Raw genomic sequence first — 144179 nt, 5'->3', positions numbered from 1 at the left:
AAGCTCTTAACAGTTTGGCGCCATCTTACCTCCCTGAACTTCTAATAACAGGCTGCTTTTAGACAAAATCCCGACTTTATTTCACTATTTTACTGATTTACTTCTATTTTTTATTGATTCTGTGTTTTATACCTTTTATGTTGCTCTGGCTTTAAATCTGTAAAGCACTTTGGGTCAACCTTGATTGTTGTTTTTTTAAATGTGCTCTAGAAATCAAGTTGATTTGACTTGACTAAAATGTATGACCATGCACTACTATACTGAAAATACACCTATCATGCTAGCAGCAGTTGGTTTCGATTGAATCCCCCGTCGTCACCGGCAACCATAACTCACATCATATGTGTCATACATAGTATTATACATATTTTGTGTCTGTAGGCACAAAATCTCATCGATAGAAATCGCTCCCTAATCCTAACCATGTGTTGCAATTCGCCTAACTTGGTTAGTTATATATACATAACTATGTATATATATATATATATATATATATATGTAAACAGTGTAAGTGGATACAGAAAATAATCTGCGGACATTTGACTGTATTTCCAAATACTTTTGTAACAATATTCATTACCTAACTCATACAAAATAATTGGTGCTGACCTATATAACAAGTTGTAGATTAGTCATATATATTTATATACATATATATATATATATGCACGATTTCTAGGAGACGGCGTTGACAATATTGTTTTCACAGTTTCACTCACAACTCAGGAGCTCGACTCCGGCAGTTCATAGCGCCGCACCTACCTTCCTTCCCCTGAGAATGTGCTTTGAAGTGTTCAACAGTAATGTACAGCATACAGAGTGTGTGGTTAATGGGCTAAAGTTTGCAGAACTATTTGTGTAATACTTAAAATTGTGAAAGTTTTCCAACTAAGAGACATAGTTCACGCCGCCGCAGCACCACATGCAGTCTTCTCCATTCAAAGGTCATATCACAGCTTCTTTCTTGCCATCCCTGTTGTTGAATAGAAACATTCTTTCAAACCAAACTTTTCACTCTTCTCCATCCAGCCTTTCATTCTCTCGTCCATGCTCCTGCAAACCCTTTCCGCCATGACCGTGATGTCTTCCTTAAACTCTGTGTCTCTGTCTGGCTGCACAGTTGCCAAAATGAATAGGCGTATTTATTCAACTAGTGTCTCTCTTTTGGTCTCCTGCCCTAGATAGCCGTGCCGGGCACCCAGCCTAGTCTGGTTTCCACTGCGGAGCCAATCGAGACTCATGATTCACATTGTTTGCTTCCTCTGCATTCACCAGCATTATTTCTCTGAGTCATCTTCTCATCGTCATGCCAGCCAAGATGCTTTGCCAGATGGGCAGATTTTACAATTACCAAGTAGCAGTTATGATCGTGTGTTGTTGATATTATGGGGTTGACCTTGGCTCAGGCAAAGTGTACAGATCCAAAATGAGGGAAGTTTTCTACTATGGCATAAGGCTATTTTGTCTCTGATGTATTATAAACACTGTTGGGAGAGGTTAGTCTGACATACCCTACATCAGCCATTGATATAGAAACCTTGCTATAATGACATAATGGAAATGTATATTTAGTTCCAGCTTCTGTGTCGACACAGATACTGTCCTGTTCTGTGTTGTCTTTATTTGAATTGTGAAAATACCTTTTTGCAGTGAGTCCTCAAACAGAAATGTTCAAAAATATACAATGTGATATATAATATTTCATTATGATGATTCAGTGATGGTTCTCTTTGACCTCAAGTTTAGTTGAAGTTAAAGCTGCAGTGTGTACCTTCCATCCCCAAAACACTGCTAGCATTGCTTGCTTTACTTGTGCAGCTGCTATGCTTCCAGTTTCCATCTGTAGTCATGACATAAAACATCACTCTGTGTGAGTCTACCCACTGTATTTCTTTAGGTGCATTCACACCAGCCCTTCTTAATCGAACCTTAGTTCCTTTGCTTGGAAAGGTTCGTTTGGGAAGGTGTGAATCTGAACTCTGGTGCGTATAGAACGATAGTTGCGTTGCAGTGTATATATATGTGTCGTATGTTCGCATAAAACAAAATAAAAAAACCCCAATAGGATTTGATGCAGTGCCATGTTTTGCTCTAAAGTGGTTGTCCTGCATTAACCAACAAATGAGCGAGTTTTCTTGTTCATTGTTTGTCTTGGGGGGGATACGTTTGTTTCACTAAAGTGCAGTGTGAAAGCAAACTCGGACCGGCTCAATGTTGCAACCTCCAAATGAACCGAGTATAGTAGACTATTAGGTGTGAAAATGACCTTAGATATTTCACTGCTCCCACACGCCTGATTCAAATGAATCGGTCGTTACCAGGGTTTTGCAGAGCTTGTTGATGAGATGACCATTTGAATCAGGTGTGTTAGGAGCAGGAAAACATCTGAACGTGCAGGGCAGTGAGTAATCTGCACTGTGTGAACACATTTGTGTGAATGAATGTAACAGATATTCGTCTCTATTTAGAACACTGGAATATCCTCCCAAGAGGCCGCCATCTTCTACTGCTGTATCCTCCATATGAGGGCCAACACAGAGACAAACAACCATTCACTCTCCAGTGTCCAATTGCATGTTTTTGGACTGAGACATCCCTGCACGTATTTTTGCTCCGGAATAAATATAATTCCATTTCAGAGTTTATCAGTGCTGCAAACCCTGAGTTAATGGTGTGCCTTGTTACGTTCGGTCGGTATCAAGCTGTTAAGGCACAGCACCAGGAGATAAACATTCAAACACTGTCAGTGCTCTCACTACAGTGCTCTCAATCCAAGTCTTCACCGGCCTGTGCCTCATGGTTGTGATTGGACGATTGCTTCATATCAAGTTGGTGGAAGGCGGTGTTTGCATCTGTAAAATGCTTTATCTCTCTGCACCATGCACCTCTCCGTGGCTCTTTGGTCAGCCGCGCTCCTGTAGAGCGAGGTCATGTTCTGACCAGTCAGTGTCTGCTGAAGATATCTCCAGCGTCTAACTGGCACCACTGAGACACAATAGCACTGTCAACACAAACTAGACTCTCTCTGTCTCCCCCGGTCGTTCTTTAATGCCCCGTCTTTTATGCCACTTGCTCTGCCCCTTTGTCTCACGCCTTCCTCACAATCCTCATCGCCTTCTCTCTGGATGACAACACTTGTGTTGTCTGTTCCTTCTGTCTTGCTCTTTCTTTTCACTGGCTTGCGTCTCTCTGTGCTCACTGTGTCGCTGGTAGATACTCTGGTGGCTGTTGTAGTCCTTTGTTTGCTGTTCAGATCAATTTGAATTTATGATGATTGGTGTTTGCTTGTGACTCTGGGCCTGATGACAGAGAACAGTTTATGGCTGTCATTGCTGTTTAGGGTCATGTTGTGTTGCAGGGGGAACAAGTGGTGGCAGTAAAATGCTGCCATCATGTTTCTTTTTTCTTTTTGTCCCCCGCTCACTTCTGTCCAATTGGATTTTTGGCTCAGTTGTTGTAATTATAACCAAGTTTTTCCATTATTCATTACTAGTTGTATGTATGCAGACTCATCAGCGACTTTATTAGGTACAGAGGACACATAATGAAGTGATAGCCGGTGTGGTCCATCTGCTTCAAGGTTCTACATGTTGTGCATACAGAAATGTTGTTATGCACTGGTTATAACAGTGGTTATTGAGCTATTGTTGCTTTTCTATCGTTTTAACCAGTCTGGCCTTCCTCCTCTGGGAATAATAAGACATTTTCACCTGGCAAACTGCTCCTCACTGGATGTTTATTATTTTTTTGTACCATTTGATTGCGTGTGAAGTAACCAATGGGAGTGAGTTGACGGGGCTGCCCACAGTGCAACGAAGACGAATGTGAAGGTAGAGAAAGAGGACAAACTTGTATGATTGTTGGTTTAATGTGTCACAACTGAACAATGACAGTCTGCCTCATGTCTGTTGACATTCTGAAGTCACGTTAAATCATGACTTTGAGGTGAGCTCATTTGATTACATGCGGAGGTCCTGCGTCATGACTGGATCGTCTAGTCTGTGATTAAAACGTTGACAAAGTGTGTTGCGTCTGTGGTCTCCCACGTTTTTAAAATCAGGTCAGACTTGAAACTCGTCTAGTGTTGGGCAGACTTTACCCACAGGAACATCAGCGTGTAGACGAGTGGAGACTAGCAGAGATGAAGTGAAAACGTTCCCGTTGAAAGACGACCACTGAGCCATGATAACCCCGTGTATGTATTTATGTAGGGATGTACTGCATGTATCCTGTGTCAGACTTTGTTCTGCTGCTTTGTGGTCTGTTAATTGCTGTTTTCATTCTTGTCAGATGAGTGTGGCCCATGGCGGTTCCCTCTGCCTTTGTTTTTGCTGTGGTCACATAACCACATCGCTGTCGATATTTGTCCCCGCTGCTGTAGGAAGTGAGACATGCCATCGCCCTGACCTGTGATGTCCTGGTCAAGGTGTCGCTGGGCATGTGTGGACAGGACGTCTGCAGCAGTGGAGTGTTGCTTGTCGTCTTGACACAGATGGTGCAGCAAACTCCGTCGCACGCTCACAGCCCAGGGAGCTCATCCTTCTCTTCTCTTCTATTCCTAATTCACACTCTTTTTTTTTTTTTCTGTCTCATGTCTCTCAACGTCTGTCCCTCTCTCTGTTTCCCCCTGTCTTCCTCACCTGCTGGTATTGTCTCTGTTTGTCCATCTTGCTGTTTGTGTCTGTCTTTCGGAACATATGTGCAAAACGTAATTAGAATTAGGAAAAGCAGCTGCAATGCTGCCTCTTTTATTCAAAAAAGAGGCAACTTATTCATTTTAACTCTCTCTTGTGTATGTTGTGTTTAAATGTTGGATTTTATAATATTTTATCCGCTGACATCTGTTGTGTTTTAATAATCGTCTACCTTCTTTTTCCACTTGAGCGTTGTTTCATTTCTGAAGGGAAGCAAACGTAACAAATCAAATTTCCCCTCTTTAATTAATAAAGTGTTCCGGCTCTTATTCAAGGGTCTGAGGACAGGATGTGTTACAATGCTTTAAACTGTTAACTGTGAATTCATGATATCAATCTATGAAAGTGCATTTAGACATGTCTAACATAACAAAAATGTAATATGCTGCTTGATGCAACAATGACGGCCTCAGCCGTTGAGACTCATTCACCTTTCATTGGCCATAATAAAGTGAAGTACACAAACGTTAAGTTCAAAAAACAAAACTGTGATAAAGTGAAATGGTCTATCCCACGTTTCAGAGGAAAATAATTGAACTGAGACGCATGAATGAACAAAGTTTCAGTCAAGTGTACAGAATATGTAGTTACCAGTTTTACACTTTGCAAAACAAGCACTGCCTTTATTGGTTTTCTTGCTCTTATTCTTCCTTTGGTTTGTTTGGCGACAGAAATAAGAAATTGGAACTGTGGGCTCCTTAGAATTTGTTTTCCTTTATATGCTTTATCAATTTTTAAGGGGTTCCCATGTATATGTCATTTCAAGTAATGTAATTCAAACACTGTGGAATGGAATGTTATGTGTAACTGAATAAATGTCTCTCCTATCCGGAATGAACTGACATTTTTCTAAAGCCAATGATCCAAGTCAGTCGGAATGACTTTCAATCTTCCATTAGATTTTCTCAGATACATCCAGAAAGTGGTGATTTTTATTTTGATCGATGGCACTTTAAAGCAATCAGACGAGTGCTGCTATATCCACGCTATGATGGAGGAGTGAAATGGAGGGATGCGGTAAGAGGGTAGGACGATATAAGGAGAGGAGGAGGAGGAGGATGAAAAGCCAGAAAGTAGGACAGAGAGATCACGGACTGTTGCAGCCTTGCGGGTAGTTTGGACCTGACAGGGAAATTCTGCTCCTCAGATCACTGAACAAAGTGTGCTACAAAACCAATTCGGCCGATTCAGCACAGGTGACCTGGAGTTGTGGATGTAGGGAAATACATTTTCTCTCAAGAGATGACTTCTCTCTCTCTCTCCCAGCTCAACTTGCCAAGTTCTGCTGGAAGATGCTGTCAACATGAGTCTTTCATGTTTGTGTTTACTCTTCACTGACAAGACCATGTGGATAGATGCGGAATTTGTCAGCTGAGAAAATACCAAATCATACTTCCTCGTCTTTCTCTCAAGTTTGTTTTTGCACTGGTTTAGACTGTTGGTGATACAATATATATAAAGAGGTTAGATATTAGTGGCTGCTCTAGCATTTTGCCCCCACAAAACATAAACAAATATACAAGAACAACAACAACTTTCAGAAACGCAATCAAATGGTCCAAAATCTTATTAATCCCAGTGGAGGAAGGCCAGACTGGTTACAGCGATAGAAAGGCAACAATAACTCACTGAGTAGTAACTCACATAACCACAAAAATCATCCTTCCGGGTGGTTTGATCTCCTCACGTCCTGCATGAGTAGCATCATTTAAATGATTAGTATTCAAAGGACTCTAAGATTTGTTTGACTGGGCTATTTTGATGTCATTTACACAAACTCAGAATAAATACAAAGCACCAAATTATCACCTTTTTTGGTTTTGTCCGATCACCCACTTCTTTGAAAGCTTTCTCCTTCATTTTCTCCTTAATTAACTGAACAATATTTAAATATATACTAAATATTTACATGCGAGAGAGTCGGAGTAAAAAGATTTCCTTGATTGATGTCTTTAACAAAACATAATGATGTATATTCGATGTAATTAATGTACACATTTTTCATATGTTTTTTTTGTTTCTTTTGTTTGTTTAAAACTTTCATGTCGACACACTGAGTGGATAATGTCATTGCATATGCATAACATAGGCTCAGTGGTAAAGTGAGTCGTCTTTCAATGTGTGGGTTTGATTCCTGGGTCGTCGCCATGCCAACGTGTTCTTGGGCAGGATACTTAACCCCTCATGGCTGCGTGTCGGCGGCGTGTGAATGGGTTCGAAAGATGAGGGATAGGAAATGCGCTGCACGTAGATGCGCTGTGTGTGAAGTGTGAGTGAATGGATGAATGGCAAAACTGTAGTGTCAAGCAGCTTTGAGTGGTCATCAAGACTAGAAAAGCACTATATAAGTACAATACTATTTACCATAACAATACACTGAATGTTCTTTGATAGCAGTCGGCATGGCTCGTTGGCACAGAAACCTGTTGGTGTGTGAGGGATAAAGGTGGTACACAGGACATAGTATCAGAAGATGAAGACGACAGGAAGTAGTAGTAGTAGTAGTAGTAGTAGTAGTAGTACTGCCACTCTTGTAGACAAGGTCACTCTTGTGATGCATTCAGTCTTCAGTTGGTTTGACAAATCATGTAGTCTGTGATCCCTCGTCATTAAAAGATCTGCGGAAACCAAGATGTTTTTTTCATAATCGGTAGTGGAGAGTGTCCCCAGCTTTAAAGTTCGTGAAAGCCCATTTTAAGGACACTCAGGTCCATGACATCAAAGTAGAATTTTCATGCATGACGAAAAGAACAGCTGCCTTGTGCGTCATTTGACAACACTATATTTCTCGGCTGCTCTAAGGTTGTGCCGAGACTCATGAAGGCAACATACTGTAGCAATGAGATGACAGACAATCAGAGGTCAGGACTGTTAGTAACAACAAGGGAATTATTCACTTGCTCACCTCTCACTGCAGACCACCAGGACGCTGCAGTAATTTCCACTGTCTTGCAGCAGTGTTGTTAAAGAAGCACTAATGAGGACGGAGGTAGAGTGGATCTGGGGACAAAACATTTCTATTTCTTTCGCTATTAATTGAGTTTTGTTAAATGTATGCTTGCATTTGTTGGTGTACAGGTTTACCGAGATGAAAAACCTCTAATTATCAGGTTAGACTAAAGGTTGGTGCGTTCTTTGGTGTATTAGACATTTACAGTAACTCTTCCTTAAGACGATGCACTGTCGAAGTTGGATTAAAAATATTGAAATATATAATGTAACCTGTCAACAAGTTTAACTCATACAACATGTGTGTGTGCAACGTTCAAGCATGTCTTGAAATAAACCTGGCTTAATAGAAGTATTTCCCGCTATGAAATCGTACGACACAAACAGGTTTTTACTGTAACAGTGACATTAATTACGGTTCCACTCCAGCTTTAGGAGACTCAGGGTCACGCTGTTGTTCAAGTGTAAGAGTAGGTCACACTAAATACTTCACACTTTAACCTGCAAAAGCGTTTTCTTTTCTGAAATAATGTGTTATCCTGAAACTGTATACATGTTTCTCGTATTTTCTGGAGGTAAAAGTAAGATATATGTATATATATATATGTATATATATATATATATATATATATATATATACATATATATATACATACATATATATATATATGTATATATATATATATATACATACATATATGTATATACATATATGTATATATAAATATAAAGTATTCAATCTTTTATTTTATAGTAGCTTGTTGAGTGGCTGTGCAACAGACGCACGACAATATATCTAGACGTGGCAGGTCGTTGTTTAGTCAAGTGATGTATTCAGAATGTCCAGTGTTTTTCAAGTGTCTCTGCAGTAAAAGTGCATCTTATCAGTAAAGGATTCAATCATGTCTCTAATTGAGTAGAAGTGCTCTTCAAATCAAAGAGGCGCAGCATGATGACAGTGTATTTGTGGACTTTTTGGATTGATGGGTAAATTTAGGTGCATCATCTCCACTCTCAGTTGCGGCCGTAGCTTCTATGCATAGTTTCTACTATTCTATCTTTTTAGAATTGCATCCTTCTCTTCGATGAGCTTCTTTAGTGCAGTCACCTCTTCCACCACGTAGCTTCGCTTGTTGCGTGGCTAGTTTGCTGATCTTCCCCCGACATTAAGTTGAGGGATTTTCTAATTTTCCTCCAATTCCTCTTCCAGAGCGTTGCTTAGTTTCTGAGGTGGCGTTCTTGGTTTTGCTTTATTGCTTCTTACTCAATAATCATTTTTCCATTTGTTTTCACATATTGAGTATTTAGTTATGATATGTTAAGTTAAGGCATGTGTGTGGGGGTTCCTCTGTGCTAATGGGTTCTTTCGTGGCATTCTGACTTCCTCCTACATTCCAGAGACCTGCATATTTTGGTTAGGAGAACTTTAAATTGGTGTGAATGTGTGATGAATGTTTGTTTCTCTCAGTATTGGCTCTGGTTTTCTGTCTCTACTGGCCCCTGTGATGGACTGGCAGCTAATTCTCAATCCCTAACAGTATAAGCAAATAAATTGATCAAAGAACAATCTATGCAAAATAACTCAAGGACAGATGTTGTCATATTCACTGATTTGTTTTTCTATTCCAACATTTCCTGAATGTGTCTCATTAGAACATGAATAAAAGCTACAATTGTTCATACTTGGCTGAAAATGTGACTTCCAAAAACAAATTTATAGTGATATAAGAACAAGGGCATACTTTATGTGAGAACTGGCTCTCAGTCCATTCTCACAGACAGACTCGCATTGGGAAAAGCCCTTCATATCTACAGTCAATACTCAATATTCATAACACAACTTCATTAATCTCCTCATCCCCAAGGCCTGTGCCTCCTTTGGTCGCTCTTCTTTTCAGTTTTTATTTACTGCAAGTGACTGGAATCATCTGCAACAGACCCTAAAGCTCAGCTCATTCATTCCACTCTCCGCTTGTAAAAATCCATTACAAACAATAGTCCGAGAACGTTGACTTTTTAATATATAGTATGTCTCTGTATTTATTGTACACGCGATTTTCTTGGGGTGTGATATGGTTTAAAATTGTTTTTCTTTGATGTCGTTCTTGTTCCTGTATCCGCCTCTCACGCTGCCTCTTGGCTCAGGTCATCGCAAATGAGAGTTATTTCTCGACTGACTCATGGTTAAATAAGTGAAAATAAAAATTGCAGTAGACCTTCACCCCGTCTTCAGACACACGTGTGTGTACAGTAATTGCAGACCTCCACCCCTAACTTTATGGGAGCTGGATGGAAGTTTTAGCTTGTGGTGTCACTGGTGTCCTTACACCTTTTTAAGACATCTTCAGAGTGATGTGTGTATTCTGCTGTATATTTATAGACTTAGAGACTTAGACTGCCTTTTATTGTCACCGCACAGAAAACACAGCAGTGAAAACTGGCAACGAAATTTCGTTGCTTGGCAGCAGATAAGAAACCAACACATAGCATTGAATTTTTGTCACTTATGAGTTTTGATGAGAAATGTCTTTTATCTTACTATAAATGTCTATACATGTATCCAACTCTTCATCCTAACTATGCTTAATAAAATTAAATAAGTAAGTGTTTTATGTAATAAATATATATAAAAGTAGTGCAAAGAAAAACAGGATGAAAACTATAGCAGCAATATGAAAATAAAAAAGAGAAAGAACAGTTAAATATTGCACAGGTAGTGTCGGGTGTGTTCTTGAGTCTGTTCTTGAGTCTGTTCTGCATCCGCTGCAGTACAGTCCATGGTGGGGGTGGGTGTGGTCAGAGAGGATCTGGTGAGCCCTGGTTAGGCAGCGCCTGTGTGCAATGTCCTTGATGGGTGGGAGTGGAGTCCGCTGTTCTCACCACCCTCTGCAGAGACTTCCAGTCGGAGGCCTTGCAGCTCCCAGACCAGACAGAGATGCCACTGGTCAGCAGGCTCTCGATTTATCTTTGTGTGTGTGTGTGTGTGTGTGTGTGTGTGTGTAAAACCAACCACCAGCATCTTTCATTCAGCCCTAAAATGAGGATGATTCAAAACTTCAAACTTGAAGAGAACAAGAGGAGAATAACATGTTACACTTGGGACCTTCCTAATCCCTTGGCCTGTTCTCTCTCATCACCCCCCTCCAGTCCACACACAAAAACACACACGGACACCACACCACATGGGCAGCCTCTCCTGAGCATCACATCCACAGCAGCAGCTAATCCTGTCTCCCAAATCCCAGTGCCTTGGACTCCACTGAGAAAATCTTATTGGTGCTGCACAGTTCTTTCTATTCTTTAGCACATAGAAATCCACTGTCCTCCAGACTGCTTTTGTCTCCTCCCAGCCTGCTTCATCTTGTAATCCCTGCACCCAATCCACACACAAAAAAATGTCTCCTGTTCGTAAACTTCATGTATTAGACACAAGAACGCAGACAAAGGAACAAAACACCGCCATCTTTCCTCGTCCACCCTCTCACCTCCCAGTCTGTTGTTGTGCACTAACTAACCCAGTGGTTTATTTATTGCTCCGTTTGTTTATTGATGGCCTTTAAGTTAAAAATTCATGAGGCTGTATTCTTTGCTCAGACACTTGAGTGTTCGTTACTAAGAGAAACGAGAGGATATAAACTGCCACCGTTCAATCTGTACGCTTTACTTCATAATTAATTGTGCTCATGACACGAGTGTCTGTTGTGACCATACGTGGATGGACGACAGCCTTTCCTCAGCAGCCAGACGATGTCTTCAACTCTGTGTGTAAGAGGCCAGCTGCTCCCAGACGCTGCCAACACCACGGATTAAGCTGAGAGTGTGTAAGCGCGAGTGTGTGATGGATGCTCGCCGTGCTTATCTGAATACCTGTAAGTGCTTTAGTAGCACTGAGGGATTTCAGGCAGGTCGCTTGTTTTGTAAGTGCAGTGCCAGATGCACACGCGCGCATGTACATGTGCACGCAGGTTTACCTCGCTGCGTCACATAGTTTGTATTGTTTGTGGTTTACGTGCATGTGTTGGCTTGTGTTTTTTCTTTTACTTCTTAAGGACCTTTTCTGGCATAAGCACTAACCTTTTCAAGACCAGTAGTCCTCATGGAGACCAAAATCTGGTCCTTATGAGGCACAATCTAATTGACTGAGTTTAGGGCTGAGATATGAATTGTATTTTAGGTTATGGTTTGGTTTAGGGATCAAGTGGTTGCTTCGCTTAGGCCAGGGGTGTCAAAAAAACTCAAAATACCTCAACAGGGAGGCGGGTCAATGGTTGAATGTTGTATCATAATATCGCAATAAAGATATTCATGATGATATTTCACAGAATTTCAAAGTAAAAGTGTTTTGACGTATACTTGGAAACACGGAGGTAAAGTCAATCTATTAAGATCAAAAACAGACAGATTTTAAATTTAAAATGAACTGAAATTAAAACACTAAATATATACTGTATATGATGTAATGTAATACATTTAATAATGTGATAACTTCAGCCATATGTCTGTATACTATCACCTCTCTGGTAGCTGTGCCTCAGACTCCATACCATGTTTAAATATAGGTATGATTTTATTTAATGTAATGTAATTGATTTGAGGGCCGATGTGGTCCGCGGGCCGCAAGTTTGACACCTGTGGTTTCGGTTGTTGCTCAAACTTCTGTGTGTGTGTGTGTGTGTGTGTGTGTCTGTTCACCTTATCATGTGCACAGCTGCTTTGTCCAGTAACAGATGAATGCTCTGAACCATGAGTGCTCAGTCGTCATTATATTATTAAGTCATCATTTCATAATTACATGAGTAATTATCAATGCACTATTATATGAGCACACCGTAATCATTTCAATATTATGTGCTCTGTCGTTAATATTACTTTATTTCTAAGTTCTTTGCTGTCATTATAGTGTGTGAAAACTTGTGCCATGACCACAGTAATAAATGTCATTTGAAGTCAATCGATTTGTATTTATAGGAGCACTTTTAAACATGGATCAATGAAAATTGAACTACATAAGAACACAAACGAAAGTGATATGAAAGCAAACAGCCAAGATGACAACAGTTATGGAATAAACAATTAGAAAGTAACAGTAAAAGTCTAGTTTTATGAGTTAAAGAGAAGAAGCAGATGTTCATGTTAAAGTGGTCCTGGTGTGGAGGGGCAGGCTGTTCCATTATTAAGGGGCAACAACTGTAAACGTCTCCTCTTCACATGAGCAGTCATGGACAACCAGATTTACAACAAGTCACATAGGAATAAACAATAAATACAAATATTATAGACTATAAACTATAAAATAAAGCACAGGGCCATGCAGTTTATCAGTTAATTACAGCAACTGCAGCGCAGAGATATGACTTTATTTATGCTATGTTTATAAAATCCATTTAAAAGGAGACGGGGAGGGAGTGAGTTCAAGTTTGGGTCAAGAGTGATCAAGGGTCAAGATGACACCCATTTTAACGGTTTCCTTCAGACAGACAGACAGTTGTTAGCATTAGTGTTATAAACAACAGACACAGCATCACTGATAAAATAAATTGAAGATCAATGAGCAGATATGTCTTTGCATTTGGTTGTTACCGATTTATCACATATAAAAAAAGATGGTCCATTGGTGTGTGTGTGTGTGTGTGTGTGTGTTAATCAAATCAAGAAAACTCTCGCCCCATCCATCGCTCAGTGCTACTGTGCTGTTCACTTAACAGACTTGTCACAATATTTAAATGATCATGGATGACGTCAGAGGTGATCAAAGCTGCTTTGCACTGGTTGTAAATGAACTTGTCTCTGTGAAGTAAACAGAACTGAGTCGCACTCTAATTTGTGAGTGAGTGAACGTGTGTATGAAAAGTGTTTTTCTAATGGAGCCATTTGTTCTCTCAGGCTTAGCAGATGTGTGTGGTGTGCAAGTAACACCGGGTTCATGATGATGAAAACACTTTGTACGTACACATGCATGATTACCGTCCATTCACCCTTGTGCGAATGACTGGAATTGTGTGATTGAAGACTGATGCACAGCATGTGCAGGAGCTGTGTGTGTGTGAGACGTGTAGATAAACTTTTGCTAACCCTCTCTGATCACTGTGTTCACACACACACACACACACACTATATCCAGCAGCATGTGTTTTATCATTAATTATTGAAAACATTTACAAATGTATTCTCTTTTATTCACAGCATCGTTTCTACACTGGCAGCTACACTGTCTGCGGTCCAAACAAGATCATGTGGACATTTGACAACTCGAAACTTCAAATGTCCCTATTTCTCACTTTGATATCTTCTCCACTCTGTTGGTCCAAGATTCTGTGATTTGTGTTCACAATAAACAAAAAAAAAACAGTAAATCATAGCCAGAAGTGCTGGTTTTGTTTTGGTATCACAGACTGTCTATCTTGATAAAGACAAAAGTAAACAATATTTTGTATTTTTTTCTTGTTTTGACAGCAGAGACCACATGGTTTCTGTGTTCAACATAAAGATCCACTGCGGGGTTGATTCCAGCTCACAGACTTTGCTTCACATTTCTATTTGCCCAGCTTTACCTATCACTCTCCTCCATCCTGTGATATCAAAGTAGAGACGTCTCAAACTGCTCTGTCCAATGAAATCTATCCAGTTCATCTGCTGCATGCAAATAATCACATTTCTCTTTTATGTGTAGACTCTGGTGCTGGAGAGGGGAAGGAAAATGTCAACATGTTTGGGGTCAAATAGGAATCACAGCCCTATGTTTAATTCATTGTTGTTGTGCTGTGTGTTTTTACTTAAATTGCTGTTGTTTTCCGAGAACAGTGGAGAAACTAGTCACTGCCAATCAGACCCCGCTCTTTCACCATCTGCCGGTTTGGTGATTGGAGTATAGTCGGATGGTCCCCTGGGAGCAGGGGCCCTCTCAGAGCTGCAGGCCCGCCTGTGAGGCACCCTAAGCAGACAGAAGCATCAGACAGCCTCCTCAGGCTACTGCATGACCTGTTAACACACACCATAGACCACTCAGGCCTCATCACTGATAATAATCAGTGTTTCTTAAAGTGGTGTTCACGTTGAGTTTTTTTCCAGTTACGGCTTGAGCTTAAATTTTGTATGAAGTATAATTGAGTATGTATAGGTTTTGTTTCAGAAGTCAAAACTTTAATGCCTAATGTCCACAGAGATAACAAAAAACACTTTTTATTATTACTACTTACATCACATCTTTTTAAGAAGACCAGTCGCAACAAGGGCCTTTGTTTTCTCCGGGTTCTTCAGTTTCCTCCCACAGCCCAAAAACATGCAGATTTGGGGATTAAGGAAATAGGACACTCTAAATTGAGAGTGAGAGTGAATGGTTGTTTGTCTCTGTGTCCCTGTGATGGACTGGAGACATGTCCAGGGTGTAACCCCACCTTTCGCCCTATGTCAGCTGGGATTGGCACCAGCAACCAGCAAGTGGTTGAAGATGAATGGATGCATGGATTCTTATTTTGGAAACATTTTGAATCCAATATCCCAAACTTCTGGCATTAGAAAGATTAACTCGTGAGAAATTAAGACGTGGACATATTTGTGATGAGATGTGGTAGCAACTATTTTTCCCATCTTGAGGGAGTTTGTTTAAGGGTGATTAGTGAAATAACTGTGATAAAGATATTTCTTATGGGCCTTTATGATTTGCGTTGCTCTCTGAACTCCGTTAAAGGGGACAAAGAAGGGGACAAAAATAAGTTTAAAAAAAACACAAAAATTGTCAGTTACACTGAAAATTATCCCATCTTTGAGGCAAATTTGTTCTCAGCTTTTTATTTGCATTTGTCTGTGAGTAGCAAAACTCAAAAAGTAAAGGACACATTTGACAGAAGTACTATCCAGGGACAGTTTTTGTCCGATAATAAATAATTCATTTTGGCGGTGATTCAGGTTCAGGATAAAAAAAATCCTTTGTTCGCCCTGTGAAATACTAGAGTGCATTGACACTGGGAGGAACAGAACAGCCTTGGTGGGGGTTTGCACTCTCTGAGTGTCTTCTCTAGTTGTGCTGTGTAAACCTCTTTATTGTGACCATATTCATTTCTTCTATTGATGTATTATAAAATAGATGATTGTTGGATTTGCCCTTTTACTACAAAGAAAACTGTGAGAGTCCTTCATTGTCATGGTTACAAAATGGACATGCAGTGTGTACCCATAGACCTTCATCTGCAAGGTGATAATTATAGACACACACACAGCTACACATGTGTAAGGGTGCTTTCAAACAGGAAACAAAAGGCAGCTTCACTTGTGTTTGATCCGTTTCATCCACATCAGTGTCACTCAATACCTGACTTCCATCATAATTAGAAAAGCTGCTAAAATCACCCACCAGTAACTCATAACTATGGGTTATAATAAGTTGCAGGAACTGGAATTCAAAATGTGTTTTTAAAAATAGAAAACAGTTGTAATAAGTGGGCCACACGATCTGCTGAGGGAGCAGACGTCAACATAAGACCTCTGTGTAGTAATTATGAGATGCAAACATTATTATGATGAGTGACATCTTATGTTATGAGGGATATTTTGGCAACCCATAACTTCAAAGTGCATGATTCATTTTTAGCCAGCTGCAGTGAAGCAGGAGCCACAGAGGAGAAGTGTTCAGTGAAGGAGAAAATACTTAGTTAGTGTGAATGTTATTTATGCAATCTGACATAAAACTCTATTTCATCTACTCACTTTGATTGTTTTGCAAGACATTAAGGCAACAATACTCAGAGAGAATCGACTAAAAAAAATGGACCTGGCTCTACAGAAGTGCAAGATATCACATTAGACCTTCGCTCTCGTCTCCTATAAATTGATCAATTTTAATTAACTTCAGCTCGATTTAGTTTGACTTTTTGAACTAGGTGAGTCTGTTCCTCTTCTCATAACCATTTTAATCCTTAACCCAGGTTCCTTATTACATTAACAAGTGCATTTTTGATAAGGATTTTTAAAGGGGACTAAGTGTGAAAGACCTTCTTCCTCATATAGGACACTTGGAGCAGTTTTATGACGTGTGTATTTTATTTCTTTTTTTAAAATTCAAGTAATAAAACATGTTTCATTTCAGTTAACCCAATAATAAATCCAGTAAAGATGAATTTAATGCCACACATAAAGTCACATTGTGCCATGATTACCCACAAAGAGTGCATGAGTGTCATATTTGATAAATTGGGACACTTTATGTAAATTCATTAAGTGAGGTGAGATATACAGCCTGTACTGTTATATTAGAGTATGTGATTACTGCTGGGTGACCAGTGAGGTCTAGGATAATGTGTTGTGTCTGTGTAAATGTGTGTGTGTCGTTTCCATTATGGCGCCCTCATGGTCTCATAGTAAATCAGCTTTTCTCCTACATATCTATCTTGTTTCTTGTTCTTAATATCTCCATCAGCCACTAAGAGACAAAACACCTGGAGAGAGACCCAGGGGTGCTGTGATAAAAGCCTCTGAGGGGAGTGACCTGGAGATGGAGGCAGAGCATTTTTTTTATTTGTCTTCTTTTATTTTATTCTATGTTTCTAGTCTTTTTTGTTTTCATTGGAAATACTTGTGTGCTTGAGCTGGAAAAGTGCTACATTCACTATATATAAAATACCTATTTTTATCATAAGGTTTAAACCTTGTATGTGTGTGCAGGAGCAAGCCACTTACAAAGTGAAAGGCATTGTGTGTGTTCATATGTGTGTGGGGGAGGTATAGAGACACAGAGATATAGAGATACACAGGAGGAGGGTAAATGAAAGGGAGGTGAAAAAGGAAAAAAAAAAAAAAGATACGCATCTTGCTATGAGTGGTTTGCTGCAAGTGAACTGGTAACCCCCATCGTCATCAGCACATTAAATGGACGAGGGCCAGCAGCCATGGAAATGGGTGGGCAAGATGAAAGGCACTGGATAGGAGGGTGAAATGATAGAAGGAGAAGGAGAGAGGAGAAGGAGAGGAGAACAGGAGACAGCCAAGAACAGCTGGAGAAAATAGGAGGGATGAAGAGAGAGGAGGTGACCCCTGGGGAGCCTCATCTCCCACATCAATTATGGAAGAAGTGTGTGTGTGCGCGCGTGCGTGTGCGTGCCTGTGGGAGGGACAGGGCAAGAAAACACACTTAATACTGGAGAACAGCTCCGTTGGCATGAATAGAGGTAGTTTGCATCTACTTCTATTCATGCCAACGGACACTGATCTACCTCAGATCTACCTCATTAATTCAGATTATTTACATGAAGTTCCAGTGTGAGAGAATAAGTGGTGAAAGGATTTTGCGTCAACAAGCGCATTTGGTTGTGCATCATGTGTGATGAGGTTTCCATGGTTTTAACCAGGTTAGTCAGTGGAGAACCAATTCTCATTTACACTGACGACCTGGGCAAGAGGCAGCGCAACAAGGGCGCACATAAACAACAAGAAGAGAAATGTCAACAACAAACGGTATTAAACAATTCACAACAGTCACGTGTTGAATAAAAATGGTTAAAAGCAGGTGCAACAGTGCTCTCACTAAATTTATAAAAGAAGAAAGCGGAATGAACAAACAGATTTTTAGTGTCCATTGCAGTCCAGTCATATGCAGCAGAAAAAATGTAAAAGTTTAAAGTTTTAAAGTATATTGTTTATAAAATGTAGTCATGAATGATAGCAACTTTTATTATGTGTGTGGTGCAGTTTTTCCTTTGATTGCCTCGGAAGATTGTGCTTCTAAATTTAAAATACATGTTCTCAACACAACTCAAACATTAACTCTTTATATTGTTGTGATTATACACTTACTGTACACACTCACTTATGCATAGTATATATAGCTGAAACTAAAAAGTACTGAAATTTGGTTTATTTAATCTAATTAACCAAAGACACAAATATGTGTAGAATATATAATGAGCAAATTACGTCAATCTTGTATTCTAATCTAATCTTGTCTCATTTCTATTCAATGGCATATATGTTGTATGAAAAGAACAATATTTGGCACCTACTCACATTCTTTCATGCAAATATTTTAATGTCCAAACCTATTGTTTCACAAAATATTACACACACGTATGGATTAACATCATATTCAATTTTTTTCTTCTAACAACATTTGTACGGGGTTGAGGCACATTTAAGTCTAAGCAGGGTAAAGTGTTGCACTGAATCACTCTGGAATAAATATTATTTACCAAGAAATGCTTACCATGTCTTCAAGAAAAGAGAGTCTTGTCATAAAAGAGTCAAGAGTGAATGCACATTTCCGGAGTGCAGGCCAATTTCACAGACTGAAATCAATTACGTGGCATGTTGCCAAGTGATGGTTTTCATTTGCGTGCCGGCTTTTAGCATAAATATCAAGCAGTGATGTCATCACTCATGTGGCTCCAATTAATTCGCCCTGACCTGTCAGTGGGAACAGAGCTGCACAGCAGTGAACAAGCCTTAATGGTGGTTGCCATTCATGTCTTAAGCCTGCAATCAGTGCCTGAACTAAAAAGCTTTAAAGTGTGTGTGTGTTTTAAACATGACTCTTTATTTGTGTGTCTGTGTGTTTCCATTGGTTACACCTTGGCTGATGGAGTGTCAGCAGCTCCCTCATCCTCACAGCCGCGGCAGCGCGCACTCTCTGCAGAGGTCAATATGAAATGCCAAGTGTGACGGATGCTCCCTTCACACAATGTGTGACCCTTGACCACAAATGTAACAAGGCCAAGTCAAGATGGAAACCAAATAACATTAAAAGTCCATCCAGTGAGGCTGTAAATGCTTCTCATTACAGAACAATTGGTTTCTTGGTCCAATAATCACAAATGGAGATCAGAACATGGGTTCGGTCAATTCATCAAGTCCTCTGCTCTCATGCATACGAAGGCAGGAGCTGATGGAGGCTACAGCGCCATTCATATTCATGTGTGCTAAGATTGAGGAGTACTGAACGGCTGGTCATTTGAATTTCAATTACACGTCAGACATTTTAAATTTGAGAATTAGAATTCTAGATGAAATCTCCCTTTAACCTCGTTTGACAGTTCATTCAGGTCCAGGAGAAACCATTTCCACCCCCGTCCACTGAGACCATCAGTGACCTGTCACATACGCGGCGAGATCCCTCACCTTTTAACCGCCAACTTTGGAATCATCCATCAGTTTGAGGATGATTTAGTGTGTGTGTGTGTGTGTGTGTGTGTGAGACAGATAGAGAGGGGAAGGGATAGAGACGGTGCAATCTGGTGTACAGTATGAATTCCCATCTGGAGTGACAGGAAATCAATATGGAAGTGCAGCAGTTTGTGCTCCAAACCTGGATGCAGCTGAAGTATAATCACCTCACCACTGACCTTCGGCGCTTTGAAGAATTCACACAAACACACACACACACACACATAGTACAACATGTACAGGCTCACAAACTGGTACCACAGCTGGTACATGTGCTGGAGCAGCACATATGTTGGCCTGACACAAAGGTGAAGGTAAACAGACTAACTCCCTGTCTTCGCTCCACACACACGTTCATACATTACACTCCGCCGGGCCACTGCATTGACGTGATAGTGGAGGAAGTGGCTTGAACTAGTGGTTCATACTATATGTGTGCATATACTTTTATTAATATGTAAATTGTCCTTGTCTCGTATTCTTTCTCGTATGCCTATTATTTATTCATCACTTTCTGTCTCTCGTCATCATGACCCACGTACACTCTTCTCACTTTCACCAATATCTCACAATGTCACACATTTATGTGATATTTGTTGCGCAAAATGTTTTAATTCACATTCAAAGTGTGTCTCTACTCTAAATTGCCCATAGTTGTGAGTGTGCGTGGGCTTTTGTGTCTCTATATGTGGCCCTGTGATGGACTGGCCAGGTGTACCCCACCTTTCCCCCTGCCATGTCAGCTGAGATTGGCGCAGTGCCCCCCGCGACCCTCTTGTGGAGGAAAAAGCGGTAGAAGATGAATGGATGGATGGATGGATGAAGTGTGTCTCTTACCCTTATTGTTATGAATACAATGGAGAGCCAGGCTGGTGAGAACAGTGGCTCATTTACCAGGAATATTGGACTTGTGGTCCAAGGTGGCCAGAAAAAGTGTTCACTAACAATTTAACTTGATTAAAAATGTATTTTTGAGTCAAGTGAATGAAAAATAATGATTGTGTAATGATAATATAGAGCAGCAGCTCAGTAAATCTCCAGTCCTGAGTCCAGATTAACAGTGGTTGTGATGGTAGTTGATAATTTGGAGGATTGAAAGGGGTTGGATCTGTTTATTCACACAGCAACTGAGAGTGTGTGTGTGTGCGTGCATGAAAGAGGAGAAAAAAGACGTGCGGATGGAACATCTGTATTTCAGCCTGACTGAAATTATGCATACAGCTCTTATTCGAAGGTCTAATGATACTTAGGAATTAATCGATGATGAAAATATCTACTCCAGGCTCTTCCAGTAGTTTTGCTCAGCTTTAATCCATGTTTTTATCATAAAACAAACACAAAACTATGAATTTCTCAGTCACGTCAGTGAAGTAAAATGTTCTTACATGTAGCAGCGAAAGCAGAGCATGATAAATGCACTTTTAACTGCCGCAGACACTTCTCTGAGGCAGACAGGCGAAATATTATATCTGATGAGGGACAAATTATTGTCATAGATTGTTTTTGAAGTCATTAGTTTTGTTAAAGACTCGGCTTGGCGTTGTCCCTGCTGCTGTTTTAGTTCACACTGAATGCAGCTGCGGTGAAAACAAATGAGGAAAACCAGTTTTGTCCATGATTAGACACGCTGCCCCCAATCAGCTGGTATAAATTTAAAATCCATCCTCGAATGCTCAGGAACACACGATAGAAAAAACAGCCTCTCAATCCCCTGGAGGACTGACTGATCTCTGCAGCCCTCAGAGAGAAGATGGCCAGAACAGCAGCTGAGACCCCACTGATTATAGTCGAGAGGCAAGCAGGGGACAAATGTGTGTGTCTGTGTGTGTGTCTGTGTGTGTGCGCTTGCACTTGCACTTATGTATATGTATGCATAGGTTCCTGATATCTTCAAGCTGTGTCCCACAGTTGTGGTTTAAGTGACAGGCCAGTGGCTGAGCGGATACGCAGGAGGAGAGCGATGGGTGGACTTAAAAAGCAGGGTGGAAGAAGGGCGTGGAGAGAAGGAAGGGATGTGGGATGATGCAACACTGGTGGGGGGAAGGTGAGGTAGAAACAATGAATACAGATACAGTGAGAGGGTGAAGGGCAGAAAAAAAGAACAGACGCAGGTTGTGAATGTGTGTTCTTGCTCCGTGAATGTTCATGGTGCTGCATATATATGTGTAATAACTATTTGTGTGAACATATGTATATGTATGTATATAAATAAATATATGTTTATATATTTATACATATATGTATATATATATATATACACACATATATGTATATGTATGTAGATATATATATATATATATATATATACATATATATATATATATATACATACATACATATGTACATATATATATGTATACATGCAAGTGTTTGGTGTTTGTCTGTGTGTGAGAGTGTGTGTAACTGGTATTCCTTATGTTGTGGGGACCTGCATCTGTTTACACAGTCACATTATGAGGACAAAAATCAACTCCACATAATGTAAATTACTACATTTTATGGTGAAGACATGTTTTAAAGTTAGGCTGAGGTCAGGGTTAGGTTATGGTTAGGGTTTGGGTCAGGGTTCGGATAAGGCCAGTAGGAATTATAGTTAAGGTTAGATTAACCCTCTAACACCAAAGCCTCAAAATGTCTGTCTAAAAAGTTTTATTTAAAAAAAAACTAAAAAAAGCCAGATTGTTACATTTGTGTTCAATTTTAAATTTGAACACTATAAAACAACACAATTTGAGTCTTTGTCTCAATGTCCAAAAACAGGCCAAAAAATGGAAACTATGTTTTTACAATTCTTTCCTCTCTGGTGGAAAAAACGCTGACGAAAGTACCGTGATATCCACATATTAGTTTCCATATAGTTTTTAGTCGTGCAACTTGTCAGCTTTCAGAAACCGTTGGAATTTTTCCGATAGCACAAACCGTTGTGGAATTGCATTCATGCAAAATGTTGCGATCCGCTCGGTGTTAAAGGGTTAAATACAGAATGTGTGCGCTGAATCAGCCCCACCCAGTCAGACCATATGGCCTTTACCTTCCCCTCATCACACGTCAAGTGAACATGGCTGTCAGTAATCCGTGCATTTGTTATCAACAGTTGTGTGGTTCAAATTAAATATAGAAGCATAGCGTCACGGCAGCAACAGCAGGGTGTGTGCGTGTGTGTGTGTGTGTGTGTTTGTGTGTGTGAGTGTGTGTGTGTGGAACTTCCACACAGGCCGTGACAAAGGTGAACCATGTGGTGGAAAACAGTGCTTTGTTATATTTTTGGAGTATGCATTATTATGCGTTAAACTCTCACAACGGAGCACTTTAGAGATTCTAGCAAAACAACAGGTGTTCACAGAGGAAAATAAGTGACAAAGGTGAACACGACGTCTTTGCAAGAAACCTGTGAAAGTATTATCAAACCAAATGTCATAAAGTTTAAGTAGTGAATCAGTCATGTGGGCTGATTTGGTGGCTGTTTCATCTATTTCTTTTTTCTTTTATCCCCTTGTATAGATAATATATATAAAACAACAGTACACATCTTTAAATTGGCTACACTTGAAAATATGATGCTGGAGTCTCTGATACTCTCGCTCCAAACTACCCTGGAACATTTTGGCGTTTATTTTCGATAATTGTTTGTGGACCTTTGGTGTCCCACTAGAAGAAAGTCTCTCTCCAGATGGCTGGTCCTCCTCTGGTTTTGGCTTTTACCTTTGCTCTGTCTGCTCTGCAGCAGACTGTGATTGATCTGACAGAGGCTGCAGCAATCAGCCAACCTCTTCACAAAGCCTCAGCTGCAAAGAAGTAAATTAATTGGACAGATATAATGACAAGGAATCAATTTGTTCAGCTCAGGGGCATCTTCAAACTGTTTCATGCCACTAAGGGAATAAAAATGGGTCTATATCGCAAACTTTTTATACCAGATGCCACCTGAGGAAGCTTGCCACAGTTTGAGAACCATGGGTCCATGCAACTGAGACTGCTTGATCTTCAGTTGTGCATCCTCAACATTTACTTGTCTTTATATTTGGTGAGATAATGAATAAAATCTATCGAAATTATCTTTGGCATTTCTTTATGAAATGGTTTATAAATGGCTTTATAACACAGGTTTTATCAATGCCATAAATTAGGGTTTCAGAGAGTTGCGGTCGTGCTATGTAGGCCACACTAAATACTTGACATTTTAATAGATTGAGAAATAATTATATATGGATATTATCGCATGTTAAAACAACAAACACACTCATTCTTGTTAATGTAAAATCTTCAGTATTCAGTGTTTACACCTGAAACAGTGTCAGTGGAAGTATAAGTCAGCGTAAAATGCTAATATTAATACGAAACCGATCAAAAAGTGTGCCGCGTGCTTGTTTCATAGTCGCCCGTGTGCGCCTACTTTTCCACAGCTATTTTTACACTGTGTTCAAAAAAACGCGGAGGAGAATGACAGCACGTTTGGGGGAAGAAGTGGCACATTAACTACATTTAAACCCCATGATCACATAATATTATGGAGCATATCTCAGCATGCCAGCAGGACAGCTCAGCGGTGTGTCCCCTTCAAGTCCAATTTGAATAATTTAATTTCTTAATTGAATGAAGGGAAGTAGCTGCGAGATGTGTGGTTATCTTTGCCACATCAGAAATCCCTGATAAGCAGTTATAACACATATATTGTATATGCAGCGTGTGTGTGTGTGTGTGTGTGAGAGGGAGGGAGAGAGAGAGAGAGAGAGAGAGAGAGAGAGAGAGAGAGAGAGAGAGAGAGAGAGAGAGAGACACGACCTTGACCAGCCAACAGGCAGTAAGTCACAGCTGTGAGCTGATGGATTGAACAGCTATTCCACCCAGCTGATATGAGAACAGACAACGAGGAGACAGCAGCTCAGACACTGGCAAACACACACACACACACACACACACACACGCACATAATAAATATGACACAGTACAACATATGAAATGTTCTACACACACATTGTACTGTGAACAATTAACATTTCTCTTAATCCACTCAAAGACACAGAGTCCATTTCACAGTGGGAAAGCAATCTTCAGACTCCTCTTACGTAAAAGTACAATTTATAGATGTGTATAGATAAAGTATGAAAACGCCTAAAATCTACATTAACAAACATTAAAAAAACCCAGATGGCCTTAAAGCTTTAAATTAACTTTTTTTGAATACAGGGAAATACTCCTGGTGTTTATTAGCTCTTTAAGGGTAATTCTAAATTGTTAAAGGTATAAATTCATATACATTATTTGGCTCAAATAGGTAACTTTGGTTATTTGAGTCATGAGTTCATTCTTTGATGTGAAGCAGGCAGAAATGTAAATATTTAGTTGCCGTTTCATTTCTAAGTATGAGGGAGTAGTAAATCAGTAATTAATTAATAATCAGCCACACGTACATACATACATATATATATATTTATATATATATATATACATATATGATATGATATGATATGATATGTTACGGGAGTGAAATGCTCTTTGTCTCTATTTTCTTCTCTTTCCGCTCTTTTAAATGCGATGTTTTGTCTGGAGAACTTTTTTCTGTACATGTGACATCTACTGCACGTCTGAGTTTTTCCTCACTCGAGGTGAGGGTCTAAGGACAGAGAGGGTCACTTCTTGCTGAACACACTGTTGAGTCCTTCGAGGCAAATTGTGTCTGTGGTGCTAAACATAAATAAATAAAATTGAATTGAATTGAAAGTATATCATATATGGTCCTTTGTGTATCAACTGTCTTTGTCATCATATTCATGCAGGTTCACTCAATTTTTGCTTCTGCTAACCTCGAGTTTCTTGGAGCAAAATAAAAGTCAAACACCTTCTCCTTACAATAAAGTGAGTGTGATCTTGTGGGCATGTTTCAGAAAAGCCTTGGTCTGAGACTGACTCTATCCGACTGTGTCAGAACCAATAAAAGTTGCAAAAGCATCTTTTCTTCCCAAGTTCTGTAAGGTTTATTTTCACTCATACCGCTGTTTTAACCAGCTGGTAAACTGCTTGTCTATTTTCTATTAATCCTGTCTCACACGAGAGGATAATCGGCCAGATTTTGGTCCCGATCTGATCCTTCTGACAATTGTGGATGTCTTCCGATTTTAGGCTGATTATCTGGCCAAATTATCCTGTACTGTGAGGGATTAACAGACAGCTATTTTAAAATCATCGTAGGCATCGGAGTCTCAAATCATAAGTATTGAACATGGTGGATGTTTACGACTGACAAAATGAGAGCGAGTTGACCAGGAAAAGGATGGTGTCTACTTTTGTTGAGAACCGTGACTTGTACAAGTCAAGTTGATTCCGTCTGCTCAGTTTTTTTGGCGTTTCTCAGCACAAAACATCGCACACGCGACAGCAATTAACGCCGTCTGTCCGCCTCCGTGTCCGCTTACATTCTGAATTAGTGTTAAATCACGTGACTTTATGTGAGATCCCAAATGCCCAAAACGTGTGTGATTAAATGCGCGGCCCTGCGTCTTGACTGGATTTCCCAACCCTGAGACTCCATGATGATATTTCACAGAATTTCAAAGTAAAATGTTTGTTTTAAATATGAAATGATGTATACTTCACACTAACCATATATTTATGACGCTAAATGAACATCTAAAATTAAGTCAATCATAATGTGGACAACTGTAATTAAAACACTTAACATGCTTATAAATATTGCATTTAATAATGCAGTAAAAATGTATTTAGTATTATATTCTATGACCTCACTGGCAGCTGTGCCTCACACACGCTGTGTTTAAAAGAAAGGGAGGTTGCGGGCTTTCTCGGGATTAAAACTTTCAAAATTGGTTCCAAAGTGCGTTAGTGTCTGTGTCATGTGGGCGTGTCTCCTCCATCCTGCCACCTGGTGGATCTCCACACCTGCACTCAATCACTTCATGACTGAACTGCATAAGATCTTGGTCTCTCCTGCCACCGGTTGCCAGATTGTTCTGTTTCAGTGTGTTGTAACAAGCTCAGATGGCCACTAATCTCTTTCTATTAGATTCTGTTGTGTGTTTTCCTGGTGAAAGTTTTCCCTCTGCATTATCTCCACCAGCCACGCCATCTGCCTGCTGTCAAAACCTTCTTCATAACGACATCTCAATAATCTTTGACCACAAACCATCTTCTGCCTTCAGTGTTCTGCAGTGAATCTGGCACCAAACAAAGCTGTTGTTGGTTGTTATGAAATCTATCTATGACTGAGGACACGTTTGTAGTTTTTACACAAAACCAATGATCATTGAAAGATAGTGTTAATAAAAGATGCTTGGCCTTGTTTTTCATTAGGCTTGGCAAACAAACAATAACATGCTCCCGATCCATATCTGTGTCAAGGCCGTCATTTTCAAGCTGCGACTCGAACAGACAAGTGAAAGCCTTGTTGAGATTATTGAGACTTTTACATTTGATCCCAACTAATGTGGATGTCTGAATGTGGCAAAGCAGACTCTTTCTTTCTCTCTTTAAGCTTGTAAACATCTGATATGATCTGATCTAGCTGCATTCATTTATTTTGCAATCACTGGTCAAACGTGTTCATAAATCTCTCTGCAGTCTCAATCGAATGTAGTTTTCAGGCAGTGGCTGCTGAAATAGAGACACAGTCACATTTAACACATTACATTTGTGTTTGATAAGCCCAAGCAATCTCTGAGCTGCTATCAGACATCATTTATTTACAGTTAGGTTAAATATGTTGTTGTTTTTTATGATAACCACTGGAATTTATGCATTGGTTCAGCTAATAGCAGTAAAATGATCAGCATTCTCACCACAGCCTTAGTGGTGATTGTTGTGCTATGCGCTATTTAGTAAATCCTTGGATGCAAATGAAAATAAAATAGTTGTAGCTCCATGGTTTCCTTTACTGATACTCAAAATAACCCGGGACATGGAAAAGAAAACCAATTTATCAGTCCAACTTTAACTTTCAGCTCCAGTGTGGAACTTCTGAGTAATTACCACAAAACTGCGGGTCTGATTTAACCTAGTTTTCCTCCCTCATCCTTCCTCAGTCCCACACTCACACAAAATGAGAGTGTCAGAAACAGAGCTGTCTCAAATTTCAAGTTTCTACAGCACTATTACTTCAGCAAGTTATGTATTGTTTATCTGTCTTTTACTGCAGCTGCAGACACGGGCAGATTAACACATGGAGGCACGTAGACACTGAACATGCAGGTCTATTTTTAACAGCAGAATCCACCTCCTGATACTTTTTGTTTGGTGTTTTCAGCCATAGTCTAACAGTATGAAGCCACCTCACGGTGCGCCTCCTCCGTCTTGGCCCTGCTCAGTCATGACGTTAAATGTGTCACTCGGTGCCGTACGTGGGAATGTGACTACTGAGGTGAAAACAAACACTGCTATACTGAGAACCGCAGAGAGTCATGTGGCGCTGATGATCAACCTCATCTGCATTGTGTGACAGACATCTGTTTATATTAAACGTTTCAACTATAGGGATGGGAAGCCGTATCAGTCAGAATCACTGGATTGGACGTACACATTTAAAATCTGATACAATCCAAAATCACTATGCACAGACTGTAAAAATGGAAATATTTTAGCTGAGTCATGTTTGGGCTGTTTAATTTCTTCTTTTTGGGAGAAGAATGTTTGTTACACAGTTGGAGAATTATGTCTCAGCACAAATGTGTTGTGAACAGCTTCATAGTTCATAAAAGGCTGTATCGGACTAATATCGGTATCGGTAGATACTCAAGTTTCTGATATTGGACACAAAAAAGTGGTATGGTCCCATCCCCAGTTAAAAGCGACAGCTTTAAATTTTGTAACTCCTTCGTTTTTCACTCTTCCGTCTTCTGAATGACAATTTGCTAAATGCTCAAAAGAATACACTCGTGAATCTCTTTGAATCTGCATTGTTCATTGATTTTCCACGCGAATAGCATCTTTGACCCACCCAGTGAAGAAAAGAGCAGGACAGAGACTTGCCATGAAAAACAACGCAATCAAATGTGAAATGGAGTGTAACATGAAACGAGGGAGCTGAAATAAACCCAGAGGGACCGCCGAGCTTTGTTGTGGACTAATCTGTCACAGAAAACAAAACAATATGACAAAGTCTATTCCTTCATTTATCATTCATAGACAAACCCCCAGCAGCAAATTAACAAGTATGTGGAAGCTTTCACACAAGCATGTTTTCACTCCTGTCCTTGTCACACTGGCCTAAGAGGGCGAGAGGGAGGTGAGACTTTCAACAGGACTTCTTTTTTTTTTTTTCTTACCTCCTTTTCTCACACTTATGATGAGTACAGGAACACTAGGGACTGCACTGACACATAACCTGAAAACTCCAATAATAAAGAGTTCAGATGTCAGTGAACGTCCTCCATCAATGCATCACGAGGCACCCACATAACACGAGGCAATTTGAAATAAGATGATAAGAAATCATTTTAGGAAAATACAATCAAGTAAAAACTGTCTCTAGAAAAGGAATCAATTAAAATCAAAGCTGCTCATTTTAAATCGTAAATATTATTTAGTATGAGCTCAGGGAGCGATTAAATCAGCGATTAATTCTGATTAAATCTGCCACTGAGCTCAAAAGAACCACATGTGTACACAAAAGAATTAGTAGACGTTTTAATGGCCCACTTTTGAAAGTAGAACCGGGTCAAATTGATCATTTTGGACACAATTTTGACCAATAGAGGCATCTATAATATATGTGCTTAACAAGTCCTTACTTTCTTACCTGTGCACACACAGGAAGTGGATGTGAATGTGGGATTGTATGTTTGAGCAAACATGCAAAAATTGTTGAACGCAGCCGCAGGTGTGGTGAGAGCATGTTTCAGACACTGGACACCTGTCCCTCAAGCACTTCAGGGAAAAGACATTATATGTACACCTTCAGACAGGTTAAACGTATGAATTAACAGGAAATGAATCTGGCTACTCACACTGGGGATGTTGGTTCTCTTCAAATGCCGGTTGCTTCACGCATGATTGAATACAGCAACATTCATTTCCAGACGCAACTCACCACTTCCTGTTCTTCATATTATATGGACGACTTTCTGATTGGGCTAATCGTATAGGTCTGAACTTGTGGGAGAATAGCAGACATGTTTAAAGAGAACGTTACAGTACCCTGGAAGAAAAACATAATTGGGTGAAACTGTGTCGTTTTTTTATATCCATAGATCCGCCCATCAAAGACACTGAAAGCGTTAAGAAACCAAGTCACGGATGAATATGGTATAAGTTTGATTGGCATCTTCTCACAGCGTTTGAAGGAGTGTTTTTCCCTGGCTGATGAAAGTTTACATTCTCCACACAAACACAGTTTCACAGGATTATCCCCGGACTCCTGGCAATATCAGCCAGTTAGAGCTAATGGTGTGTGTGTTTGTGTGTGTACCTCTTTAGGACATGCTCTGGTGTAAACACTGACTTTGACGGGACCAGTAGTCTTCATGGACACCAAAACCTTTGTCCTAATGAGGGAGACCCGTATTCTTGAGGAGCTGGTTAAGTTTAGGGCTAAGCTTTGTGTAGGCTGTGCAAATGAAAGGAAGCCAGTGCACTGTTCTGTGAAGATAATTTTAGACTCGCTCAATGTGTGTGTTGTGTGTGAGCATATGACTGGTGGATGAAGAGCAGACTTTCATCCCAAGCCCCTGATCTCCCCTCCAACGTCACCCATGGACTTCATTTTGATCCTCTCACATGGATACATGCACAATGCCCCCTTGAGCCTTTGTGCTCCAAATGTGCACCACATTGCCCTTATTCCCACTGCCAATTTCTTCCTTGCTTGTTTGCCGGCGTATGCAGTGCAGTGCGGCGCCTGTAACAGTGCAGAGAAAGGCTTGGCTCTTCTTCCCCGCTCACTTTTCCATCAGACGTCTCAGAAGTATACTCCTCTTGGTGTTTCTTCGCAGCCCAAGGCCTTTTTCTTTTTTTTTTTGTTCTTAGAGTGAGAGACAGTAACACTTGCTCAGGTCGTGAATCCTCCCGGAGAATCTTCGGCTGGATTCCTCTGGGATTCTGAGAGGTTTGAGCTGAATGGTGCATGCTTTACTACTTCATGCTGGAAATCATGCAAGAATAGGCTGCTATCAGCGCGATACTGTTTGACGTACCACCGTTCCCTTCAGCACAATCCCACTTTCTCAGTGAGTCATCATATCATGTGATCCTTTCAAGGAACCTTAAGTGGATTCCTGGTTAAAGTTCATGGAGAAATGCACGTTTGTTGCTAATGGGAAACTAGAAATGACAAACCTTGAATACCATATGAATGTGGATATTGTTTTTTGCCTTGTGAAGGTACATTTACATAATCTGAGGCTTGTGCACTATTTTGTTTAAAGGAGGCGTAGTAATAACTACATTTTGAAAATGTCATAGTTAAAATCTTGTACTATTATAATCTCTTTTGGTTTCACATATACCTTTGCTGGCGGCCAGGCGTCATGACTCTAAGGTACATTTAGTGCAGCAGAAGTGCTGGAGATGTGCTAATGTGTTTCCTACAAGGCTAAAAAGTCTCTGGTGTGCTTTTATGTGTTCGACAAGGCGGTAATGTCTGCTCTGCTCTAATTTTGGCCTACGTCCAGATTAGTGCCTAATGCCTAATCAGCTTAATATGAAGTAGAGCAGATATTGTTCAGTGCACAAGATGGAAGGTACAGCATGAAAGATTGTTGCTGGCCAGTAAACCACCGAGATCTGCAGTGCTGTAATGCTTAATGTCAGCTGAAATTATATTCAGTATTAAGCATCAAGAACACAACAACGTTTTTATATTGTATACCATTATAATATTTAACAAAAGCGCAGATATGGGAACTCTAGTAAAACTAATCCACAGTTTTTGTTATGTTCTAATTTACTGTGAAAAGCAGACTGCTGGGACTGGTTTACAATAGAGAAGCAATAAGCCCCGCATCTCCTTTAGAAGATTGTTTTTCCTCAGAGTTCAGGATTAGAGACATTTATAGAGAAAACTGCTGCATATGCACACACACACGCACACACACACACTGAGAGGAAAAACCTCACAGGTATTCAGACAAAGAGAGAAACACACTGAAAAAAAGCCAAGACTTCAAGACATTTAGACACAGAGGTCATAAGTCCATGTTCCCCATAGGCTCTTTACCTCAGAACGTACTCCCAGGCTTCTACCCTGTGGTTACTATATTGCATCTGTTACTTTAGTATCTCTTTAAATCAAGCATTTAAATAATCCAATTAATGAAAAAAGAAAACTGCGTGCCACCCAATGTTTTATAAAGTAAGGATCACTGCAATGCTTTTGAAAATGGATGCGCCAGAATGGTAAAAAATAGGGTAGATGAAGAAGAAATGAATGTGTTCAACTGCGTCTTACTTTCCCACTTCACTTGTCTGACCAGCCAGGTGTGCCTTTGGCTTTTTCCATCACTCAGCTTGTCTGAGTTGTGGCATGTGGAACCCTTGGTGGAGGAAATTCCACCAAAATCCATCATCCAGTGCAACCAGGACCACCTCCAGCCGTCTTGACTATGTCTTATCACACGTGACATATGGGGCTGGTCGAGAGAGTGAGGTCGATGTGCAAATCTCCCTCATGGCATCTACCACCGTTACCTTCACAGTGATGCTAATTAGAGTTTAAAAACCTGTGTTTGTTGTGAAGTCATTTGATCCAGGTGTGAATGCTTATTTAACGCATTCCGACTGGTGGATTAAAACCTGGGAATAGAAATAATTATACTTCAATGGTCGCTATATCCTCTGTAGTTAGTTGTAGGCAACTGGACTTTTCTTCTCTCACCCAACATGCTTAAGTGCTGTAACGTGTAATGTCAGTTGACTTAAAAAATCAAGAACACAACCAAGGTTTGCTATTGTATTTCTCAATCCTGGTCAGTGAGGTGTGTTGAGGCAGGGCACCATCTAAAGGCCCTGGTATACTTCTACTACTATACTACTTAGGGTTAAGTCACATTGCACGTAGTACATTGCCCACCCTGGTATACTTGCGCGTCAGGGTCCTGTAGTGTTCCACTTTGCCATCGGGTGCTGTCAACGCGCACGGTTCCAAAATCTGGGCTGCATGTGCAGCCTGTGCATTGCGCGTTGATGACGCAATTGACGTCATGTATACCAGGGCCTTAAAACATGCAGGGCAGCTGTCCCCGGGGCCCAAGATTGGAAAACACTGTTGTATATAATGATAAGATTTAACAAAAGTTCTTCAGGTGAAACGTCTTCAACTTCACTCAAGCAAGTCCAGTCACCACCAACAACAGAAGATGACTATGACCTGGATGAACCTTCACAGACAATGGTCATTATAGCTTTGCTAAATCAACAAACCTAATGGTGACCAAAGACTTTTACACAATACCCTAGGAAACAACTGTTTCCAGTGCTGGGGTAGCGACCTTTCCACCACAGAGATCAGGTCTCTGTGGTTGTAAGAAAACAGTCGAATGAATCCGTCTGTGATGAGTTTAAAGATAACCATCACTGGACAGATTGTGCAAATGCTGTAAACAGAGCCTAGAAGAGGTGCAAAAGTTTAGTTATCTCGATAATAAGATAACTTGATTATTATGCTGAACAGTTAGTATGGAATTATTGGCTATAAATGACAAAAAAAAAAATCCTACGTACTAAACCTTTAACACTTGAAAGAAGAGCAGAGCTCCAGTCTGGGACTCTTAAATGATCCACAGTGTTAATAAACAAGGGTTTATCGAAATACATTCATAATGTTCACATGAATTAGTCAGTGGTGTGCTTCATGGCCTTATGTTCAGTGTTCAGTGGAGTTGTAACTCGCTAGAGTTGTAAGTTTTACCCATGTATTTTTGTTTGTTTGTTAGGGCTTTAAAAAGCTGCCACCCTCCAAACTCATTAAAGGAATGTTGGAGAGAAAGAAACCTCCTGTGCTCCAGTTACTGAGTGATGATTGGACAGTGAGGAAAAGCAGACAGCAGGAAATCCATGTTTGCACTCAGTACAGTACGTAAACACATATTTTCCATCAATGTAAGATCAAAGATTACATTATTTCAAGGCATGTCTTCAAACTCCTAAACCAACTGGCAATGACATTTGAATCGACTAAAACACTGGAATTATCTCACAAAGGATCTACTAAGTTTAAATGTTTAATGGTTGTTTGCAAAGTCTCCCCGGGTTTCTCAGACCACAGCATTCATACAAATATTACACAGGAAATAATCTCAGCGTCCTCAGTCGTTTTCGATGCAGCACAACGCACTAACTTAACAACACAGACACACAGACTCCACTATGATCACATGTAGTTGTTTAATGATAATAACGATAAACCAGCCAACATGGAGAATGGTCACTAAGGGGCCTATTGACCCCCATTAGTGACTCATAAAAAAACCCAATAATTCACAGGGGACACATTATTTTAGTGTGTGTGTGTGTGTGTGTGTGTGTGCACTTGTATTTGTTACCTCTTTAGGACCTTTTCTGGCATAAACACTAACCTTGTCAGGACCAGTAGTCCTCATGGAAACTAAAACTGGTCCTAATGAGGCAGAACCTCATTTCTGAGGAACTGGTTAAGTTTAGGGCTAAGATTTGAATGGTTGGTTAAGTTAAGGTTAGGTTAGGCATTAATTGGTCACGATTAAGATGAGATTAGGGATAACACTTTGGAAGACAATGTCGTGTCCTGAATAGATGCACACATCTGTGTTTGTGTGTGTCTGAACATTTATCGCTGTCTGTCGTGCTGTCTACACTATCTTTATTTAAATATAAGCAGGCATTGCTTTTCATTTGGCAGATATTTATCCCCTCTATTTGCCTCTTTTCTCCAGCCTTTGCGTCACTTTCCTCTTTGTGTATGTGTGTCATTTAAAAATACAGAAAAAGCCAGGATGTGTGCCATTAAGAGCAACAGTGGGGATAGTGATAGCTGGACGGGGAGGAGTGGAGGATTAACACAAGGCTAAGCTTGTTGTGACCACAGAATGCGAGGGTCTTGAAATGAGCACTGCCAGGCTGCGGCCGTGCAGGGTGGATTAGAGCTGTGGACAGGGCAGGTGGGGCTCCGAGGCTGGTTGGCAGCATGAACGTTGTGATGGTTAGATGGCTGGCTAGACGGCTTAGCTGGTTAGCTGGTCTGCTGAATGACCACTAGATGGCTGGTTTATTGTTGGGGTTGCTGACAGCCTGGCAGTCTGCCTGATGAACCTGTCGCTGGCAGGGAAAAGAGCCACTGAGCTCTTGGATCGACGACTCGTAATGTCAGCTTCTGAGACGATTTACGCTGGAAAGATTTGCAGCACTCTGTATTTCCTCCGGGACTGACTGCTAATCAAAGAGCAATTCATATTTACTTGTAGATTACGAGATGCATTAAGGTATTAGTGTGTGAAACCACAAATCCATTGCAATGCCACAGCTGACTCTCTTGATTTCTTTCCTGGAATTTGCAGTGCCTGTGGCAAGGACTGCTTACATCATTCTCACACTAAATGTCACTGAGACGCGTTATGTGCAATTAGTCTATATATTTAATTAAATGTAAATATTTAAGGTGCTGACAAATTTTATCTGCAGGATGTGTTTTGTGATGTTTTTTTTGTTGAAATACTTTAAAACTAATTTAAATTTCTAATCTACAGGCTACTACACAAAATGAAGAGGCTATATAATTGAATATATATGTATTATTCATCAGTATACACAGGGAAAAGAGGCTAATGGGGATATAATAAAAAATTATTATATCTACTCAACTCACAGTCACAAATTCTCAAATTATAAACAGAAAGTTACACAATGTATACATGTAGTGTTAAGCTCTATTCATTAACACTTAAATGTTACATTATTACCATCCCAGAGACCATTTCAACATGATATCTCTGCACTGGCTGAATAAAAGAATTCAATTACATTAGTTGTCGTTTGACATTATATTACTCTGGGATTGCCACACATTTAGTGGATTATTTGCACATGTTAAACATAGTCTAGTACTTGCCCTGTCCTTAGTATGACTGCATATTGCTGTCAGCATATTTTAAATGTGTATGAGTGTTCATACAGAGACACAGGCTTCACCTACTTTGACCCCTTACATACCAACCTTTGAGGTCATCAAGCCACACTCTGACTAACAGCGTACTAATACCATTCACACTAACAAACACTGGATATGACTGTGCTCCTGTCATGCTGGAAAAGATTTCGTGGTGAATATCTGAATCTTGATCTGTGAGCAGTACAACAACACACGGGCGCCTGAATGGAGACTGCACAATGCGCCATTGTGGAGGTAGCGACAGGCCTCATTAGCCGCACCGCATCCTGGTTATCTGATCTCCACGTTTGGTCTGACTTGTACCAACGCTTGTAACATATGACTCACCTCGAGATCAAAAGCGGGAGTGTCAAACTACCTGCCAAAGCCACATTTCTTGACAAATAATACCAAGGATGTTCTCACATGAAACCGGAGACTGGGATTTGGTTTCAGGGCTGCTCGGGTCAGAGTTAGTCAACAGTGATTCACTGCAAGTGAGAAGATTTGGTTTCATGACCTCCTGTAAAACTAAGGATACAAATTTAATAAGGTAATACTATAGGTCATGCAGAGGTTAAGAAGGAAATAAGGCAATTTATCTAATAAATATTAGTATATGTCCTTTGTATTTTGATAGTTTCCCCATGTCCTCAGTTTACATACAACCTTCAGGCCTGTTCCATGGCTTAATTCACTGTTATTGGAATTGAAGAGCACAAATAAAAACTATAACAATACATGTAATACACCTCTATAACTAAATCCTGCTAAGTGACACTGTTAGTTTTGGTTGTCCTCAGATTAACAGAGTTGAATTTGTGCCCCTGGGGCAACCGTAGACCATATATAAGAACACTTAAAGTTTCCTCCTGAAGCCAACCAGGAGACCATAGTATAATGAATAAACACTAGGGTGCATTTTTCCTGAGGAGTTAATGGTCTCATTTGCTTGTTTCAGGTCTTTGAACAATAGAACATGAAGTCATATTTTGTGAATTATATTCCCGTTTAGAGGAAAATAACATGGCACTTATGGGTGGACAACACTGTGACTGACAATAGGTGCCTGGTGGCAGGCAATGCCATTTTCAAAACTTCAAAAAATGTGAATTTTGTGGCTTCAGAACAGGTTCACAAGTCAACTATGTGAATAATATATAAATCACAATGTAAATCTCTGTCTGAATACACACTGCATTTTCAAAATGAAAAAGAGGCATTTACAGGAGTCAATAATCTACTAAATGAAGTCCATTAGTGACTTGACCTTTAGTTTGGTCTCCACTAACTCCTGAGATATGAAGTAAATAAATTGTATTATGATTGCTGTGTTGTAACCAGTTTTATAAGTTATTCAGTCAAAGTTTTTTTTTGTTAGTATTCCTGAATATAACCCTTTCTCTCTGACCTTGAAGAAGGTATTCATGCGAGTTGTTACAAAGCACTTCATTTTCTGCAGTCTTTTTCTAAACGCAGCTGCAATGCTTTTAAAATGAAATAACTGCCTTGAGAATATATTTTAAGAGTGTATTGATTTCCTATATGAGACTAAATGGATTATCCCAAACCTGCACTACACTACACATAAACTCTCAAATGCTCTCTGGACAATTATGTATCATAAAGGTTGAGTGCAGTATAGGCTCATCTGCCAAAAACGAAACCTACTATCTTCATTTCCCCTTTTGCTGATAAACTTCACTTTATTTTATTTATCACATATGAAGTTAAGGGAAATCAACTCAGATTACAGTTTCATCCACTACTTGAGGACACAGGAGTACAGTACTTAAGAACAATCCAGGCTTGGTTTTCCTCAAACAGTGGTGCACAAATGGACTAATCTGAATACAAATACAAAGTAACAAAAAAGGAAACCACCTTAGACTGACGGACGTTTAGAAAAAAGAAAAAAGAAGAAGAAGTCAAGGACATATTGCAGTCTTCATGACAAGAATTTTATTTTCCTTTTTTTTTTAAATTGCATTTTGCATTAAATTAAAGTTTTTTTTTTCTTTACAACGTACATTAAGCTGTGAATCAGATGTTAAGGAAGTGGAGAGAGTAGGGCAAAAAACTTTGTGACATCACAATATCTTACAAGCTTACAAAGGTCAAAAGGTTGACAAGTTGAGAGGAGAGTCGATTTGCATCTAACAGCAGTGTATTATAACAAGGGTGAAAGACAAAAACAAGGCACACACCAAAGAACCTCACTGTCCAACAGCAGCCTTCACAGTCAAACCTCATCCACACTTTATTCCCAGGACCTGAAATGCACCCTTAGCGGCATTTTTTTTTCACCCTTGATCTTGTTGTTCACATTTTGTGTAGAGGACTAATCTACAAGGTGAGAAGAACAACACAACTCAGTATTTTTAGACGGTAAGTATCAGCATTATTTCAGGCCAAGTTGCTAGTTCATGCACACTTTAATACACTGCAGGGTGTAAATAGGGTCTTGACGTGTCCAGTTACCAGTTTATAATGCAGTGGCAACTGTCTCAGGTCATTTGCACTCATATTATTACAGCTTTATGCTATTATGACAAGAATCATTGTTACGTTTGTGACTCTACACTGTGTCTAATCATGTTAGTTAGGTCACATATCCAATCTGTCCTTCTCATGTTAGCTGTGGATCGAGATGTAGTTGGCTTTTCTCCATTGAGAAACAGAACATTTGTTTAATATCAAGAAAACGCTTTACCTATCTACGCATACGACACTAAAAGAGTGCTCTGTTGATTAAAGTGTTGGGGATGACCAATAAAAATATTGAAGTCAATGAAGTGAAAGAAATAGAAAGACCGGATTAGTCCAGACTCTCCGCCATTTCGGGGGTCTTTTCATGGGAAGTTAGTGAAGCAAAAGGAAAACATCTAAACGGTGTTTTCTTTGAAAGACTGGGATTTTAAAAAAAGGTACAATTTCAATAGTTATTGTTTTAAAATGTCAACTTTCTTCGCAGGAGCCAGCCTGCGTATGCAACTGCCTAACAAACAAAGTGTTCCAAAGTACACAAAAGGTCCAAATCTGTGTTAGTACACTGGGTGTCTGTGTATACCTCATGCCGTATGTCCGCTTTGTCATTGCATTATTGCCGCAGTGCACCAGAAAGATGTACACATGATGTACGCCTTCTCAACTAACACGTGTTATTGTTCAGTTAATCCGTCAGTTAACCATCAGTCCAAACAAACAGAGACAGCAGGAAAGAAAAAAGAAAAACAAATACGAGGACTTCTTAAACTGTATAAAATAGAAAATCAAAAACACTCACAACGTCTTCATCAACACTGCCAGTACAACATAAAGGTTTGTTTTTTTAAGCGCATTAATGGCACAATTCAGAAATGAACCACAAAAATGAGCGTGTGTTCGTGTGTGTATTTGCATGTGCATGTGTCTGTGTGTGTCAGGGAGAAAGAGTGAAGAAGACGACGCTTCTTTCTCTGTTCCCTCTGAACTGTAAGTGTGTAATGTCTAAGGACCAGAATTACAACAATAACACCTACATTCTTTAATTGCAATTTTTATCAAACCAGGGAAATATGACGTAAGAAAAAAAAAAATACTACAAGGAGACAAGTTACCAGCTATGAAAGAAAACATTGTCACTACTTTAGGGTGTAAGGCACAAATTTACATGTGGAAAAAGAGGCAGGCAATACAGATGTTTTTTATATTTTTCCTCGTCGCCCGCTCAAACGTGTAACACCTGCAGAAAAGACGATAACGCTCAAAGATGGAGGCATCACTCCCTCCACTTGCAGCATCACTTACGACTTCTTTGTGTGTATTGTGTGAATGCAGATTCCCATATTGTTGCTGCAGCCGATTTTCTTACATTTGCAACATGCAACAGTGAGCTTTGATGGCAAAAAATCACTGAGTACAAATGTAACCGAGTCACACCAAACCACAGTGCTGATTATGTTTTTTATTTTTTTTCTCGGGGTAGGTGGAGGAGTGAAATGGTGAGAATCTGACTTTTTATTTTTATTTTTATTTTTTTTTAATGATTGATCTAAAACAATGGAAATTGAAAAATGGAGTTAAATGTCCCTGTCTGGCACAGTTAAAATAAATATCTCCTCCTCTTCACATAATGTCTCCAGCTTCAGGTCCCACTGTTACTCAGTAAGACCTAGTGGACCTTTAGTCATCAAGAAAGTTCTACTGGCTCCAGTTTAATGACTTTAAATAACTTTCTCACATGTGATTAATTATTATTAAAAGATCTCTTCTCTGTCCTCGTTCTCTCTCTCTTTCTGTCCAAGCCTAAAAAGTCAGTCTTGTTTTTTCAAAAGCACTTAATAAAAATAAATACAACAAGCTATTAGTATTAACAGTCATGTGTTATTCAGTAACCAGTACAGTAGAGGATCCTCCTGGCCCAGGCAGGACTTGATTGCTGTAACACTGAGAGGCGTTTCACAGTTTCCAACAGAACTCAGAACTATGTCCTTCCAGTCTGAGCTCAGTCTCTCTGAGTGCCCACGAACTCCAGTTCCCCCAGCATTCAAGGTACTGTACAACGATTATTCTCCAGGCCCCCGTGCTGTCTTCCGATGTGCTTTTACCAGCATGATGAAGTATTGAGTCCAGTCCTGATGGCCAAAGACACCACAAACAAGAGAACCACAGTCTCGGATGCTACAGGGTGCCATTGGATGAAATATTCAGGACTTGGGTCATCTTCTGTTCCAATAGCACATGTCCCCGTGTGTGCTCACAGAGGAAATGGGAGCCAGCTAGAGCATGAAGACGGCACCAAACGTCGAGAGCCATTTGTTTAATATTTACATATTTATATAAAAAGAAAGTCTTTCTTAAAAAAACTGTGTTGCATGTTCCACTGTACACCAAAAAAACAAACAAAAACACAAAAAGGAGATGCAAGTTGTACAGTATTCCCTGTTTTTCTCTCTCTGTCTCTGAAAAATCTACTGTCTGTTCACATTAGACTAACCGGCTAACAAGCTGACTATGTGCAGGAGTCACTGGACTTGACTTTTGTTGAGAGAGACACTACAGAGGGTTTGGGAGGGACATCAGGCTTGAGATGTTTGATGCCCGTTCGAGGCAGTGAACCGTAGGAGCTCATTCCAGGTTGCCGTGACAGAGACAAGCCCTGTGCTGTCATTTGTATGGAGTCCACCCTCTGAGGTGCAGGTGGTGGAGTCTCCATGTGGTTGAAGCTGTGATGTCTTGCCAAATGGGAGGAGTTAGATGAGTTGGTGTTGTGCTTCTTGAGGGCGGAGGATCCAGAGGCGGCGGATGCCGATCCTTTCCGGAGTCCGTACACTGAGGAGTGGACCTCTAGACGTTTGCCCATCTGTGGGACGGCAGGAGGGATGGTGAGAGAAGCCTCTCGTTGGGGCACACGAGGTGGCAGCACCCCATCTGGATCCACCATGTTAAGGTTGTGACATGGGTTCTTTACTGTCTTGTACTCGAGCGTGGCCCCCTGGTCATCCATGACGCCGTGGCCCATGCTCAGGTCGCTATGGTGAGGCTGCTCCACATATTCATGCTGGTAGCTAAGTTGGTGTGGCTGCAGATGAGGCTGGAGCTGGTGCTGATGCTGTGGCAGAGGCAGGACCACCACGCTGGGTATGTGACCTGGTGAGGCCCTCAGAGGAAGGTCTGATATAACTGGGGAGCCCATAGGTGGCATGTCCTTGGTGCATGCATTGATCAGGTTCTGGTTTCTCTCCCATTCACGGCTTCCCCGGCTGGGCTTGCGACGTGGCTGCATTGGTGTGGATTCGGGCGTTGGCAGAGCAGTGAGGTCCAGGTGGTGCTGGTCTGCTTTTATCAGCATCTTCGTGTTTGGTGTCATTCTCCCATTGTGCATCAAAGGGGTGAGGATTGCCTCAGGACGACCGTCTTTGGACTGCGTCTCAAACAAACCCGTCAGCTTAGTCACACTGTTCATCGATCCTCGGCGGGAGTGGAGGTGATGGCTTTCCTTTTCCTTGTGGCCTGTCAGGTCTATGTCTCGCCGCCGGTGGTCGCAGACACAGTAGACAATGATGCCAGAGAAGATGGCGCCCATTGCAAATGCGAGGATGACAGCGATGGCCAATAAGGTCACGGGAACCAGCTGATCGCGACCCTTCTGGTAGCTCTCTCGGATCACACCTGCAGAGAAACGGTGAGATGACATTCAGACTAGCGGACTGAAAAAAGGACGGATGGCACTGCCGCTGCTGCTGGTGTGTGCTAAAAGACACCTGACTCTTTGACAACCAGACCCTGTTAAGAAAGATGCGTACAAGCAGAGAAACAAAAAATGTAATCACAAGAATTAAAGCACTTCCAGGACAAAAAGATTAGAGATTTAAATACTTCCATGAAAATCATGCAAATGAAGATCCCAACATCACAAAATACCTATTTAGAATTGGCACACATGCAAGCTTGAGGGAGCAACATTCAGTATTACCCAGAATACAATGTAAGACTGAAAATATGTTTAGGATGAGTAATTATGATTCACATTTTAAATCCCAGATGAAATGAAAAAAGGATATGAGCGTAGATAAAGGAGCCTGAAATATCCAAACCCTTTCTCCTCATTGATGCAAATGGGAGACTTTTCATAAAGCGTGGATCCAATCTTGCTCACAGAGAATACATTAAAAAGCCTCTGATTAGGTGCTAAATTCAATGAGCTCTGTCACAGAGCCACTTCTAAAGACTGGCAAAGACATGCTACGACGGCCAAATAAAAGGTAATTCAATAAAAGCAGCTATGAGGCATTCGAGCAATGGTGGAGCGGGAGCAGTGGGTTTGGTGTAATAAAATGGGGTCAACAATAATCTGCACGCACGTCTAGATGGACACGCGCCTCCCACACACACACACACACACACACTCCAGCCTGGTGATGAATTCTAGACATCTAATCCAACACTTTGTTCCTTGGGTTAAACACTCCAGTCCACAGCAGCGTGATTTATATTGCGTTCACACATGACCTATGGCCACCGCAGATCCGTTAACACTGAGGATGAGACAGGTGGGCTCTGTCACATAAAAAGCTGGCTCAGTGCGGGGATGGTCTTAATAAGGGGGGACACACAAAAACCTGCAAACAAACTGCAAATCACAAAAGTCTTCTAATCCATTACACCAGTGTGTGTCCGTTGTAGAGAGATGTGATACGTAGAGAAGCACAGAGCGGGTGAAATGATTAAAAAACATCAAGCAATTCCAGGGCCTTGTGTTGACTTGTCTTCATTTTCACTGACATCATTTTAAAGCCTGTCGTTCTTGTTGTTTTGTAAAGTTTTCACAAAAATATGGGACAGTCAGGAAAGTTCAATTTGGCACTATATTAAATGTTAAACATAGAAGAAAAAAAATATGAGCTGCAAACAACCCTGATGCAAGTTTTCTGTTTCCACTCATCACTTCACCATTCATGTCATTTTCCAAAAGATAATGCTACAAGGTGACGTGTTCCCTGCACTTCTGTCGGGTCGGGCAATCGTGCTAAGGTTTTCAGCTTAGCTGTACAACCAATTATATACCTGGAGAATATCTTCCATCTCCTCCTTAGTGAGACATGACACAGTCAAAGGAACAGCATGGTAATCACTTCTCATTTAACCAAAATCTAGACTCTCTTCAATTAATATCCATAATCCTCAAGGGCTGCAGTCATACTTCATTTGTCCAAAAACACGACTTAACACTTAAAGTTTGAGCTTCACCAGGATTAAAAAAAAAACCAAGGCATTAGTGACTTTTGGCTCTGATCATTGCTCATCTGTAGTATAAACAAAACGCCACTTAATAGAGTGCTGAAAACATGCAACTCAGCCATATCTCATTTAAAGTTAAACAAAAGGCTTAGAAACGTCTCTGGCCAAGATCACTTCCTATCAAGGACGTGTCTGGGCTGTGCAGATGGTGCTCGGCTGAGTGTTATCTGCAGTAAAGCATTAACATCTGACAAGTGTTAAGCTGTGGACTCCGGTGACCGAGTGGCTCACCTGTCTGACCAAACATCTGCTTCACATCTCATACAGTAACAACGGAGAATGAAAAGAGACACTCTCCTTGCCATCTCACTCTGTTGATCTTTCGCCTGTCCTCACTTGGATCTTTCGTTCACACGCTTCCACTTCTCCTCTTAGCAGAGACAATGACTCACTTTACTGACGTTTCATCTAGTCTTGTTCTGCTTCCATATGCTACGTGTTGTTGACAGTGGGAACTGTTGTAATTATAACCTCCGTGCACTCTGGGAGTCATCCTCCTGTAGCGGGAATGACAACGGTGACAGGTGTTGCTTGAGACGTGCTGGGTGAAACGTTTCTGTGAACTGTGGCAGATAGATTCTGGAGACCTGAAAATCTGCAACAACAAAAAAATCATTCAGGAAATAAGAGCTGTTATGGATTTTCATTTATTGTTGTTAAAGGTTAGCCTTATTTGGCCCAGGTATTTGGGTTTCACAAAGGGCAGCACAGCAAAATGGTTTATCCATTCTGGTGAAGGAGCTGGATCTTTGTCCTCTATTCCTGGAGATGGAGTCGAGGTTAAAGCCCCATTTAACCTGCTCTGCTTGGCTCGTCCTGTCTGTGTGCTTTTTCTTTTTAATGCTTTCATTTCCTTTTCTCCCCACTTCCTCTACCCTTACATCCATCACTCATGTCTCTCGCAAACTTCCACAGGGTACTTAGCCCGAGGCCTTGGTTAAAACACAAAAAGAAAAAGAGGGGAACTTTGAAGACTTCCATCTTTCATGTGAAGATTGTTTCTCATCCTAACATCAAAGGGAATCAAAGTAGCCAGAGAGGACACCGATGCTCGCAGGACAGGGTTTTGAATCGAGGTGGCTGTACACGGCTTATTCTTTTAACACCGGTTTGTGATCCTCGCAGAACTTTTCCAAAACTTTCCCGACGTGAACTTACAGAAGTATCGAAGTGTTGCAAAAGCTCAAAGATTTTCTGCTATAGTTTCATGTTGGTGGAGTTCTGACGATACAGTGACTTATAATCTTCTGGTCTCAAGTCTTGCCTCGCCCCCAGAATGCATCACAAGGCATTCTGTATTTCGACACTTCTCTCAGTGCTTGAATTGATTTGAATTTCACACCGCCCCGGGCCTCAACATTTAGATATTAAACACATATCTCACATACTCAGATATCGCTCGCTGTCAAAACAGCCTGGCTCGGCAACACTTACTTGTAAATCAGACACATCGTAATCTGCTGTGACTGGAACTCACGAATGCGCGCTCTCGCTATCTCCCTCTCTGTCTCTGTCTCATACATAGACACTCACACACTTGTTTAATCTCTTCAGAACCACAAGATGACTTAAGCCCACAGAGCTTGTCTTTGTGTTGGTAAGACTTCAAAGGCAGTTAAACATCACAGAGAGGTTATGGAGAGGGCCCTAACCTCTGACTACAGGCCGTCACACAAAGGCGTTGTCTGCAAAAAGTAATCTTTCGCGAACTGCACTCACTCACTCACTTGGCACTTGTTGAAAGATACAGGAATCCTTGACAAGAGAAAGAAGTCATGGATAAGGAGAAAAGATGTTGGAGCAGAAACGGCGAAAGTGCTTGACGTCATCTTTTATGAAGGACGTTGTTGTTGTTGTTTGGATGATTGCAGTAATTTCGATAACTCATGTTTAATCCATAGTTAGAACATTATCCCATTTAGTCTTGTGTATGTTTGTATTCGGAGGCGTTAATGTTAGTGTCGTTCAATATTAAAGCGTCAAACAATCGTTAAGGCGCCGCATGCTGATGAGTGTTTAAGATATAATTAAACCCACGTAATTATATCATTCAGCTCGTCAGGTATTAATACCAGTGTCATACCTGAGCCACATCCCTGCATACACACTGTAGTATTTAATACTCGGAGGGAATCAACCTAAATTAAATGTCCATGGGAACATTTATCATCAGCTATCTAAAGCCTTAAATTAACACAGAAACGCATTGCGTAATGGGCGATGACACCGTCTGGTATGAACGACTCAGCTAAATCAATTTATCTAATTACTTCAGAGTGTTGCTGCTATTACATGTTGGCTTATTGGAGACACAATGTTTCCTGACACAGCAAGTTCAGCATTGGTATCATAAATCACAGGGGTTTTGTTTTTTTTTATTAAACCTGTAGTTTGAACTATAACATTGATCTGTTTATTAAAATGGAATATTGACGAGTTTTACAGCTGAAAACGTATGGTAATCGCATTCCTCTGACTTGTAGGGATGACTACTTTGGTTTACTAATAAGAGTTGTGACTGTGTAATGTTATAAATGCAGGCATTGATAATCACAAGGCAGCGTGGTTGCACATACAGGCCTTTTGTAGTGCCACCAGGGACAAAGACTTTGCTTGTATCTACGTGATGAGTGGCTCACTTTTGCATGCTGTGAGTGCTGTGAGTGTGATTGGCTAAATTCAGTTGAAAGTAGTATAATGACAGCTGCAAATGGCTGAGACGAACTTCAAAAAGGCACAAAAAGGCAAAGGCTGCTGTGATGATGTGAGTCACGAACGGCCACACGAGGAACCAGCAGTAGCAGAGACGTCGCACTGAAAGGCATGACCAAAACAAACCGAGAGCAACAAATCGAAAAAGTAAATGTGCGTGTAAAAAAAAAGAGGTCTGAGAGAACAATAAGCTAATCAGTGGAGGAAATTATGGCTTATGGCTTGACGTCAGTGAGGGAAGTGCGTAATGCCCGGGAAATCATCTAGTCCATTGTTTATATAATGATTCACAATGAGCTGCAAATAATGTATCTGCCTCACAAAGGCCAATCAAAATCAACCTTAACCAGAAAAAAAACATAAACCTTGAAGTTAATGTGATGATAAGTGAAGGTGTTGAGATGATTAAAATCATCATTTGATTACTTACTGTGCAGTCTTTCTCCATTAAAAAGCAGCTTAATCAACCTATAAAACCCAGTTTAGAACAGTTTACCTATTATGAGTCCATTGCAAGGACATATAAAAACTACTAGTAACATTAAAGATAATGCATTTTCCTATACTGACTCCACTAGCAGAGATGTTATTACCTCACGTCTTGTCAGCTCTCCTTTGGCACATTTTTGGTACATTTTTGGGACAATACACATTTCTGTAAAATGACAGAAATAGTATGTAGAAATGCTCCCTTGCTCTATTTGGTAGGAGTTGTTTGTCTTTTTAACAGCACACGCACAACTGTGTTTGCAAATTACAAAGCCACAGTTGTGTCCTTTAATCGAGGGACATGCGGCTAGATGGACCCAAGGTGATGGATGCTAAATTCAATAAAAAAAAAAAGGTTGACACTGGAACTCCCTGTAAACAAGAAAGCACACATCTTCTGCTTGTATGGGATGTATTTGACTGTATTTCCCCCCATAATTACATGTAACACTCAAGACTGACAGGACATGCCCAGTAATGATGGTGAAATATTTCCAGAGAGTCAAATGAAGTGCTCAGCCTATCAAGAATTTTGACATTTTTTTAAAAAAAGAGAGAGAAATAAAGAAATGTGTGGGTTGGGTCTTATTCTTCCTCATCTCACCTTGGCACACAGGTGTCAGCGAGCTGCCTCCTGCTGAAAATAACCTGTAGCTATCAGACAGTTTGGTATTATATTGTAGAATCCTGACATGGAGGGAAATGGTATCTATCACTATACGACAGCTGCTCTAAGGAATAGATAAGAAAATGCCTAGTTTTTCTGGGCTGAAGTCTCCATCCACAAATTCCATTTGTAATTCCAAAATCAAATTGAAAACTTTGCATCTTCTTCAGTTTGTTTTCTAATGTGACATAAACACATACAACCGTGGTCAGCAATTGGTGGCCCGTGGGCCAAAACGGGTCCGCCAGCATCAGCATCTGGCAGACGATTTAACAAACCTGATCTTAAATGATTTGCTTATCTTCAAATTGAGTTCAGAGCTTTTATTCTGAAAGAATATGAACTGAATATGTTTTGGCCCAATATTCATTCTATTGCTTACAAAACAATGTACTTCCTGCTATACAACATGTCTAGGCATTGTAATCTTCCATCATATCGGATTCATTTATTTTGTGTGTTACTAGATGGCGCACTAACGTTGCATGATACGTCCTTCATAAAATAAAATCTGATTAACTGATTGCCTGATTGAATAACCTGCTGCTGGCGACTTATTCGGTATTTTAACCATCTCTTGATGCAAATGTAATTACTACAACACAGGATTTCACCAAATGCACTTGTACATTTTTGTTATTCAGCCAGGATTAGTTTAGTTGGCAGAGTAAACATAAAATACAGTCAGCCGTTGAGTTTAAAAACTGGTGCCCAGTGTGAACAGGAGTGACTGAGGGGGATAAAGAGAAACACTGTCGTCGACTCTGTTCAGCTGCAACCTTTCTTTTTTTTCTTTTTTTTTTCAAATCCTCTCCTTATTCCCATTTCTTCCATCGCATTTGTTCAGCTCCATCTTTCAGCCAGTCTGTCTACCTCCTAGCTTTTAGCTTGCCGCCTTATAACCTTCCCGACTATATTATGGTCTTGTTCTGTTTAATAAATGTCTTTGTTTTCCTTTCTCAGTCGCCATTCTCCACCTCCTCATTTCCCATGTCTCTTCCCCTGCTGTCTCTCTTATCCCTCTTTCATTCCACCTCTCCCCTTTCCCTCTCCTCTGGATAGCTGCTGTAACGAACCCATAAATTGGAGCAAGACAGTGGTGGCTACAGGTTGGGGGGTTGGGGGAGGGACAGGGAGAGAGGGGTGTAGAAAGAGAGGAGAGAGTGAAAAGCAGGAGCAGGGTAAGGATTAAATCCTGCAGACATGGGATGAGATATGACTGTTGTTGGAGAGGAGACAGACTGCAGGGGGAGGGATGGCGGAGGGGGTGGAAGAGACAGAGAGATACAGGGGAGGGGCATGGGGGGGGGCGAGGCTCCATAAAGTGGTACAGGAATTAATTTGGACTACGTAAGGTATAGCCTTGGAACATGGCACCCCAGTCAGATGAGAGGTCCTGTGGAAGGGAGACTGATCACAATGGCAGCAGATGATGGAGAGACGTAGGGTCGGTGGTTGCAGGCGGGCAGGGTGAGCAGTGGGTGGCAGAGAGAGAGGTGTTTGGTAGAGTGACAGGAGCAGTAGAAAATATGACACAGATAGATGACGCCGAGGCAGAAAGACACACAGACGGAAAAACACCATTCTCAAATGTACTGTGAAACTGAAGCAGCCACCTGGCAACTGCGATGGCCCCACTGGAACGCCTGATAATGATGCTGCTGGGTGCTAAATATCGTCAGTGTGTGAATGCGCATCTCTTTGCAGCATTTCTAATTACTCTGGGGACATTGGACTAATACATATTGGCAGCACTACAATATTAATTAGCAAACACAATTCCACAATGTCTCAACTGCAAATTGAAAAAGTTTTTGGAGCAATTGCCATTTATTTTGAATCGAACACGCTGGCAAATAACTTTGGGTAGGAGCTAATGCAGTGTCACTCATGCATTTTTGCTCACTTTTGGCGCTTTTCCATGGTACAGTACTAGTATCACTCAGCTCTACTCGACTCTAGTCGCTGTAAAGTTAAAAAATGGCGATTTTGATTCTCGAGTCAGACATGTCAGACATTTTAGTATCGCCTCAGCTTGCTTGGAACCTTATGTAAAGCAAAAAAAAAATAAAAAATGAGCAGAGCACACAGTAGTGCTACAACTGTATAATGGAAAAGCCCCTTTCAAGAAAAAATGGTTCCATCAAATGTTTATTCCCTTTTTCGTATTTCTCCAGAATGGTGTTTGTACTTAATCTCTGACTCTTTGATCATTTCTCAGATGCTGATTCCCTTTCATGGATGGAGTTTGCAAAGTTTTCACAGTACAGTTGACACCTGAAGCCAATAATACTGTGGGCGACAGGAAGGAAGAGGAAGCAGGATGGGTGGAGCAGGAAATGAATCCTGTTGACTGCAAAGCTCAATTTGCCATGCTGAAAAAGCATAAAGCGGCATGGAGGCAAATCTGTGCGCAATAGCATCAAAGCAAACACGGCAGGAAGCGGCAAATATACTGTATATAAACAACAACAACAAAAAAATGAATAGTCAGACCAAGCCATGCAAAATATCAACAACTGCTCACAAGAAAATCTTAGGAATCTCATGACTTTCAGAGGAAAGGAAAAACAAAGAAAACGATAGACCTGAAATTGAAACAGGACAGATAAATACTGAAAGAAGCTCTAATGGTGCGAAAATAATAACAACAATAATAACAATAATAATAATAATAATAATCATAATAAACAGAAAAAAACAGCAGGAAGCATTGTTTTGAAATGTGAAGCCCTGTTGCAGTTACCTGAGCATGAGCATGCACAATTCTCTCCAGATGAAGAAAAATTGACTTTTAAAATTGCAAGGAGAAGAAGAAGGAGAGCTTTTCGCTTTTGTACTGTGCAAATATAACACATTGTAGAGAGCTTAACACATTCTATAAGGAGTATCACACTCCTCACCTGAGAAATGTCAAACCTGCTCAGGTAAAGGCAACAAGGGGAGTGACAGCATGTTGAGATGCTGGCTGTAGGCATGCTGTCTGAAGTCTCTGCCACCATTGTGTTTGGATCTACCCACCGGTGCCTTAGTGATTCCAGCTGACATGATGCACTCACTGCTGTGCCTCTCTTCATTCCATAAACACTAGCAGACACAACTAGCGTTAACTCCTTATTTTAGTGTTAGTAGAGAGTGGTTTATTTCCGATAGCTGCAGTTTGTGCCTTTTATGTATTAACAACAAAATTGGAGCAACATCCTCTCGCCCCTGGGCCTTGACCCCTGGGTTTCTCCTGCTGCTTTGATTTATTTGGTTTTGTTGTGGTGTTTGTTGAACTTCCGTCCTTTTCCATTCGGCTGTTTTCATTAACTTTAGATTTGAGTACTTTATCTTTGCTTATTTCATGTTTTCTGTTTTCCTTGAGTCTTGTTTTCATTGTTTTGTTTTGTTTTGCGGTATTTTTGTTCCTGCCTTAACCTTCCCATCCTGTCTTTGGTTTGTTTTAGTCACTTTTTTGTTATTTTTATTTTTATTAAAAACTCTGTTTGTTTATAACCAGCATTGGGTTTTGCCTGAACCTTGACATCCCCAGGTATTTGGATAGTATAAAAGCATACTAACACTAATCCCTTTTCTTGCAGCTCTCTAGTCAGTTCAGGCGGATCAGTTGGATCAAAAAGTATTCCCATTGGGCTGCAGCTTTCTTTTTTTGATTTTGCTTCACAATGTAGTAAGTGAACAAGGAAATATATTAGTATTCTCGGCTACCATCTTGGTTTAGATGAATAAAATACTGAATATGGCTTAAGAACCTAGCTCATGATGCATTACCATTATTAATAATCAATATCTCAAGGCTGCTGTAACACTGCCTTCAATAACATGAGCTTGGTAATGTGGCTGGGACATGTTGCATGTTGTTTTCATGGGATGTGCAATAGGTCTGGCTCTTTCATTAAAGGACAAAACATGGATGAGCAGCACTACAGTGACCTTTTTTCTCCTCCCCCACTTCCATGTGTGCCGTCCCTCTCGTCTCCCTCCCGTCCCTTCTTTAGTCTCTGTCTCATTTATGCGGCGAGCTGTCCTTGAGGTGGTACAGTATTAGGCAGGTTGTTAACACGAGAGGAGAGGGCGTTCAATGTCATGTCACTGTGTCGCAAACGCTTGACAGCCGCGGCGCCTGGGCCGTCTTCTCAAGGAAATAAATACATCGCCATCTTGCTTTTTCAGAGTGTAATGGTCTGAAAATTACATCTCCTGTGGGACATTATAGTCCACGGACAATGAATCCATCCTAGTGTTCGGGTGTGAGTGTTGGCGTGTGTGTGCGTGTGTGTGCGTGTGTACAGAATGTGTATGTACATGTGTTTGCATTTGTATCCTGATGATTGCATGCATGTCTGTTAGGGGCGTGGGCACATGCGACGTGTGAAACAATTTGCCCTCTAGAGGGAAAGTGATCCAGTATCTCTACACCTTGTCAGCTGGAAGCAGCCAGGCAGCCGTAAATCTCAATTAAGCAAACCCCCTCCCTTCCCCTGTCCCCCACCACTCCCTCCCTCCCTTACCACAGGTGACAATGGACCAAATTGACTGCTCACTGTTGCGTTCCAAGGCTTACCATTAGCTTCGGGCTGAGTCTGAGAGGGTACGGCCACATATGGGTCCTCCCCTTTGTCTGAGCTCATTGGGGGTTCCTTTCGCTCCACCATGCGGCCCCGCCCTAGTGGGCCCTCGGCCGCCTCGGGTAGGGCCGTGGTGGGGAGTGAGAGGGTGTGGTGATGATGGTGGTGATGGTGGCCTGCCGGACACAACACAGGTTAATATTGCTCGTGGCAGACAGGGAGAGGCTTCATGTGCAGGGGCGCACACTCACTCACACTCGTCTAATTCTCCACACACACACACACACACACACACACACAAAGACAGCTGGCTGTGTGAGCCAGAAAATTGTTTCTCCCACGGTGACCCTGAGCAACTCATTAGCAAAAGTATGTGTGTGTGTGTGTGTGTGTATGTTTCTCAGGATAGACATGCCCCCCCCCCCATCATTCTATTCCTTTGTCTCACTGTCTCTCGCTCACTCTTTCCTCCGGTTCTGACTGACAAATCAAAGCCATGCTGGGCCTGTCAGAGCAGAGCAGAGCAGAGCAGAGCACGATCAAATTTCTCTACAGTCACCATGGAGTGTCTTACTTTTAGACTGGAGACAAAGTTTCTTCCCGTTGTTTCAGTTAAGGGTGTGCCTGTAACGTTTGGTGTGTTGTGGTCTGTTCGTGCGCCGTCACGGCAACTCTCCTCCAGCTTTCTTTTAAAATCAGCATTTGAATAAATGAATCATAGCGCTCCATTCATTTTAATGTGCAGAACTGACTTTGTTTGTAAAGCTAAATCAAATGAATTATCTGAACTGCCGACTATTCTTGGGCATTTATATAACTTTATATCAGTGGGTTTTGCTTAATATAAGCGGCACATATTCACTTCTCCTCTTTCCTCTCCTACTCTTTCCCTCCTTTCTTTATTTTAACGTGATGGTCAGAGAAATATTTAGTGTTCGCTCAGCTAGCAATCTTTATTCAGGATGGCCCACGGCAGCATGGCAAAGTCAATGATCAAAAATATGCCATTAAGATTGAATGGATTTTCTATGTTCCAACTTCCCCTGTAATTAAATCCCTAACGGCTAAATGAACTACTGGCCAACAATTAAAAACTGATGCCATAACACAGCTAGGAAGTCGCACTGACGAGACTGTGAAAGAAGCACACACGTTGTAAATGAATGCGCTGTAAATGCTCTTACACCTGAAGGTCTGACACTATCTTACAAATACTGGGAAGCACACAGGTATCTGTGGATTAAATCTCTCCGTCTATCGCTGCATGTCTTTCACACAATCTCTGTAATTTCCTGCTCTCACCTACCTCAATTTTCTCATTAGGAACGCGTGCATGAGTTTTATCTGACTATTTTTAACCATGTTTACCACATTACCGCCTCAAATGCCGACAGTAAAGCCACCCAACAGAATTTTGCACAAGATAAATATTGTAGTTTATTGTGTACGTAAGCAACACGTTAAAGAAATAGTACACTTTTTTTCAATTCCCTCTATGGAGCTGGGTGTGTGTATGGGTGGGTGTGTGTTAGCAGAAATGCAAGTGCCTTTTCAATAAGTGTTCATGCTTGTGTTTGATGAAGAGACATACATTGACTAATATTGATGCTGCAGCTACTACGCACACACCCACACACAACACCACCCAGAGCCTCCTCTACCTCCTCCTTCTCCTCTTCCTCTGTGTGGCGTGGCAATCATTAAAATGATTTATTTAACTATTGGCCCAGGGCTGAGAGATTAGTGTGACAGGCCTATTTTATAATTCATTCCACCACTGCCAGGGGAAGTGCAATTCAGGCAGATGACACACATAGAGAAAGAGAGAGCTTTGAGCCTCATAGCTTCTCCACAGATCAAAAACAAAAAAACAAAAAAACAAACTAAACCCTAAACTGGAGATGGATGCACAACCCTCTCTTTCTGCAGATTAAAAGGGGGGTAAGGTTGTCTAGTCTGGAGTAGAGAAGTGGAGAATGGAGAAGGGGAATTAATTTATCTTCAAATCCATATCAACCATGGACAGATAGATGGAGAGGCTCTGGGCCAGTAGCCGAGACTTTGGGGGGTTGTAAAGTGGGTGTTATCTCTGTGTGTTTGTTGTTTTATAGTGTGTGTTCCTTGTATTTGTAGCTTTGAGAGGACCAAAAATCATATACACGGGAAAGTGAGGACATCTTTAAAGGGTTTTTTTGTGGGTTAGGACCTGGTTATAGGTTAGGATTAGGCATTATGTCTGTTATGTCCTCACTTTGAATGCTGTGCAAACCTGTGTGTGTGTGTGTGAGTGTGGAAGTACATACATATACAACACAAGGGTGCACACCAGCACAGATGCTGTTTCTGTGACCCTGGATCTCTAAAAGAGGGAGAATCACAGTGGGGGCACAGCCACAGGGGAGAGAGAAAGGGAAAGAAAGAGCTGGGCTCTCTGGAACAACTTCAAAATATCTATTCTTGTCTTTCTGTGTGGATCTGACTGTTTTGATCTGGCAGCTGCAAGGTGTGTTTGTGTTAGTGTGTGTGTGTGTGTGTGCATGTGTGTGAGAGAAAGAAGGAGAGTAATAATAAGATGGACGTCAGTGTAGGTGTGGGCGCTGTGCGTAACAGAGACTTTGCCGCAGGCCAGTCACATCTGTTTATCATTCCTAAAAAGACATGAGTGAGGAGGACAATAGTATACTATTGTAGTATTACTCAGCCATCAGTGAAGTGTGATTATATTATTACGCTGTGTGATTAAGAGGCCAGCAGTAAAAATGTGTGTGCATGTACTGTACGTCTGTGTTTGTTTATATTCCCTTTTTTTATTATTATTTAGTGTCTTTGACTGTGCAAAGACATCTCTGCCTAAAAACTGCATATACTTGGTGGAAGATACTTCACGGTAGTTGGCAGAAATGTATCTGATCTATGCGGATTCCAAGCAGGCCAGTTTAGTCTCTGTTGACTCGTCCCATTTAATGTGCTTTTCTTTAACATCAAGGCCTCAAACTACCAACCAGCCAGATCCATCCAATTAGCAAAGCAAAGGTCAGGGCTAATCGATGCAACTGCACAGGATATGATGAGGACGGGGGCGAAGAAAGGAGAGACGGCCTAATCAGCAGGTTTCTAATTCTCCTTTATTCTAAAAATCAAAGAGGCTGGATGACAAAGTACTAAAAGGAGGGAAATTTACCAACTCCACTTAAATGTTTCATTACCTTCATAACTGGAAGGAAAGTCTATCAAAGGGAAAAAAGGGAATGAAATTAATTCAGTTAAAACCCCTCAGCCATTAATAACCCCACTTTATACAGGTGGGAGGAGTTTTCATTCACTTTAGAGGAAAAGATTCATTGAATAGATGAAGAGGTGTGTCTCAGATTTAAGAGTCTGGGTAGATGAAATGCAGCTGCTGCCTTTTTTTATCCCTTAATCGTCACTACGCTCTACTGTATGTGGGATACTTACCATTTAGCGCCACAAAGGTATCTGGAAGAAGAAGCAAAGAAATGAGGAGTGATGTGTTATTGCATGTCGTAAAACGCTTTAACATAATCAGACGCCATGACTTTTGAAGTAATTCTCAATCGACCGGCCGCTCAATACTCCCCTAACTTTTAATCAGCTGTGATCTATAAAGGTCGAAACACCATAGGTTTCTTTCACTCGACTAATTCACTGCCTTCATTTACTCTGTGTAAATATTTGACATTGAGATGAAATGAACGCAAATGTCAAACTGTTTTGAAGATTATCTTACAAACAGAGCAGCACATCAGAATATCAACAGGCAATCATATTTGATAAATCCAAACAGGTATTTTAGACTATAGAAGATTTAATATACATCCACCTTATGTGCATCCACTGTGTAACAGATAAAAAGAAACCTTTCAAAGCTTTTGAGAATGAGTCGAGAGCCCTGTCTTGTTTTGTGCCTCTAAACGATCTCAGTGATGACTCACAAGTAACATCCTGTGTGATGGTGAATGTTTGGGTTTTGATAGCAATGTACAAGAAGAAACTCAGTCTATGCTTAGTGGGACACAACACTCTATTGACCAGGGGACCAGAGAAACAGCGGGAGGAGGACAGAGGAGGCTGAGCCGAAAGGCACAGATGGAGGGAAGAGGCTGAAAGGGAGGATTGTGAGGGCGGAACAGACGGGGGAGAAAGAGGTGACAACAGTGCAGAAAGACACGAAGGGCCGAGTGATGAGTGAGACTAAGTTAACAGAGAACAGAGGAATGGTAGGGGGTGGGAGTATGGAAGAGAGGAGGAAAGATAAGAGTGAAGAGGGCCTGCTTACTTTGGCAGTCTCCCAGGCCATCTGTGTTACCATGTTCCACGTCCTGCTCAAAGGCTGATCTGCGGGGAACAGAGACATCATGGTCAACAGTGGAAAACACGGCAGGCTGTGCAGGCTCACCACACCTAATACAGCACCAGCGCTTTAGAAAAGCGACTCCATAACCAGCTTCACTCACAGCATACCCTGTGCTTTCAAAATATGTCTGGTGCAGAGATGCAGCCCGAGACTGGAGAAAAATCAAAGCACACCTATCAGTCGCCTTGGAGGCTTAAAACCAGTGGTTATGAAAAACATTGAAAGGCTAGGAAAGTTCAGCACACTGCCAATAGTGTGGATGCAAATAGATGTGTCTACTATTCACTCTGCTGTGGTTTGACTTTCTTGGCATTTATTTGCTTTATTGCCGAGGTTTAGATTGAAATAAGTCCTTATACGAAGAGAGTGAAGAGGAATCTGTTCAAAAGTAACACCTACCAGCAACCTCTTAAGCAACTTGAAAACTCCAGGGCTGCATTTTAGTCTGATGACGCAGAAACTGAGGTGTTTGAAAACGGTGACCCGTATTTACTTCCTGATTGGTTGTCTCAACTATTAGCTCTGAGCGACAAGCCGCTAACGCTTACTCACACTTTGGCTTTCACCTTGCCATTGCTCTTGTTCTTAATTCTTCTCATAAGAAGTGCTTTCTGGCACTAAGCAACAATCTCCACTGCAGATTACGTCTTCACTTTCATGTGAAAATGTTGTTTTCAAAGTATAGATGCAGCCTAAGCTTTAAGTCGTGGCAACAGTGTTATGTAACTCTTGGAGAAGAAGCATATCATTTCCCAGAAGTATTCCTTTAGGGGGGAAAAAAATATACAAAAACATTCTGATTTTTTTCTTTATCAGAGCATCACTTCTTCTTTACCAGCTGACATGATCTAAGTTTAGCAGAGATATGAGGCTGTAGACAGAGCAGTGAGGGGTAACCATGCTTGAGGGCCATCATATGACACAGTGGGAGACAATTTCAGAGACACTACTCTCTCGTGCAACCTGCATCGCGACCTGTTTTCTTCCCGAAAGACCACCATGCAGACAGTAAGGAGATCTGTGAAACAGAGCGGACTAACTGTCAACCAGGATCAGAGTCACGCATGACAGCTTTTCACAGTCCTCCTCGGCTCTTCTCTCACTGCCACTCCTCCTCCTCCTGTCTGTCCACCCGCCTCTCATCTTGCTCACCCTTCACTGGTCACAATTATACCATGAAAAAAGAGTAACTTTCCAAAAACAGCATCAACCCCGCCCCCAGCCTTTATCCCCTGTTCGGAGTTGAAAGTGTGAACCTGACAGTAAGGACAAGTACAGGAGACTTTAGGAAGAAAAAAACAACCTGCCTTGAAGTCAATGGCACTGTTTCATGTTCGTTTACTGATCATCTTTGCCTTTAGAACCTTAATTGGAACAACAATTGTGTATTTTACCCTCTTGATAACCATTTCCCTTCAATAACAAACGCACAAAACTCCAGCGACATCCCCCAATCCTTTCTGTGGGTACATTCAATCTGCTTATCAGATTTGCTTATCATACACAGACACCATCACAAAGCATAATTAGACCAGTGGAAGCACAAACACTGTCACCACCTCGTCCCGCCCTGTCATGACATGTTTGGCACCAGGTTGGCAAACATTAGCACACATTGGCAACCTTGAGGTCGTGGCGTACGAACTGTGCTGTAACAAATGCAGTGTCTGGCCTTTACGTGGCCCGTGTGGAAGTGAACGTTCTCTCACTTCCTGTGCCATAGCAGCTGCATGTGTTTCAATGTAATACTACAGACAGTATTTATGCACAGGGGCAAGATACCACTGCAAGCACATGATGCATATTTAACTCGGATTCAAGCTGTACATAACTGGAGACATCCTGTGCAAAACATTTTATATAATCTTGTATCAAGTGTGATTATTATGTGGCACGCGTGGTTGCACAGAGAGTACTCGATTGCTGAGATACAGGGCAGGCCTAATACACTTAATTATTCATATCTGAAGTGAATGGGCAACCTGGGACTTAATACACTGTGCATACTGTGTAACGTAAAGTAGGTTTGCTTAACATTTCCTCAAAGTCATTTCGATTCATGCCTTTGATTTACAAAGGTATACCTGCAGTAAACTTTAATAAACAGAGGCTGACTGGGTCATAAATCTGTATACGTGTAGATTTTTTTAAGACCTGGCTGTAACATTGAATTACTAAATGCAAAATAAAAAATACTGTAAATGTGATCGGCTGTCGTCACTGAAACGCAGCCATGTACCAACAACAGAATAATCCACAATCATTTTCATGAACAGGGGGCGAATGGAGATCATATTGGAGGAGAGCAGAGTGCAAGCTGTTTATAGACAGTAGGTATAAGAGGCATAACTCCACATGGGAAAGCTGGCACGCTAACACTGGGGCCAGATGGAAGAAGAAAGGAGGGGTGGCATGGCATGAAAGAGCGAGATAATATGTTTGAGGAAAGAAAGAAAAAAAAGAAACATGGACAAAAATAGACAGAGAGGGACTATATGCAACGAAGAAGATAGACAGGGAGCTGCTTAGACAGACATATAAACAAGGACAGACAAGGAATCCTTGCCTCATTAAGTAAAAAAACCCTTTTCCAGGGCTACTTCTGGAGCACTGGAAAATTGTTTTGACTGACAGACAAGGGCTCCTTAAAGAAGACTTTGTTTTAATATACAAGAGAAAATGGGGGTATTGAAAGAGACATTTCTCCTGTGCAGGGACGTGTTTTTCCTGCATAAACCACTTTTTTTTATTTAACACCCAATTGGCTCTGAGTCTCCCCTCCCTCGTTTCATCCCTCCGTCTGTTCAGCCTGGCAAATGCCTTGAATCACTCACCACAGACCGATAGATTCAACAAGGCCTAATCCCCACCCCCACCCCTCACTTAATATAAAAAAATATTATACAGTGAAGTTATCTGCCACCTTTAATAGCTCAGTCCCAAATTGGACAGCCCACTGCTTCAGATTTGCGTAGTAATAATGGGTTGGACCGCATGTTTGTTTTTATTATGCATGTTGCATATGGGTATATCTGTTCCTTGTTATGCCAAACCAACCATTTTGCAGCAAGGGGATCAAATGTATTCATCATCAAACAGCCACTGCGGCACTCGTCCTTTTGTCATGACTTCATCGGCCAAATGTTTTTTCCCACCACAGAACTCCATATGCTGTTTGTTCAGAAAGCATAATCTGGCTCTGTGTCGTAACTACAGCCACAAATTATAGTTACCGAGACCACTGAGCTTTACCCAGCTCTGTTTCCCTAACCCCGAGCCTGGGGCTAACAACACTTTCCTTCCATTCATCCTTCCAATAGCCCTTTTCAGCTGAGGGAAATTGCACTTACTCACCATAAAATTAGAAACATCACAGACACGATAATTTGAGAAAGGACTGCCACCAGGCAAGGAAAAAAGGTGAGATACCGTTCTATAGAGCTTGCACTCTTGCAAACCACATGTGTCACAGGGTTTTGATATTGCACTATTATAATGACTATTCACATCTAACCTGCACAATGTTTCACATTGTTGTGCTGTAGCTGTAATGGAAGTGCATTCATTATTAATGCAGATCTCACATTAAATTCAACTCAATGCAAAGATACAGTTAAAAAGACTATTAACTTCATGGCTGCCATTGCATTGGTGAAACCAGTTGGAAACCAAAATGTTTGTAGAATTCATCCAAAATGAATCCATGGTCCAGAAGTGATCTTAACTGCTGAATGCTTTCTGCTTTCAATAAAGCATAACCTTTAGCTTTCCACTGCACTGAACAGCAATTTAAGCATTTTTACATCAAACTGCTCCTTCGTATTTCTTTTATCAAAAAATATTACCCTCCAAGCCCATCCAGGCACTGAAAACTCATGTTCACTTAATCTTGTCTATGCATAAAATGAGCAGAACATTTTTTTCACCTTTCATTTCAAGGTTACGACAGAATGTTTCCTCTTCGGGTTTACTTACTTTGTGCCGACCACCTGACTGCAGGCTCCTTGTGACACCCAACCACAGTATGGGTCTCTGGAGGCTATGCAGGACCTGGGAAGAGGAGCACACATCCTCAGCCATCATCATAGTACTATTCCCCCTCTCTCAGAGGGGATCAGACTTGTTTGCCAGTCTCAGTGGAAATATTTTTCTTTCTAACACAAGCATCAAACATACTTCTTGCATCTTCCGTGTCTTTCGCAGCGAGACAGAGGCACTTTAACCACACAGGAGGTGAAAGCGACCCACAGAGCGTGACTTTTGCTGTCGATCTGCATGCCAAGGATGCGTTTGTCCTCCACACCATCTATACTGCATCTAAGGGAGCAAGAGAGGAAGGCAGAGAAGAGATTTATCCATTGTTCTTTAACAGTTTTGTTGTCCACAGACTGTGTCTACTGACATGAAGGGGAAGGGGGAAAAAAAAGGCAGAGAATAACATTAAGATGTGGCAGTTAGATACTGTAGGGTCAAGGAAAACAGAGATAATACAGGACTTGAGGACATAGGGTCAGGAAGAGTGGGGGGGAAAGAAGAGATAAAGGAAGGGGTGATATCGTCACAACAGATAAACAGACATATGGGCACTGTGAGCAGTCAGCAATAACACTGCGCTTAACTGTAAAACCCCACGAACACAAACTCATCCCCCACCATTCTTCCATTCCTCCATCCCTGCTAGTTGTCTCTGTCTCCTCGCCCCATAGGAGTGCACGCTAATCCCTTTGGGCGTGTCAAGCATCTCTCTATCCCTTCTCTCCATCCAGTCATCTCTCCATTCCACCATTCTGCTCCTGGGACTTAAGCTGCCCTTTGCAGTGCTCTGGTCCCGCATTAATGCTCTCAATTAGGGCTTAGAGTCCATCTATACTGGTAAATGCACGGCACTCGGGCCTGTGCTGATCCTGCCAGCCGGCCAGAAAGGCAGGCAGAATCACTTACTGTACAGCACACAACTAAAGCCAGATGGCCAGTAGCCGACGAATGCTCAGCCTCAGCCATGCGCAGAGAAGGAGCAAGAGAGACAGGCAATGGGCGAAAAAGAGACTCCATGAGGGGAGAGCAGGGTCTGCTCTTTGACCCCTTCATATGTCTCATCACATGGCTGCAGCATGTTGGATAACAAACAGTAACCTCCTGTCGAGTCCTCGCTCTCCTTCCCTTCTTCTTGGTTGTCCGCCACAATAATATATTTTCCTTGCTGCCTCTTTCCATCTCTCCTCTCTGGTCATGTCCTCTCGTCTAACCTGCTACTCCCCCCCCCCACCCCCAATCCTCTGTTTGTACTGCTATTTGTTCCTCCTCGTCCATTACCGCTCAACTAAATATTTGCTTGAACAGGGCCACAGTGTGGCAGATTTTCCCTGATCCTCTACTTTTCCAAGTACATGTCCGGCTCGCACACATGCCCGTGTATAAACGCACGCTCCACACATGCGCCGACAGCAATGTTGTGCATTAGCGAAAGATCACAGGCTGGCTCGGCGACAATCGCAGACCTCTGTGTGTGAGTCTGTGTGTGTTTTTCCTTTAATCATCCAATGATTCTGGAGGAGCTGGTCTCCACTGTGGTTGGGAACCACAGCACTGCTCTATCCAGAGCTTTAAGGTCTGTGTCTTTAATTTAGTGGCTGTGGTTGGACAAAGTGTAACCTGATAAAACGCTTTTAAATGATAGAGTAGCCATCTGGTTGGCTGGCTTCACTATATAGCTTGGGTCAGGGGAACTGACTGGTATTGATGGAGCTGGTGGGTTGGTGGGTTGGTGGGTTGGCCGAGTTGGGGAGATGGTTGGAAACATGCAAAAATCACTCACTCACATATGCGCACATGCAACGACTGAGTTTGTAGCAACTGTAACCATGTGTTTTTCTCTTTCCCTCCATCTCTTTCACACATGCATACGTACACCCACAGCTACATACTTGTCAGGGTTGTAGACGTTGAGCTCCTCCAGGAACAGGCTGTCATTGAGGAAGCCGTTGTTAATCGTGGCCAAGAACTTGAGGATGATGCCTTTCTCAGATCCAAGGAAGACCACTGTGTAATTCTTGTGGGGCCCTGCCTCATTGTCCACTACGATTCGTGTCAGACGATATCTGCATGCAACAAAAACAGACTCAAGTAAAATGAAGCCACCAATCAATCATACAAGTCCAGCAGAGGAAAATGTTACCAGAGCAGAGAACACCAGCAAGGTTTGCTGTAAATGTTTTGATCCCAACTCTTTCTACTAAACCACATCTGCATTTCCATAGAAGTTTGAGACTTAGACTCCTACCAGTCAGTGAGCTTTATACCTTTAAGTCAGGTGATCTATCAATAAACAAGGACACATTTTTAAGAAATTCCCTTTAAGGTTTACAAGGTTTACTTCAACTAAGTGATTTCATTGCATCACATCTATCCCTCAATCAGATCCAGGGCCTAAAAGCTCTTACAGTAATCAAAATGTTATGGGCTCATTGATGTGTACTGCAACAATTGTATTCAATATTTTTTTATGATTGTTTATTTTAGATGGTGTTATTTAAAATTTAAGGCTGAGGGTCCACTTTCAGATTTGTTTTCGGTGTAAAAATGAGGACAATAGTGAATATCAAAAACCCACAAGGTCACACACTCTTACCATAGCTGCCTTCTGTTTTCTTTAAATATATTTTACCAAAGCTCTCATGGCTTTATCCAATCAACAGTGACAGTCTGAAGGTCAAATGTGGTTTTGATCCATTCGAGCATAACACAAGCTCTAAGCACTGTGTCAAAGTAATTTGATCTGAGAGAAATAACACAATGTGAAGGACCAAGACATCCACTGTCTTTCATATTCAGTTTAATTTAAAAAAAAAAATCTCAAGAGGAGGATTCTTCACAGAATCTCTCTCTTTCATTTCACTCACTGTGCACAGCCAGCTGAGGACCTTGCCACAGCACAGCAAATCGCAGGACAGGATAACTGTTTCAATTTTGCTGGAAAGGCTCTTTTTGGATATTGGCGAGTCCTCTGCAGGGAGTTATGAGCTTTAAATCCTATTACTGCCTTTGTTTTCCACATGATTTTAGCTCAGGAATAGCACTTTGCATCAAGATTCACCGGGCGTTTTTTGAGCTTATGTAATGCTTTTAAAGACTCCTTCTGAATAAAATAAAACAAAATAGGTGATTATGGAAAGACAAGAACCATTTATTATATGACCATGATATAGAGCACTGATGAAGAGAGAGAGAGAGAGAGAGTGGAGGAGCAGAAATAACCTTGATGGAAGTTGTTCATATTCTGACTAAGCCTGTGCAGTATCTAGGTCAAACCTCAGCAAAGTGGAAGCAAGATATGATACGACGCAAATAATTTGTAAGGCTTTGGAGGAATTCTCTATGTATCTTATCTTTAAAGGGGTATTACCACCACTGGGGGCTTGCAAACAGTATGGCCAGGGCCCCTAACCTTAAATCATAAGCAACTCAAATGTACATACTTTTCACAAAATGCTCTGTCAGCTAGTTTTGCCCTGCCCATGGGATTGTGCTGTCGCATTCCCTGAGAGCCTCGCTCCAATGTCTGAGCGTAGTGCAGCTAAAGGCCAGGCAGACCTTTATGATCAAACGATATCAACCACAGTGCAGTGGCTTTTGGGGAATTGGTTCACCTCCACATAATCAAAAGAAAAGGCAACTACAGAACAAAAAAACCCATTTTACTCCAATTTTCTGTCATTAAAATATCCTCAGGGGCATTTAAACAATCAATTACCAACAGAGAAACCATCATTGTCATAATAAAAGCTTAAAAGACGGCATTTCAAATAGTTAACAATACTATATAAACTATACATATGTATATATATATATATATATATATATATATATGTATATATATATATATATATATATATATATATATATATATATATATATACATATATATACGGTTACTATAGTATAGTATGGTAGTGTATATCAGTGATTCTTCTACTACAATAAAAATAGGTCATCGGCTTGCTTGTGGTGGAGAACTCTTGTGTTTTAATGAGCAGCATTTCATGGCGGTGCTGAAGAGCCTCATAGACCCTAATGATGACCTTTGGAATGTGTAATATTTACCGAACCATGGTCTTGAGGAACCAGGGCCTGTTAGCGATGGAGGGCACGGCCTCGTCCATCAGAGGATGCATCTTGATGAAGTTGAGCGTGTCGTCTGGGAACTCATTGGATACCTTGAACCTCTCCATGGATGGAGAACCAGCACAGTTGCCAGGTCTGCAAATATGGAGGAGGAGCAAGAAGGTGATGAGGAGGGACGATGGAAGAGAGGGAGAGAGAGAGAGAGAGAGAAAAAGACTATGATTAGAAGCAGAAAAGAAGCACAACAGAAAAACTGCTGCATTGACTGCGGTGTGGTAATGAGCAATTTGTCACAACAAGAGCTGCAATAAAATACAGAAAGTTTTACTTCCCTAAAATCAATGACTGTAGCTTTAAATTACTAAACTCTCATGACAAGGGGCTTTGGTTCAGAGCCGAGAACATAAGATGCCTTCTTTTCTCAGGACCTGGGGTAAAGCACTGAGACGTTCTCTCTATCTGATCCTTTTACAGGGAGTTGTTGAGCGGCTTGTAAAAAAAGAAGCCGCTTTTGATAGCATATCCTCTTTGCAGGCATGTCACCTCTGAGAGCTTGTAAAACCCCTTTACCTCGCAGTGATACATCGTCACACCACATAATCCACGGCAGGTCCTAGAAATATTAGCTAGCTGGCAGTAAGAAAATCTGAAATAAATGTATTTGACCTCTCCACTTCATCTGAAATAAAAAAATGTTCACGCGAAAAATACATTTGGAGAGTTTAACTCGACTTCTGCGATCTATGAAAACACAAAAGAGGAAAGACAGAAACTGTCGGTGGTAAAAAAAAAACATTTTCTATTAGCTGTCGCTGCATTTGTGTCTGTGGCCATATGGGGAGCAGAGCGGAAACAGACATCTCTTCAACATGAAAATCTGTACATGACGCCGCATGAGAGTGTAACACATGGAGGAACAGTCTGCTGCAGGGCTAGACCTAGGTGGCTTTGTTACAACTCTCCGTCTGTTTGCCTGCAGATAAAAGGTCTGAACACACCAGAGGATGCAAATGAAATCAGTCGCATCAATCACTGCAGAAACACTGCCACGTTCAACTGTTACATTCAACGGCTGAACTTGTTGAACATAAACAAGTAATTACACAGTAATTGAGGGAAGCAGCCACTGTCACACATGCGGTACGGGCTCGTTCACACAGTGCATGAAGAGAAGTCTCTGGTGGTGAGACCCCACTTCCTCAGCCTTATGGTTAGGCACACACACACACACACATAGACAAGGACAAGAGAGAAGCACTCGGTGCACTAATTATCAAATGATAGATGGGAGATTGATCAGGCTGGTGCATTTGCGGAATTAGCCAGCCATCTGTAAAATGATGTCATGCTTCATTTGTTGATATTGAGCCCTTCTTTGACACAGCCGCGTGTGGAGGAGAGGTGAGGTAAAAGGTTGGTGTTATGACTGTGAAGAAAAGAAGGTGGTATATGCGTGATGTGTGTCAAACAGTATGTGGGTGACATGAAAAAAGGGAAAATGTTGCAAATTCACCAAGTCTTAATGAGGGCTGTGGTTCCCAAACTAGGGGGGGGGGCCTGACAGATGACACATGCAAATGACAAATGGACACATTTTGTGAAAGAGGTGGCAGGTGAGGCAATTTTTGTCTTTGTTACCCTGCCTCCTCAAAAAGGAAAACTAAATAATTGACCTGACAAGTGCAATTAAGAGCTCACACAAATAGGCTCCTAAATTCAATTCATTCAGTCCGTTCTGACTCGTCTCACTCTCTCTCTTTCTCTGATTAATGCCGTAACACACACGCACACGCACACGCGCGCACACACTCAACATAAACAAGATAGTGCTGTCTTTGTGAACGGAAAAGGTTTACTTTAGTGTGTGTCTGTCTATGTGGGTGTTGTGTGTGTGTGTGTTTGTTGTACCTTGGCTTGGGAACCTTGTCTTCAGGAAAAGGTGTCCAGGTGGAGTCTGAGGATTTCTGCTCTTTGAAACGTCCAGTGAACGTGTTGGCCACCTCAGCCATGTCGTAGGCACACACAGCTGAACCTGGAATACTGTCACACAAAAAAAGCCTCACAGGAACAATCCCCTCGATGGAACATATTAAAGAAACACCTTGCCGGTTCTGGACTATCACCAAAATACATCAAACACCTACTGCATGATATCAATCACACTGGTGCCCACTCATATGTGCCATGCTCTGTTTATTTTCTTATGGGAACATAATGAACATTGTCCTATTGAAGAAGACCTGAAACTAGCGACTGGGACCATTACCACCTCAGGAAAATGTTTACTGACATTATAAATCCCATTGACTTCGATTCAAACTGAATTATTTTTTGCAACTGACAGTTTTCCCAACCCGGAGGCTGACTGCTACTTCCATTACACTTCACAATGTTCACTTTTCAAACCAGAATACTACATCCATTTCTAGATACAGCCTATGGGTTAAATCGTTCAGTAATGGCTTGTTTTAGCTTTTCCACTCAGGCTTGCCATATTAAATCAAGTATTGTAATTCCTGTAATGGCTACTGTACTTGAGCCTGTCAAACCTCATGAGGACACACATCTCTCTGACGCTGCATGGGTTTCCCCAAATGCTTCAAGGCATCAAAGTTCACTGTTAGGCAAGAAATATGGAAAAACAGTGCTATTTATTAGTGCTATTCGGAGGGGAAAACACCCCGTTGCGATAGCAGTGGAGCCACTGGCTTCTTTCTGTCAATGCATAGCACATTACTGAGTCACTTTTCTAATTCTTTCTGCATGGGATCTCAGAAATGAAAACTCTGAATTGTTTATTCTCTTACAGACTGTCTATGAAAGAGAAATGTGTGTTTCCCTCTCTCAGCTGTCTGGATTTTCGGACTGTTGCATCATGGGTTAAACTCATCATGTAGACAATGTGGAGGCCGCTTACACAAGGGCAGTATTATAAAGTACAAGGTCAGGGAGTTGTTAATTCTTGGCTTAGCTACTAAATTACATGACGTTGGACAATCATATGTCTGTTTATAGCGGGCCGCTAACAAGGCGGATACATGCTGATGGTGAGTGAGTGAGTGAGTGGCCTAGTTAACAGAAGACTGTGCCAGGCAGGAGCCTCGAGGAACAAGTGAACGACACAAACCCTGAGTGCTGCCTACAGCCTGAATGTGCTCCCGCTAATTTTACCCCCTGCCTATGAAATGGAAAATGAATACCAAGATCAAAACCAGCGGTTATAGAAATTTTCAGTGGCACTGCTTCATTGGGCTTAAATGTCCATTAACCATGCTCAATTGCACTGTCACAAGCAATTGTCTTATCTGCTAAAAAGCAGCCATAAAAATGGAAAGTTACAATATGTGGGAGCTATCAGCCAGGCTCTATGACTTTGTGGTAATTTTCAATTTAGATAAAAACTCCCATAGCGTATGCATATGAAAGCAGTTCTGGAGTATGAATTGAAATAAAATGCAACACCTGCATGCCAAGGGGCCAAAAACAAGCTGTTAAGACAGAATATGTAAATACTGACCCAGTAGTCTCAGGAATTACATCAGTGGCATGTGCTACTATCAACGTTTAGATATCATCATCATCATCATCATCATCATCATCATATTAAGTCATCATTTTGATGAAATAATAAAGGGAATGAGCAAAAATTGTTGAGATAAATGTACTCATATGCACTCGAGAGAAGATGCCCACAGTAAACCAGTGCCACATTTAGTTTTCTCTACTGTCGGTGTACCTGTTGTAAGGTGTGGAGAAAGTTGCCATGACAACGTCCCTTCCATGGATGTGGATGACATCTGTCACAGCCTGCAGGATGTTGAAGTAGAAGTGGGAGTCACCGGGGATGGAGCAATTGAGACGAGACTTGAGGAAGGAGGTCCACTGCTTCTCCAAGACGCGGGGCGAGCCGCCTCGGTCGTTCTTACAAACTCTGGCAACCCGAGGAAACACCACCTGAGCAAGAGACACACACACTTACAATGAGTTTTAACATCCACAGTGACTTGCATTACACATCACACCTGCAGTCTCACAGGCAGATGTACATGCATTTGTAAACTTGTGTGACTTTGGATGAGTTAAGCTTGTGACTTATGGCATAATTAGTGCACAACACTGCCTTCTAACCACAATGTGTGGGCAGTAGAAGACGTTTATCCGCCTTCACCCAAATTACAGAAAGTTACCTTTTCTCTCCACAAGTTTCCCATATGCAATCAAACATACATTTTTCAACTCCATTCATTGTTACCAAATATACAGCAGTCCATCATAAGGTGACATTTGCTCAAAACTCTAAATAATAAGTTCAAAACTGATGCCGCAGAACCACAGATAGAAGATGTTTTATGCAATTAACTTTCTTGTTAAAACTCTGAGCATCTTGAACACCCATGACAAATTCAATCTCAAAGCGAGCTCTTTGAACTTGATTCCCTGAGGTTCTCACTTACAGAAATCCACCACAGAGTCTTAATCCAATGTTTTATCACTCGATAGAAAATTAAAGACACAGAGAAGTAAATTGATGTGCCTGATATGTCGTTAAAGAGTCAGCACCTGGCAACAAAAAATATAGAGCCTCCAGCTTCAAAAAGGAGCCGGTGCCGTAATTACAACTGTGCTGTAAGCTCATGTCGGCAGTGTTGTAATTAGTTGTTGTCACACTATACTTAACAGCAATAAATCTAACCCTGACCTGAAATTGCAACCCAGAGTAAACAGTGTGAATGGGAGCTAACATGCATTTAAACCAGCTTTCCATACACACGCCCACAGACAGCCACACACGCACCCTCACCCATGCATACACTATGAACCTCCACCTTCCTGATCGCACACACACACGTTTGTGCAGCTATTCTTGTTAGGACACTATGTTCACTTTGACAGTGAATTGCTTACCCTAACCTTAACTAGCAATTCAAATCTTACCTCTAACATGAGGTCAAGTAAAATGTAGGACCAGGTTTTGGTCTCCATGAAGGCTTCTGGTCCTAACAAGGTTAGTGTTTATACCAAAAAAGATCCATCTAAGACATTCTGGCTTGAGCCTGTTCAACTGAGAGATTGTGAAGCAGTGAGAGTCTTGTAAAGGTATTATACTGAGTGGGTGAGACTGTCACATTGACTGTGGAATTATTTTAGCTCTACATATTACAGTTCAGTGTATCATTTCCTGCTGGCTGCAGATAACTGCGAGGTTTATCGAAATAAATGGGGCAAATGCACACGCATTCGTCACTAAAAATGACTCACAATGAAATATGTAATGTTTGTAGATGCATTTGTGTGATTAAATGTAGCAATTTACATTTTATAAACATAACCAATGTAGCAAAACCAACATCCAACCTAAAGCAAGCACATCCAGCATAGATAACTATTTACAGAGTAGTGGAAGGCCATTTGAGGGTATTATAATAATAGAGACATCATTCTCTAAATGTTAAATTGCTCTCTGTTCTCTGCTCTCTCCGTTCTACCACTACGTGTATAATTATACTGACATTGCTTTCAAAATATTCTGACTGAGAGGCCGATCTGCATTCATGCTCTGTGTAACACGTGTGTCACTTCTGGTAGCAAACCCATTATTTCCCTGTCTTATTATTACCTCCTCTCTATTCTCATCTCTTTTTGTCCTTTCTTTTTTATATTGAGATATTCTTTTCACCCGTTAATGTCCTTCTACCTGGCTAAATGAAAGGATTAATAGAAAAAAAAAAATGTCTCGGTCTCATTCATTTCTCAGAGACACTCAGGAATTCCTCTTGGGAAACATTGAGACGACTGCACAAAGAGGAGCATTGCCAAATGGATGCGGACGTGCTATTCAATTTATATGTTTAGACATAAAAATGAGAACTCCAGACACCCACAAGTTTTTGCCTTTCAAATCTATTTTAGGATCTGCATCCTGTCCAATGTTTATCTGTTACTGAAAAATGGTTTGGCTACTTTACAGCCCCTGAAAGTCTCCTTCCAGTTATGTGATACACCCACATCCTGTTAGTTTCCTCAGGCACTTCCTGATTTTCTTTGTAAATAGGAAGTCACCTCTGATTAGAGTTCAAACAATAGCAGAAGAATTGAGCCGATGCTTACCTTTCCCATTGTGTTGTACTCCATAGCAATTTCCCGAAAGAAGAAGTAGATGAAGTCGCCATAATCAACTGCCTGGACAAAGTAAGGCTCTGCAGGGGACGAGAAATGGAATAAAATGTGAGTCAAAATGACGCTTTGTCTTGACAAAACAGTTTTGACGCCATATTTCACTGTAAACAGCCACAATATCTGTCATATTATGCAGGAAAGCACTGCCTGTGAGCCTTGAGTGTCTCTATATATCATCCATCTTATGTGCAAAACAATTTGCATGCAGGAAAAGAGGGATCTCTCTATTGAGTTTTGACAGGCTGGACTTGTGCTTGTTTTTCCCTGGGGCAGAGCAATTTCCTGGCTACATCAACTGTATCAGGACAGGTTGGCAAAATGACTGTGTCAAACAGAGCGTGTAGCATTAGCATAAGTGCTCTCGCTCCTCATACCTAGATTTATACACCGAGGTGTGAGAACACATAGCGCATAAATTAAGAGCAACACAAATATATGGTCAGACCTGCAAATTTCAAAAGCCGGCTTTGTTTTCCAACTTGACAGTCAGCTTTGTGGTTTCCAACAACAGGGACTTTGTGTGTCCCACGCTCACCTTTCAGCCATTTGGAGTCGTGTTTGACAGTGCGCAGAGTCGGGCTGTCTCCTAGGCTACGATAGATGACCGCATCGATCGCTAGGAAGTCTGTTACAGTGGCCGAGTACAGCTTGCCATCTGGAAATGGGAACACAGAGATGGAAAGAGCAATAAAGGGGGTACGGTGGCGATGAAGAGGAGAGGAGAAGAATGAAGACAGAGCCATAAATGAAGAGAGAAAAATGAAGAGAGTGGCGTTAAGTCAACGGAGAAACACATAAAGCCACTCAGAGCTTCTTGCAATCTGTGGCTACATAAACTAAACATGTTTTAAATTGCTTGTACCTGGAAAATGAGAGAAGAGCTTCTCTGATGGACAACAACAGGCTTTACACACTTAAACACGTCACACGTGTGTAATTGCTCACTCTCTCACTGTGGCTCTGCACTCACGCTGTGTCTTAGAGAACCACAGAAACCCACGGTCACACACGTACTGTGTACGTACACACACACATGCTTGGCGAACACAATCCACCACCAGCGTGACCTCAGCCTGCCTCGGCTAAAAACCACAGTGGAAACTCAAACTACATAATTGAAAGGACAGCAGTCAGAGGAACCCTCTTGATTACTCAGTGCCTCCAGCTCCGTCCAGGCAGCTCTGCTACACATTTACTGGTCAAGCTTTGCGTTTCCGTTCAGGGACAGCTCATCAATACTGCCATGAATCGCTTCACAGCAGTACGAAATGGAAGTGAACGTCTTTAGCAGCCTGTGGCCGCGTCGCACCAGAGGAGTCTCACCCTGCCATTGCAACGCTGACTCATTACGGTCCCATCCGTTTGTGACTTACGTTTGATCTCACGAAAATGAACGAGAGATAAAGCGAATGACAGAAAACTATATAAAAAGCAAGAAACAGACGATGGCTGGGTTTTTTTGTTTTTTTTTTCTGTTACCACAAGTGCTTTCATAAGCAGTAAATTCTTAAACCCAGAGCAAACACGGCTCAGATTTTTATGATCTGCTCTATTGCATGTAACACAGACTGTCTTTTGTTTCCGACATGTTGTCGGAGCACCGCCATTAAAATAAACCACAGGGTATTAAGAACAATATTAAATGCAACTCAAAAAGACAAATTCAAACTTGTTCCAACATTTAATAAGTGCACATCAGAGAAAATTAGGATTAATGTTTTGGTCTCGTGGCAGTCAGTGAGTAAGAGTATCGCACATTTCATATTTTAAAGAGGGGCTTTACTATAACTAAGTCAGGAAGCAGTAAAGTATCATGATCATAAAGGTAATCATAAAAATAATTGCCAGTTTGACATGCATCAATGTGTTAGGTCTTACCAGCAAAGAGGGCAACATTGGCATGCTTAGCATCATATGGACAGCGCGCCATTCCGCTGATCTCCTCTCCGAGAGCCTCCAAGGTGTCCATCTAGGGTCACAAAGGAGGGGAGCAGGTCAACAGACAGTCAAGATAAAATCATGTGCTTGAAAAGAAATGTTCCCAGTTGGAGGTAAAGATCTCGGAGAGGTTAATGAGAAATGTTCTCATGTGTCAAAACAGTGCATTCTGAGGCCACTGCTAAAAGAGTGGTAATACATGGTGTGAGTCAAAATCAATAGCCACAGCAAGTCGTGACACGCAGCTAAGTAGCGTGTCCGTCTAACGCTGACCTAAACATTTTCCACAGCAACATGTATCACAGTGTGAGTGGATGTGGTTTGCTTTTCCCTTGCCATCTTTTATCCTCTAACTGCACTGGTGTTAAAGAAGATTTTTAACAACCCTCAGGACAGCTCTTTAACCCATTTAGTGTGGAGCTTTCCTGTGCCCTGATTTTTGAAGTCTGTACTTTGGCTGTGAAAGGGAAATAAATGGGCAGAGGAGGAAAAAAGGGGTGAGTGCATGGCCCTAAGCAGGGAATGTAAGAAGTTTTTACTCAAGCATTGAAGCTTTTAAATGGTGGATCATACATTAGTCATTATTTTATACTTTGCAGCCTCAACTTTGGAGCTGTTCCTTGAGTGAGACTTGTTCTTTGATTTTATTTAGTTCTGGAAAGATCCTACATTTCACCAAAGTTTGTTTTATTTAAACTTTGACATTGAGTGGATTACTGGACCCATTTCCATGAGCTATTTTAAGGCTTTATCCACTGTTTATGACCTCTTTAAATTCAGTTTTGCTTGTTTCAATGATCACTATGGCCATGGGTAGCCTTGTTTTCCCCGGGATGCTACAGGATGTTGTCTTACAGTGTCTGCACACAAAATCAAGAGAAGTACAAGTCTGCGCTGGCCAGAGACTGAGGTCAGGAAAGATTACTGAACACACTGTTGGCCTGTGGAGTTCACAATACATAGTCATTTATCTTGTTTATCTCTGTTTCTATCTTCCACCAAATCTCCTTCCTCACTTTCTCCTATTCTCTTGACAGAGATGGGCACAGCTTGCCAAGGCTGCAAACTGCTTATGCCGCCCTTTCTGGTCTCTAAACAGGTCATTTTGTTTTCTATTCCTGTCTCGGCGGAAACGGTTATCATCTGCCCACTAAAAAGGTCACACACACTGCGGCGCAATGCTGGAAAAGCCTGCCAGAGAAATTGTTGAGGCTGATTTGGCAGAGAAAATTACATGTGACCTTTTACAACAAACACGGAACCACCGGCAGCAGCACATTTCTTGATTTCACATTCCCTCTGTTTCTGTTGCTTCAAAAATTATAGCTGGATAATGGACAGAGGTAAGCAGGTTGGCCAATATATATTGTTATCAGACAGGGGAGACTGTAATTATAGATTAGGCTAAGTTAATAACAGAGGATGTGAGGAGCTGAAGGTCAGGTGCATCCACTGAATCACAGCGTTTGGGTGGAGAGAGGGCGAATGGGGGCGAATCAGTTAAGCTTGAGACGTCAGCAATAGCAGCTTCTAAAGTACGTCAGCTCCCCAACACAAACACTCCCTCCTCTGACAAATCAAAAAACACTCTGATATCTCTCGCCACAGCAGTTACATTCACTCCTTCATTTGATTTCACTAAGGCAGTGGCCTCTGTCGACTGGGCCGGGCTGACTGTTAGTGATCTATTCCTGCCGTTTGAACAGAGGAAGACACTCCCACTCCGATGGCAGATATACGGTCCAATTATCATGTGTAGAGAAACACCAGCACTCGATTGCTTGTTGTTATCCTTGTCTATAGCAATATTCAGTTCAGTTAAGAAGGCGGCAAAAGCAATTCATAAAACTGCCTAAATGAATCCCTTTTCTTTTTGTTGTTAATTACCACAAAGAAATTTGATGTTTAAACAGCCAGATGGATTTGTTTACCTTGTTACCAGGCAAACCACATCACGCTGTCACCTCCACTAGCTGCACAAAAACAAAGACGTGCTTCAGCTTTGGAGAAACACAATTTAGGGAAATGAGGAAGGACCAGTGGTGCTGACAGCACTGTTCACTGTGGATCCACTATAGTAAATGTACAGTAACCTTGGCTCAGGGTGCAGTGTATCAAGATGAATTAATTACTTCAGCACCTCGTCTCTGTTTTCCACGGGCTATATGCTAATTAATTAGACAAACACAATGTAGATCCACAACGTGCCCACCAGGATGTTATAATTGGTTAACTGTCAGCTTCACTACCGAGGGTGAGGGACACATTCTACCTGTGTGTCTTCTTATGAGGACACATTTATGGGCTTTACTCACCATTTCTGACAGAGTTATGAAAATGACTGAGGACAAACTGAATAAACTGAGAATTTACTCGAAATTTTGCAGACTCAATAATCTAAACAATCTGTCCGAACACTGCGCTAAAGATCATAAAGATCACAGAGGAGGGGGGAAAAAATGCACCTTTCTTTTAGTCATCGTTGGATTCTAAGCTATAGATATTTAGCAGACGAGTTAAGTCTCTTCTTTCTATTTCCACCTGCAGGACCAGTTTCATCTATAAAGGTAAAGAGCACAAGTTCACACCTGAGCAAGAGATGGTTGTGTAAACCAAACAAACCAAACAAGGACAGATCTCTGTGGGAGATTAATAGCTACGGCCCATTTCTCTGCAACCTGTTTCGGAGCCCTCGGAGGATGAACTCTCTCCCTGACCACCTTTTAGACACTAGAAACAAGACTCTTTGCAGCTGTTGACAGAAACTGGGGAGGGGTGCGAGGATCTCATTCATCTGAACCTTCAGTTCCTGAAATGACTGATCTTTTGTCTTGAACATTGTGAGCAAACTTTTCGCTGCGAACTGAATCAAACATGTATAAAAAAAAAAAAAGAAGACATAAACATTGATGAAAATAATTCCACATTCATACACTTGGCACGTATAACATTTCCCAGAACACCTTTGTCCATCCAAATCGAGGGCACATCACCTGGGACCGACTCCCCACTGACTCCCCCCACATCGCCCGGCAACAGGCGATGAAACTGACTCCAGTCATATATCAGCCTGGCTGGATGGGGTGTTTATTATTATAGCACAGCAAGGGACTGACAAAGGGAGAAAGCAACAGAGGGAAAGATGGCTGTGCAATGGAGGGGAGAGGAATGGAGGCTGGCAGGAGAGGAGGAGAGAAGGAGAGCGGATAAAGAGTTGAGTGCTGCCAAGGTGTCTCTCCTCTTTGTATGCATGTATCTGTGTGCATGTGTACATGTATACCAAGTATGGACACAAGTAACAAATGTGAAGGAAGGACAACGAGGAGCTAACGACGACAGGAAGAAAAGTGGGGTTATGCTGGCTTGAGCAGGTGCCCTCCCTGCCTCCCAGCTCTCTCTCTACTCCCCCTCCCCCTGCCCCTGTGCACCCACCAACTTGCCCTCACAGCGCTGTTGATTAATGTGGGATGAGGCTGGCCCCGAAACAGAGGCTCTTTTCTCTGCTGTCGCACTGGGGAGATGGAGAGGCAAACTGTGGCCAAGGTGGATTTAACTACAAACACATACGCAAACACACACACACACACACACACAGATACACTTTTGACCAAGCAGAGTGGAAGAGCCCAGCACACCATCAAAGGCCTGGTTTCAGCCCAGAGAGTCTGCCAGCCTGCTGGCAACACAGTGTGTCTGTGTGTGTGTGTGTGTGTGTGTGTGTGTGTGTGTGTGTGTGTGTGTGTGTGTGTGTGTGTGTGTGTGTAATGACTTTGTAAAATGTGTGTGTTGCATGTCAGTATGTTTGCACAGTTGTCAGTGTTTGTATGGGTTCATGCACACTTCTGTTCCCTACATGTGTCAGGGCATTTAATGTGAATTTGCATATTAATGTCCAAGTGATTAGTGATACTTTTTTTTGAAGGGAAAAAAAAACAACAACACATTTACAAAGGTTTCAATGTGTTCCTCTTTGGTCAGGCTTTCTAATCAGAATATATTAATGGTAAATTGATTTGATAATTCCCATTTTAAAAGGCTGTTTTAGATGTTTTTAACTGGACAGGGCAAATTTTAACCGCAAAAAAATATTTTAGTAAAAACATATAGTTTTGCTCCTAACGATTTTTTTTCCCCGTGTTTCTGTGTACACTTTGCCAAGCTACTCTGTGTTTTTACAAGGCTTCCCTTTACTTGCCCTTAACACTACCAATATCGGCGCAGGAACCTTGAAACCATAACCGGAGCAGCTATAAAAGCTACCCACGCCTGATAAATGCAGAGACATAAATTCCACTTTCCCTGCAGGAAGAGTGTGTGAATTGAAAGACATCCACTCTGCAAGCTTAGCATGCTGAATGACAAGGGCAACAGAGCGTAGATGTCTTGTTTTTCCTGGTAAACAGGTCCAGTGAACCACAGCAGAAGGGGGTTTCCCTGCAGGCCGCGAGATAACATCTGTGTGTGCTGTGACCATCACATCACAGCCCAACAACCCAAACAACCTCCTTCAGGACAGCTGAACCCCTTTCAAGTCCTTCTCTTTATTCTCCTGTCTTTCTACGCAGACTGTCTGATGTTTTTTTTATATATATATCTGATTTCTCTAAAAGAGAGCTCCATCATGATCCATCGCGATTAAGATTTTTTCTTTCTCTCTCTGTCTCTTTTTGGGGGCGTGGCTACACCTGGGGACTGGTCTGCTGAAGAACACACCTGCAAGCAATCACTCAATCACCTTTCCTGCATTTAAGCCTGGGAGTTTTTGCATTCACTATGGTGTTACGCGAGACAGTTTTATTCACGGTGAGTGTTGCTTGGCTTCTCACTCCTTCCACGAGACTCTTCCTCTCCATCAGTTAAGCCAGCTATTATCATCTTGCCAACAACTCATTTCTCACTGGTTGCAATCAATCTTTTGAACTTGCTGTCTGGTCCACGTCTGCATTTGGGTCCCATAATATGTTAAAGTTCATTCGTATGCAACAATATCTCGACAACTCCCGACTCTTGGAATGAAAAGCTTCCAAATGCTCTTGCGCCCGTCAGTGTGCCCATGGGTGTGTTGGTCTTAAAAAGTCAGGCACATTGCTATCTTGAGGCAGCAGAAAGCCACAGTGACCAACGAAGTCCTGAAGTCAATGACACAGTATTTTCATGGTTATTTCAACGGCGCATTAGACGTGCCCACATAGGTGAGTTCACGGTGCATGCACACTCTGCTTGTTACACACACACACAGATGCACTTCAATGCTCCTCCGCCGCCTCCTCTTCCTCTTTAGTTAAATGTAGGTTGAATGTCAGTACAATTCCTTATCCTGTGCAGTCTAATGGAGTTGGATCAGTGAGGATCAGTTGACGGTGGAGGCAGAGGGTTTACCAGACAAGGACCACGAAAAAAGAGTATAAATACTTTTTGATATTTGTTCATCTGCTTCCGTTTCTATCTGTTCTCGACAACTCCACATTTCTCTGTCAAGTCATTCATGATGTCTCTACCTACTCCTTTCCATGACCTCAGGTCATTAAAATGCGTCTTCTTCTGTTTTTCCTGAAGGAATATCATCGCTGTTGCGGACTTGCCCCGCATGCATACTGCCGTACGGGCAGGCTACAATTTACAGGGGAATTTCAGGACAGAGCCTTTACTTGCATTTCAGTGAATGAGTGAGTATGAATGGTGGCAGATAGTTAGGTTCCTCTGCCTCCAAATCAAGCGTGTCAAAGTACACCTGGAGATTAAGACATCGGAGGAGGGCCTGCTGAGTTGTGAAAGTCATCCATGTATGTCCATCGCTACATAGCTCACCTCCCTACACTCCCACATAACTGTTGTTGATAAATACCACTGTGCCTACAAGAGTGAGTCCATATGTTTGAGTGATATTAGAAAAAAAAGTCATTATTGTATTAGTCTGAGTAAAATTAGACTTTTAAAATCTATTAGTAACATTTAAAATATATATATAAACTGTATATTACTAACAAGATAAAAGAGGGCATATCGCCAAGTAGCGTAGTAACGGTGGACACACTTTATTCAATAAATCAATTACCCACAAGTGCTTGTATACTGGGACAAAGGCCCTGCCAACATCAATCTACAAGGAGTAGGGGTTGAAATCTTTAATTTACAATGGGACACTACCTGCATCATATTCCAGAAAGCAAGGCTGCTCAGTCTCCCACAGTTTCAATTCACCCCCCTGTTTTGCAAGATTAACCCTCTTTAAAAAACAACAACAACAAAATCCTTAATGTAATTTAACAATTTCTTCCATGGGCCATAAACTACTCCCGCTTAAAATCTGCCCTTTACCTTTTCAATTATGCTGTTTACAAACAAACAGACAAATGCAGCAAAAAATAATAACCTCCTACACGAAGCGGAGGCAAAAATCAAATAGGGGCATTATCTGAGATTACATTTGAAGTGCAAAGGACAAAACACGGGAGTCAGGCCAACTGGTAGAGGATCACACAGGGGGATTGAGTTTCAACTGTTTGTATGTGCATCATACGTTTGCTGAATCGTCAATCACCAAGCTCACAGGAGCACAGAACCATTAGTATGTGTATGTGTGCGGAACACTGTACGTTAAACTCATAGGACATAGGATCAAAAAGATATATAAGACCATTTACAAAGTGAATGAATACACATTATAGAGGGCAGTGTGCAGGTGGTTATAGGTTGTAAACTTCTTTAAACACATGAGTTCTGAGTTGTGGAGGTCAGGTGGCACTGAGTTCCAGAGCTGGGGAGCCGAGCAGCTGAAAGCCCTGCTCCCCATGGTGGCGCATGTGTATGTGTTCTTACCTTGTAGGTTCGGCAAGACGGGTTGAAAGCATTCGTTCCACAAACAAACAAGGTGTCATCATTTTGCTGCAGGAGGACTTTGATGAAATTGTGGCACTCGTCCTTCAGGGAACACAAGCCAGAAGAGGAAGACAGGAGAAAAAGACAACAGTGAGTTCATGCTGACATTTTTGTTGTTTATAATTGACGGGGTTTTTTTTACACTAAAAGCCACATGTGGGGTTTCTTTCTTTTATAGCACAGCATTAATTGCTGTGAGACATAAAAAACATAAAACATCATGTACAATGTATAATTTCTTGATGTTCATAACAGATTCGGGGTCTTCATAGAACTGTAATATTCTCTCTTAGAATTGCTCAATAAATCCAGAGAAAATGTAATTCCAGTATATTGTCATTGATAGCAGAGGGAGTGTGTTATTGCACCTACAGAGTCTCCCGTCGATAAATGTGTTTATGCATGAGCGTGCGCAAGAGACAGAGGCATTGTGTAAAATTACATTTGTTACAGCTTGACTGTAATGTATAATGTGTGATTTGCTAAAGTGGTGTTTTGCAAAGAGTAAGGTGATATTTGTTCACTACAAGTGAATTTCAAGGCGTGAGCACAGATAATGCTGTGTCTACTGTTTGTGTTTCATCTACCTTATGTTTCCCTTTCATTCTGCAAGTGTCCACGTCTCCTTGTCTGGACTTCCATGTCATTTTCTGGGTGGGACGAAAAAGTAGATGGACGTTGGAGAAGCGAATGAGAGCAAGAGAAGAGGACAAATAAGGTAAACATAGACTCAACGAAACAAAACACAGGAGACACTTTCGTGATCAATAGCCCATCAATGCTGGGATCAATAATCGTCACCTGAAATACTCCATCACTGATTCCCCATAATGAGGCACCTGCTCTGAGGTGAACTGTATTCCAGGAGTTGATCAGAGATCAGTTTACCTCCTTGAACTTTTAAAACTGTCCCAATGAGGAGGAAATACAACACTGACCACAGATCAGAACAAAGTCTCTCCAAGGACAGATCCAGCCCAGAGCTCAAAGATATGTTTTGGCATTTTCTTCTTATGGTTATAGGGGATAGGAGACTATTTAAAACATGAAAAAAAGAAACCAATAGCCGATTAATCAGCACGGCTGTATACATTCCCACACACTGCCTTGGCCTACGAGTCAATGCTACCGGTAACTCTCAATCAACTATACTCATCATCATTCACTGTCAAGTTATACCTCGTATCCATTCAGACACACACACACACCTAAACATACTCAAACACACCCCCTCTCTGCCCTGTGTGGCCTGAGGGTCAGTGCTGAGCCGCTGGTTCAGACCGCCATGGTCCTCGCCATTGTTGTACAACATGTTTGGAGCTAAGCCACTGATTAAAGACCCTCAGGCATCAATCAATCTGCAGGTCTTCCACCAGCCTTTCATCTGCAGCCTGCTCTCATTAAGACCCACTCGTCGGGCGATGACATTGAAGTGGATGAGGTGGAGGGATGGCGGGTTGCTCTGTACGCGAGAAGGGCCCTGTTTGAATTCTGTTTGCATGCATTATGTTGAGGGCAAGTGATGCCAGTGATGAGTGGCTGGAATGAAATGGAAAGTGGGAAATAACAGCTGAGGGCCTATGTAAATTTGAAATCCTTTCTGAATATTCTCGAAATGTACAATGGTGTCTTTTTTTTCTCCCCCTGCTGATTGTCTTCTATCCATGAATCCTCCTCCTCATCCGCCTACTTCCTAAACTCACTTCCTCTGTTGTCCTCATAGCTTGTGTTGCGCACCAGTCACACTCTTACACTGATGAGCGTGGATGACGCAGGCGTTTCACTAGCTGATTGATTGAATAATCTTCTTAACAGGGTCACCATGGCGAGCACACCAAGCTCACATTGTTGAGCAGCTGAGTAAGAGCGCTGTTAGGTCATTTATACATACATATATTCATATAAATATATATATATATATATATATATATATATATATATATGTACATATATATACATATACATATACACATATATATATATATATATATATACACATGCATATGTTTATAAATAAACATATGCATGTGCACACAGCAGAACTCGGAGGCAGGTTACCGTATACCGAGAACAACACGTCCTCAAAGGGACAGACGTCTCACTCACCTTACTGAAAAAGACCTCGTCACTGTTGGCAGTGTCCGTGTCCACTGTGTATATGTGATCCCTGCATGCATTCAAGGGAGGGTGAGAGAGAGAGAGAGAGAGAGAGACGGGTAGGGAGAGATTGAAGGGGAGAGAGACAAGAAAATAAGAGGTCAGACAGCAGCAGACAGTCAAAAATCCAACAAACAATAAAGCCATTTCTTTTCTTAACTCTGGCTGTCATTCCTGCAGGCAACAAACAACGTCAAAAAATGGATCTTTGTGTAAACTTTGTTCAAACTTCAAGGAACGACAATAAACAAAAGGAAGCCAGAGCTATTTGCTCTGTCAGACAGAAACAGTCAACAAAGGTTTAGAGAGCTGTGGCACAGGCCTGAGGACAAAAGCCTCTTTGTCCCAGAGAAAGGTCTTGGGGGAGGTGAGGGAGGAGGAGGAGAAGGTTGAGACGGGAGGTGCCAAGTCACTCAGAGCTGTTCAGGTCAATTAAGCCTAGTGTTTGAGCCACAGGAAATCTATACTAACACTCATTAATGCTCCGACAAGAAGACTTATGTGTGCTGGCCTGGAAACATACAGGCTTCTCTTTTATTACAAAGTCCTGCCATATAGGACTCAGCAGGGCATATGGAAGACATAAAAGCCACACGGGTTAACTACATCTTAGAAAGACAGACTGGCTGGTTGACCAGTCGTGTCGCTACACCTACTTACCGTGGAAAATTAGGGTGCAGACAGGGACAGGAAGGGTGTAGTGGGGGTAGACGAGGTGGTTGTGTAAACAGAAGCGACAGAAAGAAAGAGGGATTTACCTCATTCAGTGCTCGAACCAAAGGTGACCATGCCAAACACTGTAACTACTTTAATTTGTTGGAGATTAGACACTGAACGTGTTTTTAATCAAAGTGTGTAACAGTGGCATCATCAGACTCACGGCTTAATTACGTTCCAGCTCCCCAACCTGCGCTCAGCCAGCCAGCCGGCACGCCTTGCTCTCTCATTAACTAAATCTAATAAAGTCTTTAGAGGAACAGACTCCTTGAAATGAATCTACATCGTTTTCCTGGGGACCAGCACCGTCTCCTTCAGGACAAAAGCCAGTCTACTGTACCTTATCAGCCACTGCATTTAAATTAAATAATTAATCTTGGAGAGCAGTTGAAAGGAACACAACCGTGGTGCTTTCTTGGGAGAAGAGAACACAACTCCAGTGAGGCCGTATGAGCAGAATCTGTCAGTGGATTTGTTTTCTTTCCACGTCTGCACTGAAAGTAAGCTCTGTCAAAAAAATATAAAACTCTGTCCAAACACCCTCATTCTGAAAAATATGAAAACAAATGTTTGCAGGACGAAAAAACATTGTCAGATAATTCAAGATTAAGATTTTGCTCCTGCAGTGAAAGTGAAACCATTTAATTGTGGTTTTGAAAAAACAGAAAACAATGAACAAATGTGAGGAAAATCATTTAATAGCAATTACGTGTTGAGTCTCAATGTGTGTTTGCACAGTGCATAAACATGATATCAGTATTATATAATATATAATATATGTGTTAGCACGAGTATAATATCTTAAACTTCAACATCCTTTGAAATCAACTGAGATTAAAATAATTTTCTGTGCGTAAGGAGGAAAGAAAATGAAGTCAGTATTACGTCACTGAGAAGCTTCCGATGCCCTTTCAAGACTCAAGTTCACGTGCATTAGCGAATGCCAGATGCTGCCTGTCACTGTGCAGTCTGCCATGACTAAAAATTCAGTATTTCCAGCCAAAACCACAAACTCCACTGTAAAATGTTTTTCATTACGGCTCTCTGGTACCCTTGCAGTTCTCTAGCTAATTGATCTGGATCAAGTTTCCTCCTCAATGACTCTTCTTTCCCTCCGTGCTTCTTTCACCTTGGTTCCACTGGGTGGAACATAACATGGGGCTGATGTAAACTTGATTATTAAAAATGGTCACTGTCAAACCATAAGAAAAAGGGAAGACCGAGAAGAAAAGGAAAGTAATACTCTATGTATGATAACAGTGAGGGATGATATAGTATTAATTTTCCACTGTCATCAAAGGTTCAGCAAATTGTTAATTTATATCTTTATATTAAACTTCAGACTTTGTATTAAAAAGACAACGCTAAATCAAAAGCAATTAAATCAAAGGATTACTTGATGGATTTTAGTGTAATCCCATGGGTTATTTTACTGCCTGCACATTTTGAAAGGGTGCATGAGTAATGTGTAATTCACTGCTCTATTATTTTCCAATAGTAACCTTCATGGCTATAGTCCCTGTCTCTCTTGTCCTGGTGCCTACAGCGTCCTCAAGGGCCGAGGCTTTCCAGCCACGGGGTTTTCAGTTCCAGCAGAGATTAGAGGGATCCAAGCCATGAGGCGTCCCCCAAACATCCTGACTGGAGATGGAATGAGACAATGGAGAGGCTGTGTCTGTGTCAACACCAGCTCTCCAAACACACACATGTGCAAAGACACCGCAACCCCCCCTCCTCTACTGCAACATGCTCACAAAAAAACACAGGCATATGCACCCTTTGCCCTTTTGGGCCCTGCACCTGAACACATATTTCAACATAACTTCACATCTAACTTCTCTGCCAACGCGATGGAATGGAAAGCAGAGGCAGCAGCTACACTGGTGGTATTGTATTATAATGTATATTGTATGTTGTAGACGATTAATGACAATTCTAATGTTACGGCCGACCCATTTTCCAAAGCAAACTTATTTCTTTTTAAGCCTCCAGTCACGTCTTTGTGTTTAATAACCTATGAAAATCAACTACAGGTGAGTTTAAATACATGATCCATCACAGGCCAAACTTTTATTGCTTTTCCTGAAAAAATCACAGCGTTGTCACATGACACAATCAGATCTTAAAGAGTCTTTACCATAAAGCTTTGCATTCACACACTGTTGTCATTACGGTTGACCGCTCTGTATATTTTATTATAATTTTCTTCAATAAAGTAGTCCATATTTCTTGCTATGAGGCTTTACAACCTAAAAAGATATTCCTATCCGAAGGTCTGATGTCCATACGAGTCTTGTTCGCTGTGGCACAACATTTTATTCAACATTCCTTTCAAATTTGCATTGAGCAGTTGACAGTGAATCTACTGTCTATTGCTCCATACATTTGAATCTATTTACATTAACATACTGTAGAACACTTTCACATTTTTCTTATGGCTGGGGAAAATGTGTTACTAGGTGAACTACTCCAGGCATTTTCAAATTCCTGCAATATTGGAATAACTAAGAAATAATATTATTATAATAAAAATAATAATAATAAAAATGTTATATATATATATTATGATATATATATATCATAATATATATAATGCACTTTAACGTATGTAGAACACAATATATTATAATACATATGATACTTATTATTATTTCTTATTATCTAAAAGTAATTCCAGCCAGTCAGTTTAATGAGTTTCACTGGCCCTTTAGCTGGATTAATGGATTATGGATTTTTGGGAAATGGATTTTTATTTTTAGTTCAGTTCAATATTTTATAATCTGCTCAAACTAGTTCCCACGTTTGCTCCAACTTCAACTCGTGTTTTTGGTGACTTTATCAATAAACCAAAGCAGCTGTTAGAAGTTTCTGTTTGTAATGTAGCGATGGATGTACAAAGAAATGTTAGGTCACGCCGACACTACAAGTATGAGCAGTGAGTCAGTGTGACTCGGAGAAGTTGACATTTTGAGAAACTGCAGCAGTTTAGCACTAAGTGTTTCAAAGAGCCTGAATTTCCTCCATGATTGTGAAATCAGTAGGCGTGAGATATAACACAATGTCCCACCATAGCGACTGGATTCTGATTGATTTGGCTCTCTGACTGCTACTCTTTCAAATGGCGTAATGGTGGAAGAACAATGCTCCCCCATTCCATGTTCCTTCTTTTTTCATACAGACCAGCGCCACAGAGTAAAGGCACAATATTCCCAGCCTGTGAAAAAGGAGCATCTGTCACGTCTCACCCTACACACTGTCTTACTTCTCCGACACTCTCTTCAGGGGAGCCACAGCTCAAAGATCAAAGACTTGGGCAAACCACATGGGCCCAAATATACTGAGATAAAATCCAGTCCAGAATCGAACATGGAAGTGGACTCTGACAGGCCATTTACTAAAATCGATTTCCAATTATTTTCTTTCTCTCACCTGTAGGCTATGATTCAAGCCTCACATGGACTTGGGACAGTCATGTCACACAAAACATAATGGTCTACAGGAGCTGTGGTGTTGATAAAACATTGTAATGGCGTGTTTCCACTAGCACGACTCGGCATGGTTATGTTGTTTTCCCATTAACGAAAGTACCTGGTGCCTGGTACTTGACTGTGTCAGACGGAGTCTGTGCTGCGGTCATGCAGAAAGTACTGAACAAATCTTTTTAATTCACGGATTCTAATGATTCAGTACATCAACAACAACTGTTTTGCAAGTCACTAGTTTGTGTGTGTCGCGTTTAAAACAAAGTCACGGCAGTTTCATGCAGCTGTGCTGTGATGACTCCGCCCACGTTGAGGAGGTACTGTACTGTGATGGGAAACCGTGCAGAGTCGAGCCGAGGTGGTACTACTGTATATAGTGGAAAAACGCCATAAGAGGCCATTGATAACTGGGCGCACAACGTTTGCTGTCAATGTGAATCACTTGGTGTGAGCTTCTTATTTCCCGAAATTCCGTGACAAAAATGCGTGAGTACGATGGAAGGTATGCAAATATCCTCTTAGACACAAATATGGAGGCACTGTTAAAGGACGGGTACAGACAGTGACAAAGAGTTGAAAGATCAAGGCCAGACAGTAGACCAACTGAGCTGAGGCAAGAGTGTGAGACTGAGTGCAACAGAGTGACATAGAGGGTCTCCGTCGGACATGTAACCATGCATGGCCACGAGAACACAGCGGCTTTGTGTGGAAGAATGTCGTTTTCATAACAGCGCATTTCTTTTGGGGTGACCGCGAGCCTGCTTGGCCCATCTGCTTGGTCTTTGTCAAACTATCTTACATTCCAGTAGCAGAAAAGAGGGGAATGTGATTAGCATGCACCCCGCACCTTTTGCCACCGCCCCTCACGCTACAAACTAAATGCCTTTGCGTCCAGCCTTCCCTCCACCTCCCACCCTTTCTCTCTCATCCCCCTCTTCACCCATATTCCTCTCTCTTAATAACTGGATCATGGGTGGCGGAGGAGGGCCCATTGTAGGTTGTTTTGGCTTTCACTGCTTCAAATCCTCTTCACAGAGTGTGAGAGAGAGGGAACTGGGGAAGCCAGCAGGCACCTTGGGGCTGTGGAGGGAGTGTTGAAGCTGTGAATGGGCTGGAGCATTAAGAGGTCCTCAGTGATGTGGTGGCATGAAATACAACAAGCCAGAGTTCAGTCACCCCCAAGCTCAGGCAGGTTGTTCTTTTTGAAGGTTGAAGTTCTCATTAGGGTTTCCCTACATTCACTCCACATTTCCCTTTGTGCGATTGTATGTGAGTGTAAGTGTGTTTTTGTCTGTGGCCGAGTCAGCTGGGTAAGGGACATGGTTTGAGCTCTCATACTTGAAACATTTATGCATTAAAAAGATGTCATTTTCTTGATATCAGTGGATTCAGATTCACTCATACTCTATATGTAGCAATTCTACATTAAAATATCTAAAAATGACGACACTTATTCCATATCTATATATTTTTTGAGTAGAGTCTGTATAGTAGCCAAAGTTAATCCATAGAAATCTGTATTTCATAAGGTAATGGACCGCTTCACTCGTCAGATTTTAATGACGTCATCTGCTTTACGAAGCTGCTGCTATGTTTTTGGTAAATAAATGATAATAATTATGTTTAAGATGCTCTAAATCCTTCTCTTTTACTTTGAAATGAGTAGTGGGCGTGTTGTGTTTGTGAAAGATAGAGGAGATAAAGACATTGACAGCTGCTCAGCCACACTGAGATTCAGCAGCGGTGAGGCGTCTAATCATGCTTGTCAGTAGTGAGCGGAGAGAGAGAGAGAGAGAGGGAGGGCGAGAGAAGGAGCCTGTTTTAAAAAGGTTATGTAGTGTATGTCACTTTAAAAATGTAAAGAGCATACAGCGACTTCAGAAAACAGATTGAGAGGATGAATCCCTGATAATATATGAATACCAGCGTCACATGACTTCACACACCATGCTGTTTTTATTTTTATATACGTCCATGTCCTTTAACTTTGTATTTTTGACTGTATCCATGTGACAACATGCACATACAAATGTTCATCTACTACGAAGGGAAAATGTCAGACAGTGAATTCCGCATAGAGGTACCCCATTATCACAACGCTCTTCAATGTGTCATGTTGAATAAAAATCCTATTCCTAAAAATGCTATAAACCTGAGAATGTCAGAAACTATTTTTCTATTTTTAACTGGAAACTTGTTTGAAACGTATAACTATTGGAGCTGCATGCTTTGTTTCAGTGTGTGGACGTGGCTGGATGTTGCATGGCGCTGTGAGGGGAGCAAGAGTAGGCAACCGTGTAATCCCCATCATTAGTGGGTTTTAACAGGATTTGGCGCAACTATAATAATGGAGACTCCAGTGGCCTCCACTGCGAGGCCCAAAAAGACGCGACAGGGAAGAACAGCAGCCACAATGGCACGACTGTTCCACAGGACTCAACTTATGGAAGGTAATCTGGATTTTGACTGTGTTCATGCATGTTTTTCTTTGTGAGAGCTAATGACAACCATCATTTTTGGTCTGTGCACCTTTACACTTGATGGCTCACTATGTGACTTTCCCCCACTCTGTCCCACACACACACACACACACACACACACATTCTATCTCTGGTTCCCATGCTTCCCAGATTCAAAGAGTGGTGTAAACAGAGTGCAGTTGGTGTTACCATGGTAAAGGGCGACTGAGGACTAGGAATGGCGACTATGCCCTGCATGTGGAGAGATCCAGGGCATGCACACTAGCACGGTATAGAGTTGCACACTCACACACACACACATGCATGCGAGCGCACACGCGCGCACACACACACATACACGTGCACAATTATGTATGGACAGTCTGTCTAGTTCTCCTCATCGACCAAGGGTGATTTTGCAACATTTTAGCCACCATTTAATTAATAATATGTGTTTTTGGTATGGTATGTGTATTTCCTGATATTATTGAAACATTGCAAAAAAAAGAAAATACACTCTAAGATTGGTTGGGCAAATGAATCAGGCCGATATTTGCCGTTGGTCGACCTCTAATTTCAAACATTAACATTCTGACTTACAGCCCAACTTCACTCATACACATTTTCTCTAAATAAAGCAGTTTTTATTGTGGAAAAACTGTTTTCTTCTTGAAAGCCTCATGGTTTGACTGTTTCATTCTTGTCTTGTCAAAAAATGTTGCATTGGCAGAGTGTGGGTACAAATTGATTACAAAAATAAATCTTTTTTTCTTTTTCTTTTTCACAAAAATCACAGTATTCACAAACATTCCGTGTTGGCAGCAACGAGCAATATGCCCAAGACAAAACAAAGTCTGACTCTCGGAATTGTTCGGATAGAACTTGCTGATGATAAGTGGCACAATGCTGTAATCATATCAGTGGATTAAACAAACATAAACACTTAAGATAAGCCACTCATGCGTGGCCGGGCCGTTCTCATTCCAAGAGTGCCATATACTGCTGCTCTGTCACGTCCCTCGGCGTCGCCTCACAGACACACAAGGTACCCCTCGGTGTCTGAAAGAGACGCAGCAGGCGGCACATTTAGATGTTCAGAGCAGCTGCCCTGAGTGCCCATCCACACTTTAACGTTGCTGTGAGCATCAAGCCAGTACTAAGCAGTCACTGACAGGGAAGATATATCCTCTATTATTTATAATTATTGGTCAAATGCAGACGGTATTAATAAAATAAAAGACTGTCTGAATGTGAGCCAACAGTGAATATCCACTAAGCCTAGCCTGGATATTTATCCTAACCCTGACCTCAGCCCTTTTCTTGGCCTGAACCTTAACCTCAGTTCTATCCTGGTAAGAAAGCAGTCAGGTGACGTAGTATAGAAGTCTGCACGCTTACCATTTCAAACCAACAGTCAGTGATGTTACTTTTAACAAATTACATTATTAAAGGTCTTCTAACCTTAAGAGCATTTAACCTAAACCAAAAGCTTAACACAAAAACTACATGTGGTTGTTTTTGTGCCCAGACTTATCCAAAAGAAAACTGTTCTATTAGCTCTTGTTATTATTGTGACTAACGGTGATGATTGTCCTGTTTAGCTGCCTAAACATGCACACATTGACTTTATTTATTTTTTTGTACAGAGAATGATAAATCTCCCACTGCTCTATAATGAATTCCCTCTGAAAGAAGTGCATAGTGGATAGTGTTCCCTGACCATGAAATATGGGTCACTATAGAATCCTGCTTCATCCGTCTCTAAATGTTATCAAGAACTCTTTTATTGCTTTTAATGATCATAACTCTGCTGCTAAACACCTAAAAAATACATGACAGCCGACATACATAAACCACAGAGCTTGTACATGGAGTATTTTAATGAAGTGCATGTTCTACACGCTGCTTCAGTACACCTATCATGGATTAAACAAAAACACTGACATTGCTATGATTCATGAGCATTGTTTCATCCATAGAGTGATTCAAAACAAACAGTGGAATAAAGATATAGACATCACTACGAGTTAATAATGTATTTTTCTAAATAAATAGACAAACGCAGGCTGATAAGTTATCATTATAAGACCTGATGAAAACTGAGTCAGGAAATATGATTCAGAATATTAAGAAACTAAAGTTGTCATGTACTGAATACATGATCAACATTCAGAGTAAGTCTGGGCAGTCCAACGATTTTTAAGCATATTGAAAAGCCATGAACCTCATCAACAGAGGCCATTTTGTTCAATCTTCCCCGCATATAATGGCTAAAACAGAGCTGAGGAGGAGCAGCTGATTCCACCAAAATCAATACAGTACATTTCATTCACAGCTCAGAACTTCGGATGAATTATCAATCACTGCATCTGTTGCTGAGTTCTTCCATTGCCAATGATTCAATGCTTCCCCCTCTATAAGGATTAAGCCACTTTTGTCTATTTAGAATTTCATCAGTTACTATGTCTGTATGCATCTCACAGTTTAAAAAACCTTGTCATTTTACTGCCAGTGCCAAAACGGCAGCCAAAGGGATTTAATACACTGAAGAGCCATTCAAAAACAGCCTGAAACTGTGTTGGGCTTTTTGGACCACTTTCACAATGACCATCTGCAAGCTGCTGCACAACAAGAACTGGGGCTCATTGGTCTGCAAGCACGATGGCAAAGCTGCATGATGCTGGCCCCAGAATAAACAAGTTATTTGACTGGACAACCCTCATAAAAGCCACTTAGTTTTTCCTCTACAGCGTTGTTCGTTGTTTCTTAGCAAAATTCTTCCTGCACTGGCTCACTTTCACATTGATTTGAGAATCTGTGATTGTCTCCACTGTTTGCCTCAAACTGCTTGTTGTTCAACTGTAACATGTCATTATCGATATGCTGTTAGTGAAAATGGATCGAACTGCACAGGGCATCATTTAGTTTCCATGATATTGACTCCAACGTTCTTCTCTGTGTCAGGATCAATGCTAGACTTCCAGCTCGGTCTAATCTGAGGCGGCCATCCCAGATATGCAGGGGTCACGTGCCCTGGCCATGTGTCAGAATTCCTGCAAGTCTGGAACTTACACACCAGGTGTAAATGATCTCACACACACACACACACACACACACACAAACAAATGTATAACTCAGTGCAGACACGATCCTGGGCTGTAGCAACCACGCCCATAGGCGCACCAACACATGTTCACTACCGCATATGTATATCGCATACCACACTCAAGTAATTACTTTTAAATCCCTGTGACAACTGGTCTGCATATTAAACTGAGCAACACACACACACACATGTTTTCTATTCCACTTTGTTTCCTTCCTCCCCACACACCTTGTCTCAATGACCTCAGATACGTTACAAAGCGGTGCCGCTTAAAGCAGCAGCCTCCTTCAGCCATTAAATTTGACATGCTTGGGTGGAAAACAAAGAAAGGGCCCTATTGTGGCTTTCAACGCTATCCAATCAAGCCCACTACTCAATTAGCCAGACAGCAAATGGCAACGAAATCTTTTTTTTAACTAAGCCTTTTTCGTGCTGCCTTGACTTTGAACTGCACATTCTAGGCTCCACAGAAGTTAAATCTGCTCAGCCTGTTCATGCCTTGGTCAGGAACCTCACTGTTCTCACGCTGATGTGAGGTGGACATTTCTAACAGACTGATGATAAGAGAGAATACAAAATCTGTGTGTGTTTTCTCTACAGCCTCCGGTGTAATTGAACTATACCATCTAAGAAAGAGTCACAGGTGAAAAACAGAGTGACAGTTAGACAGAAAGCAATAAAGGCAAGTGACAGAGGGAGGGGGGGGAGCAGACAAAGAAACAAAGAGATATAAAGATCAATTTGTGAGAGCAACTACTAGGCTACCAGCAAATCAAGTATCAAAACTTCTCTATTCCTTTATTCCTGTGATTTATGTGCACTGAGGTCTTCAGAATAGTACATTAAGACCATAAGTAGAAACGCATTTCTTATTATTATAGTGTTTCATTCATGTGTGTGGGTTCCTGTATTTGCTTGATATTTGTACTGTATGCCCACCTGGATGTTGAAAAAGCAGGGCATAAGGCTTCAGGGACATTGTTCTAGGCAAAGAGGTTTTGGCAGATGGTAAGATAAAAATAGAATCCAACAATGAGGCAATGAAAGAAAAGTCAATGAGAAAAACAAATCCAGTCGTAAGATTTTGCTGTGAATTAGTCCCTCCTGAATCCCAAAACTTGAAATGCAGCAGCACAGGGCTCCAGAGGTCAGCTGGATAGACTGACTGCTGTGATTCTCACAGCCCAGAAAAAAAAATGCACATGTTCACAATCCCCAACTGGCAACAGTTGATGAGAATCATCAGCCAGCCTCTGTAACATGAGAAGGGCTGATGAAGCATTCAATAATCCTGCTAGAAACATGGCTCAGTTTAATCACATTTTTACTCCACAAAGCAACTTGACGTAATTTAAAATGACTTCATGAATTTGTCTGACACAGCAACAGCATTTCAGGATTTCCTTGATGCAAAGACAGCACATGATTAAAAAAAAAAAAACTATTATCACCCACCTGGCAGCAATATATAATGTCCTGTTCATAATCATGATGAGCTGGATGTCCAGTCTGTGCCGCTGTGTGTTGTTCCTGCCAGGTTTGTGGCCTACAAATGCTGGATACTGCTTTGTGTCTGCAAGGAGAGGACAAAAAAGATTCATTCCTACTATAACAGATGGACAATATGGCAAAAAAGGTTTCTTTGACAATATCATTTTTAATCAGTCAAAATGGCTAATCATCACAATAAATTTCAAATGATTAAACACTGATTTTTCCTCTTGAGTGAAAGTTTAAGGGCCCGTCCACACAGAAACAACACTTTTCACGTTTTTTTGTCTAGACAGCGAATACGCTACACTGATGTCATTACTCCCAACACTGTCTTGTCTTGCTGGCATTCACTGTCTATATCACTGTCAAAGAAAAGTAACTAAAGTCAGCCCTAATGTCACATCTTTAGCGATTTCACACACAGGGTTGAGGGAAAAAAAGTGTTGAAGATTAACAGTGAAATTAAATCATAAAATAAAGGGGGAGAAAACAAAACGGATTTTCACAGAAACTATTTTGCCTTGAATGAACAGATGGGTGATTGTTCCACACACGGTCAGCTGTACTGCACATCGTTCTTGTCTGTGACTCTGTGTTGTCTGTGTGGTCACAGTGTTTCTCTGTCTCTGTGTCTACAGTCAGACCAACTCGCTGCATGCAGTAAATACAGCTAGATGAATCTCAGTTGTGTGGCAGAACGATTTCCTTCTGATAAAGTAGTTAGGATTATGTCAGAAAGTCAAATAAATATAGTGATAATGTCACTAAATTGTCAACACTGTTGTTTGGTCTGTTCACGTTATAATAACTTTTATTTTCTTTCTTTATTTCATATTCGTCCCCGTGGCTCAGTTCATTCTATCTGTGTTTCTGTTTATTATATCAATAATGTGCATAACGTCTTCTTCTCTGCTTTTGGTGTAGCGTTATAGCGCCTCTTACAGGCCTGGCATATATACTACGGCGTTTTGAGTCATTTTTAGGGGGTTCCGTATTGATGAATACATTTCCTGAAACGATGGCGATGTTGCGTATCATTTTCCGTGTGGATGTGTCCTAAGAAACAAGTTCATTCTTATGGACAAAACAAAAACAAAAAAACTTGATAAGTGTGTACTCTTGTGATACAACCACCAAATTGTGGACTTAACAGTCTTTAGGTCCTAATACTTAATAACATAGGTGAGTGTAAGATTATTTAATTTTTAATGTACAATTAAAAGAAAATGTTAAAAGCACGCAAGTGGAACTGTTGGCACGGGAACAGTTGTGCCCAGGATTGTTTAAGGGGTACACTTCCGCCCGCACCCCAGGATGACGAACTCTGCCGCTGAACGCTGTTTTTTACAGGTTAGTAGTTGGTAAGAATGATCCACATCGCTTCCTAAAGCGTTGTGTTTAAAGGCGATTATTATTATGTTTTCTGGGTGTTGTTTTGAGCATTTCCGTCGAACTTTACCGCTACTCTCTAATCGGCCGCTAGGTACTGCCGCTGCAGCGGTGTGTGTGTGTCTGTATGTTATTTTTGCCCTGCGCGTAGTCTTGCAGGTCGGTCGCTAACGCCGGCGCATCGCTGTGTTTATTTTGCCCTGCGTTTAGTCTCGCAGGCAGGTGCCAGTATTTTAAGTGTATTTATTTTGGGGCTCCTACACAGTAGCTTAAGTTAGGTAGAATATGTTGCTGTGCATTTAGATTAATTGATCTTTTATGCACTTTAGTTTAGAGCTGCAACTAACGATTATTTTCCTAATGTCAATTATTTTTCGATAAATCATTGGTCCATAAAATATCAGAAAACCTTAAAAAATGTCAAACCTGGAAATGATGGTGTTTCCAATGATGATTGATTAACTGTTTCAGCTCTACTTTAGTTCAAATATGGACTATACCAGGAACTGACACTTGGGAGGAACCGTTTTGTGTCGAGAATTTGACATTGTGAATTAAAGAACAGATACAATCTGGAGGAAGAACTGAACACGCTGTGTCTTCATCGCTATCTGTATTTTACAGATTTACCTTTTGTTGCTGTGGTACCAACCCTGGGAGTTGTAACACTTGCATAAACATTATATTGATACAGTATATTATGTTTATGCCCTGCCACTCCCAGTAAGGGGTTGTGTTACAATGGTACCACAATCAAACGCTTTACAATTCCAATAGAAGAAAAGCTGATTTTCCTTTGAAGGGGGATGAGCACTGTTTCAAATGATGCTTCAAGTCCTTCATTTTAGTGTGTAAAGGGCCTAAGCTTGGACACCAAATTACACTCAGTGTCTTCAAAATGCATTCAGTGCAAGAAGAGGCTAGCAGAGGAACCAAGGGTCCAGAACGAACAAGAGGAGTAGATGGAACAAGTGACAAAGATACCAAGAGAGATTTGTGAAGTGGCCAAATAAAGATGAGAGTGAAAGGAGTGCAGGAAGAGAGCGAAGAATTACTTATTCCGAGAGAGGGGGGAAAGAAAAAAAGAAAAGTTTACTTACAGTTGCCGTGTGAGATGCTAATTGGTTCGCTGTCCTCGGGGAAGCCCGCCCCGGCTATTTGCACTAGCGTGAAGTAGAGTAACAAGGCCTCTGACCTCATGGTCGCACCAACGCTGCTGCTGCTGCTGCTGCTGCTGCTGTTGGTCCTCTGCTACAGATTTTCCTCAGCCTGTACAAAAGAGACAGAAGCCATTTAGACAAGGAGGAGATGGAGGATAGGAACAAAGATAACAAATGGGGAAGACAAAAAAAGAAGGAAACAGTTTGTCAAATAAATCAGCTTTCACGTGACTGCCTCCTCTGTAATTGTCCCACCTCAGTTTCTACATAGCTTGTGTGAAACAAAGAAATGCCGAAGTGAAGTGAGGGGGAAAGAAAAAGGAAGGAGGCTGGCAAAACAAATTCAAGTTCACCCGAATGGCTGTTTGTGCATTTTGCGGATTGCACAGCCCATTGGAATCTGGCAGCAATATATTTACATGCATTTTTGATGACTCAAGTAAGCTGTGTTGCGAGCAAAATTAGAATTAATTGGGTTAGGGTGGTATTATGTATCATAGATGGAAGTCAGACAGAGATGTCCCTCTCTGTTTGTCCTGCTCCCTCTCTCTCCACCTGACATGGTCTTAGTGAAATGGAAGGATTCTTGTTCAGATGAACCTACTGTGAATTAGAATCAACACCTGCATGGATATGGCAAGTAACTTGGCCTATGTGTTTGGTTGATTATCTTTTTTTTGCTCCATGTGATGAAATATTACAGTATATTTATGACAAATGATGCACCAATGTGCTGAACTTTGCTGAACATGGGTGGAACAAGACCTGACATCATCTCTCCAATCTGCATTTTAATAATAAAACAATTGTGAAATCTACCTTTGGAAGAAAAATAAAGTTTGAGTGCAATTATCATGTTCCTGAGGGAAAAAAATGCACAAACTTACATAAAATAAGTAATACTCAGGAGATTAGTTATAATAATAATCATTTAAAAAGCACATTTTCAGTATTAAGATACAGTAAAGGCATCTTTTCTGTGTGGTGATCTAAGTTATTTGTGCTGCACACAGTACATCACAGCTTTGCCCAACGTTGCCATTATGTCCCACGAGAACTGTGCTGGACTCGGACTGCAAGAGTGAGCACAACCTTGCAATAGGTTTTAATACACAAATTAACCAACCAAAGCATCTCAGGCAGGTTTTGACACTGACAGGAATACCAATCCAAGGATGACACAAGATTAATTCATTTTACCAGACTCTGACAGCAAGCTAAATTGAGTTGTTTTTTTTTCCATTTTGCACCTTGTGCCATAGACTTAACATGCAATACTGTGCTTAGAAAATGAAGAGAAGAGTATGAGTGGCCAACTAAGCATTTATTATGGACCTCTACTAGTGCAGGTGGCAGTACATATCTTAACTTTCAAAATACTGTTGTGTAATATATATATGATGTAATATAACATTTTGTTTTCAACCAGTAGCCTAAGTGTGATGTTTGACCCTGGATTGTTTACTTTTAATCTTGGGGGGGGGACAATGTCTTCAATGAAAGTAATTTTCTAAATGTAAAGTTTTCTCACCGAAGTGTATTTTACAGCAGGTGCCCTAAAATGTGTTGATGTAATGTTTTCATTGGACAAACCATGGCAACTGAGCTTTTCCTACTGCAGTTTGGAGCAACAAATTACTCCCATAAATCATGCATGACAATTATTGCGTCTGTAATCTAATCAAGAATGAAGCATTTAATTTACATAAAACACCTTCTTTTTTTCCCATCTAGCTGAAAGCTTCCGTGGTGTAATGTTGCCGGGCAGATAGAGAAGGGAATAGTTGAATAAAATAGTCTATTTCATTTTCTCCAGTCCAATAAAAGTTGTTTATCCCACGCTGTATTTTCATTCACTATTGTATGTCCGGGGTGGAACAAGCAGGGGGGAGGAATGGACGGAGAAAGAGAGAGAGAAAGGGGATTATTTTCTCTTTTCTTTGTCATGTCTCTCTCTCACTCCCTCTCCCTCTCTCCATGCTCCCGTGAATCTCATTCAGTAGAGGAATGAAAACACTATTCACTAGGAGAATCACTTTAACACTGAGGAGAATACCAATACTAAAGCCTGGATACGACCTTGATCTCACAAGCCGCTCCATTTCCCTGCCTCCTTCCTCGACTCTTTGGCCGATTCCTCTATGACGTTTGAAAAGAAAACTACTAAAATGGGTTTTCCTCCACCCTCACCTTTGTCATACAGTAAAGGTTGATTGAGTTGCACTTGCACTGTGCATTCCAACGGGGTCCAAATTGTAAATACAATTTTATTTCTGCTCTTCATACAGTACAGCACACCACTGTGCACGGCTGAAATGAATTTTTCTTCTGAACTTTGACCCGGAAGTTCTCCTGTGACTGACTGACTGATGAGCAGGAAAGTGGCATGTGGTAGAGGGTAGGCTCAAGGGAACTACATGTCAGATTGAGGTTGTACTTAAAGTAAAGCAAGATATGATTTCCTTCATTCTAGCGTCGAAACATGTAAATAAGTCTGAAAATGACAGATTTAGGCCAGATTAAAGGGTGTTAAAATCAAATGATAAACTGCAGTAGCTCAGTACTCTGTGCATGTAGAGTTAGTGTTTGATGAAAGTAATCTCAGGAGATTCTTAATCACATTCTAAACATTTATCTTGCATGAGTAGCCATGGGAGATGACATATCAGTGAGTTTATGCTGAAAACTGTTACACGAGCCATCACCTCACTACCTCTTGTGATGCACAAAATAAATTGAGCACAAAATAAATTAAGTGAAACCCTTAAACCTTCTAGTGGCCCTTTCATTAGAAGCTGCCACACATGAGTAACAGGAGGGAGAGAGACAGTCTGTCTTAAACAAATTACTCTTTTTTTGGAAGAGCAAATTGCTTCCTTGTGTAGTGTGTGTTCGTCTCTGTGTGTGTGTGTGTGTGTGTGTCAGCATATGTGTGTTATAGACATCTGTTGCACACACTCAAACTCAGAACATGAGAATACAGGTAGCAAGGCTTTAATGTGTGGTAAAACTCCAGCAATAAATTACCTACTACTAAAAACCACACTTAAACAGGAGGAAGCATGTGGATTTCCACTCCTATAATAGCCCCACTTGAAAAACAACCAAAGAGAAGACATAAAGAGTAACGGTCGAGCCCCGTGCCTCCTCCACAGCCTTTTAATAGATAATAACTTTTTGAGAACCTTTGCTGCTATTTCCCCAACACACTTTTAGTGATAAAGTAGGTGGTTTCACACACGTGTGTATACCGTGCGTATGTGTGTGTGTGTGTGTGTGTGTGTGTATTAAGCATAGAGGGGGTGTGTATTGAGCACAAAGGGGAAGGAGTGGAGAGTTAATCAAGCTAGATGCTGGCAGGGGGCCACCAGCAGGTAATAAAAACACACAAACCCCCCAGAATCTCTCTACATATCCTGCCATCTTATGAAGGACTAACACACAAACACGTTCAGTCTCACTCTCAGTCACTCTCAGCTTGAAGCACCAAAACATTAGCTCAATAAACGACTGTACCGTGTAAAAGTCTTGGGCCACCATTAGATTATTTTGTTTGATCAAATAGTGTGATTATATTTTAATCACTTTATTGGAAAGCACCCAGAAAATACAGGATACATGTATGCAGTTTTAAAATAGCCCATTGTTTTCAGAACTACCCTTACACATGAACAATAACACGACCACGGCTCTGGAATCCTACTTAATGCTACTGATGTGAAAGGTGTATTCAAGACATGTCAATGTGTTAAGGTCATAGACAGTTTGCTAATATATAAGGCCAACTTGCAGGGTAACAAATCATTCCAAGATATAAAAATAACAAATCTGGTGGTGCCCTGAGACCTTTGCACAGTACTGTATACAACTCAAATCGGACAAACAATCACTTACACAAACACACAATTCTACTTTCCTAACAAGACTTCGTAGCCCTGAGGGGGCAGCTAACCCAAACTGCATTAGCTTTAAATAATAAACATATTATCAGGCCTAATGATGTTATTTCTTAGCTGTGGGTGCTCGCAACTAAAATATACACACATTTATGAGAGCAACAAGGTCAGTCACGTGGCCTTTAGCTTGGGAAAAGGGGAAGGGAAGTGTTAGTTGTACGTTTAGCCTGTATGCACAAACAAACCCCAGTTTGCACACATGATGCTTATTGGTTGCACATATTTTGCACAGATGCACACACGCACACACACTCTTAAACGCTCCCACTGTGCCAGCCATCATGCTGTGCACTAAAGTGCAAGACTTTAATTAAATAAGAACAAACCTGTTGATGTCAAAAAAAATAACCTAACAGAATTAGATTTTCAGTAAATGCCTAAAAAAAAACTAAAGTGAGTTTTTATGTGAGACAGCTGTTCAATTCACCTTTCCTAGTCCTACCCACAGATAATTGTGATGCTTGTTATGTATGTAACCACAGAGACAAAGGCCCCGACTTTGATACTAATATTAACCCAAACTATAACATTTTCCTTAACCTGTTCCTGTTCCTGTTCCAATAGTACTGTAAATTCAGGTTTACATCAGTCTTTATTTCAGGCATATTTCTTAAACCTGTTGTTTAGTAGGCTATATAAGTGGCTTTGTATTGTGCAGCTACAAGTAGCCCTGTTTGTTAAGTTCTTATAGTCTGTTTTCTGAAATTACTCTGCTGCCTCATCAGACATTGCAACAGTGAATGTGATGTATTCAAATATGTCATCGGGAGAAACTGTGTAGACGTGGGTGTTTTGATCATTGATTAGTCAGGAGGATGTGGCAGCTATTGCAGATGCTGTCTAACAGCTCTGATAAAAGTGCAGCTTCCCTGTGTTTACATGTGGCAGTCTGGGTAATGTCCACAGATTGGTGCTGAAGGTTTAACAGATGGCAGGAATTCCAAAGAGTAAGGAGTAGCATGCTGAGAAATGTGCACTTACATGTCTATGTGATAGCCACCACATTTGGAGGAGGTGCTTTCTTCTTTGTGTAATAAATTCTAAATATAATGGAGGATGCTGATTTACTACATGTATGATGAAACATATTTTTACATATGACAGCCACCACCAACCTCTATATACCCAATCTGTACCCAAGGACAATTTCTTCAAATAGTCGGTCCAAAAACCTGTTCACCATAGTCTGTAGAATTTTCCAAAAGTCATTTTTGTAAACTTGTCATCAAACTGAGTCACCTGCATTGTGTTCGGTGCAATTCAAATTCATCCAATCAAAAATAATGCCTCACTGTTTGCAGAGATAAACGGAGCCTTTTAACATGAATAAAAGTAGTTGAAATGATGTCTGTGAGAGAAGAAATATTTTGCCCCCTTTTTTTGCTTTTCATTTGCATTTCATGTTTTTACTAGACGTAAATAGAAGCCACAGTGATTTTGACAAGGATGTGAATGACGGCAGGGTAGTTCCAGCAATTTCAGAAGTTTCTGTTGTACGACAACCTCACAGCATCACAGAGCAGAAACAGACCTTACACCCGAGTGTGAACACAGCATCCCCACCACCGGGCTGTAATAAAACAAACGAAAAACCCTTTTACAGCCACACATAAATGCCATATTGCTGAACCTAACAGAGCTGCAGACCACACCTGTTCACCTAATGCCAGAGGAAATGATTTTTGGGCTGAGGTGTGAAAGTAGAAGAGAAGACAACCAAACCCAGACGGTTGGAACAGACAGGCAGGTGAGAATAATTCATTGAGGCACCATATGGGAATAAAAAAATGGAACACGTCCAACCACCTAGGGCTCCCAAATGGGGAGGTTACCTTGGCAGGTGTTTACACTTGTCATCTCTGGCCTGATAAATCAGCAAGAAGAGACAGCAGGAGCTCTCTGACTCAACCCAGGAGGCAATGATAAGAGTAGAGAATGAAGAGGGAGTGAGAGGGAGGAGCCTGCCTGTCTTTCTGAGAACAAGAGCCAAACTAGCATCCAATTTAAGTACACACACTCATGCACACTTAGTACCGCGAAAAGCCCCTGCACCATCAAAAGCATACTGGTGCGATCCCTTTCCTCCCCTGTTTTTCATCCTTTATGCTGTTTTCAAATGAATATCTGTGTGGAGGCAATCCATCATGGTTTGATTATTAAAAAACAATAAAGTGGACATGAATGAGGCACCCTGTCGCTGTAGGCCCTTTATTGAAACAGAAGCCCAAATGTAAGAATGTCTTCCTATAAAGAAGTGACGGATTGACTCTGGGAGCGGGCCAAAGACAACTCAAAGATGACAAGAGGGAAAAAGACACAGAGGAACAGCCGGGAAACGGGAGCAAGGCGCCAACTTGGAATAACGGCAACATAACAAAGACATTCGGTGACTGGAGATAAGCTGCTATCTTTCTAACTTTGCTGCTGTGATCTAAAAGCCATTCTGCCTGGATAAGCCTTTGTGCTTCATGATCATTACAAACAATTATCTGTTGTAAAGCAATGGATGTCCCCTTTCTGAATGCTTTGAGGTCACTCTTTGTAGAAAATTAGAGGAATAAAAGGTGTAACAAGAAGAAGAGGAACGGAAAAGTAAAGATAACAAAACAATGAGTGGAAGAGGGGGGCATTTTAATGAGTGTCTGAGGATGATCCAACGAAAAGTAACGTCGTGCAAGCCACCAGCTGAAATTAACAAAGGAGAAAGATGAGAGGAAATAACTACAGTTCACTGCAGTGTTTTCAGAAGTAGGTCAAGAACTTGTTTTGCAGCTGGAGATGATATTTGGTCTGGGGAAAAAAGGTTTAGCAAGATTTGTTAGATGGACTTAACCTTCGGATGTCAATAAAAGAAAGTCCTAATGTGGGTATTTAAGGCATACATACAAAAAAAACAAAGAACCTACAACTTGTTCTGCTTCATGCTGAAGGTATCTCACCCTCTGCTTTTTATTCAGGCTAGGGCTTTGGACTATTAGCAACTGGCAAACCTTCCTAACTACAGGATGGATTGCCATGGAATTTAGGACAGATATCCATGGTGCCTGAAGGACGACTCCTATGGACTTTGATGATCCGCCATGAACCTGCCGACTGCTGAATGCATTACCATAAAATTTGATTCAGACATTTGTGTTACCCGTGGGATGAATTATAATATTGGCAAACCCCGAACTTTCCTTTAGGACTGTAAACAAGAAAACATTCCACTTTGTACAAAACTTTATTTTTGTTTTTAATGGCCAAATACCTGCACAACTGCACTAACCTTTGCAGGCTAGTGCACTCATGAAGAAATCAGGATTGCTGACACTGTGCATGTGTGCGAAAACCTCATTTTGCTGAAAAACAGGACAGGATGGAGAATAAAATGCAGAATTTAAGCAAAAAATCTGAGATGGAAAAGCTGTGTTTGAAACAGAAACGTTTAAAGCACTTTTGACATTTCCAAACCCTGGTTTGAGCTAAGGTCCACTACCAGTCCCTGGCCAAATGTGAGGGGACTCACATTTCAGCTCCTTTGCTTTACGTGGAAAGCAATTTTTGAATCAGACCAAACCCTCAACAATGTGACACATATTTAACACAAAGCCTGACTCCCATTACACAAGGCTTGAAAGGCCAGCCAAAAAGAGTAAGGTTACACATTTAAATATCAGAACCTTTTGAAGGCCTGTCAATCATCGCTGCCAATGATTCAAGCAGGGGAGCGTAATCACTTTGGCTGCTGATACAGAGATGTGTGGAGAAGGCAGATAAAACTCACATTGTCTTCTCTTGAGATCCAATTATCTTTTCTTGTCTTTTTTTACTCTTGCTTGTAACAAACCACCATACCTTTGTTCATGCGTTCTGCAGGTTTGAGTAAAGAACACTCATCTCTATTGTTGAGTTTGACCCCAGTCAATATAGCAAAGGCAGATCAGAGAAATGAGTTGTGACTGTGTTTCTCCTGAGGTGCAGCAAGGAAGAAAATGCAGGAAAAAAAAAACCTATGCATGTCATTGAGCTAAATGCCACATTAACTCCATAGAGGGAGAGAGATGCTGGGATATCTGAAGCTCAGTGCCCCGTGGAGCAGCAGTAGGGGTGTTCAAACTGTCACACAGCATAATGCGCATTTTTCTTGGAAACCCACTTTTTGAAAGCCGACTGTGGGATGCCTTCGGGTACTGCTGCACCATGCTATGCTCAGCCGAGATAAAGACCTGACTACCTGCCTGTTTGGTTGGTGAGTCAAGTGATGCTTTAAACTAGGCTGCCTGGGGTTGAGATCGTGTAAGAATATGTTCAGGAATGCATGTCCAGTGCAGGAGGAACTAAATGCAGGAGCAAATCAGACTTCGAGGAAGGGGTTAAGCACATACTCTCAGGCTCTCGTCCTCTATAAACACAAGTTAGGCCATCAGCTGAACAAAAGCAAAGCAGATGAATCATTTTCTCTGGGTCTTTGGTTAAATATTCCCGAATCCAAAATGCATGAGCCGAAAATGATTTAGATGCAATTTCTTGGAAAGAAAAAATGTTTTCCCCAGCAGGAGGAAGGGAGAGCTTGATAGACTTGCAGCGATTCATATACTCTCTTTGAGTCATAGCAGAAATTAGTTTGGGTATTTAGAGAAGTATGGAAGAAGCTAAGGGCCTCTGTGTTCCTGGGGAACACAAATAACAGCGGTTGAGCAATCAATAAAACAATAGGCTCAGTAGCAAGATAGTGATGAAGCTTTTTCCTCAAAAGGCCTGGGCCATAAATAAGAAAAGTCTCAAAGTCAATATTCAACTGCAGCTCACTAAGTGGTTTTACTATGGATATAATCTCCTCAGGGAGATTTGGGGAGGGAAAGAAATTAGACTTTTTATAATCAATTCTATATGTATTATATGGAAATCTATGCATAAATATCTGCAACCAATTTAACCGCTGTTCTTCAACAGAGTCTGAGACCTTGAATTAAACAAAAATAGTGCACAACACCATTGCATATAAAGACACAGTGTGTGTGTGTGTGTGTACATATATTTTCCCTTCTAAGTGAAGCACATGCTTTAACACACTAATGCGACTGCCTTTTGTCGCGTTCTTTTCCTCTCCTTGTAACTGAACTGGAAAAGCAGACACAGGATATAAGCGACTGGCCCGCAGGGATAGAATAGGAGGTGTGATGGTTGTTCTGTTGTTCTATCCATCTGGTGCAGTTTTCACATCTCACTGTCGCCTGCCTCTCCATAATAGGTGTGCTTCGGAGTTTTACAAGGTGTGATACCACCACTGTTTGTACCTCATCCTGTTCTTAATGCACTCTCCTCTCTGCTGCCGTCTACCCAAGCTCTGCAGCACGTTTAGCTCCGCTACTTTTGACAATCCATCAATTGTGCATTTTTAGTAACATCATCACATGCGCTGCTGAAAATAGTGAGAAGCACACTAGAGACATTACATCACCAGTTGAGTGTCCGTGTAACCAATGAAACGATTAAAAACCCATAAAAAACATGTGACATTGTAAATAATTGACTTTGATATCACAAGAGAACATGTGCATCCGTTTCAGCCACAACGTCTGCAAATATAGCATGGTTTCATTTGTTGTTGTTGTTGTTTTATTATCACAGAAAAGAATTCCCTCCCCGTTAATAGTATTTTCCTCTTGATCTCACAGCTCAATTGATGCCGGTTCCATTATGCTAAGTGATTGAGGCGACGTCCACGCTGCTCATTGGTCAGCTGACCTTCCGTTCCACAGCAACAAGACAACATCAGATGTGACCAAGTATGATGCTAATCTCCATTAAGGTAATGTGCTAGCTATGGATCGGGGAGGGCAGAGCACTTTCTTCTTTATCTTGTCTTATTCACTCAGTAGAAAAACTACCTTGTATGGTGAGTCTGTACATTACACTTCCTAATCCTCTTTGTCTTCCTGTTCTTTACGTTCACTTTCTGGGTTCCTTGTCGGCCCTGCAACTGAACACCACATACATCTTCAGAATACAATAATGCCTCGTACCACAGACTCTGTTTCTCTCCATTTGCCTCTATGTCAGGAAGCATACTGTATATATTTATGGTGGTGGATGGCCTAAACTAAACGTAATTACATTCTGTGTTAGCCCGTGATATTGCGATACTGATAACAGAGTATCTTGTTTTCCGTGCATCATATCCAATAGCATTATGAATCATCTCTGATAATCCAGGACATTCAATCCAGCCGCTGCATAAGGGCCACAGTCAGTGACTGACAACACAACATACCACAGTAGTCTTTGCCAATGTACAAAATGAATCTGTCTGAATGTCGTTATCTCTTCAGACCATATTGAAGCAGAGATGCAGCTCACATCCAGCTCCAAACTAATGAAAAAGATGACAATGCTCAGGCAGGCCGATCATGGAAATGCCCTGCCGGTGTGCAAAATAAAAAGTATGAAAGAAAATGTGTCACACAGTGTGGAAAACCACATAAATGTTTGTCTGCAGCAGAGATTGTCATTACCATTACTCTTCTGACACAAGATGAAGTGACAAAACTTTTAAAGAATATTTATTGATTGCGATGTTGGCCAACACTAAACTATAGTGCAGGAACAAATGTAGGAGCATTAAATATATTAAAGGTATGAAAAAAGAAGATAATAAAACAGAATTGATATGACTGTGTAGTCCTACAAGAAACCAGTGTCTCTGCATCTAAATCAGATTAGAGCCAAGGCAGTCAGTGCAATTAGAGCACGCTATAAGCTACAATGGGAATAAGACGAGCTACTATGAAGGCAAGCTCCCATTCTGTACCTGCCTGTTTGTTCTTACCTTTTAAAACACATTTTAAATGTCTTTTTGAACCTGTCTCAATTTATGGCTAAAAGTCTATCCCTAAACTGAAAAGCTGTCCATCATTAACATGGCCCAGACCTCGTGTTATGATCAAAAAATGTGTAAACTAAACAAAACATTTAGCAAACAAACATAACCCCTTTAGGTTTATACGGGCGTGGGGACGAGTAACTCAATATACGTCTATGGTTGCTTCAGAGCTCAGCTGACAAGAACTAGCAGGCAACAGGTTAAAATTAGAACGTGTCACTTTTTTTTAAGTTGTAAAACTGAAACTTGCATGACAATCACAGAGGTATACGTTCATAAACACTGAATGCCTGAGCTGTATGAATACTTGTGCCCCAAGAGAGGAGCATTCTTTATAATGAGACCACAAAATCAATAGTGAGAAGCTGCTCCGCTGCGCCACAAGTTCATTTATGCAGCAGAGTGAGAGACAGCCCCAGGACAAAAGTCGGCAAGTTAAAAATGAAACAAGATCAGTATGGGGAAAGGAAACACGACTCTCCCAACATCCATCTTGTTGTAGCCTACTCTGAGAGATGTATTGGTAATGCAAGTGCCCACAGCAGTTTAAACACTTGGCTGGCTGGACCGTATATTCTAATTGTGAATGTAACAGCATGTGACAACTTAAAAACATGCGGGTTTCGTAAGGGAAGCCACTTTTAAATGGACGTGTTCATATGTTGCAGCGTAATTTTGGGTCTCAGACAGACAGATGACATGTGTTCTAAAAAAGAGAATCTGAGCGGCAGTATCGTATGGTGCATGGTTTATGAATCCCCATAAATAAATTTGAACGTTTGAAAATGCAGAACCAATGTGACATTTGAAAAGCGTCTACCTTCCTCTGCTCTGCTCCACCAGAACAACGGACATGTTGGTGTCTCTGTTTCTGCCTCCCACCACACATTTTGGCAAAGCACACCGATGACGTTTCAGCAATTAGTAATTCTCCACGCTGTGTCGCAGCGTCTTTGTGATCGCTAACTTCTTATATCAGCTGTGTCATGCAATCTATCTAATGGAAATGTTGGCTAAGGTTATACATCATGGCTTTAATTTTCCCCTGTGGGGAGTTCTTCTGACCAGAGCTGTGCGGAGCCAGACACATGGCTATCTCATTGACATGTCATAGCTGGTTTGGACCTAAAGTGAGAGCTTGTTGGGCGAAATTCTCATTTATATTTGTATTCAAAAAAAAAAAAAAAAAAGATTCTTACTTAATTATAATTTGGAATTTTTATGCCCATAAAAAATCTCTATTCATTTAGTCACCATTTAGTAACGTCATCTGCTTTACCCATCTCTGCAGACCCTGAATTAAACACCAGAGTAAAGTAGGAAATATTCAGTACCACTGAATAGCCAGTGTGCTGTCTTTTGTTTGTTTTATAGTTTCAAATCAGTGGTAATGAAAACACAGTTTGAGCTGCTTTGTTTCTTTTTTGTGATTAAATTAAAGCATTTCATCCAACAACAATGAAAAATGTGTGTGGTCAAGACAATACTTCAAAAATAGTCAAACAATAAAAACAGCAGTATGTGGAATAAAAAGATGTTTACAGTTGAGGATAACACTGCCAAATTAGTGAAAACTTTCAGTCTGTAAAAAAGGAACATTATTCTGTCTTATCTTTTTTTTTTTTTTTCACACCATAACTTACCAAGTGCCGTTCCTCTCAAGTGATAAAAGCTTTAACAGCAACCCATTTCACACTTCCAAATTTCATTTTTAACTGCTCTTAATTCAGCCAGTCACCGAGACAACAGACAACGAGTTTCACAATACACCACATGTAAAGCTTTTAGGGAAAGAAAAAAACTTCACTGCTTACTCTGACTTTCATCTTTCATCTTGAACCTTCTAACCTCCTCTACTGTGATCGGGCAACATCTTAAGATCTGCATTTATGACTTCCTGTCAGCTTAAGGACAGAGGAAAAGAGAATAAAAGCAAATGGTGCCAGGCTGAAGGTGGTGAGAGCCTCAGCCAGTGTGAAGAGACGTGGCTGTTGATTCATCGTGTGGCTTTGCTCTTGCCGGTGTTGTGTTACAGTCAGTCGGTCAGGTAGGGGGCATGTGCCCACCTGCACGTTGTACAGTGTGGAGACACGGGGGAAACCTGAGCCCGTCAAGCCCCATTCGTCATGATGTTACACTAATGCCAAGATTAGCGCTTCCTTTCAATCCAAACCAAAAAAAAACAGCAACAGCTATTTCCCTGTCTTCTTGTCTTTGTCTGTCTGCTGCTCTGTCTGCCTCATGGAATGCCAGACAACAAACCTACAGTGCATCAGGTATAAAATGATTGAAACCGACTTCCCATAATTATGGGCTCTCGCTGTCCATGGGAAGATCTGAGGAGAGAGTTTAAAGGGAAGGTGAGGAAGGATTGCTGAAGTGTGCTACATATAGAGAAAAGGATGCTCAAGATGTTGTAATCGCCTTTTATGGTTATGCATACGCATCTATTATAGCTGTTTATTCAATGGATGACAAGTTATCATGTCAGCCACTTCTCAGAAGACCCCCTTTTTGTGTCAAACACTTTGATATTTAATAGAGACAAAGGCACTGCAAGTCTTTATCAAGCCAAAACGATTGAGGGCCTGAAGACACTGATTCATCACCACAGCTGTGTGTTTCTTAATGCTTTACTTTCTTTTACACATGACTGATGAGTCTGATTTCTCACAAAGAGAAACGTCTGCGTGGAAACCAGCGGCTCTGCACGTCTGCAGAAACAGCAGCTGTAGCTGTTAACACCTGCACGTTCTAATGCTCACATGCAGTGACAATGCAAACATGATGGCGTGATATTTGCCATGCTCTTCTTAGTTGAGTTAGTTAGCACAGAGCATTTGCTAGGCAACACCAAGCACAGTTGAGGCCACATGTAACGGCATTTAGTTCCGTTTTCAATCAAAGGCCCTCGTATTAACGCTCCGAAAACAAACGGTCAGTGCGTTTACATGCATGTTAAAAGTCCGATTATAGTCGGACTAAGACCATAATTCAGTTTTAAAAATCGTGCTCTACACTGGCTCGCCGTACAGTTTAGAATTCAATTTAAAATCCTCCTCCTCATGTACAAAGCACTTAATGGTCAGGCCCCTTCATACCTGAAAGACCTAGTCTTACCTTATCACCCTCACAGATCACTTAGGTTGTGCTATAATTAAAAGTCGATATTAGTATAATTTTTATCAACACTCTCTGTTGCTGCTTTATAAATATAGATAATGTATGTTGTGATTTGGCACTATACACATAAAATTGAATTGAAGTGAATTGAATTGATTCAGTGTCTTATAGAGCGCTACAGCGCCACCTACGGAGGTGGAACGAGACATCGGCAAATTGTCCGATTGCCTGTCTTAGTCAGACTGCGGCCTTAGCTCGATTAGTGTCCTGACATTACACACGCCTACTTGTAAAATGAGCAGTACCATTTCATGCATTTTTTATTTATTTATTTATTTATGTCGGTCATGACATTTAGATCACTCATCACATAACAGTGCAGTTCACACAACATACATAACCGAAAGGGAAAAGCGGGAGAAGCAAAGCTTAACTAGTCCCGCCCCCATTATCATCATACATTTCATTTCCTTTTTTTTTATTTTTTTTATTTATTTTATAAATGTATTCTTGGACAAACAGCCAAAACGGCGTGTATTTACTTGGTGATTGGTTGCATGACTGTATATCTGGGTGAGCACGTGTGCATTCATGTGTTTCTGCCTCTGAGTGAAGGTGCTTGTGTGCTCTAACAAACCATCTCATTTCCCCATAGGGGAACTTAGTCTGGCTGCGACTGCATCCTCTGACACACTCGCATTAACATTTCATCCTGATTGTCTCTGTCAAAGTAATTCATCATCATTGACTGAACGACTGTGGCTGGAGCCTCCCCTGACTCCACATCTCGCTCTTTCTCTGTCTCGTTCTCTCTATTTCCATTTCTGTCCTCTCTCTTTACCTCTCACGTCCTTTCTCTGTGCTTCTCGTTCTCTCTCGCCTCCATCTGGCTCCTGAGATAAACACAAGTCTGGCTTTCCTCATGCAGAGGAAATATCTATAAAGGTGAACATAATCACGGTGAACTGCACTCGTGGCTGTGTAGTCCTATAGCCAACCTCCAGCTGAACATAACCCATCTGTCCACCTAATTTTTCTTTGCCCCCTTTTTTTTCTCTGTCCTCCCCTCACACCCGCCAGGGTTCAGATTAACAAGCAGATTATATCCCAGGGAAAATGTGATTAATGAGTTTGTCTGAATAATGTAAATCAAACTAATGGTACTGAAGACACAAAATGAAGCTGAGCGAAGCAGGAGGAAAGCAGAGATAGAGGAGGGGAGGGTTGCTCAGGGTTCAAATATCCACTCAGCTAAAAGGCAGCAACAGTAAGCAGACCTCAGCTGCTGTCACAGTGGCCTTGGAGAGATAAAAAGCGGACTGGCAACGTTCTCCCCTTTTTTTTTCTTTCTTCTTCTTCTTCTTCTTCTTCCCCCTCATCCTGTCCTGTTTTGATGAGTCCCTGGGGGTAACCTGCCCTTCTCCTCCATCCATCATCCATCCCTCAATCCAATCCTTTCATCCATCCAGTTGTTATCCAGCCCAAACCGCTACCACCAGCACAGCCACCATCGCTAATCCAAGGACAGAGCCGGTAGCGTCACAAAAAAAGCACGGGCACCTTCACATGCACGCAGTCACAGAGAAAGCCTACAAGACAGCACTTTACAGTCCGCTTACTGCAACAATGAAATCCGTGCTTTACTGACAGAGTTAGGGCGCCTAAAGACATAAGAGGATCAAGTTGCTCATCCGGTAACTTAAACCATTTAACTATATGTGCATTCAATTCCAATGACGTGCAATTTTAAAACAGAAAACAATGCAGAGGAGCTTTTTTTTTTGGTCAGACAATGGTGAGGCTTAATACCCTCATCACGCTTGCTTAATAAAAATGGTCCTGCAGAATTTAGGAGACTATTTATGTGCAAGGGAGTTTAACCAACTTAGTCATCATAAAGCTGCAGGGTTTTTCTGTTTTTTTTCTTTTTCAAAATGTGTTTTTTCTGGGGGTTTTAAAGGACGTTTAAAAGCTGCTTATTTTCACCAACACCAAAGCCCTTGAGTTATGTATTTGCCTTTAAAGTTTAGAGGCAACAGCACAAATTGGAATCAAGTCAAGATACCTATACCGTAAAACTCAGTGGTCATCAGATAATTAGCAAGCAGCCCATGGTCTTTTTTTTAGAAACCACAGCTTTTGTTTCTGTGGATATTATGTATTATTTATCCTTTTTAACTGACAGGCTAGCTGACATCTTGTCCAACCAGTCTGCATGTGCAATCCTGCAAAATGTACGTCTGTACCACCCAAACAGACCTAGTGTTTTTGGGTTTTTTTTTTTTTATTGTTAAAGAAACAAATGTCATTTCAACCACAATCATAAAACTGTAGTATGCAAGTCATCACACAACACTGGGAACACGACTGTGGTGGCTGCAGCACGAGTATATGACACAACCAGTTTCAACACATCTACCCACCAACTCTGTTTTTACAAGCTGCCTGAAATACACCTGCGCTGTCCCAGCACATGAGAACCTCAACTACAATACACGACTCGTTAACAAACGTAGAACACAGAAAATACTAATCATTGTCCTCTACCTTTTCTCAGCTTTGTTTTCTTTAATTGGCGACAGTTCACTTCTACAGTTTGTAAAGGAACCAATTCAATGCAGCAATACAGAGGACTTAATTGTTCATTATCATTTCTCTTTTGCAAAGATAAGCCATCTGTGAAATGATTCACTCTCTTGAGGCATATTTATGCAGTGAATTCAAATCATGCAATGACAGGTCGGGAGACAATTACTTGGTGAAGTAGTGAAGGTATTTGTGTAGATTTAGTAGAGAGGTCAGGCTGCAGGCCTGCAAGTCTAAACATCTTTAATGAGCAAGGTATACAAGGTATACAAGTTCAAAGGAGATCCTCTCCTAGGAGTAGAAAGGCAATGAAGTCAGTTGTGTTGAAGGCCACACAGGTATGTTTTTATCGTTTCCAGAAACATGCAGACCTCTTCCTCGCCCTTTGACACAATTTCTACATCTGTGAAAAGACAGATAAAGAGACGTCAACACGAGCTAAAGTAAGATTTATTCAACTACAACTCCACTGCGCCTTCCTTGGTGTCAGGTGATGGGCTGATGAGACTGGTTAATGGGCAAGACAAAGCCAACAGGCAACAGCAGCAGATTATCCCCCTTGTGTCATCAGAGCACTGAATCACTGTGAGTAGGTTCAGGTGAGGAGAGAGAGGTCAAAGACAGGTTTCACAGACAAAGGCTGTCACTGTGGAAGAGCATCACATGAATTTAAGATGGAAAAAACATATGACCTCTTCCATCACTACAAAGAAATCAAATATGCATCCACAGAAACATTTTATTCGCACTGAACTAGGCATTTAAGTAGTGTGTCTTCCTTACTACTAGGGCTGGGCAATATGGCAAAAAACATTATCACAATTAAGTTCAAATCAGTTGATACTTATAATTACCACTTAAATGCTCCTGAGTCAAAGTCGTTTTTAACTTCTTTATAAACAAAAAACAAACCCTCGTTAGACAGAGAAACATTTCACACGTCCATAAAATGTATGTGTCTCGAGATATGCTTGCACAGTGCATAACATTATACTGCTATATGCTGAACCTTTATTATATTGGTATTATATGAAATTATATTGAGACGGATACTTTTAATGAATTATTGCCCAGCCCTATTCACAACCAAAATAACATTGTCCCTGTAAGGAAGCTCAATTCTGGCAGCAATTACCCATCACAAATGAAAAAAGAAAACAAATTAGTAGTAAACTGACATCATTTTAAGTGGCAAGGTTTGTTGAGGGCCATTTGAAGACGACATTTAATTGCTCTATTTGTACTTGCCAATATTATAGAGGCTCCATTCAGACCTGGTTTTAACATCCATCCTGAGACATCTGACCACAAGTGGACAGAGCAAAGTACAACTTGCACAACTGCCTTTAAAACGTATAGTTCTGGATTTGTCTCTTGACTCCCGAGAGGATGAGTGAATCAAAGTACTGCATTGATTTTCCTGCCAACAGGAAATAGGATTTAAACCATAAAAAAAAAAAAACAAATTCAATCAAGTCATGTGTTGACCTGTGTGGATACTGTGCTGTGGCCACCAATAAAACAGCATATGGGCCCTTATTAGTGTTGTAAATACAGTGGATGTCACTTGATAAGATGGACTTTAATGTTTTTGTACATATTTAATGTGTTTGTACATATGCAGGTCACATGCCTACAGTATGTGTTTTTTTATCATATCCAAAGACACATTCCGGACGGTGTTGTCCATTTACATCAGGATTGCTGTTAGTATCAGGTCTGAATAGGGTCTAAATAGTATTGTGTAAATGGGCAGAATTCCCAGGGCACTAAGGGTTATGTTGATTATTTCCTGTTTTCCTATTTTCTGCTATTATTGCGAATGGTAATTGAGCACAATACAATATATTGTATGGCACTGCAAAATCACATGAATCAAAATTCAAGCCACAGTATCATTCATACGTTTTACAATAAAATAAAAAGTAAAATGACTCTCCATAATGGGGCTGAAATACAGTCCGTGGGAAATGACACTGAAATTGCAGCTAGAGAAAATCTCTGAAAGAGCACCAAATCATTTTTTGTAATAGACTGACAGCCTTGATTGCTTTTTTTATGAATATACACATATAATGAACTCGCAACAAAGAATTACATCCACATAACTTCCTAATTCTGTTGTTTTTCAACAGCAATATTGTGTTGCTTTTTCCTCAAGCAAATAACAAAGAGCAAGTAAAAGCAATACATGTTTTGCAAGTAGATTTAATCCACAAACACCAACATACAAACCCTCCAATTACAAAATGACCACCACTCCACCCTCCTCTATAGATAAACTGCTGCATTTGCATCTAGAGCTGGTATAGAGCCGATGCAACACCAACACAAGCTAATCCAAGAAATGTGCCTCAGAGGGTTTTAACCCAGGGGGAGGGACTTATAGTAGTGCATGTCCTCAAGGAGCAGATTAACTATTTTGAAAGCAAAGGTGACATCCATTGCTGGCTTGGCATACAGGCCAGCCTCTCTAACTCTGCGTGAGATGCCGTTTCTCTTTCTGTTTGTCTCTCTCATTCTACAGTTCAAATATATCTCTCCCACATTTCTTTCTCCGACTCATTTGTTCTTTGCTTCTAATCAAGTAAAAGAACAGCAGAGGCTCAGCGAGAGTGACTCCGGCAACAATCAGAGTCGCCTGAGTACGGAGTGGAGCCAAGGCCATAATGAAACACTGGCAGCACAGGGAGGACTGTCGGTTAAAAGTTATTATGCTGCCGCACTGGCAGTGCCAATGACTGAATGGGAGATGTGGGACCTTGGGGGCTCTATCCATGGGGAGCGCCACAAATGTGTGTTGAAAACGAGAAAAGACATAATCATGGGATACCGAGGAACGAGGGTGATGACATTATACTCAAAAACAGAGAGGTGAGGGAAGAGCATGAGGGAACGACAAGTGGGATGTAATTATGAGGGCTTCTCGTGGCTGTGTGGGAGCAAGGGAGGAGTGGTGAGAGCGAGGCATCACAAATAATCTACCCGAGGGACTAATGAGATAAGTGGCAGCGAGGGAGGAGGAGTTAGGGATAGTGAAGGTAGGGGTAGGAGAGTGCACTATACACTGGAAACACTCGTGTTTACTTAAAGGACAACAAAGACGAAGTGGCACAGAAAAACATTGCATGGTAATGCAAATACATCCCCCCCATTGCCACCAAAGTGTTTTGATTAACTCTAAGAAGCAGCATGAAAGATTGAGGGAGGCAGGGGAGAAGGAAAAAAAACAACAGCAATGCAATCATCACATTTCGTTTGCCTTTTCTGTCTGACTAAGTAAGAATGTGTAAACAACAATATGGCGGGTGACTGCTATAATAACTCACGATGGAGTCATACTCTCCTCACACAGCAAACTTTTTTTCTTGTGTGACCTGCATTATGCATGAATTCTCTCTATAGACTGTCAAGGGAAAACTTGGACACAGCACTCGCAATAGAAAGCACGAAAAACTTTATGTCTATAGTATATACATATATGTATATATGCATAATGTGTATCCCTAATGAATTGTTACATAAGCCCCTCTTATGTGCTTTCCTAGAAACTGTGTGAGTCCTCTTCCCTCGCAGTATGAAGACATCCTACCTTAAGTGTTCACTGGGAAGAAACATCCTGGTGAGATACTAGCACACTCCGGCACATACCCTGGGAGTGAGGCCACACACACACACACACACACACGCACACGCACGTGCACACACTGAATGAACATGCCGTACATGAATGCACATGAAGGTCTTTATTTTATTGTATCTATTAGTGTCTCTCTCTCTTGAATTTTCTCTCTCCTTCTCTTACTCAAACATACACACACACACACACACACACACACATCCATACCAACACAATTCAGCACCGTCATAATGAGGCCATCATGATGGGTGCAACACAGAGTTAACAGACAGTCGTTTGTACCACGCAGCCAAGGAGTCTCCTCATGTCTCTATCTGGCACTAGACCCCTTGTGTGTGTGTGTGTGTGTGTGTGTGCTCGTGTGTGTGTGTGTGTGTGTGTGTGGCTGCCAGGCAGGGTGGGCCCCAGTGGAGAGGACTACATGGCATGACCCCAACGAGAGACTTCCCTCCTGCAGGCACTAGCACTCTGCTCCTGGCAGCACCAGTCAAACCACGAAGCTGTTCCTATACACGTTTGTCTGTTGGCATTTCTTGGTGGGCCAAAAGAAGCATACATACATACTGTACAATAGAACCTCATTGTCCAGTTGCAATGATTCCAGCCTCCAGGGCCTCCAGGGCTGATTATAAGAGAGCTGTAAAATGAGAGCTGTAAAATGATTCAACAGCAGCAAAACATGCTATGCCAGTTTAAATAATTGTTCAACATCAGTCCTATCTTATAGTAGCACAGTAGCAAGAGCACTGGGCTTTTGGAGATGCCAGTGTTGTTGTCAGTGAAGTAGACGTGGTCAGTTGAGAAGGCTGTTTTTTTTTTATCATCTGTGGGATGAATATTTTGTCATCAGTTAAGTTCAGTTTGATACCACTTGGTAGTCCAGTTGGTGGCATGCTCTTGTTTTGGTGAGGGTAGCGACATCTAATAGCTGCACCAAAGATTTGAATTGGTAGAATCATAGATGAAATGCTTCTGAACAATGCTGCTGTAAAATGAATGTCACTAGATCTAGATCCGAGCAACCTGTATATAAAACTTTTTAGGGGAGACAAACAGGTGTTATTTTGTATATATCCTGTTTTTGTGTTTCTTGAAAGAGCCACACTAGGACAGGAGAACATCCTATTCCAAAATAAAAACAGTACAAGACCAGATTTCAGGTCCAAAACTCGATACACTCAGTATCAAGTCAAATTTCTGGTTTGAATCAAAGTTGAATGAGATGACTGCATGCTCAGTGATGGAAAAATGCAAAGAATATTCAGATTCAGAAAAGCATGTGCTGAGATAAATTGTTGGGTTGTCTCACTATCGAAAAGAATGAATTATGGATAGTTTGCATCACCCCACCCAACTCTGTACCACTCCCTCTCTTTCGCTCTTTGTCTGTCAAAATGTGATGAGCTAAGAAACTCAAGATGCAGCTTTGGGTGTGAAACTATATCCTCTCTGGGGGTTTCAGCCATTTTGTTAAATTTGCATCTTAACAACCTTTCTGAGTAATTGAAAAAGTGGTATGAGAGCCCAGAGTCTTGATCTCTGATATGGTAATTACCTTCCATTTATGCCACAGACTTTCAGGGAGTCTGAAGATCCAGAGGCAGCAGCTGTCTTTGAGGAAAAGGCATAATGACCTGCATATGTCTCCTTCTTCTTGGGAACTACCAAGAAGCATTTGGCTGCACATTTTCATCTGTGGTTGACATCTCTGATTATAAGATCTAGTAAAGTTGTCTAATCTTCTAATGGCAGCAGAGGGAAGGCAGCAAGAATTTTAAAAAGATGGAGTAATGGGGTATGGGCGGAAGAATAGGGGCAGACCTTTCATGTGGCTTTACCCTACTTTAAAATGGGTTCCAGAAGAGAGTGTGCTGCCTTCACAGAGCGCTTAAGTCAAAGCTTTTGATGACATGCTACTGGTTCAACATAGTGTGTGTGCAGAACACACACACACACACACAGCGTCACAACCATGAAATCCTTTGTTTAAAACAAAGTCAAGTTGGGAGGTAAGCTGTGTAGAAGTAGGAAAATGAGCTGAGAATAAAATGAAGACTGTAATGAAACAACATAAAAGTGCTCACCACTGACTGAAGCACACAAAGGCATGCAAATTGTTTCTTATATTAACATACATTATTTCATGTAGCAAGCAGTTAACTGCAACAAAGCCGTGAAAATGACACTCCGTCTACAGATGCCATCTAACATTATTTACTGTCCGTATGCGAGCAGGTTTTTGATCTTCCTGTAAACATGACAGCTGAAACCAGGCAGCTTTTATCATTTACTTCAGCACCATTTTTTTTTATCAATATCATTGGACACCAATGCTGCAAAACGTCAAAACAAATAGCTGAGAGGGACAGAAGGATCTGATGCATGGATTTGTCTGTCTTGGATCATATACACACCCTCACTGTTGGCAAGTGTGCATGTATATATGGCAAGAACCTTACGTAGACAAGCGCGGAGGTAAAGCGGTGTAATATCAGGTGAGCAAACGTGCAAAAACAGCAACACCTGTGTATGTGCATATGTAACACTTTCTCTCGCTTATCAACACCACAGTCACTTAATTAGGTGAGGTCATTCGTCAATTGAACTCCTCTCTTTTAAGAGTCAGGCCAACCACTAATCACTGTCAAGGGAAGAGGAAGACATAGTGCAAGTCAAGGATGATCCATGACACGTCATAGCCCCCATTCAAGGATTTAGCCTCTTCATGACTTTTCAATAAAGTATTAATAGTACCTTCATGGCTCACTTTTCATCAAATACAATACCTGAATACTAGAAAAGGGCAAAAAAAAAATATGAAGCTCATAGAAAAAGAAATAAAGCGTTTCCTTATCTAAAAGAAAAACGTGATCTTACAGTGACTGATGGCTTCCTGCAGACATGATGTCCTGTACAATGTCACTGTTTGCGCTTTCTGTGTAATGGTGCTAATTACATACAGGACATTATCCCTTGGTATACATGTAAGTCCTCCTCTAAGTCCCAATCAATACAGAGTTTGTTAAAGAGCCACTAATGTCCGTGGCTCCATGCTTCGCAGACACTAACGACCACGCTCTGGATCCAGCTACGACAGCTGAAGACACCCAGTACACACTGCGATCAATACTTTCTCATACTGGCTGAGCTAAGCCCTGACTGCTCACTGTCTGTCTCACCATCTGTCTCATTGCCTGTCTCTTCCTATCTCTCATTCCTATCTGACACTCTAACTTCACCTCTGTCATCCCAGTTCCTTATCGCTGCTGTGCTGCTGAAGATGCACTATCGCTTACTACAAACAGTTTCTATCTCTCCATCTATACCTCCCATCCATTCTCTTCCCCACTCACTTATTCACTGTCCATCACAATATTTCTCTCTCTCTGTCTCTCTCTCTCTCTCTCTCTCCGTCTATCCAACAGCTCCATTGTCCTTGGGTCAGGATGAACAATGTTCACCCACATGGGGCCCCAGTGCAGTCTCAGCCGAGAAGGCAGGGTGCTCAGGAGAACACCCATAACTCAGTGTTTCAACTGGACTGTGGGATAAAGGGAAGCCTCACACATGGCTGACTATGTGGGTCAGCCTTGGATCATTTGTAGAAGAGGCCAGCAACTGGCACCAGAATCCCCTACTGCGGGTGTGAGAGAGTGGGAGAGACAGTGAATGAGTGTGTCGTGTCCCCTTGCAACCCAGTGGCATGGGCCCCCTCCTGTTCATCCCAGCCAACTATTCTATGGGAAACCTGCTCTATCTCTCCATCCCTGCTGCTGCCTTCCTTCACCCCCATCCTATGTGCAAACGCACCCTGATGCCTTTGTGAGCAAAAGGGGACAAAACAGGGTTTTTTTTGGGGGGCCACCAATTAGTCCTCCCCCATGGGGTGACATGGCCGATGAATAGAGGGACCCCCAAACCGTCCACGCATATAATCCAGCCTTCTTTTTGGAGGCTACACTGTCATAGCCACACAGATTCATCCTTGTTTACAGAAAGGTCCTTTTCTTGATTTAAAGGCATGGCCTGCTGGACCTCCCCAAAAAAAGCGAGCATCCGGATGCCAGAGAGTCACTTTGTCTGGAGAATAGGATGGAGCTTGTTCTTCTCGCTGTGTGTTCATCTTGGTGGGACGTTTTTTCATGGGGCAAACGACGGGTCAGTTAAGAGAAGGTGAATTTTTCCCATCAATCACCATGTGACATAAGCAACAATAGCAACTTGGAATCCATTACCAAAACAAACAAAGACATAGCAGGAGAGTCTGCAGCAGGGACCTCAGGCCAAAGAACGGGCTATGTAAACGAATGTGGTGATTGAGTAGGCACAGGAGGGGATTATGAATGGCCAAGCGCAATCTCTGGTAGTCAAAAGCACAGTGACGAGATGTCTCAATAGTTGCATTATCATTGAAGCAAGCTCCTCCCCCACAACGTGTTGATGCTGGGTTAGATGAAGAGAAAAGAAAGGGCGTCTGATAATATTAATTTACATAGCAATATTTGCAGAAGAATAAAATGTTAGTCTTAGCCTGTAGTTGATTGCTTCTATGAGTCATTATGTCTGGACTCGGACTTAAGAGAATTTCAATATTAATTACTTAGTCTATGCACTTCAAGTACTCATTCACACATATTTAAAGTCTCCTTGTCGCTGAAAAACATTCGGATTCTCGTTTTCTCACTAAGCACACTGACACTCGCCTCGCTATCCTTTTCACTGACTTCCATTCATTTGGACAGCCGAACCAAGGCCTTATCCCTAACTTTAACACTAACCAGTTAAGGCCTGTCCCTAAACTTAACCTAACCGCCAATCCACTCTAAGCCCTAAACTTAACGAATTCCTCAGAAATAAGGTTCTACCCTAATTAGGACCAGTCTTTGGTCTCTATGAGGACTACTGGTCCCGACAAGGTCAGTATTCATGCCAGAAAATGTCCTATAGAGGGAACAAATACAAGAACACACACACACACATACCCAAGGATTAAATGTGCTATTTTCTCCTCTTACCCTTCTTCACTGGCCATCAGCAGAGAGCTTAGAGAATGTAATGCAGGAGAAGACAAACAGAAACAGAGAGTGACTGGGGTCAAATGGAAAGACAAGATGAATGTGGGATATTTGTGGACACAAGTTTTCTGCTGCAGCTCCCTCTTTTACTGTGTAGTCAAATGTCACTGAGTCCTGACAAGTTGGAGCAGGAGAAGTTTGTGCAGTGACCTTATTCTTCACAGATCCAGCAAATAACCCAGTGTATATATACGTATACTTTTTCACTTAACTTTTTTTTTTAAATGTTGTATGCTCCAATGACACCAGAACAAATTCCTTGTATGTGCAAATCATACTTGACAATAAAGCTCTTCTGAGGCAAGCCGGGCAATACTGTGACATTTCAAAAAAAACAAAAACCTACATTCAGAATGAGTCATTATTGTAAATGTAGTACCTGATTAAAATAACACGTTAACTTATCCACTTAAAATAGTAATTACATTAAAAAAAAGGCAAAATCTCCTCTCTGAGTAGCAACAAACCAGCAAAACAGAAACAAAAACATCTACTCACACATTTAAGAGGCAAATGGACAGCCAAGCTATTTGATTCTCTGCCAGAGAGTCAGGCAGCATTTTGTCCTTGTTTCTCTTCACATACCTGAGGAATACTTTTCCATTCCCAAACACGACACAGAGCAAAGGTCTTAACTCAAGGTTTATAATGTATGAACTGTAATTCATAGCCTGTGTGTACCAAAAAACTAAGCAGGAACTGTTTTGAAAAGGTCCAGGTTGCGATGTGAGGTGTCACTGAGAGCATATTCAGGTGGTTTGCTTTCACACTGATATTTTATTTACACACAGCATCACTGGTATGCCATCTGAAGGTGAAAGCTGCAGGGAAGCTCTGCTTTATGGCTTTTCACTGAGTGGAGGAGGGGGGGGGGGTGCAGGAGGGCTGCTAGGCAATAGATCAATGACTCGGTGTTCCCACTGAGAGATATAGGAAGTACAGGGCAAGCAGCAGCCAGCTACTTAAAATAGCTCCGCTGATTGCAGCTCAGCTTTAACCCAAATAATGGGGAGTGTGACCAAGGTCTGCAGAGGTCTGTACAATTTTGATTAGCTCGTGGCCTCTGGGTTGAGAGGAAACAGAGGAGGGATTTCATTCTGAGGAGATGAAAAAAAAAAAAAAGACTTGAGTGACTATCTGACAGGTTCTTTCAGTGGTTTTTTCTTCTTCTTTTTTTAAATTGAGTAAATATAAGGCGGCAAGGTAGTGATGAAGTTCACTCGCAGGTGTGTGTGTGTACATGCATGTGTGTGTGTGTGTGTGTGTGTGAGGGAGAGAGAGGGTCTTTAGAGCTCTGTGTCATCATCCATCACATTTGCCAGATTAGACCTACCTGCAGGTAATGGCTTCAGGGGAATGTCAGACAGGCAAACACACACACCCACACCCACTCACACACACAATAAAATAGCATATCCACTGTGCACTTTGTGAAAAGAAACAACCTGACATTGAATACCAAGACTTGGATAAACACGGTACTATCGAGGCCTCCTCTTCTGAAGGGACACATCCTGACGCTGCAGAGCCTGAGTACACATTAAGATAAGATTAAACTTTTATGGTCTCAGTAGTTACATTATTAAGACAAAAAAATAAATGTAATGACTCAATAATCACAAAAGCTGTCAGATGGGATTGGCTCCATGTGACCCCCCCTAAGCTTTATAGCTAATGGTTATCACTGAGGTTTTGACCATAAATTGTTGTTTTGGGTGAGGAAGATAATTTGAGGAGACCATTTGTGGCCAAAGTGTTGTCAACCGTGGGATGTCTTTTTGTCCTTTTGTCCATCCCAATATTTCCTGGTACTGGCTACTTCAGGCTGCTTTCTCTGAATGGTGACAATGACAGCAATGACTGTCGGGCACTTGTTTATCTTTTGGCACAGTATTTATTTGCACTTATTATTAAAGGCCTCTGTGTGTGTAAGCTAGAATTACTGCACTCTGCTGCTACAGTATGTACAAACATGCATGGTTCCACGTAGATGGAGAAAACCTTATTTTGCATTTCTTTGACAATGGTGTTAATGCAGTTCGATGAGGAAAAAAACGAGATTCAGCGGCTTCTCCCTGACCCAGAATATAAAAGATAAGATTAGCAGGCAAAAATAAAAAAATAATGAAACCATAAATAAAAAAGAAATGTATAATTATAATGATGATGATTCTGGACAAGTTGCCTCATTAGTGGTTGAGGCTTCAGAGGAATCCACTCATTGTGCAGTTCTCTCACCAAGAAGACTTTTCCTGTTGACTAAACAGATTGCAGTGGAGAGCCACTTCTGCCATAATGAACCATCCTCTCTTGTCTTTCTAGCCCTCTGTCCCTATACTATCTATTTCTCCATTTTTGCTCCCCACTGCTTTGTCCAAGTCTCTCACCCTCCCTCTGTCTCCTTCTCTAACTCTCTCTGCAGTAACCCTCCACCTCCTCTTCCTCCTCCTCCCTCCAGCTTTGCTCGGCTTTCTCAGGGTCAATTAAGCTACAGTAACTAAACAGCAGTTCACCCTGTCACATTCCATCCAGTCCTCCTCATTGAGTGACTACAACTTTCACTAAAACAAACGGGCTTTGAAGGAACCCGCTCCAGCAGCTATTACCATATGAACAAGTCACTTCCTACCACACAATGAACTACCTTGACAGACCTTCTGTGGCCCGAGGCTGCCCTTCGTGGAACTCTGTTATTAATGGGGTATAAAGAAGGGTCTGTGTGCAGGTTGTCTGCCCCTTTTTGCCTCTGCTGCTCTGGACTGCTTGGCCTGGCTCTGCTTTCCCAGTGCTCCAATATTTACTCCATAGGGGGTCGAGAGAGCAGCAAAGACGGTCACTCGCGCACACCTAAGTACACACAAACTCGCCGCAGGGAGGGAAAAAAAGTAAAGGGAAAATACATGAAACAAAAACTTTGATGTACACACACTCGCCCGCTTGTTCACACAAAAATATGCCTGCACTTCAAGGGCACCACACTGTGCACTTGAGAGGCCCAACTCTCTCAACAAAAGACAAAGCTCACCTCCTCCTCACAGATGTACTCACGATCTGCAGTAATATTCCAGTATATCAACCCTTGAAATCTTTAAGAAGGAATAAAACAGGGACTTCTATTCTAGAATTTTACCAAAATGCTCGTACAACTCCGATTCAGCTTTGCCCTGTTCATTACAAGATCCAGATCAACGTGTTTGTGCAGAGAAAATAGCAATAGCACTGAGTCAGTGGCAGAAATAGAGGGAAACAGAAACATAATTATCAGAAAGTGGGTGCAATGTTCCATTCAAACAGCAGAGCATTGACTACTCGTGTCAAAACATCTGAACGTGCATTTATATTTCCTTTGCGACAAACTGGAATTCACTCTGCCTTGTGACACGAGGCTTTTTCTCTGCATTGATTATATGCATTAAAGGTCGAAAGCTGCATAATTCACAAAGCAAAGACGGGGGAAATATCATATGGTTAGGTCAGTCACCCAACACAAGACTGTTTGCGTTATCTATACATTTGATCTGTTTGGGGAAGGAAGTCTGGAGAAAGGCTCTTTGTGATCGACGACTATAGCGTACATCCTCATCCTGCAGGGTGGGTGGGCAGAAACACAATCAGATCACTTCAATTGAATAGTCAGAGATGCTCAGTTGAACCTTGATCGTCCACGTTTGAACATGAAGCATCAGATCCATATCATGTGTTTGACACGTGAAACAGAATATATCCGCGCGAGTATCAGATCTACCAGCACTAATGATGTATGTTGTGTATGTGTAGTAATTATGGCAGTGATCATAACAGTGGTCACACTCTTGGATTCAAATTCAGCAACAAAGTCTAACTACAAGAACAAGCAGATGGAGAAGCTTTATATGATGGAGCAAAATTGTAATGCACCTTGTTATCATATTCCCAGTTGAGATGTAGGGAAACAATGGTTTCCAAAGTCATCAAGCTCGAGAAATCTGCAGTTTGTGCTTAACGTTTGATGTTATGCATCGCTCTGTGAGGGGAATTATTAGAATGATCCAGTTTTAGACACCACTGTTGCACCTTTGGAGTCTCTAAATGTATTCAGGAAAAGACTTTATTAATCTAAATGAGGCGAGTAAAAGAGCTCACTTAGTTCATGCGTTCTCTAATGCATATCCTTCCAAGTTCTGGAGCCAATCCCAGCTGTCAAATTATTGCTATTTTGTCCATACTAGGGCTGAAAGTAATGAGTTCATTACCAATATATCCGCAGATAGTTTTTTAATACGAAAACATTTTGTCTATGGACTTTCAGGAATGGAGTGATTGAAATTGTCCACTACATTTTTTTATGGTAAAAATGATGTTTAACCCTCTAATGACCATCATGGCAATCAGGTCGCCTGGATTCATTTTGATTTTAGGGCTGTAGAATTGTCAAAAAAAAATGAAGCTGACGTCGCCAACCCGTGTGACCTGCTAGAGAATCTTGTCTGTGGTTGGATGGTCGTAACGCGGAAGTCCTGAGGGCTACCCTAATGACAAGTATATGGGTGCAGAGCTCTATTTCTCTGCTTTCTGGTATCCATCCATCCATTCATCTTCTACCGCTTTATCCTCCACATGAGGGTCGCGCAGGTTGCTGTGCCAATCTCAGCTGACATAGGGTGAAAGGCGGGGTCACACCCTGGACAGATCGCCAGTCCATAGTGTTTGAATTTTCTAGATATCACAAGTTATGGTAATGTGGAGTACGCATGCCATTAAACTTTTAATTCATTACGTAAAGGTTGTTTTAACGGCGCGATAAATATTTGGTTCATCATAAACGACCAGGAGAAGTAAAGTGTTTGGTGACTACCTAATTGATTAATCCATCAGCTGTGTCATTTCTCATCCGCACTGACCACTTTAATTGAAACAGCATGCATCTGACGCCAGCACAACAAAGAAAACCTGACTCAAAGAATCAGGCTTCTCACGGATCAGATCGTCATCTGACCACAGCGTCACTTGACTCCCCGCACATGTCCAGCCTGCGGACACTTGATACACAGAACCCTGCCCAAAACGTCGATAGCAGATACCAGAGCGGGACACATACGTAGCTCGGGCTCACAGCATAGCATTTCGTCACCCTGAGGCAAAGGGCGTCGCTGAAGAGGTGTATATGTTTGTATGTCACGGAGAAGCTATACTCGGGATACTGTATAAGTTTTTTTTTGTGTGCACATGATTGTGTGTGTACTTTTGCGTCATCTAGAATTTCAGTCTGACTGTCACACTGTCATAAAAGCTTGTCGACGGCTTATCTCAAATTTGTTCATCAAACTCCCACATATAAGTCCGTCCTCGGAGGTGGATAATGTTCCACCATCCATCAGGTAATTAAATACACTATTTGTCCTTTTATACAAATAGCTGTGATGCAGGTGCGCTCCTCTCTCTGTCCATTTGAGAGATAGCTATCAGTAAAATGGGTAACCAAAGCCTCTACATTTGTTGGGCCCCCCCCATTCTCTGCATGTGGCTCCTCATTATTGCATCTCACTGTGAATAATATCTCCTTTTAGCTTTGCTTACTTAAGGCATATGGCAGGCCTAGCAGTTTGCAAGCTGTTTCTACGTCGAACCTTATGGTTTCATTACTGCACTTTTATGACCATGGCATTTGCACCCATTTAACTCATAATTTATGTATTTATTTTTAATTTTCCCTTATTTTTCCAGAAAATTAATAACCTTTTAACACGGGAGATGTGCCCAAGATAGCAGCCATCAAACTCATGATATGAGTGGTTTTGTCATAGAAGCGGTTTGTGAGGAAAAGAAAGGCAAGCAGGGCAAAAACAGCCTTTGTGCCTCTATCGATTACAATCTTACCATCCCCTCCTACACCCTCCCGCGATGTAATACAATGCATCCCAGGGAAAGAATAACCATCGGTAATGGCTATAAAAAGCTCTTGAGAATCGGCTAACGTTCTAGCCACGAAAATCGATATCTCCCACAACCACAATCTTTATTTAATCTCAATACATTGGCACAAGGAATTAAGGATGGAAATGGATGAGAAATTGCTCAGAACAGTACTGGTCGTATTGGATTAAGCCACTGTCACTACAGTCTTCTACTCCAGTTCTGACTGCTTCATCCAGACTAAAAGCCCACGCAGGTGCTATCTGGTCACATGCTTTGGATAAAAATAGTGCCACTCTTCCTGCGTTATGTCAGACTTAGTCCTATCATTTGCAAAGGAAGTCCAAATAGCAATCCATTAATTAAATGCATCTCCCCTGTGCTCACCCCTTCCATTCAGTTGATGCTATAGTCACAACTGAGGCAGTATTTACTATAGTAATTAGCCTAGTGTTACAAGCATGGAAATGACCGTGATTAAGGGGTAACTATCAGCCTCCAGGGTCGGACAGGCAATGAGTTCACTCAAATAGAAAGTCACGCCTTATTATGCAAGTGGTGAAGGTAGGAAATACAGCCTCCCCAGGTAATTGGGGCCACGTGGGCTCTTTCTGTGGCAGACAAGAATGAGATGCTATTGAAACGTGGAAATGAAAATAGCTGAAACCCTGCAGTGGTCTTTGTACCTGCTCATCTCATGTCCACAGTAATATATGAATAAGTGTATAAGTGGGTGCACTATAGGTGAATGCTTTGGCTCAGTGAAATTTGAACATGGTACTGTAATATCAGGGCTGCGACAAAATGCTTTAGTCACTGTTTAATTGCGTGATGATACTTGGGTGCCAATATAATTTGTAAAGAGATTTTCTTTTCCTCCTTCAACTAAAACTGAATTGAACATTTCTTAACAATGAGCCAATTTCCAAGCTCAATGGACGTCGGTCAGTCAATCTGACTTTTTTTCTAAATTGTCGCAGGGGTGCTGGTGCCAATCCCAACTGCTATAGGGCGACAGGTCACTAGTCCATCACAGGGCGGTACATAACATAATGTACAACATAATGTTTTTTTTAAGTAAACTTCTACATGTAATTGTCTTTGCTAATAATAACATAAACATAATCAGGCCAAGTCAAAAATAAAGTGTTTTTTTTTTAGATTTTCCTATTCAGTGTTTACTGAGCTTGTGCTGTAAGAAAATAGAATGCTGGGCCAAAATAAATAGGGCTTCTCAAATATGAGAAATGTCTTTTCAAAGACCCTGATATAACACACATCACAATATATCACAATTTTTTTTTTTCCACCACCTCTATGTAATAGCAGTGTTTCTTTTCTTTTTCTTTTTTTTTACAACTGAGGGTCTATGGACAGAGAATGTCACTATGTGTACAGACTTTAAATTTGGGCTTTACAGATAAAACTGATTTGATTTGATATTCCCTCTTGAGTCACGCGCAACTTCCCCACATTGCACAAATCTATGGTCAGTATGTACCACGAGAAGCACTAAAGATCATCGTAGCCACAAAAACGGCAAACTCCCAGTGACGTACTAACCTAGCTTTATTATTTTCTACAATATTACGTCTCGCAAACCTGACCTATTTCAACCCTGTCAATTTTGAATTGCTCAGCTGTGACAGATTTATTGGTCTGCTTTATTGAGTTCACATGTTTATGTCTGTGCTGGAGTGTGTGCATGTGAGGGCATGCGTTTGTGTTCTTGTGTAGTTATTTGCGTTTCACACAAAAACAATATAATTATTGGTAACCACATCCTCATATTTAACAGGGTTGTAATGACATCAAACATCTTGGTTTGAGTAATGTCTGTGACTCATTCACTGGAGTCTGGGTCAGGCAGTTTGACAAACACAAAAAGCACACACGTAGAGGGGGGGGGCAAACACACTAAGTCCTTCACCTGTTAATGTGTGAAACAAATGACTGCAGCAGTGGCGCCAGTGTGAACACACCACCATGCCCCATCTTATCGGATGGGTGCATGAAAACCTGTTTGTACTAGATAGAGTCTACAACAATCAACCAGTCAGCCAGGGGGGACGTTCAGCTGGCCCTGGATGGCTGCACATCACAGGGTAGAACAGGGACTCAAACCCACCACAGCACAGGGGGAGGATGAAGATCAAAGTCAGGTACCGGCTGAACGGCAACAATAGGTCTACACCCCAGGATCAGCTCAGCACTCCATACTCCCCAAACTAATCTAGGTCAGAGCTGCAACTCCTCTTGGAGACTCTTCCCACCGCCTTTCCTTGCCATTTGATTTCTTTGTTGTAATGTGTGGTGATGTAACGCAGTGTAACTTCACAGTGTGAGGTCAAGATAGCAACCAGGTAAACGAGAGTACTGTTTCAAACATTAGGACAGCAACTCCGCTCACAGCTGAGTCACTGAGTATAATACTAAGAAAGCTTCTTGTTTTATAACGCTATATGTGATTAACACCGACCAACACATTTCAAAACAGCTAAGGACGGTATGGTTGGGAATCATAAAAATGACTATTACCATTAAATTTTATGAACCTAAATTAACTTACAATCGCAAAGATAAAGGTATTGCAACATTATGGACCCCGACTGTGGTTAAACACCAAATACAATGAATTAAAAGTAAAATAGAAGACAACAATTGGTTGTTTCACATTGTAAAAAGAGCCAGCGACTCCGTGTAAATGATTAACAGATAGTGGGTCTAGATAGTCTTACCTGCCATCCTGTGTTCCTATCTAGTTACCAGGCTAGTATTACTAGATTAGCTAGCATTACTAGACGTACTGAGTCTTAACTCGCATTCATTCTCACACAAATGAGGAAAAAGAAAGAGGAAATGAGAGACTTTGCTATCTTTAAGCACTTGCTTTAAGTCTTTTGGCAAATAGGACTTGATACTGAGAAAGTAAATATTCTAATAATATCTTTTCCCAAAAGTGCGTCACTCCAAACTTGGTTGAATAATCATGGGTTCAATTGTCATCAATCAGAAGACAATTTGTTTGGTTATTTGTATGGAATTAACCCTATAATTAAAGCAAATACAGAGATTTTATCAGCAGAACAGACAAGTCAGTCCCAGAGAGGCTAAAGACGGGAAAAGAAAAAAAAAACAAAACTGTGTTTCAGTATGCAGCTTCTGCACTGGCCAATCAAACCACATGACCCAAGAGACTAAAATAGGTCTCTTTGCAGAATTCTCAGTCTCAATGCATACCGATCTATGCAGAAGAGCGTATACATCGACACTACAGCTCCAACTCATGCACGCAACCTCGCACGTCTTCACAAACCGAGGAGCAATCACCTTATGAATAATCCAGTCAACACACACAAATCAAGCCTTAACAGGTTTAGAAAAGCAAAGAGGCTTTTTAACAAATAAACGTAAAAAGGCCCTCAGTTGACTGATGAATGAATCAAGCCAAGCATGCTGTGAACATTATCAGAGCAGGGAGTGAATGAATACATTATCATGCAAGGCACATCTTTTCTTTTCCTGCCTCACAGCTTGTCTTCCAGCATATCAACCTGCTTGCTTGATTACCTGCCCACATACAGAGCATCCTTTGTCCAGATTATAGGGGCATGAATGGGGGCATGGCGAAATGTTATTTCTTTTCATGTGAATTCATTTGAAAAAGAGGTCCTGAGGTTTTTTTTACACCATATGCCTTGATACTCATTGCCTGTCACCTTTTCTAACTGTCCAGCCTCTTTCTATCTCCTCTTATTCTGCACGTCCACTTGAATATCCCAGTTACTGCTGTGAAAGGAATTCAAATCCCTTGAACCTTGTGAAGAGTATATGCTTACCTTGGACGTCTACCCCGCACCTTTCTTTGTTGGTCATTTGCTATGCCCGTCTCTCTCGTGCTTCAAATTAATTTCCAACTTATTTCCCCAGCATATCTTTAAAGAAAACATATATAACAGCAAATTGGAAACAAGGGACACAGCTGGTAACAAAATGGCTTGGTTGCGTAGCTGAGCGCGCAGTGCTTAATTCCTCACATAACTCTTAAAGTACTTGGTCATGACTAAAAGCATAGCAAACCACAAATTCGCATCAGCAATATATGATATACTGAACGCTGCTTTGTGAGGTAGTCTCAAAAGTCCTGTTCTTTGTCCAAAGGTCACCTTCAACAGTTTCCCGTAGCATCCGTGCAGAAGAAGGACGCTGTCGCTCGTGATTGTCAGTGAATGTAATTCAGACAGCGGTTACATTTCTTTGGTGACGCATCTGGCAAAGCAAATAAAATGTACTTATTCGTTTCATTAGCGATAGGGTTGCCTGCCTATCCTATTACCTTCTTCATCTCAGTGTCAGCTCAGGCTGACACTCGGAGACCATACATCCAATCAATCCAGCATCCAATATGTGTGTGTGTGTGTGCGATGTGAGTGGGCCTTTGTGAGGCCTCCACTCAGCAGAGTGATGATAAGTACTCCCAGCCCAGCGCTCCGCATGAGCTGATAGGCAGACAGGCCAAGAACACTGGGAGCCTTGTGGTTGGATGTGTGTGCGTACGTATGTGTGTGTTGTGGTGAAGGGGTGGGGGGGGTGGGGGTAAGACGGTGGCTGTGTGCTTGGTGTTTGAGCCCGTGTGTGTCTTTCTTTCTTTTTTTTCACCAGCCATGCCACCAGGCCGTGCCACATGGCTGCAATTTGTTCATTAGGATTATAAAAAATGTACACACATACAGAGGTAATATTGTTCTGAGTCCTGCTGATTGGATTGTGAAACATAGGACCCTCAGGGGAATGACTTGAAGACTGCCAGCCACTGTGACTGGAAGAGGACTGGTTTCTCAACACTGTCTGAAGGAAGCACATGGAACTTGTATTTATCTATTTCCCATAAGAATCATTGAATCAAAAAAGTGCTGTTAGTAGGTGGATTGTAGCGTAGATGTTTTTTTATTCCTTTCATGTAGCTGAATGTAAAAACTTTGTTAAAGTGTTACAATAACTAAAGGTCATTTTATAGATTTACCAGTCACCTGGAAATTATTAATATTCACCCAGGGCCAGGTGCAGCAATCTATCATCGCCATCAGTGTGTCAGATGAGCCAGGGATGGTTGTTACAAATTACCTGCTGTCTAGGATAGCAGGCCATGCTTGTTGGAGCTGAACTAATCTCAGGGAGGTTTAGGGGGCCAGCTAATAATTGTTTGCGTCACAAGATGAGAAAGTAATAGTAAATGATGGGAAACTATATCAGTGCGGAGGGATGATTTGCAGAGAAGCGTGGCAAATCCAGAAACATTTACAATCAACTCAATGTGTCTGGCCTCATTTGGCGCACACTAGTGAAAAGCAGCAGTGGGGCACGGGAAGAGGAAGAAGATGCTTGGTCCACATTCAGCGAAGCTTAGAGCCTCTGGGAGTATGACGGCTGCTCTGCCATGAGCATACAGATCACCTTACACAGTGGCTTTCCTCTGCTTTGATGACTGATCCACACACACACACACACACACACACACACACACAGAAAGCCATGCATGCCGGTTTTTTTTTCGGACACTCACAAGCACTGACACAACGGATCTGCACACCCACACACCTTTACCCCATCCCCCACCTGGTTAAATTCACCTGCTGCACCTGAGAATGCCATCGCCCCGGTGTCACCTGCTATCTCATCACTTCAAACACAAAGAGCAAACGCACGGTTTCACTTCCTTAAAGGGCCACTTCACCCAAAAAGGATATACATTTTTTTTACTAATTTTTGGAGATACATGTTTCATGTGATCATCAGACTGGATCTGCGATACATGTCTCATTCCCAAAACAACAGAGAAAGTTGGGATTGAAAAAAGTACATAAAATTGACCAATAAAAAACAATGTCAAAGTCACTCCCTTCAAAGAAAATAAAACCATTACACTTAAGAAATTGTAAAAAAAAAAAACTGGTCAAATTTAATCCAACTCTATAATAGAATGTGAGTTAAACAAACACAGCAGCATCATAAGCATTTAACTTTATTCTCCACTTGATCAAGTGGAAAAAAATGGTCACTCGCTTCTGGAAAGTCTGTGCATGGGGAAGGAAAGCAAATCATTCCAGTGTACTCTACAATCAGGTATTCTTGGGTTAATGCCCAGCGACACTCATTGTGTGCACCACTGAAACAATGTCAAGCCTTCTTTAATCCTCTTCCCTTTTACAAAACAACTGCCCTTGTGTGTGAAAATGTGTGTACTGAGATGGGTTTTTTTGTGTTTAATTGTGTACACGCACTTGAGTGAAAGGTGGTTGTGTGTTCCGGAACAAAACTCCTATGATTACAGTGCTGCCGGGTTGCTACTGTAGCTTACTCTCCAAAGGCTCCCAATGGAAATGCTCACAAGCAGGGTATGATGTGATGAGACAAGGCGATAATACAACCACCACATTAGTGCATGGTTAGCCATTAAAAGGCCCAAATGAGATTATGAGGTCATAAGGGAGACACAAAGCCTACAGCCAAAACACAAACTGCTACTCTGAATGTGCACAGTGCATGTTCAGTGCTCCTTCTACACACAGATTGATAACAACAAAGAGTCAGGGCTTGATAGCATGTGGTATTTTCTGTCTTGGAAATTACCATAGTGTTCCATTTCTTCAGTAATCCACCTTTAAATAACACATGAATTCAGCACGATTTACCGTCAAAACATGCAGCTGAGCATGAAACAGGAGGCCCTGGCCCATCTTCTACCTCAGCTCGCTGGTAGGATTTTCCATTGTACAGCAAGGTGAAATAACAGCTGTTCAATGTACTGTAATATACTGGAGATGCACCAGCCCCATGACCACACTATTCACAAGGTAATGCCTACTGTGAAAATATTCTTCTGCTCCCTTTCTGAGGAAGGAGCGAGAGACCTATGTGGATGAGAGAGACTGAAAGATGTGCGCACAGACAGGGTTCACAGCTGAAATAAAAATGGAATCCATTTTGGCTCTTGAAGAATACCCATACACCATGGTGTGAGAACCTGCGTGCTGTGTTGCCCTGCCATTGCTCTTTCAATCACTTCCGCTCTTTCTTCCTCTGCTCTATTACAATTGTTCCACCTTCCCTGCAGTGTTAAAATAATTTCCTCCAGAATCACACCTCTTTCCTTTCCTTTCCTTTTTCCCTTTCCTTTCCTTTCCTTTCCTTTCCTTTCCTTTCCTATGCTCTCTTTGCTCTCGGCAGCCAGACACCCCAACAGTGTCTCAGGTCCTGATACTATGGCAACCGAATGAGAGAGAAAGCGCTCTCTATGATTAATAGATGAGAGATGCAGCGCCAATCGCTGCGGCCTGGGGAGGAGGGACAGATACACTGCACGCAAGCAACATACACGCATACTCACAGGGAATACATATACTGAGTGAGTACACACTAGGGCCCACTCTGGGTTTTTTTTTTTTTGTTGTTGTTGGGGTTTTTTGTTACGCACCTCGCAGAGACTCACAAACACTGTTAGAATAGATGGCAGGGTTTTCCAGATGAAATAACCACAGGAACAGACACGATCCTAATGAAATTTAACAGACTGAGGCAGTGACCATGACTCACAGCAGGCTGCTTTCACCTGTAAAAGCACAACAGCAGGACGGGATCTGGGACAGCACATTTCTGTGCTGTGGACGATAATTCACGTCATCTGATCTGTAGTGCAAGACTTTTCCAGGCCAGTCATTCGTCCATCTCCCAGGCGATCACACTAAGTCCCGCTGCTTTTTAGATTATCCCCGCAAATGCCTTTGCTTTCCATTCCATTTGAGTAATAACAGACAAACAAAGTCCGCTGTGACAAAGGCATTATCACTAGTTAATGTCGCTCATACATAAGCATTTAGAATGCAATCTTTCAGCGTAGAGAAGGCTGATGTTTATAAGCTGATTTGAATGTTTCTGCACTTTCGTTTTGGCACACAAATGACTAAGTTTGGCACTTCAACGTTCTTCTCCTTGATGGACTTGCTATCACTTTCTAATTCACTTAATTTCTAACAACAAAGCTTTGCCAAGGATCAACAGCCAAAATACCAACAGATCCTCGGCAGCCAATTCTGTCGCTGACTTGCGGCGTCCAGCCCAAAATAAGCCTTTTTGATTGGTCCTTCATGCCTCCGGGTTTCTTGGCACATGAAAAACACTCAATCAATTATGCTAATGTAATGAGTATGAAGGCTGCTTAACACATGGACGGGTAATTCAGCGAGTTTTTTTTATACTGCAGGGAACTGGAAGGGTTAAGGCTGAGTGGGAGAAAGCAATAAGCTAGAACAACAACATAGAAACTTGGAAACGGGAAGATCATTCATCCTTGCACATGTGTGTGTGTGTGTGTGTGTGTGTGTGTCAGACACAGGGAGAACATAGACCAACATGCTCAAGCAAGTGATTAGCGAAAGATTAAAATTTTCAATGAGCCATGCTGTGAATAGAGCACACTCGACCATACTGCATGGTGAGATATAATAGGTCTCTATAGTATGGAGAATATAATTTATTATCACATATAAAGAGAGGGCGATACGTTGTAACTTAACTACAGAATATGGGGGAAGTAAAAAAGATTAAATACTGTTATCATGGGTTTTTTTCTCTGATTAAATAAAAGACATTGGTCAAATAATGAATTCAACTTTAGTGGCTAATAGAAATCCTAACACAGAAAAGGATAGAACATCAGAAAAAAAAAAACCAGAAGAAAAATGTTTATTCAAATGAGGAGTTGTGTAATTTGTTATCGGTTCCTGTTTTCCAGCCAACTTCGTAAATTTAGCCAACGTGCCAACATCTGCATAGTTCCATCACTTCACAAGTGTCTTTGATTATACGCTGGACTGTGTTCCTAAAACAAAATGAACCAAAACAGATACTCAAGCTCATGATTATGTGTTTTTAATGTTTCCACCACTAGAGCAGATTTAGCGTTAAGGCAGTGTAATTGAGGCAACGGCAATTTAGAGAGATGTGAAAACTGGAAAATGGGTTAAGCATCAATAAATCACATGCGTGATGAGTGGGGGATATGGTGCTTTTTTTTCACACTCTAATTAAAAAATACAGCCCACACACTAAGGACGTGCATCAATAAAACAGGGATTTTATAAAATATGCATATACTGAATGCTGGGTATTGACACTGTCTGGATGTGAATGTGTGGCCAGCAGCAGCTGATATTCCTCTGTTTATAATAGAGGGGGCAATTCTTTTAAACAGGAACAAAGCCATTTATCAATTATTCACACTAACTACATTCGGGCTGCAACTGTATAAGTAGTAGCAAAGGTAAATACTAACTCTCTCTCTCTCCCTGTCTCTCTCTCTCTCTCTCTCGCACACACACTTACAGTGTGACAAATTCACATCAGTCACACACAATGGCATCACCATCACTATTGTTGGGGGATCGGCAGATCAAATACAACTAACAACTCTGACTGCTCTGCTCTATTCCACCTCAGAACCAGCGGGCGTCTGTCAAGAAAAAGGTAACTCGTGCAGTAATGCATGTCTCAGCATCACAGTGTGTGTCAGAAGTGTACAATGTCTTAAAAAGCAGGATTAACTGTGATTGGTGTAGGTGTTGTAGCCTTTATGAAACAGTGAGGTGGGATTTTCAGCCCGTGCAAAATTTCAAATATGCCTCCAGGACATTTGAACGCCCGAAGGCCAATGTTGGTGGGAGGAGGAGCTGTGGTAACATGTTAAAACGTTCTGCTATTTCAAGTTCGACATCAGCAAAGAAAGACGAAGTGGTAAAAGAAAACATACAACACAGGAGGAAAACACATCTTTACACTCAGAGCTGGTGTGATATTGATTCTTTTTTTTCCTTTTTTTGTATAATTCAAAATATTCATGTTTCCAAAACAGTAGCTGAATCCTGTTATCATGCCATTTTTATCACCATCATTACATATGCTTGCTACACTTTAAACTACATGAAGAGCTGTGGAATCGTTTTTCTATAGCTCCTAAGTGTCTAAGTCAGGGTGTATTCCATAATGGGAGAGGAGAGAGGAGAGGAGAGGAGAGGAGAGAGGAGAAGAGAGAGGAGAGAGGAGAGAGGAGAGGAGAGAGGAGAGGAGAGGGTGCTGGGTGTTGGCAGTGAGGCTGCTGGACGCAGTTTGTGAGGCCTCTATCTCTTCTCCCCTCTCATTGAAAAAGCAGCACTTGATTTAATGGCAAATTCATTTGCGAGACTGATGCAGTTTAGTCTCCTGTTCGGATTAAAAAAATGAATAAATAAACTGAGAGATCCACTGGATCACAGATTGACCACATTGTCTCCTGGCCGCTTGAAACCCCTGAACACACCCTTGAACCAGAGACAATGAAATACCCACTAGTGACATTGTTGATTCATTGATATCAAATTGCTTTCAATCTGATTTGAGTTTTACGAAGTAAGAAGGATTGTAAACACAAACTGGATCATTAGTCACTCTGTGTGTGTTGCTGCTCTGATTGTGAATTTCCAGCAGTGACAATAAATGGAAATCTCATCATGGTCTGTAGGAGGGCACTTACAGCATGTGTTTCATTACAAATGATCCACAAATGTGCTCACACTATGCTCACACGTGTTATATGGTCATAAGGCTCATAACACATGCACTTTTATATATATCTTACATTTAGTAAGTGCCACTTTTGTTGCTGTGAAGATTTACAACATACTCCAGGTTGGAAAAAAAAACAGCACATTTAGAGGGAGAACAAGTTCCCTCAACAAGAACATTTCTTATTTTCTGATTCTGATATTGTCTGTGGCTTACTGTGGTCTACAAATACGAGCCTGACACTTCTTTAACCCATGTGGATAAACAGCGCAAGAGGGATTACGCACGGAACTGTGTGCTCTGTTTATACCGCTACTATGTGCTTGTTTTCCATAAAAGCGTCGTATTTCTAACTCGAAATGACAATGAACACGGTCTGATTTCTTTTTTTTTAGTAACTTTCAAAATGCTTAATAAAACCGCCCTCAGTTGGTTGATGAAGTAATGGTGCGAAGCGTGTGCACTTGTCGTACAGCAAACAAGCCTCCGGGGCTGCACAGAGAGACGGGCGACGTGAACGCACCTAAAGTTTGAAATAAACAAAGACAATCCTACCTTCAGCTCATGAATGGAAATGCCTCTGAGTGGTCACACAGCTCTGCCTGTTAGTAATCCATGAGATGTGGCTCCCAAAGCAGTTCAAACGGTGCCCGTTCTCAGAATAACGAGCGCTACTTTTCTCTCATGCGTCTCTTTTTGTTACATGCCGCGCTCAAATCACACCTCTTCAAATCGGAATATCCATCGGAAATCCACACTTGAGAGGAGGAGGGGGGGAAAAAAACACAAAAACACGACGTGTGGGCTTTTGAGCTTCCCTCCAGGTGAGCTGGACGCGTGGAATCACACGACTGTCCCAGAACTGTAGCGACGGAGCTGAGCGCAGTACCTTCCACAAAAGCCCACGGTCATCCTATTTGGAGATGAAGCCTCTTACCAGACTGGAGCGGAGCGGAGCGCAGCGACTGAGCCCAGCTGTCACCCACCCGCTACACACACACACTCACACACACAGGGAGGAGCTACGTCTGTGGAACTGGAGCTATTGTGTCAATGGGTTCCAGTTATGGACAACTGTATTTCTATTTTTACGCAGCGGCATTTGCTGTGGCAAAGGATCGAGAAAGCCTGCGCGCTATTAATAATGTCTGTGAGGGAGGGGGTTTGTTAAAGGTTCAAATAAGATTTGTGTGTATGCAGCCACACAGTATGGACTGTTGGCTCTGTGTAATGCAAACTGTCAGTGGCAATTTCTGAAGACACAATAAAGGCGCAGCAGGTGCCACCCGCATGAACCTCACTTTGTTTTGCTTTTTTACCGTCTCCCATTTTTTCCCCCCTTCATTCTTTTGCGGGTGAGTTCAGGTTTAAAGCCTCTCCTGTCTCCTGCCTCTTGTCTCGGGACCGCCCTTCCTTCCCTGCATGGTGGTCTTCCTGGTCACAGGCTGGCACACGCGTATAATGTGCGCACACAGAAACACACATGCTTTACAGTCCAAATGGGCCGTCACTTTATTTTGGCCCGGATCTCATCAGACCTGCCGTAAGGTATGGTCTGAAAAACAAAAGGAAAGTTGTTCAAAATTGATGGTACATTTAGGCTGCAATCAGATTCCAGGCGCGGGGTCCACATGCTCCCTCTTAAACCAGTTCAAACTCATCAGCATCTATTTGGCAGATTACAAACTGCAAGCCTGCCACAAAACACAAACTATTTGCACATGCGCTTACATACAAACACACATTACAGTATATTACAGTGCACAAACACCAGTGTGTAGACATCAAGTTTGTATATAGATATACAGTAGAGTATAAGTTCTACAGGAGCATGCCTGTGGCTTTGGACACGTATCTGTGTGTGTGCGTGCTCCTGAGTAAAAAGGCCTGTCAGGGTCTATTGCCCTCTTGTTACTGTCACAGCTCACTACAGTGCTGCCTCTACTGCAGGCCCGATGCCAAATACCATACTCTCGTTATTTAATGTGAAGTAATGCACTCCTACATGCCAACTCTTTTCTCATTTGTCATCATTTGATTGGCTTTAAGAACAAAACTCATTTCCCATAATGCAACTAAGTTGTGTACAGAGAGAAAACATAATAACTCAGCAAAATAATAGGTGCTTTTCCTTCATTCTGTGGAGCAAATGTTTGTTTGGGAGTACTTTTTAAGGAGTTAAAAGTTGCGTATAATGCGTATAATAATATATAATAAGCATCTTAATGCTGTGAGACCAATAGTCAAACCACATGCAATCATTATTTTACACGTTTACATTATACGTAATATGTGTGTCTCTCACACAAAGTGAGTGTGTGAGCTCAGTGGCGTTAAGTACACAGCAGTTCGTTTGAACTGAGGAAATGTGTTCAAACGAGCACATTTCCTCTGTTTCCCTGTGTTGGGAGTTTATCTCACTTATCGTGCTAACCAAGCTCCCTACACCTGCCTGGCTCCTCGCCAATCCTTGAAACTTAAACTGTTATTTTTCTTCTGCTGGTTTTGTGAATTATTTTTAATGTCCTCCAGCTTCTTTGTTACTACACAAACTGTGCCCACCTTCCTCAACAAAGAGTGACATCATTGCAACATGCAACACTTTCCTGTAACACTTAATCTTCATCACACTTGGGAAAAACCTGTCATGCTGCACAAATGGTGGGAAAGTGGTTCCGAGCCCTTGTGAAAGCACTGCTACGTCAATGTAAGAATACTCTGTTACAAGTAATTATACCTGGATTTAAAATCACACCCAGGTAAAAGTCGATGACCAACAAAATGTTCCTCATGTACCAAAAGTGCAAATGTTTCCTTCTGCAGTATGATGAAGATATTATCATATAAACTATCTTATTGATACACTGACAATATTGACAATCAGTGAGTAAGTTGAAAAACACCTTCTTTAAATACAGACAGTGGACGTGTGTGACCTGCTACAAGGGGTCACATACTAAATGTCTGCAGACATTGCACAGCTGCAGCTGCGTAATTGACATTGCTAAATGACTGAGTATTGAAAGTTTTAGTTGCATATTTGTTTTACTTTTCTCTCGTGTTTGCCTTCTCTGTTAAACATTGATTTTGCTGAAACTAATATTGAGCAGCTGATACTGCGACCACGTCTGTAACAGAACTGCTATTATAGGCGCTGCTTGATTTCCAAAAAGTAAAAAAAAAACATAGACTCAAACAATGGTTTAATATTTAATAATGCATTGGGTTTTATATACATATATATGTATGTGTATATATATATATGTATATATATATATATATATATATATATACATACATATACATATATATAAAAAAACATACTATCTAAGGAAAAACTAAGTAGTCAAATTAATGAAGAATATGATTAGATTGGAATTTAGCTACACAGGTATTGTGCAAGTACTCTGAATGATGGGTAAATGTACTTAAATGTTACTTTTTACAACTGCAACACAATCAAATGTTTTGAATACTGTGAAGCTTCACAAAGTGACATGTGTTCAAAGGTATCATTATTTACCTGCCCGGCCTATACAATAATATTTCCCCATTTGTAATATAGTGATGAAAAATGCCCAAAAACACGTTTGTTATACACTCAAATGCAACTTTATTAAGTACACAGGACACATAACTTCCAACAAGTGGCAACCGGCAGTGACATCAACCATAAGAATCTGAACTCCTGTTTTGGAGACTCAAGATTTGCAATGAGGTTTTTGCAACCGGAAGTATCAGTGGTGTCGCCTGCAACCAAACATCCATTCGTCCATCTTATACTGCTTTATTGTCCACGTGAGGGTCACAGCGGGTTCTGGTGCCAATCCCAGCTGAAAGGCAGGGTACACCCAGGACAGGTCGCTCGTCCATCACAGGGCCTAAATGGAGACATAATTTACAAAAATAACATCATGTGCTATTGAAGAAAACCCAATACTATTGATTGAGACAATGAACTCCTTAGGAAAATGTTCACTGACATTGTAAATCAAGTGAGAATTATGCTCATTTTCCCATAGACTTCCATTCAAACTGACTACTTTTTGCAACCAGCAAAGTCGCCCCCCCGGAGGCTATTCTACATATTCTTACCTTTCTGTAGGCCTCAACTAGCAAACCAGAACACTACATAGATTTATGTGTAAAACTTCAGAGATGGTTCTGCTCTGCGCCTGATGCTGGGTTTGAACTTCAACCTTAATACCTTAATGTATTGAGATGCTGCCATGGGATTATCTGGTTAGATATTTGTCTACAAGCAGTTGTAGGTGTACAGGTGTACCTAATAAAGTGAGTGTATATCTGACTTGTTTGGCCTCTGCAGCAGCTGCTGGAATCCTAATGGATGCAGCTCACCTGTGGACCATAGCAACACTTGCCCATTTACAGTAGTAACTGCCATTGTACTGTTGCAGGCTAATCAATGAATCTGTCTCTGACCTCCCCTCTGGGCACTGTTGCCTGTGCATTATCCCCAAAAGGAGTAAAGTGGAATAACATATTATTTACTGCTAAGCCCTTGCATGTGTGACTTCTGGGAGTGCAACAGCTGTACGTGCATTCGTAGCACAGACCACCTTCTGCTGTTTCTCTCATCTCTTAATTGACATTCATTAACATATCAGGCAGAAGACAGACAGAAAAGTCACAATAACAAGGATGAAGTCTGAGTTTGTAAAACACCTATAGGCTTGAAAGCAATAGTGTGTTTTTTTCTTTTTTTTGTTATAAGAACATTGCTCAGACTCTGTAATATGAGTTTACAGCTTGTCCAGCAGCAGGAGAGCGACCAAAACACTGTCACAGCAAAGTTTGTGTTCCTTTGCTTGATGTTTAATTTCAAACGGATACAGCAATATATAAAAAAAAAATATCAACCACCAAATGTTTGGAGCAACTTGTTAAAAACGTCCTCAGATTAATTTGACTGAAAGAAGGAGACAGTGAAATGGTTTCATTATCAACTGGATGAATTTAAACAGTTAGACTAAGGATGATATGTGATGCATTTGCCACAATAACCAATTTTACATAAATAATGGTGCCAAGTTTACACATATAAATATGGTTAGCCCTCTTGCCTTTGCAGCAAGAAGACCAGGGTTCAAGACCCAGTCAGAACAAGGGGCTTTCTGCATGGAGTTTGCATGTTCTCCCTGTGTGTGCATTGGTTTTCACAGTCCAAAAACATGCAGATTTGGGGATTAGGTGTAGGTGTGAGTGTGAGAGTGGATGGTTGTTTGTCTCTATGTGGCCCTGTGATGGACTGGAGACATGTCCAGGGTGTACTCTGCCTATCGTCCTATGTCAACTCTGATTGGCACAGCACCCCCTACGACCCTCATGTGGAGGATAAAGTGGCAGTCAGACTCAGCCTTATTTCAAACATTAGGTTTGATAAAGGTTAATTATTTAGCTGGTGTCACTGTATTTTTTTTATATATATTTCACTCCTAAACCCATCAATGCATCAAATAATATCAAATCAAATATATACACTGATGTTCAGAAATATTAAAATATGAATGTTTCAACAGCAAAAGAAAAAGAAATCCTCTTTCAAAGGCATGTGCATTTTCAGCACTTCAGGGTTACAATTATAACCACACAATTATAACAACATATCACTTGAGCCAAAGCTAAATCGGAATTGATAGACATTGGTGAATGTGTCTGAAAATAGGAGACACAAAGTGTCACAGTCGGAGCATTGACAATTTTAACACTATCCAGCAGCCAAGTCACACTTGTTTTTAATTGGTCTATGAAAGAAAAAAAAAAGAAAAACAATCAACAGCACTACCTGTTAATGCAGCACTGTTGTAAAGTGAAGGGGTTTGGAGTCCCTGGTTTTGTATTCATATTTCTTCAGTTTCTTTTTTTCGACTATCCAAATGTTCCAAAAACATTTTTCTCACCGATATAAATTGACAATAAAAGGCATGAATAATATTTTGAGGTGTGTGTGTGGATGTCTAAATGTTCATTTAATATTATATATATATATATATATATATATATATATATATATATATATATATATATATATACATTGTTTTTTTAAATATTGTAAATTGTTGCTTAATTATTTAGTCAAATTTATTTGGCTTGCCATTTCTAAACAGAGCACCGCTTGTCTGTAATCTGTGCTCCACGTCAAAATCCTCATGTTCTGTTACCATTTAAAAGTGCTTTTCAGGGTTAAGACCTGGTTTTAGGTTAGGGTTAGACGTTTAGTTGCAATGGTTAAGGTTAAGGTAAGAGACTAGGGAATACAGTATGTCTATGAGTGTCCTCGTTACGAATGCTGCACAAACGTGTGTGTGTGTGCCAGTGATGGCAAAATGATGTAGCGCATTGCTGAGTAAAGCACAGTGAGCAAAATAACTATAGTGAAGACCATGCACACACACACACACACACACGCACACTAGCCTGTTGGATCTCGACCCAGCCAGCTCCAGTTTCCTCTGTGCATTCAGGTTTGCATGAAAGCTATGAATAAGTCATAATTTCTGCATGATAGGTCTGTAACTAGGAGTGACAGTTAGAGAGCACAGTCTTTACAATCTCAGAAGGGAGTCAGACTGTGTGTGTGTGTGTGTGCTGCTGATGAGGTCTGAAAGAGGGAAAGAAAGGTTGTTGACGTCATTTGGAAATGGAGCAGTTATTTGGAGCTGAACTGAGGGTCCAGGAGAACAAAATGCATCCTCACACAACAGAAAAATAATATTACTGCCCATTTTATTTCCATTATGAATAAGATGCTTTGTGTTATCCATAGAACACAATGAAGTTCACTTGTTAAATTTCATTCAGAAAAATATGACATCACATCACTTAATTGGCCCCTTGTTTGTGTATTGTGACCTACCTGGTGTGATTTTCTGCCGCTGTCGCCCACCTGCTTCT

General features: G+C 41.3%; 1 protein-coding gene and 1 long non-coding RNA gene across 5 annotated transcripts; one reads left to right on the top strand and one right to left on the bottom strand.

Moving 5' to 3' along the window:
* Positions 1-37535: 37535 nt before the first annotated feature.
* sema6a (sema domain, transmembrane domain (TM), and cytoplasmic domain, (semaphorin) 6A) lies at positions 37536-138231 on the bottom strand. 3 transcript variants are annotated; one of them, XM_044026787.1, is made up of 20 exons: positions 137820-138231; positions 95472-95640; positions 92944-93061; positions 81674-81734; positions 80155-80217; positions 79508-79609; positions 72629-72719; positions 71286-71405; positions 70682-70770; positions 68310-68527; positions 66482-66613; positions 64553-64708; positions 62377-62550; positions 60629-60769; positions 60428-60502; positions 56375-56433; positions 55534-55554; positions 55284-55304; positions 52074-52253; positions 37536-42009 (listed from the first exon to the last, which is right to left on the bottom strand). In XM_044026787.1, the coding sequence occupies exons 2-20, from the start codon at positions 95569-95571 to the stop codon at positions 40850-40852; spliced, it is 3081 nt and encodes a 1026-aa protein (XP_043882722.1). In that variant the 5' UTR covers positions 95572-95640; positions 137820-138231; the 3' UTR covers positions 37536-40849. The 3 variants fall into 3 exon arrangements, with proteins under 3 accessions (XP_043882722.1, XP_043882723.1, XP_043882724.1); XM_044026788.1 differs by lacking the exon at positions 55284-55304; XM_044026789.1 differs by lacking the exons at positions 52074-52253; positions 55284-55304.
* LOC122769900 lies at positions 77815-105253 on the top strand. 2 transcript variants are annotated; one of them, XR_006360477.1, is made up of 7 exons: positions 77815-77880; positions 78245-78354; positions 79580-79657; positions 80181-80285; positions 88162-88373; positions 88554-88672; positions 105148-105253. It is a non-coding gene; the product is annotated as an uncharacterized LOC122769900 (long non-coding RNA). The 2 variants fall into 2 exon arrangements; XR_006360476.1 differs by lacking the exon at positions 105148-105253 and having other exon boundaries at positions 88554-89057.
* Positions 138232-144179: the final 5948 nt, after the last annotated feature.

Source organism: Solea senegalensis, linkage group LG5 (assembly GCF_019176455.1).
Source record: "Solea senegalensis isolate Sse05_10M linkage group LG5, IFAPA_SoseM_1, whole genome shotgun sequence".
Classification (NCBI taxonomy): domain Eukaryota; kingdom Metazoa; phylum Chordata; class Actinopteri; order Pleuronectiformes; family Soleidae; genus Solea; species Solea senegalensis.
This window is presented reverse-complemented; position numbering and strand designations above follow the sequence as displayed.

Coding starts and splice junctions, on each gene's coding strand:
- sema6a (XM_044026787.1), bottom strand. CDS start 95,571: ATGAGGTCAGAGGCCTTGTTACTCTACTTCACGCTAGTGCAAATAGCC. Junction 55,555..56,374: donor TGGCCTGGGAGACTGCCAAA/GTAAGCAGGCCC, acceptor TTCTTCTTCCAG/ATACCTTTGTGGCGCTAAAT. Junction 52,254..55,283: donor CTTTCCTTCCAGTTATGAAG/GTAATGAAACAT, acceptor TGTGTCCGGCAG/GCCACCATCACCACCATCAT.